Source organism: Lucilia sericata, unplaced genomic scaffold (genome assembly GCF_015586225.1).
Source record: "Lucilia sericata isolate MDLA Ls3-8-SP2 unplaced genomic scaffold, ASM1558622v1 Contig000126F_arrow, whole genome shotgun sequence".
Taxonomy (NCBI): Eukaryota; Metazoa; Arthropoda; class Insecta; order Diptera; family Calliphoridae; genus Lucilia; species Lucilia sericata.
In genome coordinates, this window is record NW_023994158.1 from 54,488 (window position 1) to 198,666 (window position 144,179).

A 144,179-nucleotide genomic window follows, 5' to 3' on the forward strand; every position below is an offset into this window, starting at 1 on the left:
CATACGTTCATACATATTAGCTAGTATACATATGTATAAATATTTATTCGCTTAGTTTTATTATGTTGTTTTGGTCATTTTTAAGGTTCCATGGTTGTCTTCGGTATATTGGTTGTTGTTTAACTAAAATCGAGCACATTCAGTCGAAACCGTCACCTACCTTTGTATAAACGTATGTGCTATGCATATTAGGGGCATAACATTTTTCAGTAACATATAAAAATTACATTGTTAGAATATTGACAGACTGCTACTTGATAACAATATTTAATAATCGACTAAAAGTGAAACTACGTTACAATGCCCCATAACTTACAATTTAAAAAAATGTTATATAACTAATTTAATTAAATAATATTTTTCTTATGTCATAATAACTTTTTTTTCTAATTGACATTTACAAATATCTGATCGTTTTTATTTATATGCTAGCTGTGCCCTGTCCGCGTTGCAGGCCCTAAGTAATACAAATTAAAAATATTTTATTAAGTAAAATAACTTTTATTTTAGTAAAATAATAATTAAACCAACATAATGTTTATAAATTATGTCATTCTTTTGTATTTCAGATAAATGGGCTGATTGATCGTTTTGTAAGTTTACTCGCATATTTTCAGTAAGAGATATTTTTTTAATAAACAGCCATAAATAAGATGCTTTCAAACATGCGCTTACATGCATTGGCTGCAATTCCAGAATTATTATAAATTAAAAGAAAGAGCTTTAAGAAAGTGGTAAGACACATTAACCAGTAAGTAAATTTAACCAAAATTATTCGCAATAATACTTTATGCTAATATAAATCATAATAAAATAATTAAAATGTGTTAGTAAAGAAATATATGAAATAAATGTATTTTTGGTACAAATGTTTTTCCTTCTTTTTCACTCTTTTTTGGTGTTCTACCCCAAAAAATGCAGAAATAAATATCTTTTAGTACTCTCTAAATGGGAATCTTAATATCTATAAAATTTAAAAAAAATATGTATGTATTTAAAGTGTAATAAGCGAAAATCTAAAACTAATTCGCTATATTTCGGACAATAACTAAACTAAAAGAACACTCCTCACGCCCCATATAATATATACACGAAATTTGGTCACGTTTCGTCCAGTAGTTTTTGAGTTTATCGATTACGAACAAACATTACTCTTTTATTTAGTATTAAGTTATAATGTATTTGATGTTTGTGAAATGTATTAAAACAATGTATGTAATTGTAGCTACTCCAGTTATTCAGTGCTTTCATACAAGATTTATTCTTTGTACTGAATTTTACAAAATAAAATAAATAATGTTGGCAAAAAAATTTCAGAAAATGTCTAACAACCATGTGAAGTTACAATTTTTGTCTTGCAAAGTTGTCGGAATATTGTAAAAGAATAATATTGTCAGATATCTAACAATCGTGTAAGCACATAATGTTGCCTTCGCCAGATAATTGTCTGACTATTTTTATTGTCAGATGTACGAATTTTATTTGACAGATAAATTTATCGTCTGGCAATGAAATTGTAAGGTTTTCTTACAACCGTCTGAACTGACAATTTGCCTGTTGCTAACAATTTTCGATTGTCAGTACATTGCTAGATCTACCAACGTTGTAAGATCTGACAACCGTGTATACATAGCTTGACAATTTTATCAGATAATGTTCATAAATGGATTGTCATATTTTCTGCCAAATATCTCGCAATCGCGTAAACTGGCGATAGCATATTGCTACGCCTGAAAATATTTTACAAAATATATGGACATAACTTTAAATATAGAAAATTTCAGAAATGGCTTTTAAAGGAGAATTTCAAAATCGAAAAATGTTATATACATTTTTATATACATATGTAGTTGTAATTATTGGTGAATAAATTGTTTTATGATTTGGCGAATTATAACGATTTTAAATTAAATTTAATTCTTTAAAGTACCTTTACTCACATATGATCCAAATCAGAAACCATAATTTTTCATTTTTCGAGAAAAAGGTGCATTTCTGCTTAAAATTATTAATAATATTATTATTCGTGTTTAGCAATTGTTTTCACATAGGACTAGCTTGATCTCCATTCATGGAGCATTTTTATAGTAAGATCGCAAAAAACGTTGTTAAAGACCTATTCGATTATGGCGTAAAAATATTTTATATTTGTAAAAGGTTATGTCCCTAATGTGAATACATTTATATGTATGAATATGCATGCTTGCCTTTGAACCAGAGTGCTGCAGCGTATTTTGTATGTATTTATATGTACATATGTATATCCATACATACATATGTAAATATAGGTATTTTAGCAGTTTGCTTTTTCAATACATACGTCGATATTAGTGTAGACTTTGGTAGAAGCATCAATAACTTGCTGATCTTGCACGTTATTTTGCGAATTTTGCTGAAAGCAAATCGTACTTTTAAACAATCTTGCTCTTTACACCTGAAAATATATATTTTTTTAGTTAAGGTTGCTTCAATACCCTATTCGAAGATGTTTGGAGTATGGAATACATGTATACTAGAGGTGTCCAAAAAAATATAGATTTTGTTTATTAGTGTCTAAAACTAACTGGTGTTAAAACTTAGTCCAATTGGATAACGGGAAAACGAATTGTCTATCCATGAGGTATAAAACATTTATATCAAAGGAAAAACAACAAAGTTATTTACAATGTCCTAAGCCATTTAATAAAAAAATCATGCATTTGTTGCATTGTTTTGTAAGCAGAAGTGATGTAAACAAAAATATCTACAAAAAAAGAGTAAAATAATAATTAATTAGTCGTTTTTTTGTGAAAAGAAAATACCTATAACTTTGTCATTTGTCGCTTGATATTAATTTTTTATACCTTGTTGGAAATATAATTTTCTCTAGAAGTAAGTCCTAATTTTTACCCAATTTTACACTTTTCAATCGGTTTCCGGCACGGTTATCGTCATCCGATTTGACTAAAATTTAACACAACTTAGTTTTAGACACTAATAAACAAAATAAAACCCATCTGAGCAAAATCGACATTTTTGGACACCTTTAATGTATACTTTATACATAGGAGTATTTAATTATTTGGATTAATTGTTCCAATTTCATTAGCAATGAATTAAATATTATGTTAATTTTTTATTTTGCATTAAAATTTGTTCTCTAGTGGAAAAATTATTTAATGAAATGTTTTCATTTGTTGTACACATTTTTCCCATACCATTATCAATGCTAAATAAAGCATTAGCATTAACATAATTGTTATTTTGCAGATAATAATAATTATAGGTTTTCACTCATACCAGGGCACAGTGAGACATTTGGCACTTTTAGACCGACATTAACCAAATCTTAGTGACATTGGCCAAACGCTCCACATAATAATCAGCACGATAAGACTGCTTTTATAAGAAAATGCAAAATTTGAATATTTGTAGCACAGTTTCTGCAAAACGTTTATAAAACCCATTTTCCTATTCAAACACATTTTCAACGTTTAGAGACTGTTTGAAACGGGTTAGTATTATCCGATTTGTCTCAAATGCTCAGCATTGCAGTTTTAGTGCATGCTCTTCTTCATATTTTACAAATATGCTTTATATAACAACCCTAATGAATATTAGAGTAGTAACTTTTAGAAAATTTTCTCAAATATTAGCAAATAATTGAATAGAACATTAACAAAAAATGTATACTCTTATTAAAATTTAAAATAAAATATAAATTCCGTGGTTTTTACAAAGAAAAAAATAAATTTATAATCCATGAATTTAAATCTGGAAATAAACAAACAAGGTTATATTATATTAAGTAATTGTTTTTAATATCAGTAATTGTGGCCTAATACATGGTGCCAAGGCCAAAATTTATGTATACCCTTATGTGAGTTTACAACTAATTTTAAAAAACATATTAAATTCTATAGGACACTCTAATTTTTTTGAATATTTCTGAAGATCGCTAAAGGAAAATTTCCTATGCAAGAGTAATATTTAGATAACTGCAATTGGCTGCAGTCATTAGATCTATTCCATTAAAATTATAATTTTTAAATATATTTTTATTATTAATATTTTTTCTTAGAGTAAAAATATAATCTTTAAAATTTAGCTTTTGTCTAAAAGATCATTGCAGAATAATTCCGAAGTATTAAATTATAATACACTGAACTATATAAATATCTGAAATATTTACCAAGATATACTCATTCAAAATTAATATGCCGCTTCAGGAATATTACAAGAAAATTATTTTATTTTTAAAAGGAGCAACTTTGACCACCTATATTTCGGGTTAAAGGTTTTCACACATGAAAAAATCTATATGTACAAGAAACTGTGGACCATTAGTATTAACCCTGTGTACTAAGTGCCAAATTATCTCACTGTGTAGGGATTGGGATTAACTAAATACTTAGTAGTATTCGGGTTATAAAATTTTTTACCTATATATACATGTCATATGAAATCTAAAAAGCCCTAAGTTACATTGAACAAATATTTCAGGAGAAGCAAGAAACCTCCTAAAATGGTAAATAAACCAAAAATTTTCAACATTTTCTCAAGATAAGCTTACTTTCAATTAACAAATTAGTATTTGAAGACAATTTTGGAGATTTTGTTTTACTTACGAAGATATGAAACTTACGCCCTTGAGAATTATTTTTTTCTGAAAACCAAAAGGGCGTAAGTTACATTAAACAAGTTAGAGTGCTATATTCGGATGTGCCGAATCTTAAATACCCTACACCGTAAACGGGTTATATAAATCATCAAATTTTAACGATGAATTTAAATTTACCAAAATATATCTTTCATTTTCATTACGCCTTAAAATGTATCATGTAAAACGGGACTAACACTTAACAGACTGTTACATAATGTACTAAATTTTGTTAGATTTGAACTATTAAACTATGGTAAATGTTTAACATAATTTGTATGTATACGAAAATGGAAATAAAGATATATTACAAAACTTTCTATATAATTTTGTTTGTAAAAACGATTTTCAACATTGTTTATCCTAGTACCAAAATCAATATGTCGGACAAAATCATTGATCTGCATTACTTTCTGTAAAAAATGAACAAGAAATAGTGAAAAACGATGACTTACCCAAGCGATTGAAATTGTTATTTCTATATGAAAGGCAAATCGATTGATAACGTAAAACTTTAAATTTTTCATACAATAATTGGTTTCTCGATATCGAATTTTCAATAATGAATGCGAACGAAAGTGTCCGAATCAGTCACTTGCTACTTTGCTTTCGTGTTGAACATTTTTTCAAATAAAAAAATAAACAATATTTTATATTTAGGTATGCAAAATAATGTAATGGTTATATCAATCGATTTATTGCCATTTTTAGTACATTCATAACACTGGTCGGCAAAAAAAAAAAAAAGGTTTTTTGCGCTCCTTTAAATTTTAATGGCTGATTGGGATAGATTAATTGATCCTGAATCCAGGTGTGGCAACAAAAAAATGTTATCACGTCTACTCTTTTTTTTTCAAAGAATAATAATATTTTATTCGAGTAATATAATAGTGTTACCTTTTAGGTCCTCGTTGTTAAGACACCTTACTAATTTTTTTTTAGATCCACTTACAGATACATAAATGCTTTATGTATAAGAGAGGGAAACTTTCAGGAAGTTTTTTATTTAGAATAGACCTGATATTGTTCAACATTGAACCTGTCACAAGCTTTTTAAGTATCAGTCACAGTACAGTTCTTCTATTGCAATTTTTGTGATACATACTTGATGTGTCGTAATGCCAATTTCTAGTAAAAGAGAGAAGTTAAAAGCTGTAGAGATCCCAAATTTGAAAATTTAAGAAATAGACCCATTTATGTATGTATTCATGTATACATATAGTAGCGGTATTTTGTTACAAACTAGGGTAAATTCAGACAATCAACCATTCAGTTCATTCTTACATTGCCTGACTAATAAAGACGAGGTTATGTGAGAGTTTAATGAAGGAAATGCCGTCTGACTGTCAACAAAAATTCCTATATTGAAGTCCTGTATGACACTACAATATTGCAAATATTTCGGTCTGAAAAATCCTACAGTTGTTGGGAAAACATTGAAATTTTCTAATCCCAACTTCTTCGCAGAGAATACCAGAATCAACACAGCATTTCAGTTCAGAAACATCTTTATAAATCATGGTTTTATATTTGTTCTATAAGTTAAACATTCATTGTGTTTGGTTATAACTGCCGGTCCACACTAGGAAACTATTTTTGGGAAACTTTTGATTTTGCGTGAGAGAGAAAGAAATATCATTCATCTCTCTCGCGGTACGGAGTTTCTCGTACTCGGAAACTCGTTTTGTTTTGTTATTCTTCTCATGCGTACAAAAACAAATCAATGCAATTAACACGTAGTTTCTGAAACAAAAGTTTCTATGTGTAGACATTAAGGAAACTTTAAAAGAGAATTAAAAAAAAGTTTCTCAACTAAAGTTTCTGTGTGTGGACCGGCACTAAGTTGGATGGACTGAGGACAGTAGGCTTAAAATCCTTGCGTGTCCATAAGTTCATGATCTATAACATCCGTATTCGTTAAACCTTGCTGCATTGCAGAAAGAGATGGCCAGAAGATCAATATAGTGTTCAGAATTTCTGAAGGACTAGTTCTTACACCACTTGTTATTTCAATACATGCTGATCTCTGTACTTTATATAGTTGATTTACAATAAAATTATTTTCAGTTGAAGTCTGCCATTTAATTGAAGACACACCACAGAGCACACGGAACAGAGTATGAATATGTATACTGTGAAGCCAGGTTATGTTCACTATGTAACATCTTTGGCAAAATACCACCAGGCCCGGGATAGTTTAGCCCATGATATCTTTGGAAATAATATCTATATTAATTCCCGATAGAGTTCTACTTTTACTAGTGACTTCCGAGGCAACACATTTGCAGCCCGGCAAATGAATGATGATTCCAACCAATTGGCATTTGCCAAGAGTTTCGCTAATTCGAGCAGAGTATTTTCTGTTGTATATGGATTCACAGAAGATTTTTTTGTGACTAGATTTTTAGTTGTAGATAATATTAAAAGCCCTACACGTTTCTTTACGTAGCTTAGTTTCGCATTAGCAACTAAATTCTGATACATTTTCAAAGCAATCGGTTCTATTTGTAATTGATGCATAAAAAATTCATTCCTAATAGATTACGAGGAAAAAACATATTTTATTCACTTTCCTCTTTTCGGTATACATACATATGAATTAAAAAATTAATGGAATTTTCTAATGCATAAATTTATTTTTACTTACTTATGTACATATATGAGAAACAATTAATTTTTAAAGTAAATCGAGACATTATAGCTCTATTCTTTCGTACATATTTTTGATCGTCAATCTAAAATGAAGGTTGTCTATCTGTTAGTATATTGATAACTTTGCATTTAAATATGGCTTGGTATAAAAATACAATCATACAACAAACACAACTATAACTACAATTTAGGAACCAAAAATGTCTAAGCTGCTACTCATATCTCCAAATAAGCATACATATATTATTTACATACATACATGAACATATGAACATTAATACGCATATAAATACAATATGTTATATAAATAAATACTTTTTTTCATATTCTTTTTTTATAAAATCTTCCGGATATCGAAGGTCATTACTTAGAAAAATACATCCGTACATTCTGTATGTGTGTAAATTCATAAACACACACATAAACCCAGCAAACATATAATTTTGATTTCTTACTGTAATATATATTTTTTAAAAAATTTTACCTAATATGTGCCAATCATTAAAAATATTTCACCCCTTCATGCATACGAGACACCGATGTCCCAGAGATTTTTGTTTTGTCAATAATTAAAAGTATTACACATATATTCATGTATGTATATGTCTATTTATTATAATTCCAATTATGGACCAATACAAAAACGTTTCACAGCAATTTTCATTACAAACTAACAAACATAGTAAAGTATAACTTTTGAAAATAAAGTTTTTAACAAATTAATTGACCGATCATATCCGAAGGCCTATTCTACTCGGGACTAGAAGACATTTTTTTTTATAATTATTTCAAAATTAAGACAATCGACCTCAGATTGATTCATAGTCGAATGGTATTGTTGCTACGAAAGAAAATACACTGGTTTCCCGGTTTAGCGAATTCGCGATTTAACGAACGGCCAAATTGTTTCGATTGAGTACCTTATATTACGAGTGAATGCGTAAATTTTGTACTCGATTTAACGAATTTCTAAAAAAAATTCTATAAAAAGAGGTAAAAATAAACGGAGAGATCACTAAACTTCATTATTAACCAAAAGCAATAACATATTAAGATTTTATGTAAGTTCAATACCCAATTCAATGATTTGATTTGATTTTCGAAAATATAAATAAGATTTATTAAATAGACTAACATTTTAATATAAAATTCTTTATTTATGAGAATATTATAAATTACCGTAAAATACTCACATCGAATAATATGGGGATCAAATTCCTTATTTGTTTTTTTTTTTTATAAGAAAAGAATTAGTTTTCGAAATGAAACAATTGTATCTTCATTAAACAAAAAATATTGTTTTTTACCTAATTTTAATAAAATTTTTCATAATATAATTAATTTTAGTTTGATTCTAAATTTAACAAAAAAACTAATTTTTATCTTTTGCACACTTAATAAAAATGCAAGGAAATTGTAAAAAACTTTATGGGTGCATTCAAAAAGATTTAAAAAATAGATTTTCTCCCTTCCATTACCCTAATTTTATCATTAAATCACAGAAAAGTTGTTAGTCGCGTTAACGAATTTTTCGTTTTTACGAATGGGCCTCACATTATATCTTTCGTTAAACCGGCAAACCACTGTAGTAGTTTGAGTTTAAGCTATTAATCGTTTTTCGGATTATTATTTTTCTTAAAACCGGTCTCCTTCAAAGGAAATAAAACAAACAAAAAATTTGTGTTCTATACAAAATGTATTTGAAACTAGTAAGAGTTCTATTTATTATATTCCTTTCGACATATTGTGTTTACGATTTTATTAGAAAAAATCAAAAACTATCAGTTTAAGATTATGTTTCTAGGTTTAATATTAAAAAAGATTAAAAAGTACAAATTGAAGATCGAAAATGTACCAACAAATTCACTCATTATATTAGGATATACATATGATTATGTCGTCACCTGAAATGTTAAGAAGCGTAACAACCAAAAAATTAAAAATCGACTTTTTGATTGAAAATGGTCCACTGCATCAAAATACATGTTGTTGCAAATTTTTAGAATCCTATTAAAGTGAAATTCAAAAGGGCGTAACAACAAATTAGTCATTTCCACATGTAAGAATCCTAAAAAGCAACATAATAGACAATGTCTTGCGGTACAGCTATATTCAAACGTGTTTGTCGATGTTGAGATACAATACTTGTAAGAAAATGTCGTTTTTATAACAAAAATACATTTAATTTTATTTAATTTTTGTCTCTCCTGTAAAATTTTTAAAAGTGTTGTTGTATTAATTTTTTTGCATCAGCTGTTTACACTTTTGCATTTCATGCTTAAGATTAAACCACCCCTTAAACCACATGGGGCTTAAACTTGCAAACAAAATTAACTAATTGAGTACTCAAAAACGACTTTCGAGGTTTAATTTTAATTTAATCGCTAATATTTCACCTAAAGATTGGCCCTAAGCCCAACATAAATCCTAAAATATTTTGGTTAATATCATATAACATAATCTGCACCTAATTTTCTATTGCACTTATAAATTACTTGGACATGTTTGACAGCGCAAGATATCTTCATCCGAGAACTGTGAAGAATCTAACCGGACACATAATCAAATGAGTTGGCACTAAAAAAGAAATGCCAGCGGAACAGAACACTCATAAGAAACTTCTGTAATTGGGCACAAAGAAGAAAATACGGAAAAATTATATAAGATAAGTTTCACGGAGAATGGCACGCGCTACTTACAAGCAAACTTGAAATATAGTTTGAAAAATATTTTCTTTTTTCTTTATATTTTTATATTGAAATTAAAAAGTAAAAAAAAAAACTTGAATTTATAAAGAGAGAACGGTTATACCAAGATGTGTTAATTTACAGGTGAAATCAATAAGGCAGCTTATTATTTTGTTTTATATTTTCTAACTGTCAAAGTTTATTTGCTTTTTCATTTGTTTGTTTTAAATTATTTTCATTAGAAACAAAAATTTTATAATGTGTGTTTTTTATAATCCGCCAACATTTTTATGCAAAAAATAGTAAAAAACTTTAAAACCGTGCATCCAGCTAATTACGGATGAAGTTGTTAGTACAAATACTATTCCGCAGGACTTTAAACCACAAGATGTCGATGTGCTTTACGTGAACGCTTGCCATCCCGTATCATATACACTTAACACCTACTCATTTCCAACGTTTAGTCCACAGTCTCTCCTCTGTAGTGTATCTGTTGTCTTCGGCAACAGCACCGAACTTATCAGGAATTATAGAATTGACCATGCATCAGTCTTTTAACCGACATTCTCTTTCCGCGAATTTGGGTTTAAACCACAGCCACCACGGGCACCCTGAAAGTACCTCTCCAATAACCGGGTCCCAAACTCTGCCTTGCGGGCTACCGGTTCCCATGGTAACAGATTGTGCGGTTCTCTGGTTCTACCTATATCAAATCATTCCAAGGAAAGGCCGATGATACATTTGATCATCATCAGTCCCGGCAGACTAGATGTTCTGGTAGCACTTCTTTTCCCCGGGATTGCAATAACACCAAGATGGGATCTTTCATCAAGGTAACATGCCCCCGAGGGATGCAAGTGCACAGATAGTTTTAATAAAAGTCAATGTGTACACGCAGAGATCGCGACACAGTCACGATCTCAAAATCACCAAAAGTATTGGAATCTCGCTAAAATATTGTTTTTAAAATATGAAATGTAGATTGCGGAATTCATTGCGCAATCAACCGTATCAGTAGATCTCCTATCTTTTGCAAGACATATGCATTTTATAACAATTATATCTGCATTTTATAATTTTCCTTTTAATATAAGGAAAAATTCAAATTGAATTGTTTTTTTTTTAGTTTTATTTTTGACATTTAGAAAATATTTTTACAAAAACAAAATACATGTTGTTTTTACTTAGTTGTATTTGTTGTAGAATTGGGACTACCTGTAAATGATTATACCATGGTTGTTTTTACTTAGTTGTATTTGTTGTAGAATTGGGACTACCTGTAAATGATTATACCATGGGTTATACCATTACTTTTTCTACTATATTTTATACAAAAAATCTAGAATTTTGTGTTTACTTTTATTTTATATTTGTATTCATTTTAATTTACATTTACATTTAAGTTTATTTTAAGAGATTTCCTCTTTAAAAATGTTCGGGAGCAAGAGCATTTTCACTATTACATTATTGTAAAAGCATGGTGCTTAAACACATTATTTCATTATTGCATTATATGCTTAAATTTACAATCATTAACATGTCATTTATATCACCGTCCGACACTCAAAATTAGACACGAACCTGATGATATACGTCTGAAACTATAAATTTAGTGGAGTTAAACAGCTTTTTTAGTTTTTCATTTCTTGATCCGGTGTCCTTTTTAAAGGAAAAAGTTTTAAAAAGTACATTTTTCAAAAAATATTTTAAAATACTTGTACTGATCAGACAATGCCAAATTTGATGTCAAAAGAACAAGAATAGTTGCAAAATTGTTTGTGTTATTTTTATTTTATTCCGTCAGGAACAAAATATGTATGCTACTTCTTTTGTGGTTAGCCAACCCAGCAAAAAAAAAGAACTCCCAAAGAAAGAAGTAGATTTCACTCTATGAAAATACTGAAAAAGTCCTGCAGAAGTGATGATTTTAACACAGGCTTGTCATAAGAGGCATGTCCTTTTTATTTGATTCCAAATTTACTACTTCTGATGTTATTCTCAAGAAGTAATTTTATGTTATTTTTTTAGAAGTTATTTGGAAGTAAAATTGTAGCATTATAGAGTACAATTAATTCGATTTAAATAATATAGGGAAATAGACACATTTAATACAAAAGCCCAAAAATATAATTTTTTAACTAATAAAATGGAAAAACAAAAAAATATATCTTCAGTATTGCAAAAATATAATTATTTTCACTTCTGCGGAAGTCATTAAACACCACTTCCACAGAAGGTAAAAAAATTCACTTAGTGCTACTTTTGAAGTGGTGATAAATGTTATTCTTTTGGAAGTACTTCATTTTATTTTTGCTGGGTAATTGCTGCTTATTTGTAATTATTTACTGCTTTCATTTCTGAATTTAAATGAATAGATAGTACAAAAACTATTAAAATTAGAATATATATTAATGAACTTACTAAATTAATTTCATAAAATTTTGTTTAGATATTTTGAATGTATTGAAGTTACGCTGTTAACGTGCTTCCCGAAAAAAGTTCTTTTTTCAAAACGTTCACGTTTATGTTTCCAACATTTAAGCTTCTTCCACTGTGATTTTTTTCAGAGCACATTCTCTAGATATACCTCAAACAAAGCGTAATTACAATGTCTACTTTTTCCCATTTAAAAGTACAGTTTATATTAGCAAAATTGACTCAGTTGTAAGCCGTCCTCTCAATATTGAAAAGTTGTAAAAATACTAGTTGGTTTCAATCAGTTTTTTCAGAAATTTTAACAACATGGAACCAGTCCTGACAAAAAAATTTGATGGACTTATTCTTTCAAGTCTTGTGAATAAAAATTCATCAGCATTTATTATTTAAGATATTAAACCAAAGATTTTTTAAAATCTAAAATTCATATTTTATTATGTCGAAATTCATCTCAGGCATAAAAAGCAAAGGCAATATTCATTTGCATACATTGTTCTATTGACTTTATATTATAAAACGCCGGGTACAAAAATCTAGTAAAATTATAATCACTTCCTTAGAAGCCACTAACTAGACACCTAGTGCTACTTTTAAAATGGTAATAAATGTTATTTATTGGAATTAATCCGTTTATTTTTTTTTATATAAAATAGACAGACGTACATACCTAAATTATATAAGTTTTTATTATAATTAAATAATTATTATTAATGCTTACATACATACGTACATACATACATACATGTACATAGTTTTTATTATAATTAAATATTCGTGATCGAGGTAGTACACTTGTATTTTTTGTATTTATTTGCATAGATATTTATTTTGGAACTTATAATAGGTAAATGACCATTTACTAATTCTTAATTCTGAACACATTTATTTATTTTTTTTTTATTTGATTAAAGTTTTTAGATACATAGTACACACATTTTTTATTAATATTTAAATTTACGTATAAAATATATTATATTATAACCCCTTATTCACAAACAACATTTTTATTTTATAATTTGTAAACTGTTTATAAAATAAAAATTTTGTTTGTGAATAAGGGGGTAAGTCTCTATATAAGTCTCTTTGTAAGTCTGTTTGTTTGTTCGTCAATCACGCCTAAACGGCTGAACTATATACATATATACCGATTTTCAAATTTGAAAAATAGTTAGATCTATATCTGGAGGGTGTCATAGGCCATATTGTTTTTCAAAACTTGGAGTAGAAGGGGACTAAAAGGGTGTAAAATGGGGGAATGGTCGGGGGTACTTTTGAGCGCAAATACTAATTATTGTCTATACTTAAGCGAAAATATTTTCTATAAATATGTATAAGTAAAGTGCCGTTGCGAAAGTTTGACCAGAAGGGGACCAAAAATAGGGCAAAGGGCGCAAAACGGGCAAAATTAGTAATTTTGTGCTTTAAGACTGATTATTTCTGTTGTAAGGCCAAAATGTTATAGACTATGATATTTATAGTCTCAGTAATATGTTTGTAAATTTTTAGTCAGTCCAATATACATATGTACAGTGAATCAACTAAGTTTTTTGCCTACTTTTTTTTAAGAGAATTTTGTTTTTTGTTCATAAATAAAATTCAAAAAAACAGGTAAAAAGTAATTTTATGTTTTCCAATTGAAAATAGAGATTGTGTAGAATGGGAAAACCAAGAAAAATATATTAAAATAAGAATTTTTGTGCATTTGTTGTTGCATTTTATTACTTTTCATCAGAATTTGCACGTCAATAAAGTATTTTGCATATTAAAATTTCCAATTAATTTCGTTGGGTTTTTCAAATTATTTTTTAATTGCTTTTTGGAATTTATTGTTTTATTGTTAAAAGGACACGTGTTAAGTATTTTTCAATTGTAATTTTCAAAAATCATATCCTTATTGTGTGAAACTGTGTAGTTATTTGCGTTAAAAATGTTTAAAGGGAAATAATGAGGCAATTCCAATATAAAAAATTAGTTTAGATTTTTAGAACAAGTATAAATCAATGAAATTCAATTATGAGATGTTTAATCAATCATTAAAAAATATAAAATATAGAAATTGATGAAATAACACAAAGAATTATTTAAACAAATGCACCGAGTTATCTTTCAAAATCTTTAACTGCCAAAGGAGAGCGACTTGTATCCAAGCAAAAACCATTGAAGTCCTCATTTATCTTCTCCAAAGTCCATATACGAACTTAAAAGAACACTATGTTTAAATTTAGACCTCTAAACAGACCTTAGGTTGCTTGGAAACAATATAAAGTGAATTATCGTGTGGTACGGGAAAATACTTAATTTAGATTTAAATTATGTTTAAATTTAGACCTCTAAACAGACCTTAGGTTGCTTGGAAACAATATAAAGTGAATTATCGTGTGGTACGGGAAAATACTTAATTTAGATATTTACAAATATAGGCGGTTCTCATCACCTAAGATCCACAAAAGCAATATTTTTCAGCTAATACATACACTTATATATAGTTAGTACCCAAATCAAGAATAACTATCCAAATCCAACTACGCCTACTGTATTTTATTCATAAAATAATGCATTCAAAATATGAGGTAGAATATCAAGATTCTAGCATGTAATAGTTCTCTAGTGGTATACGGTGATATCCCCATACTTAGAGTGGCTAGGATGGTACTTAGTGTTAGCTTTATTGAATAAGAATCAATATTATACAATTCTAAATGAAATTCACACAGTACTCCCCAAATAGATGGGGTTTCCGTAATGTAGTTTTTGTTTATCAATACAAAATGACCAAAAACCCAGATTATGTTTGTTATAATCTATAGATTTATACCCCACTAAAATTTTTTTCTAGGTCCAAATCCATTGATTTCCTAATATATCATGTATCCAATTCAAAATTACTTATTATTTTCGAAATTAAATCAAAGAAACGATAGATTTCATGTTAAGTCAAATATTGAAAAATTCTTATAGGTATATAGGATAATAAATCGGTTAAGAAATGTCCAAACTTAGTCGTTCCACTACTAAAATATCTAAAAAATGTTATTCTAATACATAGGAGTAATAAAAATATTAAATTTTATAAAATAATGCAGCAATATTAAAAAAATGAACAAAAAACCTAAAAAGCAAAATACTTTATTGACCTTAAATATTAACAATACGTTCACATTTTATCAAAAATCTCATTAATTAATATCACGATTTTACTTTTTATGGTAGAAAATTAAAATATAAGATATTCTTTAAAAAATACAACAAACAAATTGCTTTATTTTGCTAAAAATAATTGTTCAGATAAAGTTTTTTCTTAAAATTTATAAAATTTTACATAGGCAAATTACTTAATTGATTCACTGTATATGTATATCTGCAGTATCAAAAAGTCCACTTTTATAGATTTTCATACAGGTTCTTAGGTTCAATATTTCTAAATCAATATTATAGAAAATTCAAAAAGTACCTATTGAAGAACAAAAAGTACCAAAAATTTCCCTTTTATAGGTTCTCATTTACTTCGGGCTCTACATGCTTAATTTCATGTTTCTAGGTTTAATATTATAGAAAACACAAAAAGTACCAGTTAAAGAATGAAAAAGTACCAAAAAGACCCCATTCATGGGTTCATTTACTTTGGTCTCTACATGCCAAAATTCCATTTTATAGATTCTCATTTTCTCTGGGCTCTACATTCCTAATTTCATGTTTCTATGTTCAATATTACATTCTGGAGAAAGAAAAATACCAAAAAGTCCCATTTTATGGTTCTCACTTACTTGGGGCACTACATGCTTAATTTCATGTTCTTATGTTCAATATTATAGAAAATTCAAAAATTACCTTTTAAAGAACGAAAAAGTAGCAAAAGTCCTTTATACCGGAGTTCCAAGAAACATCCCATTGGTATATTTAGTGTTATTAAATCTATCAATTTCTCCAATTTTATCAAAATTGATTCAGTGAGTGTGAATAAAATCAAATTTCCCGTTTTTCCCCCTTTTGGTACTTTTTTCTCCCATTGAAGTAATAAACATTTTATTGTAAAAAGTTGCAATATCGTAGTGGGAGCTTATCCATTCACATGTTAATAGAAATCAGTACATAGGAAACACACTTTAATAGTCATCGTTGTTCACAGGTGTCTGGAACTTTTTTGAAATTTGGCTCTTTTAGGGAGTAAACGAGTAAAACTGTATTTTTCATCCATTCGTAACTAATCAAAAAAATAAAAATATATATCCAGAACTTTTTGGATATCCCAACTAAGGGGTGAAAATTGTACCTATTTTATTATTTTTTATAATATAATTTTCCGACCCGGATCCTTATAGATTGCAGAGTCGATTAAGCCATGTTCGCCCGTCTGTCTGTTGAAATCAATTTTCTAAAATCAACAAAATCGGTCCACAAATAACGGAGATATGAGCAAAAATCCGTACAAAGATGATAATTTTTCGCTTGCTGGTGCAAGAATACAACAGCAACGTTGTGTTTGTTTCTGAATACGTTGCGTTCGCTTGTTAAGGTCTGAAAACAAAAACAACGTTTATCAAATGTTTTTATACCCACCATCAAAAAAGATGGGGGGTATATTGATTTTGTCATTCCGTTTGTAACACATCGAAATATTGGTCATAGACCCACTTTTGTGGTCTGTCCGTCTGTCTGTCTGTTGAAAGCACGATAGAGTCCGAATGGAAAGAGCTAGAGGGTTGAAATTTCACATAAATATTTCTTATATGTAAGGTTTGTTTGGTATTGAAATGGGCAATATCGGTCCACGTTTTCGAATAGCCCCCATACAAAGCAGCTTTAACAGCCATAACTTGTTTAAAAATACGAATATAGCGATGAAATTCGACATAAGTATGTTTCTTATGATCCAAAATCACTATGCAAAATTTTATGAGGATCGGTCCATAATTGACCCTACCCCCATATAAGGTCCCCTTCAGAAAATGACTTTAACGCTCATTACTGGCTTAAAAATACTAGTATATAGATGAAATTCGACATAAGTAAGTTTCATACGAGTCAAAATCTATCTAAAAAATTTTATGAGGATCGGTCCATGATTGACCCTATCCCCCCATATAAGGTCCCCTTCAGAAAATGACTGCAACGCTCATTAATGGTTTAAAAATACGAGTGTAGCGATGAAATTCGACACAAAAAAATTTAATACGAACTAAATTCTGTCTACCAAATTTTATGAGGATCGACCCATAATTGACCCTACCCCCCTTTATAAGGTCCCCTTCAGAAAATTACTCTAACGCTTAAAACTGGCCTAAATATACGAGTATATAGATGAAATTCGACATAAGTAAGTTTCATTCGAGTCAAACGAGGTTTGATGGTGGGTATATAAGATTCGGCATAGCCGAATATAACACTCTTACTTGTTGTTGTTTAGTTTTTACTTTTTGTCACCAGGGGCGTTCTGTAATTTATGAATAAAATTGTTATAAAATGCGTATTTTTTGGAAAAATTAAAAAAAATTTATTGTTAGAAAAAAACTTCATAAAATATTGTTTCCTATTTATTGACATATCGCATACTTAATCCAAAATTCGGATTTTTTGAACCCAGTGCCTGTGTTCTGTAACTTGATCGAAAAGCTTTTGCATCGAGTAGGCATAAAAGAGCAGAGTTGTAAAAAATAGATATTTGAAATAAACATAGAAAATAATCAAATCAATTTCTTTGAGATGAAAAATATAAATAACTATTTTCAAAATATTTTACTCAAATAATACAAGTTTTTTAATGGTTCAAATGAATAACAATTTAAACAAAAGCAAAATGCTCCACGAAAATAAGGTTTGATACGGAATTTTCAGCTACATGAAAATTACCACTTAGTATATTATTAATAAGCGCTAAGCGAGATATTATACATATGTCTGTCAGAATAACCTACAACGCGTTCCCGCGTACAACTCGATGCTTTGCGATGCCTTGCGCTAACCTTCATTTAGATATATAAAATTTAGCAAATTGCTTATTTTTCCAACAAAATTTCCAAGAATATTTTGTATTTTACAAATACAAAAACGTATGTATTTGAAACGTTTTAAATTAAATATGAAATATTATTTGAGGAAAAAAGAATTTAATTCAAAATATAATACATATTTTTATTTTCATTTTAAATAAATTTATTTGAAATAAGTCACAACTCTGGAAAAGAGGCAACATGAATTACGTTTTTATTGGAAATTTCCAATAAAATACCTGTCAAAAACATAAAAATAAAAAGATAAAAACAAAAATTTGCCAAACAAATTTATAAACAAAGATTAAATAAACAAAAATATTGAAATTAAATTAAAAATATTTAAAACAATTATCCCACTGAATTGTCCCCTGGTAAATTCTAGGTTTATGCCCACGTACTTTTCCAGCTTTAGCTTCTGTATATTAGAAATTATTCCTATTTTCTAAAAATTAGTTAATAATATTAATTTTTATCTTAATTTATTATAAAAACAACATTATTTTTTTTTTTATTTCTTACAATACATGTTTAAATTAAACTTTTTTTCATAAAATTTTCCTTTCCGCACCGTTTTAAAATGTGAGTTTTTTTGACAGTTCATGTGAGAAACTTCTCAAAAAATTTTCTTACAGAAACACTTTTACTCACAAACTTCCAATATCCTACGTCAAAAAACTTAAATGATAGATAGTTCTCACAAAAATAAATTACAAAAACACTTGTATGGGAGAAATTATATTTTGTTTCAATTCACAGTGTTTTTTCTTCAATTTCACTGTTTGATGCGAGAAAATTCTCGATGCGAGAGTTACAGAACACAGGCACTGAAAACATAAAATTAAACATTCAACATCTTGAGTTAATGGGAATTTGTAGGATACCTGCACGAATGGAAAAAATTAATTCATATATCGCCTTAAAAACATTTACTGTACGACAAAACAAATATTTAACTCCCCCACAGAAAATTTTCAGAGTACTCGGAATTGTAACCAATGTTGTGTGCCTTACTTTGTGTAACTTATAATTTGATTTACTTGTATATAAAATCTGGATATGAAGTTTAAATTTTTAATAAATTTTTTTTGCATTACATCTTAATATACTTGTGATTAACATTATGAGAACAGAAAATTAAATTATAAAAAAATCAAGTGTGCTGTAATTTAATCAACAAAAGTTTTTTCATTTATTGAAAAATATTTTAAGACATATATGACAGTTATAAACAAACAATTAATTATTTAAATTTTAAAGAATCTTTAGAGAAGATTTTACTTCTAGTATAATGTTATTAGTAGAATAGCCAAAAAAATTACTTATATAAGTTTCATTGAAATAAAATCTTTGAAAACCTTGACCAATACACTACTCAAAAAACTTAAATCACTCTTAAGAAACCTTCATAAAACTACATTTTTTATTTCTAACAATTTGTGAAACGAAGACATAAAAAGATCGATAAAAAGCACAATTCATAAGTTCATAAGATAAAATTGTTCACCTCAGTAAATCTATAATACAATAATCTAATACATGCGTATCTCTACTTACTTATATATGAGTTTACGCTTGTATTTAATGTCATTGAACTACTAATATTAAACTAGTATCTCAGACTGTTAAAAAACCGTTGTAGTAATATATATCTCAATATTTGTACATACATACATTCATACAAACATATGTATGTATATATTTGTATAAAATAAGTCTTAAACACAATCCCGATAAAGATTCTCTTACTAACAGACTTTTGGAACTTATTAAGCTACAACACAATAATAATTGTGTTAGTGGTTTCAAACCGACATACAACGAAAAATAAAAAAAAGTTATCTTAAACATATACATATGTATGTATGTCGCTCTCAATTGGAATAAACAAATTTATGGAAGAAGAAAAAAAAAAATAAAATAAAAATATCACAAAGATTGGATATGCGTTTACAAGAGGAAAATATACTATTTTTAAGCTATGTATATATCAAAAACTGTTGGAATCTGTTAGTTATGGGTATAAACTTATTAAAATGTTGCGTATGTTAGTTTTAAATTCGTAGAAATTATATTGCAAAGTATGAAAAAAATCCATTTGACCATTGCTACCCCTTGCTTAAAAGGCAAACACAGGACAAACACAGAAACAAGGTAAAGGCTATAATACGGGATATGTTCGGAGCTGTTGCCAAGACAACAGATACCCCACAGAGGAGTAACTGTGGAAATGAGTTGGTGTTAAGTGTATATGATACGGGATGGTATGCGAGCCTCACCTATCCGTACACCTAGAGTGAGTGTGTCAGGTATGTTCAGGGTTTACTCTGTTCATACCAGATTTACCATAATATGTTTTCTGTGAGTAGAAACAAGTCCTCGGCTTATTTGTGGATTCGTATATCGGTCTACCGATTACGTCTCTTCGTACCACGTGCAACCCGAAGGGACCTCTCAAAAGTCCGAAACTTTGTCCTGTGTTTGCCTTTTTTTATTGAAATGAAGCATTGTAGTATACTAGCTGTTAAGCATGTCCCTGCCAGGCAAGAAAAATTAAATCTGTTTGATAGAAAATAATTAATTGTAATTATGTAGAAAATCATTTAATTCTACACGTATTCAACAAAAATACATGGATGGATATAAGCCCTTATTCTATTTTAGCAAAATTTCAAGCATCGATTTTGACAAGTTGTGACTCGATTTTTTGAAATTTTAAGAAACTATAATTTTAATTCCACAATTTTTGGAGATTTTAAAAAAGTGCATTGGTATTGTCTTAAGCTTATGTCTGAGGACCCCTTTGTACTTGAACCAATTGGTTCATCCCACCCATTGTAATTGTCCGTATGAATGAAATTGAACATCGACTCACCCCATTCATTAATTTTGCTGTTACACCAGATCGAATGACTGGCATTGTCATTGGCAGCCCAGGATTATATCATTAGATGCCCCAACTTTGGCCAGGAGATCGCTCACTTCGTCTGGTGGTGCTGTCTTTTCATTTACCATATAACTTGATATAATAATGAAGTTTCTGTTGTGCGGTAGCTCGACCTTTGCGACTGTTAGGTCCTGCGTACAAAGAAAAATGTTAATGGATTTTTTAGCAATTAGAGATAATCGTATCTTACCATTACTTCTTGCATAGGGTATGTTGTATGTAGAGGCTGGGAACCATTTAACTTCTGAGTCCGTAACACAGGGTTCTTAAAGCTTCCTCAGCTAGGAGGAAGCGCATTTGAGTGCTTGAAATTAATTTGCACTATTTTTAGCGCCATCTTCAGGAGTTTTCAGCAGGCTCGGTGAGCTTCATGCCGGTGAGCAGAGATTTGGTTGCTTCTTCTTCTTAGGGTATGTATGTTGTATGTAGAGGCTGGGAACCATTTAACTTCTGAGTCCGTGACACAGGGTTCTTAAAGCTTTCTCAGCTAGGAGGAAGCGCATTTGAGTGCTTGAAATTAATTTGCACTATCTTTAGCGCCATCTTCAGGGGTTTTCAGCAGGCTCGGTGAGCTTCATGCCGGTGAGCAGAGATTTGGTTGCTTCCACCTCGTCCGTCTCTTTACTCCCCGATTTTGTCGGCCGGAGCAGCTTTACTTTGGAGCCCCAAAGAATTAATTGTTCAGAATGTTGTAAAATTTGTGCCCTTTTTTAACAAAATGGTAGTACATATATTAACATTAACATTTTGGTTAAACGGTTTAACCAGTTTTTTATACTGGGTTAATCGACAAACCAGCTTTCTAGAAATGCTCAATTTTCGATTAACCAAAACACGGTTTCTATATATGTATATCTCTGGTACAACTAGAGTCCTCAATTTTGACATCCATATGAACACTTTGAACGATTGGGTTTAGTAAGCATTGAGAAAATAAATTCCTAAACTTTTGTCGCAGCCACTTTAGTATCAATTTCAGCCCAATCATTAATACAAATTTCTTACTTTTCTCTTTCCTCCTATTTCATTAATGAAAACTTCGTATAAAATATCAATCAGAAAAAAAGTACCTTTTCTCAATCAATATTAATTTGATTTTTTATAATTTTATAGATTTTGTTTTGTCAAATTTTTGTTTATGTCAAATTTCATCGCTATACTCGTATTTTTAAATAAGGAAAACTCGTATTTTAATAACCAAAACTCTTTCCTGAAGGGAACCTTTTATAGGGGCTAGGGTCAGTTTTAGATTAGTCCTCATTAAATTCGGAATGAAGAATTATGTTCTTAAGTATACTAGTAATTTTCTAAATCCTCCCCATCAAATTTTCTGAAGAGGACCTTATATGAGGGGTACGGTAAATTATTGACCTATCATAACTTTTTGGACCGATTTTGGTTCATATAAAACTTGTTTACATTGAATACCCACATATAGCATATAGTCAACTGGCCGACTACCTTAGATAGGCTTGCCAGATTTGAAATCAACGAAAAACGTACATCGTAGTTAAAAAAGTAGTACAATTGAATAAAAAAAGTACAATTGTTTATTTTCAAAAAAATTAAATTAAATTGTTCTAAAAACTCTATAATGACATTGGTTGCTATGATTTTTCACAAAAAAACTTATATAAAACTAATTTATGACAATAAAATTAATCCAATAACAAATCATTTTTTTAATATTAGTGTGCTATTAATTTATATATTTTCTTTAAAAAAATTTTTCTGTAAATTTCCCTAAATTTTAGTTTCGTTTGGTTTGTTTACATTTTCAAATATTAACCATTTGTTGTGAACATATCGCACACCCAGTACAAAAGTGACACAACTCAAAAAAATTTTTTAAAGAAAAGGAAACAAATTTTTTACAAATTCTGAAAGATAAAGAAAGACATAACGTTTTTTCTTGAACAGTTAACAACAACAAAATACACTAATATTTTTGTAGAGTTAAACAAGTATCTTGTGTATAGTTTAAGGCTTAAACTTAAGGCTTAAAGAATATAAAAACGCAAAAATAAAATTTTGAGTTGTGTCACTTTTGTACTAGGTGTGCGATATGTTTGATATCTTTTTATGGAGAAAAAATGTCCAGTAAAATATAAAAATTATCTATCTCTAACTGTTACAAAAACGTTACAACTTTTACTCTGTTATTTAAATTTGTCATTCTTCAAACATCCTCAGATACCTAATTTTCGAAAAATTAGCCACCCTGCTACGAAAAATATGAATGGCAGTATAGTTTTTTAAAAATCGTTCCACACCGGAACTGGATAAAGCTATCGAATAGGTACCTACACGACGGAGCATTATGCATTACATTTTAACATTCAAACATGTCCTTCACATTTGCAGTCTTTTTTTATGCCGAAAATTCATTAAAAACTTTCATTACAGTGATATCTTAATCAAAATTTAACAACATTAAAGTATTTTGAATAAACGCTCTATTTTATGCATGACAAATGCATCGAAAACCTCTTATAGTTGAATTTGCCTTTTTGAGCTTAGTAAATCCACTTTCAAACTATGTATCTCTGAAGTCCTTAAATAGCGATTCTATAGAATATTTGTACATACATCTATAAAATTATGGTTTAATTCAAAAAAGAAGTACAAATACTAAAAAGAAGTACATTTGCGTACTTCTTTAGGGGTTATGCAGTTAAAAGTACAATTACTAAATTACAATTACGAATAGGTACCTACACGACGGAGCATTATGCATTACATTTTAACATTCAAACATGTCCTTCACATTTGCAGTCTTTTTTTATGCCGAAAATTCATTAAAAACTTTCATTACAGTGATATCTTAATCAAAATTTAACAACATTAAAGTATTTTGAATAAACGCTCTATTTTATGCATGACAAATGCATCGAAAACCTCTTATAGTTGAATTTGCCTTTTTGAGCTTAGTAAATCCACTTTCAAACTATGTATCTCTGAAGTCCTTAAATAGCGATTCTATAGAATATTTGTACATACATCTATAAAATTATGGTTAAATTCAAAAAAGAAGTACAAATACTAAAAAGAAGTACATTTGCGTACTTCTTTAGGGGTTATGCAGTTAAAAGTACAATTACTAAAAACAAGTACGCATACTGCTGAAAACAGTACGTCTGACAAGCCTAACCTTAGATGTGTGGAGACTTGGTTGAAAAACTGGAGAATACGGGTCAACGAGTTGAAGAGCAAACCCGTTACATTCGCACTGAGAAGGGTAAATTACCCTCCTGTTACACTTAATAATTTTAACAAACACCAGTCTGATTATGTCACATACCTTGGAATACATTTAGATAGACGACTTACTTGGCGTCGTCATATTGAAATCAAGAGACTTTGTATGAAGTTAAAAGCATCTAGTCTGCACTGGCTAATGAACTACCAATATAAACTAAATCTTGACAATAAAGTCATCCTGTATAAAACTGTATTAAAACCAATTTTGACATACGGAATTCAATTGTGGGGTTCTGTATGTAATACCACTATTGATAGGTGCAATGTTATAAATCCATAGGCTATAAAGCCATATGGCCTTATTTCTCAATGGAGTGGAAAATGAAACCATATGTCTTTATTGTCTTCACTCGAGTGCAATATTACCATAATTGTTTAATAACCAAAGTGGAAATAACGCCATAATAGTGTAATTGTTACAGTTTCAAATTGCCAAAAGATTGAGTTGACATTGTCGGCGTGAAATAACACCCCGCAAAATAACTTCCCAAAGAAAAAATGAAATAACTCCCTAAAAATTTGTTCAGAAAGCAATAACAACGAAATTTGGGGATTTAATTCGCTTTTTGGGGCATTGTTTCACGGCGTCATGAAATAACTCCCCAAAACAAAAATGAAATAACTCCCTAAAAATTTGTTCAGAAAGCAAAAACAACGAAATTTGGGGATTTAATTCGTTTTTTGGGACATTATTTCACATTTAAAATGGGGAGTTATTTCATTATGAAATAATTCCACATTGGACACCAGCTTCGCTAAGAATACACTCTCCCTGTATCAAGAGTGTTCGCCTTAGGCCGGTAATTTAGGAAATCTGTACTAAGCGAAGTCGGTGTTGGTCATATTATAGAGTGGGAAATCCTTGCATCCGGCCGTAGGCCGGCTATTTAGGAAATATTTATTAAGCGAAGCCGTTGTTGGACATACCATAGAGTAGAAAGTCCTTGCGCCCGGATATATTTATTAAGCGAAGCTGTTGTTGAACATACCATAGAGAAGAAAGCCCTAGCTATTTAAGAAGTTATAAAGCGATTAAACTGAAATGTATTAATCTTTGGTGCCTCACTCGATAGTATGCGCGAACTACTTTCTTTTAGAAATATCATTAAAAACTAATTGTTCCATAATTTGTTAGTTTTTCATATGTATTAAATTAGGGAGTTATTTCATTTCGTTTAGGTTTTCTTAATTTTTAAATTAGGGAGTTTAATCATAGGGAGTTATTTCATGACGCCGCCATTGCCAAGTGTTGAAAATATATGGTAGAGGAGATTGAACCAGCGCGACCGGCGTGTCCGCGACATACGCTGCAGGTGCTCTCTATATTGCATTTAAAATAAAAGAAATCAAATAAATTTTAATTATAAAAAAATTTAAATGAGCAACAACACCATAATGGTTTTATTTCATTCCTTACATGGAAATAAAGCCGTATGGCCTTATCTCTTATTTCATTGAGATATAAGGCCATATGACTTTATTGCCTATGGCTTTATAACACTGCACCCTATATTACATTATCAAATAAATAATATTCACAGTCAATTATTAGAAAGCACACATTTTACATCATAATCTTTAAACTCCAAATAAAACACCATGGTCTTGAAATAATTCATCAATATTTTTTATTTTTGTTTCTGTTTTGTTTGACAGAAAAAAAGTTTCAAGAAAAATTTAAAATTTTCATCAACTAGAAAACATAACTGGAATAAGAGTTGAATTCTAATTAAAATTCAAGCCCCTGAATTTGTAATATTTGAGTGCATATTGGGTACCTATTGTTTTTAGAAAAAATTATATATTATAAAATTCAGGCAACCAAATCCGTTATTATTATCATACCGACTAAATAGCGTTTAAAATTGAATATCGGTTTTGATACCGATACCGAAATCATTTTATCGATATAAATACCGGTATTCAAATACCGTTTACCCTTATACCAGTATCATACCGATACAATACCGTTATTATAACGGTATCAATACCAATGTTATCAATGTTAGTCCTATTGGTTAGTAGCTTAGACACATCTTTCAACAAGATGGTCAAGAACTAAATATGTTAATTATACAACAAACTTCCCAGCAAAATGTTACATGACAAAAGATGTAGTGTGATGATGAATTGGTTCGATTCAGATTTTAACATTAGCGTGTCATTGGCGATCATGTGTTTATACGAGTATTTCGAATAATCGAACCAATGCAAATGCGATGATTCGAAAATGTTGTTTCATTGGTTCAAGCTATTTGGTTTGTATGGATTTTTGGAAGATATATTGAACATTATTAAGAAAAATATGTACATATATATTATAATAAATATGGAAAAATATTAATATAATAATCAAAATTATTTCTAATAACACATAAATATCACATATTTGAACTAATTTTCGAAGTTTTAATGAAATTTACCTACTGCGGAATAGATTGAATTTAAGAAGGCATTTAAAATTAGTTGTGTTAGCACTATTGTTGAAAAAAGTCATGAAAATTACATTCGCTTTGCACTACTGCAAATTTTTTTGGTGTGTTGATATATTTTGCAAAAGTTACTCTAAAGTATCTGAAATTTTTTTTGGAAAATTTTTTATTTCTTTATGATTTTTAGATTGAAATATACGTGTATATAAATTTGTAGAGTCCGACCGAACTTAAAATTTCGTTCGGTACCGAACACCGAACCCGAACTTCGGTAAATTTGAAAGTTCGGCCGAACCCGAACTTTGTACAAACTTGTAACAATTTTAAAATATCATATGATTAAATACCGTCAAAATATTTCATCATGATATTTTTTTATTTATCATAATATTGTTATATTATATTATATATTATGATCCAATGTGATCAAAATTTCGTTTTAAATATGTATCGAAATCAAAATGAATTTTATCGGATCAGTAAAATTAGTTTTTAAAAAAATAAAAAATATATATACAATACTTAACACAATTCGCAAATTTCAATTTGCCAATTTATATGAAATTTTGGTTCATAAAAAAATTTAAGCATAATTTCATAAAAATACTAGTATTTTTAAGCCTGTTATGAACGTTAGTAATTTTCTAAAGCGAACATTATATGGAGGCCATGTCCAAATGTAAACCGATGTTGTCCATTTTGAATACCAATCAAACTGCAACAATAGTTTAGGTCCTATCGTTCTTTCAAGAGACTGACTGACTGACAGACATGTCTAGATGGTTCGAGAATAAGAATCTAGAAAATTTCGATGTTACAAATGAAATCAAAGATTTATAATCGAAACTAGATAATTCAAATTAAATGTTTCACTTTTCTTAGCTTTTTAATCAGTTTCTGGTTAACAGTTTTTCAAATCAGGCGAAAAAACGAACGGTTAAAAAGGCGTTTGGATGTATGATAACTTCTGTAAAAAGATTTTCAGCATTTTTAAAACTTTTTGATGATATAAAAATATGATAAAAAAAAACATTTTATAAAAAGTTCGGCGTTCGGTGTTCGGTCAAAATTTCGCCGAACCTTACTTTTTACCGAACTCCGAACCCGTACCCGAACGTTCGGTCGGACACTATAAATTTGTCATAAGTAAAGGCATGAAAAATTGCACCCATTTCACTCATGTAGAAACTGTAATATTTCACTATAGTGAAAATAATCCATGCTTAACTTAACGAAAAACAATTTCGTAACTACTTTTTTCGTAATATATACGAAAATTTCGTGTATAATACGAAATATTGTTTAATCAAGCCCTTTTCTAATTTTACGAAAGTACGAAGACCTGTCGTAATATCTTTTTTCGTATATATTAAGAAACTTTGTTTTCTTTTACAAAAATAATTTCATTAAGGCATGTAATATTAACGAAAGTAACGATTTTTTTTCGTAAAAAAATTATTTAGTAATATACAAGAATTATTTTTGATTTCACAAAAAAAATTATTTTGTTACGATTTTTTTTTTTATTTTCGTAATTTTAAGCGAGTTAAATTAAACGTAATTTTAAATTTAGGAAATTAGCTGCCTAATTTTCTGTAAAATTTTTTATGTTTTTTTAAAAAGCATAAAAAATTTGTTTTTTTAATTCGCAATCTTTTTCTAAATTACAAATAATTATTGTAAATTTAGAAAAAGAAATTACGAAAATAAAAAAAAATCGTAACAAAATAATTTTATTTGTGAAATCAAAAATAATTCTTGTATATTACTAAATAATTTTTTTACGAAAAAAATTCGTTACTTTCGTTAATATTACATGCCTTAATGAAATTATTTTTGTAAAAGAAAATAAAGTTTCTTAATATATACGAAAAAAGATATTACGACAGGTTTTCGTACTTTCGTAAAATTAGAAAAGGGGTTGATTTAACAATATTTCATATTATACACGAAATTTTCGTATATATTACGAAAAAAGTAGTTACGAATTTTTTTTCGTAAAGTTAAGAATGGACTATTTTCACTATAGTGAAATATTACAGTTTCTATAGTAGAGTTACATGAGTGAAATGGGTGCAATTTTTCATGCCTTTACTTATGACAAATTTATAGTGTCCGACCGAACGTTCGGGTACGGGATCGGTAAAAAGTAAGGTTCGGTCAATGTTCGGTGTTCGGCGAAATTTTGACCGAACGCCGAACCTTTTATAAAATGTTTTTTTTTTATCATATTTTTATATCATCAAAAAAGTTTTAAAAATACTGAAAATCTGTTTACAGAAGTTATCATACATCCTGGCTGTACAATAAACTTCGGATATACATAGGTACCAAACGTCTTTTTAACCGTTCGTTTTTTCGGCTGATTTGAAAAACTGTTAACCAGAAACTGATTAAAAAGCTAAGAAAAGTGAAACATTTAATTTGAATTATCTATTTTCGATTATAAATCTTTGATTTCATTTGTAACATCGAAATTTTCTATGTTCTTATTCTCAAACCATCTAGACATGTCTGTCAGTCAGTCTCTTGAAAGAACGATAGGACCTAAACTATTGTTGCAGTTTGATTGGTATTCAAAATGGACAAAATCGGTTTACATTTGGACATGGCCTCCATATAATGTTCGCTTTAGAAAATTACTAACGTTCATAACAGGCTTAAAAATACTAGTATTTTTATGAAATTATACTTAAATTTTTTTATGAACCAACATTTCATATAAATTGGCAAATTGAAATTTGCGAATTGTGTTAAGTATTGTATATATAATTTTTATTTTTTAAAAACTAATTTTACTGATTCGATAAAATTCATTTTGATTTCGATACATATTTAAAACGAAATTTTGATCACATTGGATCATAATATCATGTATAACAATATTATGATAAATACAAAAATATCATGATGAAATATTTTGACGTTATTTAATCATATGATATTTTAAAATTGTTACAATAACGATAATATGTTTAGACTACAATCATTACTTTAATCATAACATGATGCTCTTACAGATAATTATATCATTGTTAATAAATCGTCTAAAAACCAAAAAAAAGTATTATTTTTCATTAAAAAAAGTTCGTGTTCACCGAACTTTGAAAACCGAACAAAGTTCGGGTTCGGTACCGAACGAAATTTTGAGTTCGGTCGGACTCTACAAATTTATATACACGTATATTTCAATCTAAAAATCATAAAAAAATAAAAAATTTTCCAAAGAAAATTTCAGATACTTTAGAGTAACTTTTGCAAAATATATCAACACACCAAAAAAATTTGCAGTAGTGCAAAGCGAATGTAATTTTCATGACTTTTTTCAACAATAGTGCTAACACAACTAATTTTAAATGCCTTCTTAAATTCAATCTATTCCGCAGTAGGTAAATTTCATTAAAACTTCGAAAATTAGTTCAAATATGTGATATTTATGTGTTATTAGAAATAATTTTGATTATTATATTAATATTTTTCCATATTTATTATAATATATACATATTTTTCTTAATAATGTTCAATATATCTTCCAAAAATCCATACAAACCAAATAGCTTGAACCAATGAAACAACATTTTCGAATCATCGCATTTGCATTGGTTCGATTATTCGAAATACTCGTATAAACACATGATCAATGACACGCTAATGTTAAAATCTGAATCGAACCAATTCATCATCACACTACATCTTTGTCATGTAACATCAATAAATATTAACAAAAATCTAATAATTATTTTTAATATTTATTTGTATAAAAATCGCGTTTGAAGTTGTTTAAGAAGAAGGGATATTTTCATGATTTCTTTTGTACATATTCTATTTAATGCGTTTTAAATACATGCCTAAATTCTAATAAATTTGTCATAAGTGAAGGCATGAAAAAATGTACCTAATTCACTCACGTAACTCCACTATAGGGATTGTTGTTGTTGTTGTAGCAGCGACACGTGTAAAGTCGGTGTGGCTGGGTTGACAATCCTTGGTCGTTGTTCGTTGAACTCCGAGTCGTTCCGGTGCGAAGAACCGATTGTCGTGGGAACGACTATAGGGATTGTAATATAATTTGGTATTCTCTTAGAATTTAACGAAAACTTGCATTTTATACAATAAATATTAAATATAACATTATTTTTTTATTAGATTTTTGTTAAAATTATCAAAAAATTAATTTTAATATATATAATTAAATCGAAATATGTACAATTTTTAATTCATTTTTAAATAAATACAGTGCATTAATGAAAATTCGCTTGAGAACATCGAATGTTCATTGGTTGTAAGCACTCATTTTAATACCGAACTAATTTTTCACATATGAACCCGTGCACCCCAGTGACACGCTAATGTTGAAATCATGCATGAATGATCATGAAATCTATTTAAAACCCCAGCAAAAAAAAAAAAAAAATTGCAGTAGTGCAAAGTGAAAGCTTGTTTCATGACTTTAATAACAGTGCTAATACAACTCGTTCTAAATGCCTAAATTCAACCTATTCCGCAGTTAAAAAATTCATTTAAAACTTCAAAAATTATAATTACTAGACTAGAACACTAAACTACCGGATTGTTGTCTAACTAAAAAAAATCGGCTCAAAATTACGCCCGGGCCAAGATATGACAAAATGTTTAAATTTTAATTTTCAAATTGCACTTCAAAACGCCGAACAGCATCTCTAAGGGATTTGAGTCAGGAGATTTTGATGGACAATCAAAGAATCTGGGTCTTATTGCTTAGGTTTTAAACAATACTGTATATAATATGGTATATTTTAAAAATTTCAACTGAAATACAAACTTATTGTTTACAAACCGGTTAATAAACAGGTTTTTCGCAAACCGTTTTTTTTAAACATTGGTTTTCGGTTAACCGAATTACCCGGTTTTTAAGTCTGGGTTAACCAGTTTCAAAAAAATCTACTTTTTAGTACAAAATTGTATGTTTTCTTTGATTTTTTATTGTGATTTTTAAAAATTTTGGATAGATAATTCTAAACATTATTTTCCGTTTGTGCATATGAAAACAGACCTAAGATTGCTAAACAAATGTTAGGAAATGTTAAACATATATTATGTATATAAAATGGAGATTTACAATTTCAGACAATCAGGAAATTAGTAAGAAGTTGGCATTTAAACCAATTAACAAATTAAATTAAACAAATTATATATTATATAATGTATATATATTATGTATATAAAATGGAGATTTACAATTTCAGACAATCAGGAAATTAGTAAAAAGTTGGCATTTAAACCAATAAAAAATTAAATTAAACAAATTCCAATCATTATAACTTTGATGATATAATGCAGGATGCACTTACTTGTTTACTGCGTGAGTATAATAAAAATCGAGGATATTCTCAAACGTTCTCAAAATGGACTTTATTTATCGAAACATAAGGGTTGTTGTCGCTGTCCGAGAATTTATGCTGCTGAATACTATTTATACTTGATTGTCCTGGACATACAATTTTTTATTGATATAGATGCATTATATATTCAAAGGTCAATTTATCCCTCCTATGGCAACTTCCATATACCTAACAAATCAACAATATCTTCAGATCTGTATAAGTTTGTTTTCTTATGATACATTAATGTACATATCTATACTAAAAAGTGCAAATATCTTATTAAGTAATTCATAATATTTCGCAAAATGACATTTTTCAACTAAATATTATAATATTTTAAAAATTTCCAAACATTTAGGTTAACCGGTTTTTTATACTTGGTTAACCGACAAATCGGTTTTCTAGAAATGGTAAATTTTCGGTTAACCGATAAACCGGTTTTTCCAAAAGTCGGTTATTTATAAACACTATACAAACTCCTTAATTACTCCAATGTCAAATATTATCCTGATCGGAACACCCGTTTCGAAATGCCAGAATAATTTCCAAAAATGTGACTATGCCCCACTGAGCATGAAGAACATATTATAGTTCTCTGCGAAATCACATGAAAAGATGATTTTATTCATGATGTTAGCATATTGGGTGCATTACCATACATACCGTCGGAAAGGTTAATTTGTCTATTTTCTCACTATAGGTTTTATAATGACTCACACATAAATAAGAATGCATCCCACTATGACAAAAAAGCTCTTAAAGGAAAAGATCTAATCTTTCTTTCGAGCCTAAAATAGAGAAAGAAAAGACGAAACCACTATTTTTTGCAAATGTTTTTTTTATCTTACATGATTTTTGTAATAGCAAATTATCGTTCTAAACTGATAACTTAAACGATATATTATGCTTGCGAAAATAAAAATTTATTTAAAGGAAAACAATATGTTGATTTCTATGAGTCAAGTCTTTTTCATCAAATATTTGATAGGTGTGAACGTACCTTTAAGATACGTTACATAGATAAGAAGAAACATCTACTATTGTATGTTTGGCAAAAAATTTCAAACTGTGACCCACTGTAACTCACAAAGTTCTTGACCGATCTTGTTGAAAAATTGTGTCCAAACTACTATCCAATAGGAGGCAGTAAAATTCCATCCCGATCGATAGACATCGGTTTCAAAAGTTGGGTGACTTAGCATGAAATCCCCATATGTATAATGCTAGTGGGTTTTCCTATGAAAAAGTAAATATGAAAGGTAAAGATTTGTTTTATTTATATTGCCTTTAGCGTAGCAAAGCACACTGGGTATAGCTAGTTTTTAATAAAATGGAATATTTGAGTAAAGGTTTATAAATATTTACAATAATCAATCGCTATGAGCAAATTTATATGAAAATTTACAGAAACAAGCTAATATTTAAACATGTAGATTGATATATTTTTCTATTATTTCTTTTGGAGAGTCTGAGTAACGACTTTTACATAGAAAGCAAATATGCAAACGTGACAAACCTTTTTATTTTTAATAACATTTCCGCATTTTTCTTTTGGATAATATAAATGTAATGACATTTCTGGATACAATTTGTTTTTCTGCATAATTTTGGAGTGAAAATTAGTTTTTAATAATAATGTTTATAAATATATTTAAGTTTTAGTTGAATTTGATCGAGCTGATGCCTAGAATGTAATTGGCTCATGAGGAACAGTGCATTCTCCAACTGTTACCCGGTACATTGCCATCTCTGAAATACCATGATAATGTACAAACGCAGCAGCAATAACCAAAATATGGAAAAGTTGGTGAGATTGAAACTAAAATTAAAAAACATTATGCAGTTTATAATGTTTAAATAATTTAATTATTATATCAACGTACCCACAAGTCGAATTTACCAGGAAACCATCGTTCCGGTACACGCAAAGCGTACAATAGTGCTCCTAGAATGTAAAGAAATCCTAAAAAAATAATAAATAATTAAATAAAATTATTTTGACAAAATAACAAATTAGTAATACCCATTAAAAGCAGCCAGCCCAGACTAGACTTGCTTATTTGAGTAAACCACCCTTCCATGGCACCATAGTGTATGGCTGGTATAATACCAGAAAGGCCAAAGCTCATAAAAACGCCTGCTCTTAGAGGTCGCAGAGCTGGTTCCGAAAACTTGTCCCACAAGGAAACAATTATCGATAAACTTCCCAGTACACATACAACTGATAGATAAATGACTTTTGGTTGATAGTGACAGTAAAATCCATAGTAAAGCCAAGGTACAAATGAACCCATTATAAGTAATGCTATTCCACAATAATCCAATCTGAGAAATAATACATAAACTATTATTACAATTTACTTATCGTCACCTCAATATAAAAAAGACGTATCTAACATTTATATTTCCAAAAAAATGCTTCAATTTTTTAGTATAATTCCATGAAATGCATTATTTTCAACTTATTCTTTTGTGTCAAATAAAAATTGATTTTAAACTGAATTTTTCTATCATCGAAACCCTCGATTTTAATATCCAATTTACACTACATCGAAATATAACATTTATGAGTTTTTGAGCCGAATCTAGTTGGTTTTAAATAGATTTCCCATACAAAACAAAATCTACAGCGTAAGTAGATTTCGGGAAAATCTACTCAAAACCTAATAGTTTTTGCTATGCAACTAGTTTTGTTGAATGGCAATATTATATATCAGGGACCGAAAATAATAATTATTTTTGAATTTTTAAATAAAACAAGTATATTCGGCTGTGTCGAATCTCATATACATACCATCAAACCGTATGCCGTAAAAGGAATGCTCCCCTATAAACATAAGGGTGATATTGGGAATATGGGTTAAGTTTATTATGGACCGATCTATTTTGAACTAACTAATATTAATTTTTAGAAACAAAAAATTTTTGTTCAATTTTTGAACCGTGAGCGTATGAGTAATTTTCTGAAGAGGAACTTATATGCGTTAATTATGAACCGATACTCATAAAATTTTTTACATAGATTTTGTTTTGTATTTTCATCGCTATACTCGATTTTTAAATCAGGAAAAGTCGTATTTTAATAACCAAACCTCTTTCCTGAAGGGAACCTTTTATATGGGCTAAGGTCAGTTATAGATCAGTCATCATTAAATTCGGAATGAAGAATTATGTTCTTAAGTATAAACTTTTTCATGTCGATTTTCATCGCTGTACTAGTAATTTTCTGAATCCTCCTCATCAAGTTTTCTGAAGAGGACCTTATATGAGGTGTACGGTCAATTATTGACCTATCATAACTTTTTGTAGACCGATTTTGCTTCATATAAAACTTATTTATATTGCATATCATCGCCGTACTCGCATTTTTATGCCAGTAATTAGCGTTAAAGGTTATTTCTGAAGGAGGATTATATGGGGGGTTGGGAGTGTTACCGACACATTCCGCATGAAATTCGGTAACAAGATTAACGTTCGTATAAAAGTTTCTTATGTCGAATTTTATTACCGTATTTCATAACTCGCGTTTTTAAGCCAGCAATGATCGTTTAAGTAATTTTCTGAAAGGAACCTTATATGGGGGTAGGATCAATTATGAACCGATCCACATATAATTTGGTAAAGAGTTTTTGGCTCGTGAGGAACTTACTTGTGTCAGATTTTATCGCTATACTCGTATTTTTTTAACCAGTAATGAGCGTTAAAGTAATTTTCTGAAGGGACCTTTTTATGGTCGGAAGTCTCAATTTTTGACCGATCCTTCTTTGGCTCGCATAAAACTTATCTGTGTTGAATTTCGTCACTATATTCATATTTTTAAGCCAATAATGAGCGTTATAATCATTTTCAGAAGGGGACCTTATATGGGGGGTTGGGTCACTTATGGGCCGATCTTAAAAAAATTGGTAGAGAGGTTTTGGCTCGTAAGAAACTTACGTGTGTCGTTCATCGCTTTATTCGTATTTTTAAGCCAGTAATGAGCGTTAAAGTCATTTTTGAAGGGGGTAGGGTCAATTATGGACGCTCGTACATCAAATCCGAAGAAATACACCTAGCCCTCTACCACTCCTGTTGTGCGCTCCTTAACCAGTGCCTCAGGTGCGCTCCTTAACCTCCGGTCGACCAGACTAGAACACTAACCTACCGGAGGCTAAATTTTAAGAAAATGTCATGGTTTTTAATTTTTTTGGATTTTTATTTTTTTAGCAGAAAAAAAGTTACCTTTTTGACTTAAAATTTTTTAACAAAACAAAAAGTTATTTTTTGACTAAGCATATGCGAAATCGAGCATTAAATGTAAGCGGTTTAGATTTGAAGAAAGATTTCAAACGAAATCTGCCATAATTCGATGTAGTGTAAATGGGGTATTAATTAGATTTCTTTTAAATGTTATACTGCATTAACACAGTCATGTTTCTAACGTATTTTTTGAGAATGATGATGAATCTACCCAGATGCACATTTAATATTTGAAAAATTTGGATAATTCGTTAAATTCTACGAGTATTGCCCGAATATAAATTTTAAAAATAAATTTTAATAAAATTATTATACTCCGATTTATAGTGAAATCAATATTGCAAAAAATAATACTATATGACGGTTTTAGACGTTATTTGCATCTACGTGTGACCGTGCTCGACAGCATTTACGTCAACATGTTAAACAACAAAATAACTAAACACGAATGTGCACTGAAAAATTCCTGTTTGTTCACATTGAAAAACAATCTCAAAAGTTGTAAAATTTTTTAAAAAATTTATAGTTTAAAAGTGTTTTCTATGTCAATTGTGATTAAATATATTTTGTTTGTGTTTATTGGTTGTTTTTTTCATTCACCGCACACAGCTTCTTTCGACAGATGGGAGTATTTCACAATCACAAATTTGTTTGTTTTGTTTTCGTATTGTTGTAGGAACGCCAAAATCGAAGAATATCGTTTATATTTACAAAAGTAATTGACCAAAAATGAAATTTTGGATTTGAGTAGACTATAGTCTCCTAATTTTATTCCAGTAAATGGCTTATTGATATTTCATGTAGTTTTGTAGGAAATGGCTTCATAGCTTAAATGAAAAAAAAAAAGATTTTTCACGAGACTTTTATGGCTACCAAATTCCGCTTAGATAATATAATATCTGGGAAATTATATTATTTTTCTGAAAGATGGATCCAAGTAGAACAAGAAATTTGCCAAACACCTCCAAAATCTTGAAGTACAGATAAAAACGGTGTTTCGTACCTTTAAGCACTTATAAGTTAAATCTGAACAGACTTTAAGTTTCTCCACGGATTTAGAAAGAAGTTGAGGCCTTTATATAACGTTTAAGTAACCTGGAGAGATATGTGTGAGCTTTTTCTACAATTTTTTTATAACTCTCAGATAGAGAGTTTTTCATAGAAATATAAATTTTTTATTTGATTTAATAGCAATAAATATTATATTTTATGCAATTTAATGAAGTAATAAAAACCAAATTGTTGAAAAAGCAACAGATTATAAGGTTTTGGTCCAAAATCAATGTTATATGGTTAAACACGGCAATAAAATTTATAAAATAAGAATCATAATGAGCGATTTAAAATATTTTGGCGGATTTGTGGTAAGCATGTCCAAATTAGTAAAAACACTTGTTTTGCGACAGAAAATTATCCAAAATAATAGAGCAATTTTTGGATAAGATAGAGAGTTTTGCATTCAGATTTTTTCTTTTTTTAAGATAGAGAAATTTAAAAATTGCTATAAAATTGCCAAAAAAAATATTTTTTTCTTTAAAATTATGTCACTGATGCAGGATAGTTTGCTGGATATTTTGCCATCAAAATCTTATTTTCATGAAAATGACAGATAGAGACTATTGAATATAGTCCCTCGATATATGTTATTATAAAGGCTTCTTGCTTTCTAAATCCATTGAGAAACTTAAAATCGGTTCAGACTCGACTAAGTTACTGACTTATAAATGCTTAAAGAGAGCTGATGCTCGTTTTTTTAACTGTTTAATGATTAATTATTATGAAATTTTTTAACAAATAAATAAATAAATTCTTAAAGGTAGGAAAACCCGGTTTTTACTCGTATCTTAAGATTTTGGCGAATTTCAAAAAGAGATTCTTGTTCTACTCGGATCCACCTTTATTATTAATTTACGATCCATATCTTCCTGTTGTTGGGCATTGTGGATTGCAGGATATACTTGAAGAGTGTGGCGTGACTGACAGTGTCGAAGGCCTTCGACAGGTCAAGAGCCACTAGGACGTCCTTCACAGGGTCTCTGCTGATTTAAGCCTTGTGAGATATGAGTGGCAAATGGCTGTGGTGGTGCTGTGCATTTTGCAGAAGCCATGCTGGTGACGAACTGCTGTTAGGTGGCTAGATAGTGTCTCTGCAATGATGACAATTGGATAGGTCTGGACAAAATGACGGGTTTGTAATGTGAAATCATACAAATGATAAAATCCGATTAAAATCCGAAAGCATTGTAAAAACAGGGTTTAATTTCAGCACTCGAGAAAAAATTGCTGGCTTAACCAGGTACTTTTGTATAAATTGGACTTCATTTACTATTTACAATCATGTAGATAAATGTTACTTAATATTTTTAATAATTTTTCCTATCATGGAATAATAATTTAATGTTTTTTTTATGTCAAACGTATAGAAGCAACTTAATTTTTATCATATCTGTGCAAAAATAGTAATAGTATTAGATACGTCTTTTTATATTAAGATGGCTATACATATTTATATAATATACGATTAACTTTATCCAATTTCATATAGAGAAATGGTAAACTTGTAGCAATAAAGTGAGTACAATGTGCTCATAAATAGTGATAGATAGATGAACGGATGCATCCCACATTAGTTGTTCACTTATTATTAACCTGTTTTTTCTGAATTGGGTGATTACGTTCACACTAAAGATTTGGAGCGGATATACTTACTTAGAAAAAAGTCTTCCAATTTCTACGGAATGACAACTTAATGTATGAAAAGCAAACGAAAATCCTAAACATATAATGGCGCCAGCGAAAAATGCCCCAAAAATTAACTTCTCTTGCACTTGTATTTCGACCGAAGGACGTGATAAAAAGTAGCAGGCCACTCCTATGAATGCAACACAACCTAGTAAATGTGTCCAAATATTTCCAGTTTCAGTGTGTAAACGAAAAATAGATTTGAAACATGCACCGAATGATGGTAAAGGAGGACGATGACCACGGTGCAAAAAGTCATTATCTTGAAGCCATTTGGGTAAATTTTTGTAGTGGCATACTTTCCAACTAGCCTCCCACACCTATTCGTGTAAAAGACGAAATATATAAATAAATTAATTAAATTGTGTTAAGAAAATATTACTTTAAAACAAACCTTTCGGACAAATTCTTCTGCTTGTTCTGCAGCATTATGAGCTAAAGCTCCCAAATCAATTTCATCTGACAAAACGCCAGCTTTTAAGACCTCTGTCATCTGTAAATACAAATATGTTTATATACATACCTTGTACTAACTTAATGATATAATTTAATTTAATCACATTATTAGTAATATGCTGATGATCTCTTTACCTCATTCATGTTTTATCAAACATGAAAAAGCCGAATGTCGGGACATTTCATAGTTAAAAATTATTGTAAAACTTACTTCTGCTTCAATAAGTTGAGTATCCTCAGGTGTAGAGGGCAAAGGGCATCCAGCGTCATCCTCCTCTGCTAAAACGTCATCATCCTCAAGCAAATCTAAATCATTAGCACACAATGAGTCCTCATGTCCCCAACCACGGCGTTTTCTTAAAATCATTTTCACATCATCAAATATATATTCATCATCGTCATCGCTCCGAATTCCTTTTTCATTCGCATTGTTTTCTGCGCACGAGTGAACTGGAGAGTCAATATCACTATGAGGTTCATTGACTCGCACTTCAGAATAGTTCATCATTGAGGTATTGCGCTGCAACATATTTGTTGAATGTTCCGCTTCCATTTATAAAAAATGCGCTTTATTAAGCTAAAAAAAATTATTACTTTGTAATTAAAACAATAAGTTTATGGTAAGGCGTGCAAAATATCCAAATAAGTATTTTTATAGTATGTTTATTAATTCAACTATTTTGTTTCAAGTTATTTATAAATAATTTATTGCAAAAACTTGAAATTTTTACTCCAAAAATTATACTAAACTAGCTATAACCAGTGTGATTTGCTACCCTCATCGTAATGGAGTAAAATAAATATTATTGTAAATTTTCAATCAATCCAATATGCATTTATGTATATCTGCAATATCAAAAAGTCTCCTTATATAGATTATCATACAGGATCACTATTTCATAGATTTTCAATAAATAATGATTGATTCTAGTCTCAATATTACAGGAAATTTAGTCCTTTTTTAAAAATTTTCGTTAAATCAGGACACTACGTGTTTCATTTTATGTTTATATGTATATTCAATACTTTAGAAATCTCAAAAAGCACCAGTTGAAGTACGAAAAAATACCAAAAGACATTTTTTATTTATTTATTCATTCATTCAAGTAATAAGCCTATGTTAGATGGCCATAACATAAGGAGTGAGATCGAAAAATTCTTAACATACATATCGTCACCTGAAATGCAAAAAGGCGTAACGACCAAAAAATTTAAAATCCACTTTTTGATTGAAAATAGCCCATGGCATCAAAATACATATTGTTGCAAATTTTTAGAATCCTATTGTCAAAAATACCGACTTTATTGAAGTGAAATTCAAAAGAGCGTAACAACAAATTAGTCATTTCACAAATAAGCAACATAATAAACAATGTCTGGCGGTACAGTTATAATAAAACGTGTTTATCGATGAAAATATCGTTTTTATAACAAAAATAACTTTCATTTTATTTAGTTTTTTGTCTCTCCTGTAAAATTTTTAAAAGTGTTGTTACGCTCTTTTGCATTTCAGGTGACGATATACATATGTTAATAGCAACGAAACCACTAAACTTACAGTTTTAAATTTGATTGAAATTGTTATTACAATTCACAAAAAAAAATATGTTTATCGTTTTAATCACTAGTGATGAAATTTTGAACCATTTTCGGAAACCCTTCCATTAACGTTTTTATAGTCCTTTCTGTCACTTTTGCTCGAACAGGTAGTCCATCTCCATTTAAAGGGCATGTTTACCATAGTGACAGGATGCCAAGTCAGGCCAAAGTCAGTTTGGAGGATTTGCCTCTCTTGGTACAAATACCACATTATTGTTCTTGTACCACTCAAGGGCTTGTTTACCATTGTGACAGGATGCCAAGTCAGGCCAAAAATTATTGTGATAAATTTATTGAACAGACTGAAGAAAATAAATTATTTATAAAAATAATTTAAAATGCAACAACTACTTAGAACAATTAATATAAGTAGTTATATACAAATGCAGGAGTAAATTATGGATATTATATAATTTACATTCTCTTCTCAACAAAAATAAGTGGACACATTATGAAGTCTTTTGAATGTAAGCAGCCTTTTTTGTAAACATTCCTTGATGTAAATTTCGGTATTTATAGAGCCCTGACTAACCGGGCTGATTTCCTACCGAATGTGTTGGGAGCTCTTTTGATAATGCTTTCTATATTTTTGGCTTTAGAAACATCATGTGGAACATTCATTCTACCTGTACCAGATTTTCTATCAAAGGACAAGTTCTCCCGGTACTGTTTAATAACATTGGAAACAGTTTGACAGCAGACCTTTGAATGATTGACCAACTTTTTGTAGGATCAAGTTGGGTTTTGTTGAAAATATTTAAAAATGTTTTACGCACTTTTTTCTGGTAACTTATTTTAATCAGATTAACAAATTAATATAATTGACATTAAACATAATAACTGACATGTTTTACAAAGGTAACTTGATCAAAAAAAAAAAAAAATCAAATAATACTTGGGTTGAAAGTTTAAATGAAAATGTAGGAATTTATTTATGATCAATCATACATGGGAGTAGTTAATTATATCCACTAATTAATTGACGATTTCATTAGCATTACATTGAAAAAAATTATAATTATTTTTTTTCATTAGCATTATTTTGTCTAATGGTAATGGTTTTTAATGAAACGATTTCATTAGTAATTATTTAAAAATAAATTTTCATTACCATTATTCAATGGATTTTAAAAATGTTCGAACATTAGTTCGAATTTCGAAATTAATTTCGAATATCCGAACATTATAATGTATTGTCATTAGGTGAAATCATGTATGCCAAATTTCAGCACATTCGGACTAGAAGAACTAGTTTTAACAGCTTTAAAAATTTTTCGAACACGAGTTCGAATTTTCGAAATTTTTTTATCTAGGTTTTATGACACAGAGATTAATTTAAAAACATAAAAAAAATTTCGAAAATAACTTCGAATTTTCGAACTTAATTTCGAATATTCGAACATATTATTGTATTGTGATCAGATGTACTTATGACTGCAAAATTTCAGCCAATTTGGGCTACGGGAACTGGTTTTAAAAGCTTTCAAACCTCGAATCTTCGAAAAATTTTCCTTAATATATTTTTCGACAATTATAAATACTAATTAAATTCGTTTTTGAAAATTCATTATCAAATTCATTACCATTATCAAAAAAAGTTATAATGAAAAAAATATAATTTTCATTAAATGGTACTTAAAATATTTTTCATTACAATTTTTTCTATAAATGGTAACGAAATTTTAATGCTTAATGAAAAATTCCCATGTATGTGATCAATACAGTTCAATTTAATTGTTCTATGGTTAATTTATATTGTTTATTATCTTTTTCAGCCTGTTTTTCTAAAACAATTTAGTTTTCACACGAACATTTCATTTTATTACCATCAAGTTTAAAATTAGGTTTTTATAAAACATATTATGGCATCATTTTCGTTATTTTTTAGACAAACGAAAGGCCTTTGCCTATTTTCCTTCGTTTTTTATGAACGAATTCATTTTCTAAAAACCAAAAATATATGGAAAAATAAAGCTCTTTCGTTGCCACTCACATGAAAATTTATTTTTTCGTTACAAAAACGTAAAGCCAATTTCGTTCGTTATTTTTAAGAACGAAGACAAATTTTCATTTTAGAAAAACAGGCTGTTTAAATAATTTTGTTCTTAAATTTTTCTTTTTATAATTATTCATTTTGTGTTGAGAGAATCATTGTAAAGTAGAATTAGAAGAATTTTTCGATCGCACTTATTACTTAGTAATTATCACCTAAGCATAAATATTTAAAATGAAATATATATGAAATTTGAAAATATGCGCACATTTTCAAATTATTCCCTTTAGACTAGGCCACTATCGGGCCTTTCAAAAAAAAAATGGTTCACTGAGTATATTATTTTTCAGTGTTCAGAAACTCAGCCTCAGGACGTAATTCCTGAGAATTTTCCAATCAGTGTTAGTCAGGAATGTTATTTCCGGAATAACATCACTTCCATGATAGATGGATCTAACTTCGACAAGTGGCAAAGAAAGTGCTCCAGAGTTTCACTGTCCTCTCCTCGGCCAATTTTGTATAGATGTGTCCACTCAGAATACCTACCATCATACTAACTTCAGACTTGCTCATTTTGAGGAGATTTATCGTCTTGTTCTCATCAGGGTCACCCATAGGATCTTTGTGGTTCTACCAACCGTTTCATTATTATTTTTCTTATATTTCTGTTTCTGGGTCTTCAATATAGAACCCCAACCCACTTTATACCCCAATTTTGAGCCATTCATATAACACCGGATTCCTACTGGTATTTGCTCTAATGTTCCGCTTGACCAAGACATTCTATCTGGGATCAGCGTTTCAAAGTTTCCGACATATTCTGTGTCTGGTATGCGATCGGGCACGTCCGATGATTGTGTATTACCTTCCAATGTGTCCAGTATACATTGATGACATGTCCTATAACCGCTTTTGGCCAGTTCGTCTAAAGTAAAGAGACGTTCGACTGTAAGCGCCGCCTCATATCCTAAATATGTTTCAATGGGTGGAATATCTAGCAATGTTTCCAGAGCCTTGGTTGAAGTAGTACACATGGCACCACTTATACACAAGCAGCATGTACGCTGAACTCCCTGTAGTAGTTTGATATTACACTTTTTGTCCAAAGCAGTCCACCAGATTATTGAAGCATAACCTAGAATTGGTCTAATTACACTTTTATAAAGACAATTTGTCATAGTAGGACTAAGACCCCATTTCTTCCAAATATCGCCCAGCACCGATGTGCCTTGTTGATCCTATCGTCTATGTGGTGTCTCCATTTTAATTTCCGGTCGACATTTACACCTAAGTACTTAACTTTGTCTGTGTCACCGGTATCTTCTTGACCTGGAAGCAGGGTTCAATAAAAGTAAACATTTTTGTTTTTCTTGTGAAGAGACAGATTTCTGTCTTCGCCGGGTTAACATTGAGGCCTCTCGGTTGAGCCCAGCTCAAGGCCGTATTCAGAGCCTCCTCAGCTCTTCTACACAAGTAATTTGGATCCTTTCCCTTTAAAAGTATTAAGACATCGTCTGCATAGCAATGTATCATGCGACATATCACTATCTAAGTTTGTGAAACAATCCACCTCAAATGACGTCTTTCTAAAACTATATTTGGAGAAACAACATTATCTTATAATTGAAGGATGGAACTTCTTGTTTACAGATGGATCAAAAAGCACAAATGATTCAACATCATATGCTGTTATTGGTTATAGTGATGATAAAATTATAAGTTTAAAAAATCTTCCCAACTTCACATCAATTTTTGTAGCTGAGGCCGCAGCTATATTAAATGCAATCTATATTGCAAGCAAAATGGAATTTAAGACAGTTATATGTACTGATAGTCTATCGGTGGTTAATTCAATATGTAACACAGCCTCATTCAAATGGAACATTATTAATGAAATCCGTGATCTCTTAATAAAGTATGGGCACAAAGTTAAAATTATGTTGATCCCAGGTCATGCAGACATAAAAGGCAACATAAAAGCTGATGAAGCAGCAAAATTTGCTAATATGGCTCCTATAGTTATGGAGTACAGAATGGAAAGGACAGACATCCGCAATATGATCAATGACTACATTCGTAAAAAACAAATCATATCATGGTGCGGTTATTATCATCCCCACTATAAAGAACTCAACATAAATTATGTCCCACCCCAATATTTTACCAATGTAAAAAAACATCAAATTCAAATCTTTTGCCGTCTCCGTCTTGGACATACTACTGCTACACACAACCATATCCTTCGAAATGAACCTGCTCCCTCCTGCAGCAAATGTGGACTTTTTCTCAACATCAATCATATCCTGTCTGAACGTGCCTATTATCAACCTCTAAGAAATAATATTTTCGGAAACAATCACGCCAAAAAACTGTTGGAAATACCAAATAAGGATAATATAAATAAAATCAGCTATTTCATTAAAAAAATGAATATAATCATTTGATCCTTCATCATCATGCTTCTTAATCTTTTGGTTCTTCATCATATACCTTAAAGTAATAAACAATGTATAAATGTTACAATAATGTAATTATTTTATATAATAATGTTCATCAAAGAGCTGATGGCCTTAGTTGCTAATGCTCCTAAATTTTGACATATTAGATTCTGTAATTTACTTATAAATCTAATAAATAATAATAATAATAATAATAATAATAATAATAATAATAATAATAATAATAATAATAATAATAATAATAATAAAAATAATAATAATAATAATAATAATATATATATATATATATATACCATTGAGTTGCAAAATTTCAATATTTGGCAACTCAAGCCCTCCTCGAAAGTTAAAAAGGGACTTAAATATCGTGGAATTTTGATGAATTTATAGAATAATGCTAAACTAAGTTAAATTTAACACAAAAAGTTCACAAAATTTATATTTTTTGAAACTTCAGAATGTGGTACGTTGATTACTGTTTTGTAATTGCTACTAATACAGAAATATTACGATTTATTGTCAAAAATAAAACAAAAAATTCTAATAAAAAGAAACAAAATGTATATTTTTTTATTTTAAGTATTATCCCTTTTGTGAAAAATAATAAAAGTGAAGATTGTATGTGACATTTTGATACCATTATTCTACTAGATCAAATTCCTCCAACTTTAATATCTCTGCCGAGGTCTGAATTTTAAAAATTTTGATATTTGTTGAACTTTTAATATTAAATTTAAATTATTTCAGCATTATTCTATAACATTCCTTTTCATTTCAGTCCATTTTAAACTTCCGAGATTGAATTTAACTGACAAATATTGAAATATTGCTCGAAATTTGGCCCAAAACTCTGTAGATTATCATTATCAGTAGATAGATATAAAACTTTTTCATCTCAAAATATTTTCAAAAATTAATTTTATAGATAATTTAACGTTTTGAAAAAAATTCATTGTTTCTTAATCTTATTTGAGAAATTTTGAAAGTGGCACCTCCGATTCAGCTGTCTGGTGCTATACGGAAAGTAAAGTTTTGAAAATACAAATTTGAACATCAAAGAATAAAGTAAAAAGGATATTTTTATATTAAAAATGTAATTTATTATTAAAAATTTTTAAAGAAAGAATTGAAAAATGCGATTTAAAAAATAATTTTTATGGGGGTGCTAATGTTTTGACCAATGAAATTTTGAAGAATATAAATATTATTTGGAATTTTTTCTTTAATAACTAACATACAAATTTATTGTTACAGTTTTTTAAAGACCTACCAAAACTATAAACAAAAAGTGTAATATCTTTCAAATTTGCCTTCTTTTTTTATATATATATATATAATATTTTTAGTCATAAGCCATACATTATGCAATTAAATCTTTGGTCCTTTTGAGTTCCAAACACCTTTATGGAATAGATTAGTTACTAGTGTAGTTCGTAATGAATCCCAATCGGATTTAAAGCTATTCGCTCCTGCAATGTTTTCTAAAACGGCGAGTTCCGACCCAGCGCTTCAAAATGCCGAACAGCATCTCTAAGGGATTTGAGTCAGGAGATTTTGATGAGCTATCAAAGAGTTTGGGTTCTATCAACCGATAACTACTCTTTGATCAACTTTGCCAAAGATTTTGGTTCATTATTATGCTGAAAATCGCAATAAAGTAAGTTGTTCTGTTCGGTGTACTCCATCATATGATTCATTTTGTTGGCGAAAAACGTCCCAAAAACAATCCAACTTTGTTTGTGTTTCAACATCAGGACTAACTCTTCTCTTCAAAAAACATGGCCACAGCCTTAAATTTTTGCTCTCCATTCATTATTGGGCCTTTACTAAAAGGGTATGTTATAATATTTCCTTCAGCCTTAGAGCCTCGCATACTCTATCTGAATTGAAGAAGGAAAATGTGGACCCGTTTGTAAATAAAACTGTTTTTTATTAGTCATGCGTAATCTATTTCAATATTCTACCCAAAATTGTACAAAATTTTTAAAAAAATTGAATTTCTTTAAGTAAACTCTGTACCATGTCACTGCGGGATTCATATGCGGTTACATCATCGTATATTAAAGACTTAAAAAAGCATGAAGGTCAAACAATTAAGATTGTGGGCAAGATTTTTGGTGAGTAGAGTAAGTCCTGATGTTAAAATACAAATAAAATTGGATTGTTTTGCTTTCTGGGAAATTTTTGACCAACAAAATGAATCATAGGATTAAGTACATTGAACACAGAACTTACTTTATTGCGATTTTCGGCATGATAATGAACCAAAACATTTGGCAGAGTTGATCTAAGACTAGTTATCGAGTAATAGGACCAAAATTCTTTGATTGTCCATCAAAATCTCCTGACTCAAGTCCTTTAGAGATGCTGTTCGGCATTCTGAAGCGCTGGGTCGAAACTCGCAGTTTTAGAAAACATTGCAGCTGGCGAATGACTTAAAATCCGATTGGGATTCATTACGAACTACACTAGTAACTACTCCATAAAGGTTTTTGGTACTCAAAAGGACCAAATATTTTCTTAAGAAAATCAAAAAGTTGCTTAAGTTTCGAACAGCTATTTATGGTGTTAATTCAGTTATTACTTTCTTGTAACTAATAGTGAAATAGTGAAAAGTTGCTTAGGTATATATATATATATATATATATTTGAAAAATTTTTAATATAAATTTTTTTGTGAAAAATTTTGATTTTTAATTAAATATTTTTATAATTTATTTATTTAACTTGTTCTCCAATTTTTATAATCGTTATTTTAAATATTGAAGAAATTTATATAAAAATATATACATATATATTTTTTTATATTTATATACAAAATCTATTGTTCAAAATAATAGGAGTATTCGATTTTAGTTCAACTATTTTTTAAATAAAAACAAAAACGAAAGCACTTTCATCTAAAATATTATTAATTAATGTGTGGCAGTACAACATCAGTAATTTTTGTAAAGATTTTATTTAGAATTTGGGTATATGAGCCTCCGGAACTTAATGTCTTTCCGACAACGGTTTTGAGGGGCTTGATGACACATGCCGTGGCCGATTACCAACAAATATGCAGTAATTTATTCAGAAAGCCTTAAAAGATGTTATAGGCAAGGTCTTTTAACGTTTTGCTTAGAATCAGTAAGTCGACAAACATGTAATGGCCTACTTCCTATGAAACGAGCTTCCACCAAATTTAGAATCAATAATGTTTTCATACGACAACACCGCCATTTTATCAAATTTGTTTATTGGGATACGAGAGCATATCTTGGGCTAATATGTGTACCTACAACATTTGGGGTACGATACCATTTTACAATTTATTAGACCATACCCTTTTTGTCAAGACCCATCATGAATCATTCCTATTATACAACTTCCTTGAAAGTTGGTTAGAGCTTAATATTTTTTGATTAATGAACTTCCAATATATTTTCTGAATTCATTTAGATTTAAAAATATAATTTGTTGTCGTATTCATGCATTAAAAATTCATCCATTTATAAAACCACCTCTAAATGTGTTACTTGGCACACTTTATGGGTTTCACTATATGCTTTATGGTTTGAAATTCAATATTAATCACGATGGTTAATAACTACAATTTGGCATAGTTTCACTAATTTGAACAGATTTAATTTTCGTCAATTCTGACATTTTCTTTCATGATTTTAAATGAAATACTTGTGAACTGACCGTAATGTCAAAATGCAACAAGAAGTATATAAAAGCAGTGATTTTAAGTAATTTATTTTCCAATCACAATTTAATAAGTTTTTTTGCCTCTTTTATAGGTTCTTATTTACACCAGTCTCCATATGCTTAAATTTCATATTTTTATGTTCAATATTATAGAAAACTTACAAAGTACCTTTTAAAGAACGTAAAAGTACCAAAAAGTCCTAATTTACTACGGGATCTATATGCTTAATTTCATGCTCCTAGGTTCAATATTATAGAAAACTCATTTACTCCGGGCTCTACATGTTTAATTTCATGTTTTTAGGTTAGTATGTTACTGAAACTACCAATTTCTCCAATTTTATTAAAATAGGGTCAATGAGTTTTCTCCCTCTTGATGTAATAATTTTATTCCAAAAAGTTGCAATATCGTAGTGGGAGCCTATCATTAATTATTCGTTAACATGTACAAATCAATACATAGGACACCGCTTATTTTTTTAAAAGAACGACGATAAGCTTTAAAATGTTTTGATGTTTTGTAATGACACGATAATCTAAAATTCGGGTTAATAGTTGTGATGAAAATACTGCATCTTTTTTCATTCTTCTTTTTTTGCTGGGTCAATTTATATTCTCATGCATGAGAATATTGTCTTTTCGGTTGCTTATCAGGGCGAAGCTACCCCACCAGTTTATTGTACCATTTTTATAAAGTAAAACACTTTTGTGTCATAATAAAATGTTAATATACTTTATCACATTTAAGATTAAGTAGTTAAAATTTAGTTTGTCATGTACCATATATGGTACAATATGCATTTACGAGATAATCTTTACTGCACTTGCTTTAAATTTTTTTCCCTATGCGAACTTTGGAACGATGTGTCATTATAAATAAAGAACCATAGCTTCACATTGCAGGTAATGTACATACATTCATACATATGTACATAATCATGATATGTTTATATTAATGTTGCCGATAATTTAAGAAAAATCAATGGAAATTTCAATAAATTTACAACATGTAATATATGTATATAAATTGTATGTACTAAACTATTTTACAATATCCTCGAAATTTAATTTACAACATGTAATATATGTATATAAATTGTATGTACATAAACTATTCTATATTTTACAAATTTATGGAAATGAATGCAAAATGCAGTCTATACAGCGTTTAAACAAATTTCTTACAATAATTTAATTTACTAACCGTCGGTAACACGAGTATGTGATATATTGTACTTCAAATTCTAATAATCTTATTCACTTATGGTTATATAAAATAATAACTAAGATATTTATTACACGACTAAACAAATTTTCCTTAGTTGTTAAAAAATGGTGTTGTAAACAAAATATGACAGGGTGACTTGAAGTAAAATAATTTGATTAAAAAATGTTGCCATATATGATAGTTATTGAGACAGTGTTGACAAACATGCGAATTTCACTTGTAACCCGTAAATACTAGGGTTCTATAAATCGACTTTCGAATAATCGACTTTTTGTCGAAAAAAGTCGAAAAGTCGAAGTCGACTATTTTGTTCCAAAAAAGTCGATAACTCGACTATCGTCTGTGAAAAAAGTCGAAAAGTCGACTTTGTTAATAAAAGGCGAAAAAAGTCGAAAAGTCTGAAAGTCGAAAAAAGTCGAATAAAGTCGAAGAAAGACGAAAAAAGTCGAAAAGTCGTAAAAAGTCGAAAAAAAGTCGGAAAAAGTCGAAAAGTCGGAAAAAGTCGAAAACTCGAAAATTGTAGAAACAAGTCAAAAATAGTCGAAAATTTAAAAAAAGTGGAAAGAAAGTCAAAAACTCTAAAATAGTCGGAAAAACTCGAAAAAAGTCAAAAAATAGTAGGAAAAAAGTCGAAAAAATAGTCGGAAAAAAGTCGAAAAAAGTCAAAAACTCGAAAAAAGTCGAAAAGTCTAAAAGTCGACTATATATAAAATATTTTAATTAAATGAAAGAAGTCGAAAATCGTATGTATGTATGTATGTATGTATGTATGTATGTATGTATGTATGTATGTATGTATGTATGTATGTATGTATGTATGTATGTATGTATGTATGTATGTATGTATGTATGTATGTATGTATGTATGTATGTATGTATGTATGTATGTATGTATGTATGTATGTATGTATGTATGTAGTATGTATGTATGTATGTATGTATGTATGTATGTATGTATGTATGTATGTATGTATGTATGTATGTATGTATGTATGTATGTATGTATGTATGTATGTATGTATGTATGTATGTATGTATGTATGTATGTATGTATGTATGTATGTATGTATGTATGTATGTATGTATGTATGTATGTATGTATGTATGTATGTATGTATGTATGTATGTATGTATGTATGTATGTATGTATGTATGTATGTATGTATGTATGTATGTATGTATGTATGTATGTATGTATATATGTATGTATGTATGTATGTATGTATGTATGTATGTATGTATGTATTATTCGATTATTCGACATTTTCCAAAAACTGGCATTTGAATAGTTCGAATAGTTGATATTTGAAACGGTTGATATTTTTCAAATTTAAAAAAAACTGGTTAACCGGTTTTTCATTATCAATAAAAATGTCATTTTAAAAATGCAAAAATGTAAATTTATGTGTAAATTCGTTTATAAAAATGGCCTAAACTGATTTTAACATGATTTTTAAAAGATTATAACTTAAAATTTAGTCGTAAGATTTACATTATAAAAAAGGGGGACACCTATTCTAAAATCTCTTAGTTTTTTGACAAAACTTTATGTAATTCGTACAGATATTTTAACACTTTCATAAAATTTCAGACCCAAATTTAAAGTATTCTTCCATTATTATTGTAATTGGAATATAATCTAAATATAACTTAAAACAAAATGTTATCAAACAATTTCGTATTAATTTTACAAATAAAATTTGTTAAAAAATTAGAAAAATCCAAAATAGTAACAATCTCAATATTTTGTTAATTGTAATGAAAAACAACAAAAACGTTCATTTAAAAAAAAATTGGGGAAAATTAAGTGCCGAACTTTAAAAAAATCTTATTCTTGAGTTAAAAAATAATTTTTTTGATACATATCCCACTCGCATCCCATTATGGGACTTTATAGTCTAAGCTTTCTTCTGAGCAAAAAAAATAAAAAAAGGAAGTTTTTTGAAAAAAAAAATACAAAAAAATTAATTTTTTTTTGAAACAATGAAGATAAAGCTATCTGAACTCCTTTGGACAAATTTTGCTAGGACCAATAGGTGAAAAGTTACACTCATTTGAATAAAACCCTATATGACGAAAATGTCCAACTTTGACCCTCTAATTCCTGCAGTTCGTGACCAATAGAGCTGTGTATGGCCTACTATCCAATAGTACTAACCGTGGTGAAAATTTCATCCAAATCGGATGACATCGATTTTAAAAGTTGGGTCACTTGGCACGAAATTGCCCATATACAAAAATGTTTAATAAATAACAAGTAGTAACCCAGAAATATTGAATTTACTTTGTTTTTAATATTTTAGTATATTGTTAAACGATCTCTTACCAATGGACATACATACATATACGTATGTATGTATTTCTAAAAATTAATGAAATAACTTCTAACGATCTCCTTGACCATATTAAGATCATGCTGTCAGTTCGCTTCGAACATGTTCGGTGCCGACGCGCCGAATAAAACAAACACAGCATTGCTTTTGTAATTAACAAATGAAACTTAGTTTTTTTAATACTTTTTTTCTGCTGGCCAATGCGCCGATCTGAACTTATTTAAAGCAAGTGAGCGTCAAGAGAGACTTATCTAATAAGAGAATTTTTAAGTGTGTGTATTTTTGTGTATGCCACAGAACAAAAGTAAAAATGTCTTGCGAATTTTTTTATTTATAGATCCGTTGAAAAAGAATCTATGTTCAGTTAGTGTCTTCTTGGCAATCTCAATTGACGGGCTTTTGTTGACTTTTTACGGGTACATTTCTAAAACGGAAACGGATACGAAATCATTATCGAGAATGTGAGTTAATTAAGAAAATAATTTCAGTTTACATATTAGTAAACATTTGAATTGTGTTTTTTTTTGTGAATGTGTATGAGTGTTAGTGTGTGTGTGTAAATGGATGTGTTGAATACGAATGTCTATTAAGGATCATTCCTATCCATGGCTCTATCGATATCGTATTAAACAGAGTATAATACATAAACAACGAAAAAAATATTTTTGCGGGCATTTAAAAATTTACCATTTGAACAAATTTTTCTAAACTGATTTCATTTAATCAACAATTTAATATGTATGAATTTTCAAAATATGTCAATGTAATTTAATTCTTATTACAACAAATCCCATTAAGTGAATATTAACTTTAAAAAGTACACAATAGTAGAATTACTTATATTTTACCTTTTATTTAAAATGTATATGATTTTTTCTCAATTAGATACATATTTTAAAAATGCTTAACGTTCATTTTCTAGTTGACCTTAACCTAATGCTGAAGTAATAGTCAAAATCTATAGATTTTGTTTGTATACATTAGATGTTATAGCGTTGAATAAAATGCATTTTTTTGTTTAGAACAGCATGTTTTCAGTTTTTGTAATTTTTCAATAGACCTGGACTTAAAGTGCAATTGTATTCGTCTCTTATTTTCAGAAGTACATACATACATAAAATACAGTATATATGTATGTAATTGACACAAATTTTACTAAAGTAATTATTTTCAAGTAGAAAGGTAATTGTATTGCTTTTATCTTTAAAGTAAATGTATGTATGTATGTATGTATGTATGTATGTATGTAGTATATGTATGTATGTATGTATGTATGTATGTATGTATGTATGTATGTATGTATGTATGTATGTATGTATGTATGTAGTATGTATGTATGTATGTATGTATGTATGTATGTATGTATGTATGTATGTATGTATGTATGTATGTAGTATGTATGTATGTATGTATGTATGTATGTATGTATGTGTATGTTGTATGTATGTATGTATGTATGTATGTATGTATGTATGTATGTATGTATGTATGTATGTATGTATGTATGTATGTATGTATGTATGTATGTATGTATGTATGTATGTATGTATGTATGTATGTATGTATGTATGTATGTATGTATGTATGTGTATGTATGTATGTAGTATGTATGTATGTATGTATGTATGTATGTATGTATGTATGTATGTATGTATGTATGTATGTATGTATGTATGTATGTATGTATGTATGTATGTATGTAGTATGTATGTATGTATGTATGTATGTATGTATGTATGTATGTATGTATGTATGTATGTATGTATGTATGTATGTATGTATGTATGTATGTATGTATGTATGTATGTATGTATGTATGTATGTATGTATGTATGTATGTATGTATGTATGTATGTATGTATGTATGTATGTATGTATGTATGTATGTATGTATGTATGTATGTATGTATGTATGTATGTATGTATGTATGTATGTAGTATGTATGTATGTATGTATGTATGTATGTATGTATGTATGTATGTGTATGTATGTATGTATGTATGTATGTATGTATGTATGTATGTATGTATGTATGTATGTATGTATGTATGTATGTATGTTATGTATGTATGTCTGTATGTATGTATGTATGTATGTATGATGTATGTATGTATGTATGTATGTATGTATGTATGTATGTTATGTATGTATGTATGTATGTATGTATGTATGTATGTATGTATTGTATGTATGTATGTATGTATGTATGTATGTATGTATGTATGTATGTATGTATGTATGTATGTATTGTATGTTGTATGTATGTATGTATGTATGTATGTATGTATGTATGTACGTATGTATGTATGTATGTATGTATGTATGTATGTATGTATGTATGTATGTATGTATGTATTTATGTATGTATGTATGTATGTATGTTATGTATGTATGTATGTATGTATGTATGTATGTATGTATGTATGTATGTATGTATGTATGTATGTATGTAGTATGTATGTATGTATGTATGTATGTATGTATGTATGTATGTATGTATGTATGTATGTATGTATGTATGTATGTATGTATGTATGCATGTATGTATGTATGCATGTATGTATGCATGTATGTATGCATGCATGCATGCATGTATGTATGTAAACTCCACATACATATGTATATTCAGGACCAAATCTTCAAAAATTCTGTCAGATATGCTATCGAGAAGTTTCCTATTTAAATCACCAAAATCTGTCCATAAATAACGGAGATTCGAGCATAACTTTCAGACAATATCTGATAATTTAATCAAAATAGAAAATTTTTTGTTGTTGGAAAAAAGCAATAACAACATTGCTTTTTGGAAAAAAACGTATGTTTGGATGTGTGTTGGTTTTATGGTACATATTTTGTTTTTGTAATTTTTTGGTATTTTGTTTCGTTTGATGTAAATTGTTATCGATTTTTTTAGATGGCTATAATTTTGTTCATTAGTGTCTAAAACTAACTGGTGTTAAATTTTAGTCCAATCGGATAACGGGAACCCGTGAAGGAAATCGATTGAAAAGTGTAAAATAGAGACTTATTTGATTTCTTCAAAAATCGTGTTAAAATTATAAATTTTTTGCATTGTTTAGTGATTGCTTTGCATGCAGAACTAAAGGCCTGCACAAGACTTAAATTTTTTTCTGAGTGACATTTTTTGCAAACGTCAATACTGTCTGTATTGCACATTACTGTACATAACGAGATTCGAATGCTGCTTCATAGAAATATTATTGAACATAGAAAATTCACACGAATTGTTGTGGTTGTTGTAAGTGTTTAAAGTTGACTTTGAACCAAAAATATTCTTTGTTTGCAAATACTTGATATGTTTAAAGTTGTTTTGAATTTTGTTTTACTTAGATGTGGTTAAGCAGATGCCACAAGCTTTTATATGTATGATTGTATGTACATATGGGCAATTTCATGTCAAGTGACCCAACTCAAAAAAATCGATTTTGATGAAATTTGCACCAAGGTTAGTACTATTGGATAGTAGGCCAGATGCAAATTGGAATAACTATAAACAAATATTTTAACTCAAAAAAGCATTGTGTTTGAGTTAAAATATTATTTTTTTTACATGCCTCTTGTATCCCCCTAATTGACCACAAAACTCTTAAAGGAAATGGTCTAAGCTTTCTTTTGAGAAAAAATGGGAGTTTTTTGAAAAAAAATATTTATTTTTTTTAATTAAAAAAATGTTTTTGGAAACAATGAAGAAATAGCTATCGGAACTCCTTTGGACAATTTTTGCTAGGACCAATAGGTGAAAAGTTACACTCATTTGAATAAAACCCTGTATGACAACAATGTCTAACTTTGGCCCTCTGCAGTTCTTGACCGATAAAGCTGAAAATTTGTGTCTGGCTTACTATTCATCGATTGACACGAAATTATCCATATGTATTATCTAAATGTGTATATTAGGGGGTCATGAATTATTTTAAAATCTTAATATTGTCGAATGTTCACATCGATTATGTTCTTTTAGGAAATACTTATTTAATTTAATTGTTTTATTATTTAATACGTGTTCAATTTCATAAATTTTGTGTTTAAAACTTGAAATTATACATACCATGGCATACTTAACAAGGTGCCAGCACTTGAGAGCAAACGCACGATAGTCAATTTCTAGTATATGGAGTTTCACGTGCAGTTTAAGCCTATGTATAAAAAATTGTAAACAATGATCACCTGGGCTAATGATGTTACCTTTTATTCATTGTTAGTTACTTACAGTATTTATTTTTTTAATATATTCTGGGAAATTGTTAAACTTCAAACTACTATTTTGTAATAAAAAATACCACACACTTTCTTAAATAGTGCCTTAAATATTTTTGAGACCCATTTCGAAAAGATTGCAGATTTTTTTTACATTGTACATAAGTAAAAACATATCCAAGTTCAAGTTTTGATGTTTATAGCTAAAAATTACTCTTACACCGAAAATAAGAGACATTTTTGGAAATAGATAAAACTCCAGGAAAGACTTTAGAACGGCGCATTATTTGTATTACTTAGTTTAAAACCTTTTAAATTTGAGTTAGCCTGTCTTGTATAAAACGCGCGATATGTATAAATGTTTATTTACGTTTCATAAAAAAGTCGGAAAATAAACTTTAATGTACTTAGAATATGAAAATATTTAAATTTCATAAAGCTTATTTCATTAACCTTTGATCAATTTTAAAATATGATTCCGAAAATGGGCGTTTATGTAGGCACATTCAAAATTTGGGCATTTACGTATGTGTATGTGAGTACAAATATATATATATATATATATATATGTATATATAGAAATGAATATGCGGAAGACATTTGGACATTCATAGTTTGAAATATTAAATATTTTTTCAGCGTGCTTTTAAGGAACTCAGCATTCCGCTCACGTTATACATTTACGTTTACCATGGCTTCTGTACTCAGTTGCGTTAAAACACGTCCACTTAAAAAATGTACGTAAATACTATTTAGTCATGTATGTACGTTCAGCAGTACATATCGATGGTCAGTCACCTGTCGACATCTCGTAACATACATACAATTCTTATCAATATTATTAACATCCAAATTTCGGCCCAACGCTGTAAATGGCAATATACATTAGATCCAATCTGATCAGATAAAAGACAAAACTTGATGCGACTAAGGCGGATAAAATTCCAATATACATACATATGTACCTTCAATTAATATTCATAAATATGTTTACTTATTAATTATTTTAATACATACAGACACACATATACATATACATACATAAAATATTTTTAAGCCAGTCTAATGAACATACAAATATATGTATGTATATGAACATACATTTGTATGACTGTTAAAGTTGAGCAAATGCAAAAAGGTAAAATGAAGAAAATAAAAACAAAGGTATTTTGGAGTTTATTAGACAAAATTTTGAAAATTCTCTCTTATTAATTAAACAAACATGTGGCAAAAAGCGATGACAATAGCGTATACATGTAAGCATGTACATTAGAGTTGTCCAAAAAATATCGATTTTGCTCAGATGGATCTTATTTTGTTTATTTGTGTATAAAACTAACTGGTGTTAAATTTTAGTCCAATCGGATAACGCGAACCCCTGCCGGAAATCGATTGAAAAGTGTAAAATTGGGTAAATAATAGGACTTTTTGATTTCTTCAAAAATTGTGCCACTAAAGCTATATTTTCTTAACTTCTCGACCAAATCTTATCTTCCAGAGAAAATTGTAAATCCAATGAAGTTTAAAACGTTTGTGTATATTAAAGGACAAACAACAAAGTTATTTACAATATCCATTTATTCCAAAAATTATGCATTATTTGCATTGTTTTGTCTTTGTTTTGCAATCAGAAGTGATGTTAATAAAAATATCTATAAATAAAAACGAGTAAAATATGAATTAATAGTCGTTTTTGCGAAATATTTGTGAAAAGAAAATGCCTATGTATAAAATTGTTATTTGTCGTTTGATATTAATATTTTATACCTTGTTGGAAAGATAATTTTTTGTTCGAACAGTTAAGAACAGTTAGTTTTAGACCCTAATAAACAAAATAAAACCCATCTTGCAAAATTTATGTTTTTTGGACACCTCTAATGTACATATCGTCTCCTGAAACGCAAACGGCCCTAACTAACCAAAAATTCAAAATCGATTTTGTTGTTGATTATAATGTATTGCATCAAAACAAATATCCACACAAAATTGGACTCCTCCGACCAAAATTAACGATTTCATTGACAAAAAACAAAAGACCCTATCTACAAAAACATTTAAATATAAAGGTAAAAAGTCCAATTTATCAATTTTTATATACGCCATTCATAACAACTGATAGGTTTCACTATGAAACAATTTGTTTATTTACTGCAAATAAATCGCGTTAACAGAAACAAACTTTTCGATTTAAATATTTTTTTGCTTCTCCAGTAAAATTTTAAAAATGTTAGATAGGGCCGTTTTCGTTTTAGGTGACGATATGTGTGTAGTATGTACGTATGTACCTCAACTACTTACGTAACAAAGTTTTTCCGCACCGTAAAGGTTTTATAAGGTTAATTAAAATTATAACCGCTCCATTTAAAGTATTTAGTTAGGAATATATTGACTGTCGTCTTAATATTATTCAGCTGACCAGTCTATTGTATGCCATTGTATGCCATATTTTTTAATAAAAAAAAGTTGAATATTAAGTGATTATTATGAAATACTTTTTTCCTGTCGCCTTAAAATTAGAGATGGAAAAAATAAATATGTAAGTAAATATGTAGAAAAAACACGTCAATATAAGTTATACGTGTTTGGCATATTTTATTTACAAAATGAAATATATGTATATCGATATGCATACATACATATGTATGTATGTAGAGGTACATACATTGTACATATCAGTCAAATAGAACAAAATCGTCACAACTAGAGAGGATCTGAAAAATTATAATACATACATATCAGTCAAATAGAACGAAATCGTCACAACTAGAGAGGATCTGAAATATTATAATACATACATACATACATACATACATACATACATACATACATACATACATACATACATACATACATACATACATACATACATACATACATACATACATACATACATACATACATACATACATACATACATACATACATACATACATACATACGTACGTACGTACATACATACATACATACATACATACATACATACATAATAAAAACAAAAATTTTTGCATTTGTATTACATTAGCTAAAAGAGAACATTGTTCTTTAAATCCTTGTTATGAAAATTTTAACAAATCGCGATAATATTGCATTTTATAGAAAATAATATACTTTTATTTGAAAAATAACGAACGAAAGCGTTTTAGAAATTGCTTTCGGTGCGGGAAGTTTTTTGACCGAATTGACCTAAAAAATAGCCTTATATTATCAGGACAATATTAGCTAAAAGGCAGTGCTACGGTATTTTGCCGCCCAAAAAAATCAAACCCTAATGTTAATAACGTTACGTATTTTGTTATCGATTTACAAAAGGCAATTAACCCGTTTACACTACACATTAGTAATTCGTTTTGACAGTTCACCGCCATGTAGTTTTTTTCATTCATTATTTTGTTATTTTTTGGAATACATACATGTGTGTATAATACACAAATATACGTTTGTTACTTGATTTTAACAAATTAAGTAATGTATTTTCCATATATTTGCTGATTATGACAAATATCCGATAAAAATTAGAGATGATACACATTCCTACAGTAGTAGAAATTGTATATTTAAATATTTTCAAAATTACAATCATGTGGTAACCACCACTTCATGTTTTTTGTATAAAATAAATAAAATTTCGTTATTAGTATCCGATTTTTGTTAAAGAGAGATTTTTTATGCCGGAATTTGCCTATTTTTTCACATCCTGTAAAAGTCTGATGTGTAGTTTCATTTTCTGATCAAGATCCTGAGACTGGATTGGTATAAATGTATTTTCTGAACAAGAACCTGATATTGAACTTGTATAAACCCATTCATTGCTGATTTGTTCACGAATTCATTTAAAACCCTTAAGTCTCCATGAAGTGTTTCGAATAAATATAATTTGTTTGGGAAACGTATTTAAAAAAATTGTGAAACGTAACGTAATTTCGATAGCTTTTTCATATTAATTTTTCAAATAAATATAGGAATAATTTTTAAGTACTCATGCGTTTTTTTCTTAAAAAGTTGACTACGTTTATTTTGGCAACGAAAATGAGAAGCCCGAATTATCTAATTTAAATTTTTACTCATAATATTAAAATAATACTTTTTGATATACATATATAAAGACATACAGTAAATAAATATTAGTAACATTTCTTGAAGAACTGGTTATAATTTAAATCGAATTTATTTATGCAAATTAAGAGATTTCTAGAAATAAATGGACACATATGTATGTATATAATGTATGTATGTATGTACATAACTATGCACATACATACATACATTTCTTAATTTTTTTTATATGTTTATATAGAGCTTTAATAGAATATTTGGTCAAAAGAAGAAATTGACAGAACTTAATGGTCACAAGATATAAGTAATTAAAGTGCTTGACGTGATGTGACAAAAATAGAACTTGTTTTTCTTTTTTGACAAAAATGTAAAGGCTCTTTAATAACATTATAATTGAAAATAGCTCCTATATAAGAAAGATGTACGAATTAACCCTAATTAACATAAATCTCTTTAAAAATGTTTATATCAATTTAAAATTCAACTTAAAATATTTCACTCTTTGTAGGTATATATATTTAAAATTTAGTGTTCAAACATATTTGAACATAGTTTAAAATCTTATTTTGGTGCATGGGTTTGGTCGTAAAAACTATTCGATTAGTTCACTTGAGTTACAAATAAATATTTATCGCTTAGTTTTTTATGACAACCTTTAGTAATGATAAGAATGCTAGTACTAAGATGCACATTAATTCTCTTGTTTATGTAACGCATAGACATTATGAGATATAATTAGAAATAGAACATATTCTTATCACTAGCGCACTTGAAATGGGAATATTAAATTGATAAGATTGTATGCATAAAAAGAGTGCATGAGGTCTTATCTTAGTTCTAAGTTAGTTTTAAGATTTTGTTTAATAGTTCTTAAGTTTTTAGTTTTATAAATAAATTTAGTGTTTAAAAAGAATCCAACGAGTGACTTACAACCACTCGCGTTCTTTTAACATTCAGAGTGTTCATCGAGATTCGGACGAGTGCTTTACAACCACACGCCGTCTCGTGACATTCAACAATAAAAATATATATTTTGTTTTACAATTTTTACATTTAGATTACAAAAGTATAAAAGGATCAACAATTTTATGATAGAAAAAGTACAAAAAAATTATCTCTTATAGATTGTCAGACTGTGTAGTTTTACTTCCATGTTCTTTGGTTCTATATTATAGAAAATTCAAAAAATAAATACTTACAGATTTTTAGAACCTTGTTTATTTAATTTTATGTTTTTAAGTTCAATAATTTGTCTAAAAGGTACCAATTGATGAACGAACAAGTAGCCAAATGTTTTATTTTATATGTTATAATTCAATAAGCACGATGTGTGTTTTTAAGTTTATGTTTCTATACTATACCTATAGAATCTCTAGGTTCAATTTTATCAAAAATTGAAAAAAATACCAATTGAACAACCAAACCAACCAAAAAGGTCTCTCATACAGATTTTTTTCAATCAGGACCCTACGTTCTTGATTTTTAGTTTCTAGGCTCAAAATTATCAGTTAAACAACGATAAAAAAGTAATAAAAAGTTTCCTTTTTTAGGTTCTCATTCACTTAGGATGCTTCGTGCTTAATTTTAGTTCAATATTATAGAAAATTCGTTGAATAATAAAAATGTACTTCTTACAGATTATCATTCATTTAGGACTCTGCATGTTAAATTTTATTTTTATATGTTCAATAAAACATAAAATTCAAAAAGTATCAGTTAAAGAACAAAAAATTTCCAAAAAGTTCCGACATATACATATATATTCTTTTAATCGGGAGGTTAGTGGTTAAAGTCCCAGTCTGGTAGACCGGAGGTCTTGGGTTCAATTCATACCTGAGGCACTGGTAAAGAAGCGCACAACAGGCCCGATAGAGGCCTAGGTGTATATCTTCGGATTTGATATATAGACATCCTCCTTTCAAACTAACTATGTACAAACCAATAAATAGATAACAATGTTTTACAAAAAAGTACCGTCCGAATTTCCCAAAAGTACCAAACTTATATTCGTAATTTTTCAATAAGGTACGAATGAGATATAAATTTTATTTCTATGTTCACTGGTTAAAAAGGTACATAAGGTTCAAAAAAGTACCAAAATACAGTTTTTACCGATTTACTCCTAAAATGAACATAATTTCGAAAAAGTACCAGACACCTGTCAGCTTATTTTTTGAATAAACAGCGATAAGTGTAACGTTTTTGTTGCATCTCTTTTAGTTTAGGAGATATTAAGTTACCAAATTTACCCGTTTTTACCCCCCAAAAATTTGAATTTCCAAAAATCCCTTCTTAGTGGATCTACATGACCAAAAATACATTTAGAGTCAAAATATCATGTTTCTAGCTTCAGCCGTTTAGGCTGTGTGATGATCAATCAGTTAGTAACGCAACTCTTTTATATACATATATAGATAAGTATTAGGCTGCTTTTCAAAAACAAAATATTTCCCGTTTTTTGTTATACAACTTTTTAAAAGATTTTTGTATCAGCGATCACAATGCTGTAACATATTTTTTTAATTCCAACTCCTTCGCCTGAGGCATATCTGAGGCGGAAACCATTGATTTTGAGCTACATTTTTTTACTGAATGATTAAGCTCATTCACACTTTTATAATGCTCTAAAAGTGCACTTAGCACTATCTATCCAAAAACAAAAATTCTATCATTAACCTTTTAGATGTGATGGTACTTGAAATTTTTAGATTTTAAACTTTAGAACGCTATATTACGTACGCCAATATTTTTGATGATCGAAAAACCTTCAAAAAATATATGATATGTATCCTAATTTTAAAAATATCGCGTGAAGTCTAATAAGTATGCTTTAGTAAGCCATCCATGTCATAAACCATGACTGAAAAAATAAAACCCTTATAACTTTTGCAATTTTAAAGATAATTTAAGAAAATTGTTTGTATGATTGAAAATGTTCGAAATCGGTCCATTATTAAACCTAGTCCCCATTTATTCGCACCCGCAAATATAACTTTATAGGTCATAACTATGTTAATAATAATATTATCCCTTTAAAAGTCTGCAGAAAATGTAAAAAAATTAAACGTCCACAACTCTCTTTTAAAAGTGCCTTTAGACGATGAGACTTTACCTACGACCTTACGTATGGAATTAAATGAATTTCCATCCTTATTTTTAAAAAGAGAATAAAAGCCGTATGATTTATACTTAGCGTTTACACTATTGCACAGTGCCACATTTTCCCAACCTAGAACGACAAAAGTCAAAACGAAAAAGTTTTTCAACTTTCTCGATTTTTATATATGGGCAATTTCATGTCAAGTGACCCAACTCAAAAAATCGATTTTGATGAAATTTACTTCAAGGTTAGTACTATTGGATAGTAGGCCAGACATTTTCAGCTCAAGAACTGCCGGACTTAGAGGGGGTCATAGTTGGACATTTTGCTCATACAGAGTTTTATTCAAATGAGAGTAACTTTTCACCTATTAGCCCAAAAAAAAATGGTCCAAAAATTGTCAGATAGGTATTTCTTCATTGTTTCCAAAAAAAAATATTTTTTTTATATATTTTTTTTTTTACTTTTTTTCAAAATGAACCTTTTTTTTGCTCAGAATAAGGCTTTATAGTCCCATAATGGGATGCGAATGGGATATCTATCAAAAAAAAAAAAAAAATATTTTGTAACTCAAGAATAAGTTTTTTTTTAATATTTGGCACTTAATTTTCCCCTATTTTTTCCAAATGGACGTTTTTTTTTTTTTTTGGTCAATTAGTCATTATCAAGGCAAGGATTTTCATGCACTAAAATATGCACCAAAAAATATTTATTTAAAAAATTTAAATAGAATTGTAGTTGTTATCACTAATTTTTCTTTTATCGTATTTAAGTAAGATATTTAGAACTTAAGTTTTCGACAAAAAATATATAAGTAGGTTCTTGATGACAATTTAACGGAACCACGATATCGAGAATGACAATGGCTAGGGTCAAAATTAGTCCTATCCTTATAAAATTTTGTGAATGGATGTATTTTAGTATAAATTATATTTATTCTGAATTTTATGGTGTGGTAATGTTTTCATGTGAAATATGAACGTTAAAGGCATTTTCTGAAAGATATTTTGTATGGAGTGAGAGAGATGTGAGTGTCAAATTTCGTCAAGTTATCGGTTTATAAGGACACACAGATGAACAGTCTCAGAAAGTTATTCTGAGCCGATACTTTAAGGTGGGACCAATATTTTTGGAAGTTACAACCAAATTTTTGTTTTCAAAAGGAAAATTAGTGCCATCTCAAACAAAAAGGCAGTTAGAAATCAAACCTATTTTTCAATTATATTTCAAATTAAAAAAAAAAAAACTCTAAGAGATAAGCTTGAAACTGAAAAATTTTTCAAACGCGTTTCAAGTATTCTTTATTAGTATTTTGATGCATTTTTCAAACCCTAATTATAATGCTTGCCTTGGTCATTATATCCTTGCCCTAGTCATTATATAAATAATTGTAACTTTTTTTATTAAGTACATTGTATGGTGCATTTCTATCCGTGTGACCACTCAATGGTTGAGACTATGATTTAGATTATTTGTGTTCATACAAGTAGTTTGCTTAACGCATTTTTAAAATCTAATGAATCATTTTGGAGGTAATATGTTCTACGTGTTTTTATATGGCCACTATAATTTACACAAACATCTACGCTGTGTGACTTATACTTTTGTAACTTACTTTATTTTAGCAAATTATTATGTGAACAAAATTCAAGTTTTGCAAAGTATTTAGATAAATCGAAAAGTTGTTAAGTAAAAAAATTCAAACAGTAAGAGATGAATACCTTGACTTCTATTATAAAGCTTGAATTTTCATTTAATACATATGTATTTCTTGTATTCACACTAACCAAAGTCAAAGCAATATTCATTTGAAGCAAACATAGATTAATATACTAGCTATACCCTATACTTCGCTACCCTAGAAACAATGTAAATGAAAAACCCTTTACGATTTTTCATATTAACATTTGACATGAAAACCCACGACAATTTCTCTAATCAGCAAACGGTGGCTCAGAAAATAACTTCATCGACCAAAAAAAAATTAATTCATATGGGAGGTACCATGCCCCTATTGCCAGTCCGGTTATTTTTCCGCAAATTGTTCACATGGATTTCAGTGTTGCTCGTGCAAAATTTCAGGATTCTAGCTATTTCAATCGGTAAACAATTTTAATATTTGGTTGATATATCTAATCACATCTTCTAAACGCCGTGAAATACTTTCAATCAATTGTTTGCAAAATTCGGATTCAATATTGTACCACTCTTCGGTTACGACCTCCTTTAATGTGGCAATACTTTTGGGCTTCCTTTTGCTCAATAACATTCAAATCTGTAGACTGGGGAGGAGTCTCCATTACTTTTGGGCAATTATAAAGGAGCCAATTCCGTGCAGTCCAAGACTCGTGCTTGGGGTCATTGTCCTGGTAGAATACGAAGTCGTCTTTTATGCCAAGACTTTCTGCACTTTGTATCACGGTTTTTTTTTGTTGGTTTTTTATGTCAACTGCTGATAAAAATGGATCGTTTTCGATTTGTCTTAAACAAAATCGTTTATCACGGTCGGATAGTTAGCACAATTTTTTTTTCTTATTTTCAACACTATTAGTTGTTTTAGAGCGTAATAATATTAACCACTACACCACAGGGCGTCACGAGCAAAAAAAAACTATTACCATATCTTTCAACACAAGTTTCACACTATTTTTTTAGATGTAGTTTATATATCTCTTCATGCACAAGTTTCACAAAAGCTAGACAACATCTGATTTTAGACTTTTCTAAACGTCAAAGGTGACACCTCTGTATACTTTGTGACTATACTTTTGTTTCTATTAACCAGGGCAAGGATTTCTATGCAACTGCATGTTTGTAGTCGGTAACTCAAAATAACTTTTAACTAGTTTTCTTTTCGAATCAAAGAATTTGCTACAAAATGAAATCGATTTGTTGTTGCATATTTTATTATAAATGCATAAATTTCATATTTTGCTTTAAATTGCATACACTTTGCATATTTTGCATATTTTCCAATTTTTCTAACAACAATTGTGTTTTGTTATCTTTGTATTACATATTTTTACAATAAACAAGCACACATTCATTTTTATATACATATATAGATATAAAAATTTCTATTTAACAACAAAATAATAAGTTTCATCTGTGAAACTATAAAATTACTTACTTATTTTTTTAAATCTAATGCGCGAATTCAGAAAGAAGAAAAGAAAACTATTTTTAAAATTCTGTTGTTGTTATTGTTTTTCATACTAAATTTTAAATATTGTTTTACATTCTTCTTTCTGAATACGGGCCTAAACCATTAGTGGAGAGGGTATTATGCGTTTGCGCTGCTGGTTGTAATATCCAAAAATATTGGTCCTTAAAGTATCGGCTCCGAATTATTTTCTGAGTCTGTCCATCTGTGTGTACATATAAACCGATGACTTGGAGAAATTTTGCACAAACATATCTATCACTAGCCCCCTTACAATGTCCGGTACCACGACACGGGCCGTTTGTAATGCCAAGTCTAATCCATGTACGCCGTCACTGCATGGATTGTCCTTCCCCTTAAGCGCGCACTCGTGGAACAAATATATGGGGAAAAATACACAAACAACCAAAACAACGACAACAACGCAAAACCGATGATATACGCTTACCAACAGAAGATGACCTTCAGTCCTCTAGCCAAGAGACCGTGGTCAGTAAGTTAGATAATGTAAGCGACTGTCACAGCACTCCACTACCCTCTAAAAGCTTGACGAAAACACCTTTTAATCTGAAACCAAGTCAGACGACCAATCGGGTAAAAACTAGTAAGAAGGAAGGATCACAAAGACATCCTTAAATCAAGATATGCCAAGGCAATATTCATTCTTGACAAGATTGCCAAAATGCTGAAAACGGCACCCCTATGAATGTGAAGAAGTATATCGCGTTAAGTATGAAGCTATGATAGACGAGCACCCGAAGTTTATGGATGTCGTACCCAGCACATTGCCAGATAAATAAATAAAAATGTAAAAAATCCTATTTACCATGCAAAAACCCCAGAAATGCCAATTTTAGGAAAATATTATATTAATTAAATAAAACAGAACAAATTTAAATCTTCCTTTTTCATATCCATATAAAATAATGAACATAGAATATGAAATATTACTATTTTTATGCGATGTCCCATTTTGAGTGTGAGTAGCTGTAAATATTTATTTGTATATGTATTTTTATTATATTTTCAGCTAAATCGATCAATATGACGACATACATGAAAGTATTTAACGAACGTTACTTAACGCTGTCGAAAGGAGTGGGTAAGAGTCTACATACAGACCAGAAATATGCTGAATACATTTAATATTTTATTACATTTTATTTTAATATAGATGAAACTGTAGACAGTTGGTTTTTAATGAGTTCGCCGGGACCTGTGTTTTCAATAGTTGCAGTTTATTTAATATTAGTTTTAAAAATCGGGCCGACATTTATGAAATCTCGCAAGGCTTACGATTTAAAAAAGGTCATGATCGCTTATAATGCTTTTCAAGTGTGTTATTCTATATGGATGTGTCGTACGGTATGTTATTTTAAATAATTTGTAAATGTTTAATTTTTATTTATTACGTTCAGCTAGCTGCTATCAAAAAATTATTTAAGTTTTTCTTTATTTTTTCAACATATTGATCAATATTATAAGTTTTTAACATGATGGTGAAGATATGGAAGAGTAAATGTTCATTGAGTGTCATTTATTTTATCAGATCAGATATGTATATCAATATTTTACTTAAAATATTGCAATATTTGCATATTTCCTAGCTCTACTTGTAAAATGCACCGTACGAATTATTCTTTGGTATTTTCAGACTACAATACTGAATATTTTCTAATTTAAACATAATTTGTATTTTGATTTTCAAAAATATTACTGATTTTTTGGTATACGCCGGAATTCATAAATTTTTTAAAACAATTCAAAAACTTTTAATTTCCAGACGTATTCGGTATGTACATATTTTATAAATACAAAAAAAGTGTAAAAACGTTAAAAATAAGAACAAATATATAAAATTTAAATATTATATGGTGCATGTCAGTTGGTACCAAACTGAGTTGTCATTCGGTCCCTAACTCTAAGAATGTATTTTATAAAATTTTTGTATAAGTATTGAAGCTCCAACCACATTTACCATTCTTTCCAAACATAAAATCAAACTTAACCATTTTAGGAAAAACATATAGCATTTAAATTTTTACTTTCGCTGATTTTTAATTTGTTTAGCCTACATCTGTTCAGTAAATAATTAATTAATATATATTTTTCCGACTTTGAATCTCTTTTTTGGCAAATGTTAGCGTTGTAAAACAATGTCATAGTCCAATTTCTTTATTTTCTTTGGTGTAATTTTATTACATTTAAATTTATACTTTGAGAGATTTTTTTAAGTATTTTGCAGATATTTTATCTGTGATTTTTATAGTTTCCCAGATATACTACTTTTGGTGTTACATAATTTTATATGGGAGCACAGTATACTAGCTAGTATAATTATTAGTTTTATAGAAAGCAGTAAAATCCTGATATTAACATAATTTTAAAACGAACATCCAAGGATTTGTAATAAATAAGAAGTGGCATGGGGACGTAGTTTTAGCCCATACTAAAACCTAACTACTCAATTTTGTAATTCTAAAAATTTAAATTTACTTTTTTAATTTCTTTCTCAGTCATTACAAGAAAGCCGCATAACAGATACTTTGCTGTCAAAAAAATGTGAAATTCATCGGACTCGTGAACAAAGTTTGAATTTGTACTCAGGTGCCTGGTTTTACTTTTTCTCGAAAATCATTGATTTGTTAGATACTTGCTTCTTTGTATTGCGCAAAAAGCAAAATCAGGTGTCATTCTTGCACGTGTACCATCATACCATCACAGCTTTATTCTCTTGGATGTATCTTAAATATGCACCAGGTACGCGTATAAAATAGATTTGTAATTAAAATTTTTTATTTACTTACATATATATTTATTTTTTCGTTTAGGTGAACAAGGAGTTGTTATTGGCATATTGAATTCAGGCGTACATATTGTCATGTACTTTTATTATATGGTTGCTGCCATGGGCCCTCAGTACCAAAAATTTTTATGGTGGAAAAAGTACATGACAAGCATCCAATTGATTCAATTTGTTCTTATCATGGCTTATATGGTTATCATTGCACTGAAGGGCTGCAACATGCCAAAAACACTAACGTTCTTCTTCATTGCAAACACTTTGATATTCTTATATTTGTTTGGCAGTTTTTACAAAAGAACATATAAATCAAATCTGAACGGAGCAACTAAAGCCGCCATGCATGCGGCTAATGGAATGGGTTGCATACCATCGAAGGCGTTTTTGGCTCAGGGCGATCAAATGAAACGACTAATCGATGTTAACAATAACGCTATAAAGTCTACCAAAGCAGAGTAAAATTCTGTAACCTGTATTTGCCTGTATTTTTTTACTTTATTCATCTTATTTCTATATTTAGATACATACGTACATATATACATATGTATGTATATGGGGACTTAGTTATTCATAACTTTATTTTAGAAAAGTTTTACGAATACTTCTAAACATTGAAATATTCTTAATTGTATGTACTTTGGTCTGATCTTTAATTTTTCATGTGTGGGCATTTACTCTTTTTATTTTTTATTATTATTATTATTATTATCATTGTAATTAATAAGATTGAATGTAATTCAATGTGTGAATGTGATTGTATGCGTATGTGTAAATATGTATGACTGTTTAAACGAATTATTGTTAAAATAAAGATATAAAAAATATATACATAAATAACATAAATATGTATGTATTTGCGTATGAGGGATTATCAAAATCATTTCATTCCTATAGTGTCCAAAACTTTAAGATTATAGGTTTTTACTTCGGCTCGTAATCGTTCGTTAAAGTTTAAATTCCCTACAGTACGAAAATGCCAATCACTGTTGCCAACTTTTTTCCCAAAAATATCGCTAAAGTCGACTAAAAAATAGCTAGAAAACAGCTAAATTCAAGACATTTTGAAAAATTTAGCGATAAATCGTCAAAATAATATTTATTATATGATTCTGAAAACAAATAGCTAAAAAAAACTAGCTAAATTTTTCAGATTTTTCATATTATTCTAAAAAGTCAGCGATTTATCGCTAAAATCTATACACATACGTAGGAATGGGATAGTGATACAAACACATCTTATAACAAACACATAAGAGAACCTTTTTTTATGTTAAATATTTTCACTTTGGGTTAGGAAAAATGTCAAGTTGATTTTAATTTCGATATGCGACCCTATACAGATTGCTTTAGAAATGTTGTAAAGATAAATTGAATTTCGAAATGCTGGCCTTTATGGATCGAGAGTATTATTTATTTTTCCATTACAATACAATTACAAATTATATTCTTACCTAATTTACCGAGCAGGGTGACGATAACCATACGACCGTTGTAGTGTAGCAGACCAGGATCTCTGCTGGGAATCGAACCCACAACCCTCAGACTGACAGGCTAGCACACTAACAACTAGCCTACCGGGGCACCCAAGATTATTATTATACACTCCTTTTGTGGGAATTTTATCTGCAATATCGATATGCGGCCTTATACGCCTTAGAAATGTTGTAAATTTTTAGGACTTTATGGATCGATCCTTTCGTCACTTATTTCCAATGTTCACTAATTTTTAGAATTATGGTAAATTTTATTATCATATCACTCATTTACTAAAAGACTAGAATAATTAAATATTCGTTTTTTGAGTACAACAAAATATACCCCTTTCAAAGTTTTTCGTATAACTTTACCTGTACGCACAAATATTTGCTCCTAATTATGTTCTTCAGAACATTCAAAATAAGTATAATACACACAGCTAAAACTCAAATAATTTACATTGAATGCATATTTTTATATACATACATATATGTAAATCGTCATTCGTAGCAACTTTTAAGCGATATTATCAAAATATAAATGAATAAAAAATGCCTTAAAATCTAAAGAAAAATCGCTAGATTTCCCGCTAATAGCTAAATCATATTTTTCCCCGCAAAATGGGATTAAAAATCGCTAGATTTGACGAGAAAATAGCTAAATTGGCAACAGTGATGCCAATTGGCACCATTAACTAGTTATATTACCGCAATTCCAACTAACTACTTACCTCTGGTAAATAAAATTTCCCCATAATAATCAATAGTTCACATTTTACAAATATTCCATTGAAGTTAATGAAAATAAATTCCAGAAAAATTAAATGTTTAAAAAATGTCACCTTGATGACATGTTGTGCTTAAAGTATACACATGTCACCTTTCCGACGAAATGTAATGCTGAAAGTGTCCGTTTGCATTTAATGAAGCAGAAAATGCAAAAATTGTTACAAAAATTACATGTTATTCATTAAAACAACTAGGGCTTTGTATTAACAAGAGATCAGTAGCTCAGTGGTGAGAGCTTCTAACTACAAAACGATAGACAGCAAGTTCAATCCCAGTTTCAGAATTATTTTTTTTTTTTTTTTTTTTTCTTTTTTCCTTTTTTGTTTGAGTATTTGAACTAGTGAAATTAATTGAAACATGTAATCCAGCAGTTCGACAAAGAGTCAATGCATACGTAAAAGACAGTCTTTACACTAATGTGTAACCACATAGTTGACCCTAATTTCTATATTGGGTTATTCGTCACCAACGTACTCTTCGTAAACGAGAGGGAATGCAGTCGTCACTTTACTGTACCTTAAAATTGTTTTTCTCCACTGTATTTCAGAATGTAGATATTTTACACAGCCATTGGAAACACAATTGTTATTTTCCACTAAAGTCTAACCAGCTGGTTGTACCCTATTTCAATGTTTTTGGTCATTTGTCATGAATGTACTCTTTGTAGTCGAGAGTGAAGACAGTCGCCACTTTACTGTACACCAAGAAAGCAAGAGAGTGGCAGTCGTCACTTAACTGTGCCCCGAGTAAACGAGATAAGGAACACTTGAAAAAACTTAAGAATTGAAGGTGAAGAGAAAACGAATAATCATGATCAGTTTTGCCTGAGTGCAAAGACAATGAACAACTTTTATGTTAGTTGACTTCAATAAGTTGTTTAAGACAGTTTTCGCTAAAAATTTTGTTGTGTGAATTTTAAAATAAAAAAATGTTTTTTAATTGTATTAAAAAATAGTACAATTTAAATAAGAAATATTTACAATTTGGAAGACTGAATTCATTTAAGATCAAAAAAATAATCTTTCCTTAATATAACAAATTCTATTCTTTCAGAGTCATTTATGTGTATTAATGAATTCCAAAGTTTATAAGTCCGATTTTAATGAAAATACAAATGAGCAGCAATATTAAAAATATTTATTTCAATATCTATTTAATCTAGAAATAAAAGTATTTTTTTAAAAGTGTTTTTTTATTTTTCATAAGTTTTTTGAGTTATACTTCGATGGACCGGTTATTTAACCTTACTGCAATACCATTGGACAAGCTACTTGGGGACACTTGACACGTCAATAGCTAGTAAAATAACTAGTAAAAGAGCTAGCAATGTTACTGACTTTCAAGAACCCATTTGGAGATTACCACCCCTTGACTATTTTAGCCGCATACCTCAATATTTTAATAAAGTTTCTTCGACAATTTGTTTAAATCTTTAATATTTTGCGAGTTCCAATAAAAAATGTTTAATTTTGTAATAGTTACTACTAGCTGCGCGTACCCGGCGTTGCCCGGGTTTCCTCTAAAATAAAATTATTCTGTCTGTAATGACTATACTTTTTTAATAGATGTCAAAATTTAGCTTATAACGATAAAAAAGTTATTATATTTTTCTGCATTTTGTTTAATAGTAAAAGCCAGTTTCTGGACAAAAATATACCTTAAAAATTTACAAATTGAAAGTGAGCTTTAATTAGTAAATTTTGACCAATTTTTAGAAACATTTAGGAAAATTTTTATTTAGAAATTATACTGAAATCAGCATTCTCAATCACTGGTAGGGAACTAAGGACACTTTCAAATTAGTTGTTTTATTTTTCCCATGTGCAGTTGATTTAAAGAACTGTTCAGTTTAAATTCGGTCTCACTGTACTTTGAATTGTAGTAATTAAAAAAAATCGGAATTTGTAAATGGAAAATGTGTGCTGGAGTTATTCAAAATTATTATTTAATTTGAAAAGCTTAGAATAAATACGGCGCTATATACAGAAAAAGTTGTGCAGAATTATTGGTTGATAATTTTCTAAAGGTATAAAAAGATATCAAAAGATCAATTTATAAAAATTTTATATGAACAATGCTTTCTATGCATCGTTCGAGAGGTCTACCTATATAAGATTCCAGGTCCAGTTTGGTATTGAAAATCAGTAAAACCGGTTCACGACGTAAAAAGTTATGATTAAAAATTTCAGACTACCTCGTTTTTTCCCAATTCTTAAATAGTTTTCTCAGAAACTACCAAAGATATTTCGATGAATTTTGTCACATATTATTTTTTTGTGCCAGGGATCAAGTATGTTCAAACTCATAACAATTGATCCAATATTTCCAATAGCCCCCATACAAAGGTGTATATTCCCGGATATAAGTTTATCATTAATAACTCCCTCAAATATATCGGTATCAACCCAAAATTTTGTACATATAAATATAATATGAATAGAAATCATACTACCAACGTAGATCTCAGTCGGTCTACAATTGGTCATAGCTCCCATGTAAGGTCCACTTCCAAAAATCACCTAAACACAAATATTTCATTGAGAAATAAAGCTTTGATAAAATTCGAGCTGAATATGTTTTGGATACATACAAATCATTCTACCAAATTTCTTTTCGGATCGGTTCATTATTAGTCATAGCTCCCATATAAGGCCCACTTCCGGAAATCACTTAAACGCACATATTTAATGGTCAAATAAAAGTATCTTGATAAAATTCGATACAAATATGTTTCGTCTATATATGAATCACTCTACGGATAAGACCATAATTGGTCATAGCTCCCATATAGGGTCCACTTCCGAAAAACATTTAAACGCATATGTTTCATTGATAAATAAAGCTATCGGTATAAAATTCATACGTATAAATCATTTTGTATACGTATAAATCATTCTAACAATTTTTCCCCGGATCGGTCCATTATTGGTCATAGCTCCCATATAAGGCTCTATCCGAAAATCATTTAAACGTCAAATTTTATGTAAATAAGTTTATTAGTTATGTAGTGAAAAAGTAAAAAAAGAGTTTCATATATATTTATTATTATATATTATAGGTTTTGAAGATGTAATGTGTCGTACTATTCATACCACAACATTCATTATAATAGATTTCATTAAAATCGGATCAGTAGTTTTTTTGTATGCCTGAACGTAAATTTGGTTTAATAATTGTTTTACAAAAAGTTGGCGTAACAAGGGGCGTGGCGTCCGATCCTGAGATAAGACCTATCGGTTCAGTAGTTTTCTATAAGTCTCGATTGAAAATTTTGTATAACAATTATATAGAAAAAAGTGAGCATAAGAAGAATCGTGACGTCAAATCATTATTTTATATAGGAATAGAACTAATAGTATTCTAAATTTCATGTAAATCGGTTCAGTAGTTTGTCCGTGAAAGCGTAACAAACAGACATTCTTTTTAATATAATTATAGGATAAGATATAGGTAAGGATAGTTTTATAAAAAGTGGGCGTCGAAAGGGGCGTGGCATCGGATCAAGTTCTTATATATAGCCAATAGTTCTTTCCAAGCTTATACCTATCGGTATGCAAAATTTCAGGTTAATCGGTTTAGTAGTTTTTGCATATTGTGATTGTAAAATTAGTGTAATAATAGTTTTACAAAAAGTGGGCGTAAAAAGAGGCGTGGCATCCGATCAAGATCTTATAAAGCCTATTGTTCCTTTTGGGGTTAGACCTATTAGCTGTCCAAATTTCATGTAAATCGGTTCAGTAGTTTTGCCGTGAAAGCGTAACAAACAAACACACAAACAAACAAACAGTCTGTTTTAGGGTAGAAGGGGGACCATAGCCACTTTTTTTTGAGGCGGCCTCAAATTAAAACCACAATACATATTCTTAATTTTTTTCTTGCTTCGGATACTTAGATATGTTGGCTTTAGTTTTATCCCTTTCAATCTTTCCTAAGTCATCCTCATACACATATTTTTTAACTTTTCCGCACTGACCAAAAACGGCGATACCGCCCCATCCATGGGGTAAATACGCCAAGGGGATGGGGCAGATTTGTCATTAGTAAAATAAGCCAAAAAAATTAAAAAGTAAAAACTTATTTTGCTGTTTTATATTTTAATTCACTAAACAATGTATAATATACTAGATATTTATTGTTTATTTCACATAACTAAACAAAAAAAATTAAAACAAATTATTAATGATTTTTTCTATATTTTAACAAAATTTTGTTCTACATCACAAGCATTACATATATTTGGCGCATGTGCCCCACGGGCAGTTCTGGGGTGTAGTTTCAATTTTTTTCGTGTTTCAAATTATATTATCGAAAATATTATTATGTCTTATTATTCACTATTATTGACGTTCTATCAGTGACCAATATATTTTTTCTATCACAAAAACTAAAAAAGTTAGCACAAAAAATTCACACAGTGAAATATTTTCACAGCCCTTTGAAAAACAATTAATCACGTCTGCCTCCCATCATATGTAAAGTTAATCTTTCAAACTTTCAGGGATGATAGATAATCGATAAACGAAAATAAAATTTGGTAACGCGATAAAATCGATTACTCGGTTTTCAAGTTATTCGCTTTGGCAGATGTGCCCCTATGGCGAATGATCCCCCTTCTACCCTATATATACATATATAGGATATAAAATTTAAGTTTCTAGTTAAAAATTATTTAGCATTTCATATAAAATTATATTCATTTTATTACAAATTTGTTTTTTGAATTTAATTATCTACTAAACCCTTTAGGATTTTTTAATTATTTTTTTTTTTTTTGCAATATTGTGAAAAATAAGTGCGTAATTCCAAAATATTTTTATAAAATTTCTATTTTTAAATGTTATTATCAAGGCAAGGATTTTCATGCACGAATGAAGAATATGCCATAAAAAATATGCATTAAAAAATATTTACTTATGAAATTTAAATAAAATTGCTGTTGTTATCACTAATTTTATATGGCGAGGGTCAAAAATAGTCCGATTCTCATAAAATTTACTGAACGGATGTATTTTAGTATAAATTATATTTATTCTGAATTTTATGGTGTGGTAATGTTTTCATGTGAATTATGAACGTTAAAGGCATTTTCTGAAGGATATTTTGTATGGGGCTAGGGTGAGAGAGATGTGAGTGCCAAATTTCGTAAGTTATCGGTTTATATGGACACACAGATAAACAGTCTCAGAAAGTGATTCTGAGCCGATACTTTAAGGTGGGACGCATACAAAATTAAATTATATTCGGGTTAAAAAAAAAACTTTCCAGTGAAGATGCTGCTTACTTATTTTAGGTAGAATCTAACATTATATGCTTATAACGGTAACATGAATGATGCGTAAAACATAAAAAAGAAAAATGATTTATTTTGCTCGAAGTTAATCGAAACTTTGGACATGAATAAAAAAATATCTATGGAATATTTTTAAAAAATTCTTTTTATAAATGAAAATATAATTTCTTTTTTTTCTGTGTCACACAGCAGGTATTTTGTATGTTCTGGAATGAAGACAACTTTAGATATTGATAGATATATTAGAGAAGCTCTTAATGAAGTTTTTCAAATCATAAACAAAAATGCCCAGACGAAAACTTTTTTCTGTTATCAGCTAGGGTTCAACTTTTGATCATTTTATGAACTTGGGATCCTCCTTTAATAAAAAATGAAAACCCATACAACTGAACCCCCTTATTAGATTTTAAGTAATTATGTTTAATATACTCATATCTCGACAAAAAGCTGCAATAACCAAGTTGTATACAAGACTTGATGACCCCCACGAATTCCATAATAATAGGTTCTCATATGACCCTAGCCCCTATCAAAATTTCACTTAAATGTCCACAATTTTATTCAACAATAAACGGCTTAAGTATGTATATCTAAGGCAAGGTACAATTCAACTTAAATGCTTTATTATGGCAACTAAATCACATTATATTTTTGCCAAAGGTGTAGGGTATTATATGGTCGGCCTCGCCCGACTATAATTTCTTACTTGTTTAATAGTATGATTGAGAACAAGGTGTCCACGTCTTTTAAAGTAAACCGTTAATTGTAAGTATATTTAAAAAGTGAGGAATTTTTTCATGGACTCAAAGTCATAGAATACCACTTGATTTTGGGGTTCTGTTGTACCCATATGATAAAATGATATGTAATCTATTTTGATTATGATATATTTTTTTTGCATCTTTTTGGATACCCCATACACATTTTTTCAAAAGTTCAACATGAACTCGCAAAAGTTGCATTAGTACATTTTTGATATTTGGCGTTCAGCTGTGCCATATAAAACTTACATAAAGTCTTGGATTTTATTTAAAAATATATATAGCCATTGATGCTTCATAGTGTAGATCTATAAAGTTTTTAAAATTGATGTGTTTGTAACATGCACTGCCGTAATTGGAACATGTACAAAAGGTGCAAAAAGTACCAAAAATACAAATATTTTCCGGTTTTTACCCTTGTGTTTTAAATCTTTCTAAAGATTAATATTTAATTGATATTATTTTAAGTAATTTTTCACTCATATTTAAAATTTTGACTCTATAAATATCTTTTTTACAAATGAGTGTAGAATGCCCTATTTTGCCCGTTTTTACACCCTGAAAGGTTGGCAGTCGGAAAAGTACTTTACTAATACATACATATATTTAAGGGTTTTGAGAGATAAAACAAAAATATTTCCACGTTGGAATAAAAATTAACATTATATAAGAGAGTACTAATTTTCCCGTTTTCCCCCCTTTTTGTGCCTTTCTGGTCCAAGATAAAAAATGTGATATAGCCTATTGACGTTTTCATAGCTTTACTTTTAAAAAATTCAAAATTCAGAGTTTAGTCCCCCTAAAATTGCAAAATCTGACACTGTGCAAGGTACTGAATAGTACAATAACTACCTACTTCTGAGCAAATGCTACTTATATCTTATAGGCCTTATTCATAAACAACATTTTGGCTGACTTCATAGTTTAAACACAATTTCACTGCGGTATTTAAATCTTTTACCCATGTAAAGTTTCAAAACAATGCAACGATGCTTTGTTTATTTTCACGTTCTAACCTAATGGAGATGAAAAGTTTTGTAACGGTTGTATTTATAAAACTTATTTTAGGTTTATTAAACAATTTTACACAAAATTCAGGAAAATCGTATTCATAAACGTCAAATATCTTAAAACCCCTTCAATATTCCATTGACAAATATAAGAATTTTATTGTAGGCTCGACCCTTCTTTAAGCCAACAATTTTTTTTAGATAAAGCTTTTTCGGTAATTTTAGGTTGATAGCGAAAACTAATTATGGTTTCTTTTAAAATAAAATCTAAAAATTCTAATTTTAACGTTTTTAATTTGTAAATAAAATGCCAGAAAAATTTTAAACGATTATATTTTGGGAAAAAAATCAAATCTAGGCATTATTAGATTAATGCATAAATATTTAACAATATTTCGTTAAAATTAGTCAAATATCAAAGAAATTTATCAATATTTGCAAAAATTTATCAAAAATTACAAGGAAAAAAGGTAAAAATAAAAAATGTACAATAGTAATGTTTATTTTGTCGCAAAATATACGTTATTCGGATACTTTCAATAATAATTAGACATTATATGTAATATTTATATATCTGAACTAAATAAACATTTATTATAGCCATATATATTTATATATATTTTTCTTAAAAAGTTCGTTTTAATTGTCAAAAATCTATTATAAACAAAAATATGAAATTTAAAAAATCGAATCAACGAATATTTTATCCTAATTGTGCGCAACACTAACACATTAAATGACAGACAAATTGTACAGTGCTGCGTAGATAGATAGATAGATAGATAGATAGATAGATAGATAGATAGATAGATAGATAGATAGATAGATAGATAGATAGATAGATAGATAGATAGATAGATAGATAGATAGATAGATAGATAGATAGATAGATAGATAGATAGATAGATAGATAGATAGATAGAAATTTATCAATATTTGCAAAAATTTATCAAAAATTACAAGGAAAAAAGGTAAAAATAAAAAAATGTACAATAGTAATGTTTTGTGGCAGCACCGAGCCTGCCTGTTTTACAAAACCAACAGTCTGGCAACGCATCAGATAGAAGCAAACGAGTTGACAGACGTAAACAGAAATTAATTCCAAAAGTCGTCTTTGCTACTACACATGTAGCTTTCTAGTCTTTTGTTAAAGTAAATGTGAATTCCTTTTTATTAATTAAATAGATAATAAATAGTTGTTAAGTGTTATATATTCGTGTTTTATTCACCCGCAACTATATTGGTGACCCCCGTTTTTAACGCAATTCTGAGGAACGAAAACTTTGACAAAATTTTCAACGACGCAGAAATTTTTTTCCTGGAAGCAGCGCAGCGGCGTATTTTTTTGAATTTTTAACGTTTTTTGAGCAAATAACTTGTTGATTTTGTTCGAGCAAAACAAGTTCGGCTTATGAACAAACACCCGTACAACTTGAGGCAACGAAAATCAGCCGACGACGGGGAAATCTCATCAGGTGGTGAGGAAATTGAATTTTTGATACAAGCAGTGTTAACATGGCCGAGATGGAAAATATGTTAGCACAAATGCAAGCTTTACAACATGAAATCAACACTCTTCGAGAGTCTCAGGCGAATGTGAATGACGCATCAAGATCAAATCTTCAGAAAGTTCATATTCCGAAATTCAACAAACACAATCCGCATTTGTGGTTTGCGCAAATTGAGAGATCATTTGCTTTGTGTTCCATCACATCGGATTCAGACAAATTTGATCTTGTCTCGGTACGTCTGGAAGACGAAATACTTTTATCAATTGAGGACCTGATAACGAATCCTCCTCAGATTGATAAATTTGGTACATTAAAGGAACGTCTCATTACAAAATTTGCTGAAACTTCTGAATCTAAACTGCGACGTTTATTACAGGGTTGTGAAACCGCAGGTAAAAAACCTTCGGAGATTTTATCGACTATGAGACGTCTAGCTCCTGGTAAACAAAATGAGGCAATTATTCGCACACTATTTATGGGTAAAATGCCAGATTCAATTCGTCCCATATTATCCGTTTGGAAGGACGATGATTTGGAAAAGCTTTCCGAAACGGCCGACAAAATGCTAGATGCTAATTACAACGTGACAAGTTCCGTATCAGTAGCACCTTTACGTTTCGACGCAAGTGTTCCAGTGGATGCAGTTGCTCCCCATATGACTTTTTCTGACGTTTGCCAAGCGATTAAGAATTTAACAGATGAAGTTAGGAAAATTCAGTTACAACAGAACGACAACAGAGTTAAATCTAATCGACAACAGTCCAGATCTCGTAGTCGTTCACGAAATTCTCACCAGAATTCAACTGAGGTACAATTATGCTGGTATCATACGAAATTTGGTGATGCAGCCCAGCATTGTAAACCAACCTGCCCCCGCTGGAAACCTAATTCGGAAAACTAGTGGGGCTGTCGTCAGTCAACACGGTTGGCGACAGCGGCAATAGTAACATAACAGAGGAGAATCGTCTACATATTTTCGACAGGTCGACTAACACTCGTTTTTTAATTGATTCAGGGTCAGTGGTATCAGTAGTACCCCCATCTTTAATCAAAGCAACATTAACGCCAACCACTGTTAAGCTTCTTGCTGCAAACAGCAGTGAAATTAAGACCTATGGTCACTGTGTTTTTAAATTGGACTTAGGTCTCCGCCGTGAACTCAAATGGTTATTTATTATTGCTGATGTTCAATCGCCCATACTTGGCGCCGACTTTTTGAGTCATTACAATTTACTTATTGATCTCGGACGAAAATGTCTTATTGATAATACTACAAATTTGATAAGCAATGGCGAAATTCGTGAAACTAAGGATTTAACCATTTCAACATTGTCTACTACGACAAATAATAATTTTTCAAAATTACTTGCACAATTTATTGATATTACAACAACAACTTTAATTCGTAAACCTAATGCTGATGCAACAGTTATTCACCATATTGAAACTACAGGCAAACCAGTTGCTGATCGTCCACGAAGATTGTCTGGTGATAAACTAGCTGCAGCAAAATCCGAAATTGATTTTTTATTGGATCATGGCATATGTCGACCCTCCAAGAGTCCATGGGCCAGTCCGATACACATGGTCGCTAAGAAAACTGGTGGATGGCGAGCGTGTGGTGATTACCGGAAACTTAACTCACAAACAGTTCCGGATCGGTACCCTATAGCCAACATTAACGACTTTTCTGAAAAATTACATGGTAAGTCAATTTTTACAACTATTGACCTTGTTAGAGCTTACTACCAGATACAAATGGCTCCGGAGGACATTCAAAAGACAGCCGTTTGTACTCCATTTGGTTTGGTAGAGTTTTTATTTATGCCCTTTGGGCTACGAAATGCCACGCAGACGTTCCAGAGGTTTATGGATTCTGTGTTAAGGGGCCTTGATTTTGTATATTGCTACATTGACGATATTATTATTATGTCGGAATCTGCCGATGAACATCAATGTCATTTACGACAAGTATTTGAGCGCCTTCGCCATCATGGTTTAACCATCAACGTTAACAAGTGTAATTTTGGTCAGTCAGAGGTACAGTTCCTTGGCTACATGATTAATGGTAGTGGTTGCCGACCTCCTACCGATCGTGTCACTGCCATCGTGAATTACACCAAACCCGAAACCATTTGCGAACTTCGTAGATTCCTCGATGTTATTAACTACTATAGGCGATGTATTCCTCATGCAGCACAATTACAAGCACCACTCAATGGTTTTCTAACAAATTCAAGGAAGAACGACAAGAGAAAAATTCCAAGGACACCTGAGTCTGAAGATGCATTTTCTTCTTGTAAACGTAGTCTTAGTGAAGCCACAATGCTAGCACACCCAGCACCTAATTCAGACCTAGCTCTTAGTACGGATGCTTCTGACACAGCTATTGGAGCTGTCCTTGAACAAAGGTTTGAGGATACCTGGAGACCACTCGGTTTCTTTTCTCGAAAATTATCATCAGCCGAAAAAAATTACAGCACATATGATAGGGAATTGCTTGCGATTTATGAAGCCGTGAAATATTTCCGACACATGCTTGAAGCACGACATTTCGTGATTAAGACTGATCATAAACCACTAGTTTATGCATTTTCTCAAAAACCGGAGAAAGCTTCGCCTCGACAATTGAGACATCTTGATTTCATTTCACAGTTTACAACTGAAGTGATTTATTTGTCTGGTCCTGAGAATACTGTAGCAGATGCACTATCGCGTCTTAATGCAATTTCTATGCCATCAACAATTTCAATGGAAGTACTTCAATCAGCTCAAGAATTGGACGAAGAGTTAAAAACCTTACTGGAAGGTAATAATTCTTTGAAACTTCAAATCGTTCATTTTGAATCTACATCAGTATACTGCGACGTATCAACTGGATATGTACGTCCTTATGTTCCTGAACAACTTCGTCAACAGATTTTTGGTATAGTACACAATCTGTCTCACCCAAGTGGCAAAGCCACTCTTCAACAAATTCGTAAAAAGTACGTTTGGCCAGCAATGAAAAAGCAAATCATTAGTTGGTCCCGAAATTGTTTGTCCTGTCAAAGGGCAAAGATTACAAGGCACAACCGATTACTGCCAAATAGAATCGATGTTCCAGACAATCGTTTTGACCATGTCCATTTGGATATCGTAGTGATTCCATTTGCACAGGGTTACAGATATTGCCTTACAATGATCGACCGATTCTCTCGATGGCCTGAAGCTGTACCGTTGAAGGACATGTCTGCCCAGACTGTCGCAACAGCATTTTGGTCAAATTGGATATCTCGCTTCGGTTGCCCTAAAACTATCACTACTGATCAGGGTACTCAATTTGAGTCCAATTTGTTCAAATCACTTGTTGAATTTACTGGTTCAAAGCGTTCACGAACAACTGCCTATCATCCTCAATCAAACGGTATGGTTGAAAGGTGACACAGATCTTTTAAAGCTGCTCTAATGTGTCATCCTGACGTATCATGGGTTGATATACTACCGACAGTCCTACTTGGACTTAGGAAGGAAGATCTTCAAGTATCACCTTCCGATTTACTTTATGGCGGTTCATTGCGTCTTCCAAACGATTTCTTTGATGAAGCCGATAATCCTGTTGATTCTCCTGAATTTTTACGAAAACTTCGGGAATATTTTAATCTTCTGCGCCCTACACCAACAGCTCATCACAATAAAGGCAAGATGTTTATCTTGAAAAATCTCCATGATTGCACTCATGTCTTTCTACGTACTGATGCTGTTCGAGGACCTTTACAGACACCATACACGGGTCCGTACAAGGTTATAAAACGACTTTCAGACCGGTTATACACAATACGAATCAAAGAAAATGATGTAAACGTATCCGCAGACAGATTAAAACCAGCTTTTATCATAAATGATACTCAGCAGAACATCACTTCGGAAATTCCCAACACACCACCTGATCAACAAAGTACAAATTCTACATCTCAAAATACCACATCTGCTAATCAACTTACTGCCGCCACGAATGTTGCGCAACGTAGTCCAACGCCTACGGAAATATCGTTCCAATCAGATCCTGACTTTGTCACTGGAGAGGGAGTGGATGTGGCAGCACCGAGCCTGCCTGTTTTACAAAACCAACAGTCTGGCAACGCATCAGATAGAAGCAAACGAGTTGACAGACGTAAACAGAAATTAATTCCAAAAGTCGTCTTTGCTACTACACATGTAGCTTTCTAGTCTTTTGTTAAAGTAAATGTGAATTCCTTTTTATTAATTAAATATATAATAAATAGTTGTTAAGTGTTATATATTCGTGTTTTATTCACCCGCAACTATAGTTTATTTTGTCGCAAAATATACGTTATTCGGATACTTTCAATAATAATTAGATATTATATGTAATATTTATATATCTGAACTAAATAAACATTTATTATAGCCATATATTTTATATTTATTTTCTTAAAAAGTTCGGTTTAATTGTCAAAAATCTATTATAAACAAAAATATGAAATTTAAAAAATCGAATCAACGAATCATTTTATCCTAATTGTGCGCAACACAAACACATTTAAATGGACAGCCAAATTGTACCGTGCTGCGTCGATAGGATAGATAGATAGTATATATTATAGCTAAGATAGATAGATAGAAGATTAGATAGATAGATAGATAGATACGATAGATAGATAAGATATAGATAGATAGATAGATAGATGAGCTAGATAGATAGATAAGAGATAGATAGATAGATCGATTAGATCGATAGATAGATAGATAGATAGAGATAGAAGATAGATAGATAGATAGATAGAGTTAGATATGATAGATGATAGATAGTAGATAGATAGATAGATAGATAGATAGATGATAGTCTAGATAGAATAGATCGATCCATAGATCGATAAGATCTAGATAGATAGTAGATAGTCGATCGATAGATAGCTAGCTAGATATATGATAGTAGATAGATAGATCGATAGATGCTAGATAGAAATATAGTAGCTCGATGGATGCTCGATCGATTCCGCGCTCTAGATCTGATCGCTGCTAGTGATTCCTCTCTCGCTAGCTAGTCTAGCTCGATAGCTCTAGCTCGCTCGCTCGCTCGCTCTCTCGCTCGCTCTCTCGCTCGCTCGCTCGCTCGCTCGCTCTCTCGCTCGCTCGCTCGCTCCTCGCTCGCTCGCTCGCTCGCTCGCTCGCTCGCTCGCTCTCGCTCGCTCGCTCGCTCGCTCGCTCGCTCGCTCGCTCGCTCGCTCGCTCGCTCGCTCGCTCGCTCGCTCTCGCTCGCTCGCTGCTCGCTCGCTCGCTCGCTCGCTCGCTCGCTCGCTCGCTCGCTCGCTCTCTCGCTCGCTCGCTCGCTCGCTCCTCGCTCGCTCGCTCGCTCGCTCGCTCGCTCTCGCTCGCTCGCTCGCTCGCTCGCTCGCTCTCTCGCTCGCTCGCTCGCTCGCTCGCTCGCTCGCCTCGCTCGCTCGCTCGCTCGCTCTCGCTCGCTCGCTCGCTCGCTCGCTCCTCGCTCTCTCCTCTCGCTCGCTCGCTCGCTCGCTCGCTCGCTCGCTCTCTCGCTCGCTCGCTCGCTCGCTCGCTCGCTCGCTCGCTGTTCCGTTTGGCACCTACCACACTCTACAATACACAGATGTACTGGATAGTACTAGATGATCTCACGCTGAGTGACCACCAATATATTACTTTTAGCATATACGACCATACATGTACAGATCCAGGAAAAATAGAACTCAAAATGGTATCTAAGAAAACTCAATCATAAGAAGTTACTGGAATATATCACAAGAATAAAAGGACATGTGAACAACCAGATGGATTGCTTAAACACAGAGGAGGCTGTCCAATTACTGACGCAGACTCTTAAAAATAACTGTAATGTAACGATGCCGAAAACGACAAAATATAACGGCAAACATCCTGTCTACTGGTGGACGGACGAAATAAGCGCGCTAAGGACAAAATGTCTTGCAGCACGTCGAGCGACTACCCGTCATTATGGTATACAAGCCCTTGAGGATGAATACAGGAAAGCACGTTAAACCCTGAAAAGAGCAATCAAAAATAGTCAAAAAAGATGCTGGAATGATCTGTGCAGTAATATAGACGCTGACTCCTGGGGAAAACCATATAAGATAACGATGAAAAAACTTGGTGAATTCAAACCTATACCTGGCATTAAAAACCCAGAGTGGGATAGTAAAAACATTATTTCATATAGTAAAAACATTATTTCCGTTTACCACGCTTTCAAATTGTGAATTTTATACCTTTAGATGTTGAAGAGTTAAAACTTGCAGCCAATAAATTAAGTACTGGTAAAAGCCCTGGACCAGACGGCATACCAAACAAGATTATTAAATCAGTTTGTGAGATATGGCCTAAATCGATACTCAATGTCCTAACTTATGCCTATTTAAAGGAATATTTCCTGCAAAATGGAATTTGTATTTTCTTTTTGCTTTTTTTTTTGAGTATTTCGTTTCGTATGTTTCATTGCCTTGTGTATATTGTTTTTGTTTTTTGGTGTATTCAGTTTCGTATGTTTCGATGTCTGTTGGTTTTACTGCCTTGTGTATTTTGTTTTTTTTGTGTGTTTATTTCGTTTAGCGTTGTTTTTGTTCGTTTTGTTATTGCTATAATAATGATATAAACGGGAAAATGAAATAAATTAAAATTTTATAGAATTGATATTTCTTAAATACACTGTGGTGAAGGGTATATAAGATTCGGCACAGCCGAACATAGCACTCTTACTTGTTTTTTGTTATTTTCGTAATTTTAAGGGAGTTAAATTAAACGTAATTTTTAATTTACAGGAAATTAGCTGCCTAATTTTCTGTAAAATTTTTATGTTTTTTTTAAAAAGCATAAAAAATTTGTTTTTTTTTTAATTCGCAATCTTTTTCTAAATTTACAATAATTATTTTAAAAGAACTAAAATATTTATGTCTTTAAAACAAATCGTAAAATTAACAAATTTTTTTCTAAAATTATTAAAATTATTTAGCATTTTACTAAAATATTTCGTACAATTTCGTATATATTACGAAAGAATTTCGTGGTGCGAAACCACGAAGCATTTCGTACAATGTACAACATTTTTCGTGTATATTAGGCATGGATTATTTTCAGTGTATGGAAAGTAATCTATGATGGATTGCTAAACTTGGATCTCCAAAGCGGCGCAAAACTCATTGGCTGTGCCGACGATATTGCTCTCGTGGTAACCCAAAAAACAGCTGAAATGGTTGAGATCATCGCAAACAACAGTTTATGCCGATGCAGCAGATGGTTAAGTGAAAATGGCCTGCAACTTGCAGTACCAAAAACTGAGGCAATACTTGTGACAAATCGCAGAGCCTTTATAGCACCTAAACTACGATTACAGGAAATTGATATACCTTTTACAAGAAGCCTATGTTATCTAGGTGTACATCTTGATGACAAACTTACCTTTGCACAACATGTTAGAAATATCCGAGACAAAAGCATGCGAACTGCTTCGTGTTTAGCTAGAATAATGCCAAACTGCGGAGGCCCAGTACATTATACAAAAACACTTATAAATAGCTTAGTTCATGCACAACTTCTCTACGCTGCTCCAACCTTCGTTGGAGCATTAGAGCTAAAACACAACATAAGAAAACTACAGAAACCATAGAGGATTAGTGCTTTGCGTACCATTTCAGCATATCGTACAGTATCCACAAGTGCTGCTCTAGTGCTCGCAGGTTTACCACCAATAGATCTATTGATGTTGGAAAGAAAGGAGATATACACTAATACCAAACAAATCGATACGAACGATATGTCAGAAAGAACGAGAAAAAGTCTTGAAATGAAAGAAAACGTCCGAAAGACCATAGTAACAAAATGGCAAGAACGGTGGAACCAAGAACACCGGGAGGTGGACATATAAACTTATTCCAGATATAAGCGTCTGGTTGAAGAGGAAACATGGAAGTATGGGATACTTTTTAACCCAAGCCATGACAGATGATGGCAACTTTAATGAATATTTGCATAGGTTTAAACTGAAAGATACGGACAGATGAAATGAATGTGGCATGTCAGAAGATAATGCAAAACATGTTCTTTTTGAATGTGTAAAATCGAATGTGGATCGACGAAGGGCAAAAGTTGTATGACAAGCTAGGTGTAACCCTATCACCCGAGAACATGGTGAACGTAATGCTGAGCCACGAAGTAGCATGGAATTTGTGCAAAAACTACCAAATTAGAAACACACATACATACATACATATGTACATACATACATACATACATACATACATACATACATACGTACATACATACATACATACATACATACATACATACATACATACATACATACATACATACATACATACATACATACTCATACATACATACATACATACATACATACATACATACATACATACATACATACATACATACATACATACATACATACATACATACATACATACATACATACATACATACATACATACATACATACATCATACATACATACATACATACATACATACATACATACATACATACATACATACATACATACATACATACATACATACATACATACATACATACATACATACATACATACATACATACATACATACATACATACATACATACATACATCACATACATACATCTAACATACATACATACATACATACATACATACATACATACATACTACATACATACATACATACATACATACATACATACATACATACTACATACATACATACATACATACATACATACATACATACATACATACATACATACATACATACATACATACATACATACATACATACATACATACATACATACATACATACATACATACATACATACACAGACATACATACATACATACATACATACATACATACATACATACATACATACATACATACATACATACATACATACAATACATACATACATACATACATACATACATACATACATACATACATCATACATACATACATACATACATACATACATACATACATACATACATACATACATACATACATACATACATACATACATACATACATACATACATACATACATACATACATACATACATACTACATACAGACTACATACATACTACATACATACATACATACATACATACATACATACATACATACTACATACATACATACATACATACATACATACATACATACATTACATACATACATACAATACATACATACATACATACATACATACATACATACATACATACATACATACATACATACATACATACATACATACATACATACATACATACATACATACATACATACATACATACATACATACATACATACATACATACATACATACATACATACATACATACATACATACATACATACATACATACATACATACATACATACATACATACATACATACATACATACATACATACATACATACATACATACATACATACATACATACATACATACATACATACATACATACATACATACATACATACATACATACATACATACATACATACATACATACATACATACATACATACATACATACATACATACATACATACATACATACATACATACATACATACATACATACATACATACATACATACATACATACATACATACATACATACATACATACATACATACATACATACATACATACATACATACATACATACATACATACATACATACATACATACATACATACATACATACATACATACATACATACATACATACATACATACATACATACCTACATACATACATACATACATACATACATACATACATACATACATACATACATACATACATACATACATACATACATACATACATACTACATACATACATACATACATACATACTACATACATACATACATACATACATACATACATACATACATACATACATACATACATACATACATACATACATACATACATACATACATCAATACATACATACATACATACATACATACATACATACATACATACATACATACATACATACATACATACATACATACATACATACATACTACATACATACATACATACATACATACATACATACATACATACATACATACATACATACATACATACATACATACATACATACATACATACATACATACATACATACATACATACATACATACATACATACATACATACATACATCATACATACATACATACATACAGACATACATCATACATACATACATACATACATACATACATACATACATACATACATTACATACATACATACATCATACATACATACATACATACATACATACATACATACATACATACATACATACATACATACATACATACATACAATACATACATACTACATCATACATACATACATACATACATACATACATACATACATACATACATACATACATACATACATACATACATACATACATCTATACATACATACATACATACATACATACATACATACATACATACATACATACATACATACATACATACATACATACATACATACATACATACATATATGTGAGTGAGTATGTGCCTTCATTTGTTTGCAAAACCTAGGGCATATGTAGGTAGGCGTACTATTTTACAGCACTTTTGATCATTCGTCTTCGCAGTGCATTTTCCGTGCATTTTGAAACTCAAAATGTTTCCTCAAAATTATTTTTTGCGATTAAAAAAATAATAGTGGGTTATATTAATAAATAGTATCAATCATTGACACAAATTTAACAACATGTATTTTGTTTTTGTACTAGTATGAGCTCAATGTCAAAACCAACTGACTTATATATAAATAAAACAATTTTTTGATGTTTGTTTTTAAAAATAAAATCAATATTTTGTTTCACGAAATTTTATGTACTCATGTTTTGATGGAATTTTAAGCTACAAGGATCCTTTTGGTAAATGATATAACACCGAATATTGCAGACTTCTCAATATGTTGTGTTCTGACCTACCAAAGTTTGGGTAAGGACAACGTACCTGGTAACGTGCGAAATACGAGAGATTGTAGATGTATGAAAAGTCTTGATTTGTGCCAATAATGTTGTGTTCTGAGCGGATAAAGTTTTGCGATCGGCAACGGGCGCAATACGGTAGATGTTTTGAACCAATAAATTAGAGCCAATAAATTTGTGTTCCGAGCAGGGAGAATCCATATCAAAACGGACAAAAAAATCAGCTATTTTCAGATTTCTCCGATTTTAATGAAATTTCCAACATATATTATGGTTTGAAGGTGTTCCACAAATCAATGACCACATCAAATTCGAGGAAATACACCTAGGCCACTATCGGGCCTGTTGTGCGCTCCTTATCATGAAAAAAAGGGAATTATTTTTCAGTGTTCAGACTCAGTTTCCTGAAGGTAGTTCCTATGAATCTTCCAATCAGTGTTAGTCAAGAATATTATTTCCGGAATAACATCACTTCCAAGATACTTGGATCTAACATCGACGAATGCCTGGCAGTGGCAAAGAAAGTGCTCCAGAGTTTCACTGTCCTCTACACATGCTCTACATTCGTCTGAATCCGCACGTCCAATTTTGCATAGATGTGCTCGTAATCCTGTGTGTCCACTCAGAATACGTACCATCATACTAACTGCAGACTTGCTCATTTTGAGGAGATTTTTCGTCTTGCTCTCATCAGAGTCACCCCATAGGATCTTCGTGGTTCTGCCCACTGTTACATTATTCCAAGAGGACTTATGGGATTCTCTCACCCATATTTTTAGTTAAGCTTTTGTTGCGTAGAATGGTTTTGCGTTCGTCAGGTTAACTGCCTCAAGCTCCATTCCCTTTAAAGCTGTTACATTCGCCCTTTCGTTACCAACTACTCCCGAGTGGGCTTATACACCTATGATGTGAACCTTACCTCTGGGAGAGTATTCAGTTAAAGGTTTCTTACAATCCATTACGGTCTTAGATTTAGTTATATCGCCTAATATCGCCCTAATTGCCTTCTGGCTGTCGGTAAATATATTAAGCGCTGTGGGCGCCATATTTATTCTAATCCAATTTACACATTCCGTTATTGCTCGGACTTCTGCCTGGAAGCATGTGTTATGATTAGGTAAACGGTGGTATATTTCTGTTTCTCGGTCTTCAATATATATATATAGCACCACTTTGTCCCCCAATTTAGAGACATCCGTGTAACAACGGATTCCTACTGGTATTTGCTCTAATGTTCCGCTTGACCAAGACATTCTATCTGGGATCAGCGTTTCAAAGTTTCCGACATACTCTTTGTCTGGTATGCGATCAGGCACGTCCGATTTGGCCAGTTCGCCTAAAGTAAAGAGTCGTTCGGCTGTAAGCGCCGCCTCATATTTTAAATATGTTTCAATGGGTGGAATGGCACCACTTATACCCAACTAGCATGTATGCTGAACTCCCTGTAGTAGTTTGATATTGCACTTTTTGTCTAAAGCAGTCCACCAGATTATTGAAGCATAAGCTAGAATTGGTCTAATTACACTTTTATAAAGCCAATTTGTCATAATAGGACTAAGACCCCATTTCATGCCTATAGTTCTCCTACATATCGCCCTATCCTCTATGTGGTGTCTTCATTTTAATTCCCGGTCGAGGATTACACCTAAGTACTTAACTTTGTCTGTTACTGGTATCTTCTTGCCCAGGAAGCTTGGTTCAGTTTACGTAGAAATTTTTGTCTTTCTTGTGAAAAGACAGATTTCTGTTTTTGCCGGGTTAACATTGAGGTCTCTCGGTTGAGCCCAGCTCAAGGCCGTATTCAGAGCCTCCTCAGCTCTTCTACACATTATGACATCGTCTGCGTAGCAGACAGGTCTAAGTCCTTTCTCGGTTAGGAGGCTAGTAATCGTGGTAACCCAGAGTAAAGGTGACAAAATGCCACCCTGTGGTATACCGCGAAATACCTTTTATCCATCTGTTGCTTAGCATGTGGTTGATCCAGTTACGGAGCACACGGTCAACATAAAACTGGTCTAGGGATTGGATAAGAGTATCAGTGAGCACGTTATTAAAGGCGCCTTCGATGTCAATGCATACCGCCAGTGTATATAGTTTGCTATCAAAGGATGCACCTATGTAGTTACAAATGTTACATAGGCCATTCTCTAGGGATTGGATAAGAGTATCAGTGAGCACCTTATTAAAGGCGCCTTCGATGTCAATGCATACCGCCAGTGTATATAGTTTGCTATCAAAGGATGCACCTATGTAGTTACATATGTAGTTTACATAAGCATGCTGCTTAAATTTTAGGTCTTTGTCGTATTTTGAATCTTATGTACCGATGGTCAGAAAAGGAGTGCTCGTCCGAAACTCTCCCATCCTGAATTTCGTTTATAAGCTCTTCTAAACATATAGTTATATCTAATACTTCTTCTCTGATTGTATTGACGAAGTTAGCTTTGTTACCTAAGTTCGGGCTTGTCCTCTGCGATTGGTGTTTGTACTACCCCAAGCTACATGGCGGGAGTTGGCATCACAACCTATTACAATTTTCTTATTTTTCCTTTGTGCCTCTTCGACCAGTTTCATTAGCTCCGACGTTGGTAGTAGTGTCGGAGAATCGAAAGGCAGGTAAACAGATGCAAGGTATATGTTGCCACGACCTTGACCTGTTGAGAGGAGAAAACATAAGTTCTTGTGACATAAGATACATGTTCTCGGTCGAGACCCTGTGTCGGCGTAGAAAATTTGGAAATTTACGTGATTTAATCCAGAAACCTTGTTGCGAATTGTCCAAGGTTCCAGGATTAAAGCTATATGTATCTTACCTGTGTTAATTTTAGCCATCAGAGCGTTGGTAGCCGTCTCGCTCCGATGGAGGTTTATTATTGCCATCCATTTAAACTGTCTTCCAGCGAGTTAGTGATCACCTCCCGGCTCGTTGGATTTGACTCCTCCGGGTAGGAAACCTAAAGTGGCTATTGATGCAGGGGGTACCATTGATGGCACTACGGTCTCCTTATCAGGTCTTCTTCTGGCAACTTTGGCGTAAGATGGCGGCTCTTTTCCTTTTGCACTGTCTAGCCTCTCTTTCCTCGCTTTTCGGGGCTTCTTTTGAGATACCCGTACCTTCGAGGTTGATTTCGCCGACTTGGTCGTCTTCAGAATATCTATCTTGGCGTCGTCACCCTTACTTTCAGGATTCTGACTTGAGTTTCCTTTGAGTGAAGTATGGCTTGGCTTCGACTGAGTATTAGAAGACGGGGAGCTCTTTTTCTTCTTAGGTTTATTCTCAGTTGTCAACTTTTCGGGAGTCCGATTTTTCCTTTGGAGTGTCATTGGATTGACTAACTATGATTTCCTGAAGCATCTTTTTCAACTTCCTCGGAACCCTCACCTATATTTAAAGGCTGAGGTAGCTTAGAGCTCTCTCCGAGTACATCCTTCTCTTTCACCCCTATGTTATACTATTATATATGATACATATACTATCTTCTATATTTTAGTAAAAACTTTTCGATGGATACTCGTGTAGTTCAGGAGTTATTAACCAAAACGTGATTTAAAGCAAGCTTTTTATACAAATTCGTATGAAAAATTAAACAAACAAACAAACAAAATACAAAGTGGAACCAATTTCAATTTATATGGAAAAAGCTATTTATCTCTTAAACTGCAGACCAGGCTTTACTGAAAATTTTCTTTGTTAACACCCTGTTAAAATACAAGGTGAGGTGCGTGGTGTTAAATGAGAGTACTTCGATTATAAAAAATATATTAAAGCATCAAAAATTTAATTTTTCTTATAGTAGGCATTACGGATATTATAAAATACTAAGTTATAAATAAAATTGAAAAATTATAATAGTTTAATTGTTTAACTTTTGTTTACTACTTTATTTAAATTAAATCTCTTAAACCCTTGAATTTAATTAGTATTGACATTTGGATCTAGCTTTACTGTATTATATAGATTACGAAAAGTTTATGATCATTTAAATTTGATATCATGTATAGAAGCATTAAAATAATTTTTTAAGTCAAAGAGATCACTTCTAACACGTTGTTTTCTACCTTTTATTTAAATATTGTGATGACAAAAGGTACTTTCAGTAAGGCCTGATCGTCCTAAATAATTTTCTTGTAGATTTCATTTAAATCGGACCAGTGGTTTATGAGATACAATGCAATTTACCATATAAATTGAAATTGCTACTAATGTGTATTTTTATATTTCTTTAATTTTTCATAATTTTGTATAAAAAAAAACTTGCTGTAAATTACGTTTTGGTTAATAACTCCTGAACTACACAAGTCTCCATCGAACAGTTTTCACTAGAATTTACAAGAGAGTGTAAGTATCCTCATACCATGTATTTACACGATTTTCAAGATAATATCTTTGGCTTTAATATGAAAAATTATGTTGGACTTTAAGTAGTTTCATTGGAATGAATTTCCATTCGAAAAGTCAATGTTATGTGGATAATATTATATGTATTATATGTGTGGTAAGTATGATTAAAATCGGAGATGGTAAATCCGACTGCTGTCCGTTTTCACATGGATTCTCCCAGCAGCTAAAATTTAGCTAACGACAGCGGACCTAGAAAAAGGCGCTATACGGTAGATTGTTGTCATATATATTGTTTATTGTGCAACTTTTTTACAATTTAAAAAATTTTAATTTTTTGGAATATTTTAATTATATTTTGTTACTGTCACTGTCAGCCTTAATTCGATGTGTTAAAACGAAATAAATAAATCAATTTATTGTGTACTATGTATGTATGTATGTAGGTATGTATGTAATGTATGTATGTATGTATGTATGTATGTATGTATGTATTTTATGTATGTATGTATGTATGTGTACTATGTATGTATGTATGATGTATGTAGTATGTCTGTATGTAGTATGTTATGTATGTCTGTTGTATGTATGTATGTTGCTGTATGTATGTTGTTGTATGTCTGTCTGTATGTCTGTATGTATGTCTGTCTGTATGTATGTTGTGTATGTATGTATGTCTGTATGTTGTTGTTTCTGTTGTCTGTATGTTGTTGTTGTATTATGTATGTATGTTGTATGATGTATGTAATGTAGTATTATTATGTTTATGTATGTTTATGTATGTATGTCTGTATGTATTTTGTATGTATGTATTTATGTATGTATGTATGTATGTATGTAGTAGTATGTAGTAGTATGTATGTATGATATGTATGTATGTATGTAGTATGTATGTATGTATGTATGTATGTATGTATGTATGTATGTATGTATGTATGTATGTATGTATGTATGTATGTATGTATGAGTATGTATGTATGTATGTATGTATGTATGATGTATGTATGTATGTATGTATGTATGTATGTATGTATGTATGTATGTATGTATGTATGTATGTAGTATGTATGTATGTAGTATGTATGTATGTATGTATGTATGTATGTATAGTATGTATGTATATATGTATGTATGTATGTATGTATGTATGTATGTATGTATGTATGTATGTATGTATGTATGTATGTATGTATGTATGCATGTATGTATGTATGTATGTATATATGTATGTATATGGAATCACACCACTTTAAAAAATAAAACGTTCAAATAGGTATAAAATTAGCTGTTCTGAATTTAGTTTTGCATAACTGAAAACTAAAATAAGATCGTCATTTTCAAACTAATGAAAATTATGACTCAAAAAAAGAAAATAAAAAAATTTGTATGTATGTATGTATGTATGTATGTATGTATGTATGTATGTATGTATGTATGTATGTATGTATGTATGTATGTATGTATGTATGTATGTATGTATGTATGTATGTATGTATGTATGTATGTATGTATGTATGTATGTATGTATGTATGTATGTATGTATGTATGTATGTATGTATGTATGTATGTATGTATGTATGTATGTATGTATGTATGTATGTATGTATGTATGTATGTATGTATGTATATAGAATCATACCACTTTAAAAAATAAAACGTTCAAATAAGTATAAAATTAGCTGTTCTGAATTTTGTTTTGCATAACTGAAAACTAAAATAAGATCGTCATTTTCAAACTAATGAAAATTATGACTCAAAAAAAGAAAATAAAAAAATTTGAAACAAGGGTTTCGGGATATTCTAATCTAATTTGGTCAAATTTGGTAAGAAGTGGTTTTAGGAAGTCCTAAATTTTATATTACTGAATTTTTTCAGAGTTGATTATAAGATTCCCAAAAAAGGCTCAGGCTCCCCCAAAATCAACACTCAAAATAAAAATTGTTAATTAACCATCGGACAAAGCCCTTTCCAATTTATGGACGAAAAAGTAATATTCTTAGAGATGCTTAATAGGGGCTAGAGGCAAATTTTGTGCATAGATATACATATATTTATATAATATTTGTTTGTGCTGAATTTCATCGCGATATTAGTGAATTGTGGACATTCAAGTCATTTTCTTAAGGGGACTTTATATTGGAGTTAGATTCAAATGAGGCTCAATCAATTTGGAATGGTCATCAATTGTATACAACTTACTAGTGCTGCTTTTTATCGAAATGCAGGTATATTTAAATGCGACATGTATTTATATTTAAACAATAATTATCATCTCAAATTGCCTTAAAGTATTGATACAAATAATAACGGTAATTTTTTTACAAAGTTAACATTTCTTCTCTATTACTTAAAATTCAAAATCTGTGAACTCGTGTACAAAATTCAATTTAAATTGTTTTGTTATTGTTTCATTTTATTTTTAAAGACATAGTAGCTTGGTCAAGATCATGGTTAAAAATCTTAAACTGGTTTTTTATTTATAATTTGCATATTAAATATATATATATGTATATGTATGTATAAAGAAATAAATATTGTACGTATGTATGTAGGTACCTATTAATAAATAAATAAATATGTGTATGTGGCCGTAAGGTCTGCCAATAATAGTAGTTAATAATAATAAAACCTAACGCGATAGATAGCATTTAAATACCGGTGCATTATTTATACTTCCGCAAGCAAAAGAAGATGATGTGAAATAAACTTTGGTTTATCTAAGAATTGAGAATTTGAACTCGTTTATTATCATTGTTTGTGTTTCCAAGGCCTTGAAAACACCATTTGCTACACACACCCTATATAAATACATAAACAATTTTTATTATTAAGTATGTATTAAAGTTCTCCACCAATTAAAAAAAATTAACAAATGAGTTTATATTGATAACTATAATGGAAAATTTACATCGTTTTCTAGTTTGGAGTGAAGCTTCGTTTCTAAAAACAAAACGTTTCCTGATTTTGTGATATCATATTATTATAGAAAGGTTTTGAATCAGTCAACGCTGTCATATTTTTTAAATTCCGACTACTTCATCTGCATATCTGCGATTAAAACCATTGATTTTGAGCGACATTATAATGTACATATGTACATATCGCTCATTTACTAAAAGACTTTCGTAAAAACAGGTTTGAATGATTTATGATACTTTCCTTAAATAACTTTTTAAAAAATTTTGGGATTAAAAAAAATTAAACCTGATTTAAATAATAGATGTGAATATGTTTCAAATCTGCATTTGTTCCAAATATTTTCTTGTCAAATATACGAGAAAATTTAAATTTTTAGAAAAATTTCTGCATTATTCGAAATGGGTCCCAAGAATTCCGTTATTTTATTGATCTTATCGCGGGAAAAATTATTAAAATGTTTGTTAGTGTATTTCTGGCCCGTAAAACGGCATTTAGTGTATTATAAGGGGCATATAAATTTTAAAATAATCTAAAAAATTATTATTAAGTAAACATGTGTATTGTATTATTATTTTATATTTAATTTAATTTATTACTATACTATTAAGTATTTTAATTAAAAAAAGATGGGGGTATATTGATTTTGTCATTCCATTCTGGGTCCTTATTACATTCTAAGACGATCTGTTGAAAGTTGAAATCACGATAGGGGCCACACGGGAGTAGCTAGACACGAATATCGAAGTGCTTTACGTGAGTACCTGGCGTGTAGCCCTATCTCACGGTGGTCTGTTTCATCCACTGGGTGAGCTAAAATATGACGACTCACCACCGCCTCTTTGTGTATCTTACACGCAGGTGGCATTTAGGTATATGGATGCCGGTCCATTATACGCGCACTTTGCTCAAGTAGTCGAGCTATCTAATCTCTTGCCATAGTAGTCCCGTTGGGGAAGAACAGGTGTCATGAGAAAGCTCAATCTAACCCCGACAAAGGAAAACCCTTATATGTCGCTCAACCACACTACTGAGATGGCTCTGTTGATTCGGCAACAGCACCTATGGGACGAATTGGTAGCCAGAAACACGGATCATTTTAATTGATACAAAGACCCACTGTGATAAGTTGAACATGTTTTAGAGTAAACTCTAACACACTCAACTATGAAGAAAAATCGCCGATAAATTAAAGAAAGTGACGACCTTGCACGGGAGGAGCTAGACAATACTGCCGAAGTGCTTTACGTGAGTACCTGCCGAGTTGGCCTATCTCACGGTGGTCTTTTTCAACCACTGGGTGAGCTATGTGACGACTCACCAGGTGGCAATTTTTGTACATGGCTAAGCCGGTCCATATACAAGCTCTTTGCTGGAGTACGCGTGCTCTGACCATTGCTGCCTCGTTGGTTAACTTCCGAGATGTAAAACATCACTTCCGTTTACAACCACGCAGATGGGATGGCCTCTGTTGATTCGGCAACAGCACCTAGAAACGTAACCGGTAGACCGAAGTACGAATCCATCAAATAAGCCGAGACTTTGTTCTTACTCACAGTGACACACTGTGGTAATTCTGATATGAACAGAGTTTAATCTGAACATATCTGGGCAAGGATATCATCATTCAACCCAGCACACTTCCCATTCATCTGACACATTCATAAGAGAAGAACATACGACACACTTTGTTCTTACTCACACACTGTGGTAATTCTGATATGAACAGAGTTTACTCTGAACATATCTGGACAAGGAAGGAAAGCCAGCACACTTCTCATTTATCAGACACATTCATAAGAGAAAAACATACGACACATTTATTCTAGGTAAACGGGTGGGTGAGGCCCGCATACCCCACATTCATCCCGTGCCAAACACAATTAACACCAACTCATTTCCAACGCTTAGTCCCACAGTCACTCCTCTGTGGGGTATCTGTTGTTTCGGCAACAGCACCGAACTTATTCCGAAATATTGACTTTACCTTACATCAGTCCTTTAACCGCCACTTACTCTTCCCGCGAATTTGGGTTTAAACCACAGCCATTACGTGGATCCCGAAGGAACCAACTGACCAGACATAGTCCTGCGGGCAACTGGCCATCCGTAATACCAGATTATGTGCTTCTCTGGTTAAACCTCTTTCCAATATATGCAAGAATTGGCCAGGCAGTAAATTGTAAACACCAATTTATAGTCCCGGCCGACTAGAGGTATTGGTAGCACCTATCTACCCCCGGATTGAAATACACCAAGATGGGATATGTCACCAAGGAAACAAGCCTGGGGGCACATAGCTAGACAGTTAAAATTTTGCATAAATATTCTCATTGCTAAGGTTTGTTTGGTATTGAAAATGGGTAATATCGGTCCACGTTTTCGGAAAGCCGCCATGCAAGACCTCCAAAAAAACAGCTTTAACGGCCATAACTGTTTTAGAAATACGGGTATAGCGATGAAATTCGACATAAATAAGTTTCATATGAGCCAAAATTTTTCTTCCAATTTTTTTGAGGATTAGTCCATAATTGACCCTACCCCCATATAAGGTCCCCTTCAAAAAATGACTTTAACACTCATTACTGGCCCAAAAATTCAAGTATAGCGATGAAATTTAGTATACGAGCCAAAAGCTCTGTACCAATTTTTAGGATCGGCCCATAAATGACCCTAGCCCCTGAAAATGACTATAACGGTCATTATCGGTCAATAATTGACCCTTCCGCCCATACAAGGCCCCCTTTAGAAAATTACTTTAATGCACAAGTAAGTTCTTCACGAGCCAAAATCTCTCTACCAAATTGTATGTTGATCGCTTCATAATTGATCCTACCCCCATATAAGGTTCCCTTCAGAAAATTACTTAAACGATCATTGCTGGCTTAAAAATACGAGTTATGAAATACGGTTGTGAAATTCGACATAAGAAACTTTTATACGAACGTTGATCTTGCTACCGAATTTCATGCGGAATGTGTCAGTAATACTCCCAACCCCCCATATAAGCCTCCTTCAGAAATTAAATTTAACGCTAATTAATGGCATAAAAATGCGAATACGGCGATGATATTCAATGTAAACAAGTTTTATATGAACCAAAATCGATCTACAAAAAGTTATGATAGGTCAAAAATTTACCGTAACCCTCATATAAGGTCCTCTTCAGAAAATTTGATGAGGAGGATTCAGAAAATTACTAGTACAGCGATGAAAATCGACATAAAATATTTTATACTTAAGAACATAATTCTTAATTCTGAACTTAATCTATAACTGACCCTAGCCCCTATAAAAGGTTCCCTTCAGGAAAGAGTTTTGGTTATTAAAATACGAGTATAGCGATGAAATTTGACATAAACAAGTTCTATACAAAACAATATCTATGTACAAAATTTTATGAGTATCAGTTCATAATTGATGCATATAAGTTCCTCTTCAGAAAATTACGCTCACGTTTTAAAAATTGAACCAAAACATTTTGTTTTTAAAAATTAATATTTTGTTAGTTCAAAAGAGCTCGGTCCATAAAAGACTAAAGTCATATTCAAAATATCACCCTTATGTTTATAGGGGATCATTCCGTCATACGATTTGATGGTATGTATAAGAGATTCGGCACAGCCGAATATAACACTCTCACTTGTTAATATTAAAAATTCATTTTTATGTAAAACTAGTTACCCTAGAAACAATATAAATAAAAAACCCTTTACAATTTTTCATATTTACATTTTACGGGAAAACCCACTGCCATTTCTCTAGTCGGAAAACGGTGGCTTTGATATTAATTTCATCGATCAAAAAACAATTATTTTGTTAACATTTCAATCCCATAGTAAACACATTAAAACTAATGTAGCTAAGGATCTAGTGGAACCTGTTATAGAATTGATAAAAATTTAATTCATATGGGAGGTACTATGTCCCTATTGCTAGTCCGGTTATTCTCCACAAATTGTTCACATGGATTTCGTGAAAAATTTAAGGATTCTAGCTATAAGATATGCGAACTTTTATATTTGATTTATATAGGAGGAACCACGCTCCCGTTATCCTCCAATTTATTAGAATATTGTTTACACAAATGTCAAAATTGTTCGTGCAAAATTTGAGCATTCTAGCTCCAATAGTTTCCTCTAGTTTATTAGCAAATTCTAACATGGATGTCAAAATAGTTTTTGCGAAATTTGAGCATTCTAGCTCCAATAGTTTCCCCGATATACGAATTTTTGTATTTAAAGTACCACGACCACTTTTTCTAATCTGCCCACATTTGCCTTAAATATTTATATTGATAACAGAGTGGGTCGGAAGAAATTTGAGCACTCCTAATTTTATAGTTTCTCAGATATCCGAATTTTGGTACTAACTTTATATGGGGGATGACACGCCAACTATTTCTATTATTGCACAAAATTTTAATATTGACACTAAAGTTTATCGTACAAAATTAGGGAACTGTAGCTGTTATAGTTTTCCAAATTTATGTCATTTGGTATTGGCTAGCAATACAGGCGTGGGATGTGCCACGCCCACTAATCCTAGTTCTCCCATTTTTCCCCCAGTATTCATATATGTGTCAAAGATGTTAGTGCAAAATTTGAGGACTCTAGTCGTACCAGTTTCCGAGAAATACTACTTTCAATAGTTATTTAATAACTTGGAATTTCAAAATAAAAAGTTGCCTATTTTTCCTTCCAGGGATACAAAATTTATTACCCAAAATGTTTAGATGGATGTTAAAGTTTTTCGTGCAAAATTTGAAGATTCTAACTGTAATAGTTTCCAAGATAAACGTATTTTTGTATTTAATTTATATGGGAGGTGCCATGCCCCCTAATGATAGTCTGCCTACTTTTTGTCCTAAATAATTATATTGTTATATATTCTAAAATATACGGATTTAACATTTCTTAATATAGGCGTGGCTCCTCGCCCACTTGGAATTTCAAAATAAAAAGTAGCATATTACCTATTCCAGACATACAGGAATACGCTGTGAAAATTTGAATAAAATCGGTTCAGCCGTTTAGTAGTCTATAACGTTCAAACATACAAACAAACACACATTCATTTTTATATATGTATATAGATAAGAATATACAATTTTTTGTAATTACTTCACGTGAGAGGCACCAAAATTGGGGACTCTAGATGTTATAGTTTTCTAGATATACAGATTTTAGTATTTACTTCGTATGGGAGGTGCCACGCCCGCTTTTTGTCCAAAATATTTGTATTTAAACAAAAGTTACTTGTACAAAATTTGGGGACTCTATACGTGAGACCTCGCTCATTTGAAATTTCAACATAAAAAGCAGTTATAACTCCTTCCAGACATACAGGAAGATATTGTGAAAATTTCAAGAAAATCAGTTTAGCTGTTTAAACTGATTAAATAAAAAACCCACTTAACGATTTTGAAAATTCTAACTACAATAGTTTTCCAGATTAACAATATGTTACATATGTGTGTGCTTTTACAATTTCTACATACATATTTACGATGATCTTCACACCTCTATCTGTCCATTTCTCTGCAACCACCAACCCATACCCCGACCCAACAAATTCCTTATATGTATATATTGTTCCTTAGATCTGACCTATGTCCCTTTGTAACCAATCCTCTGCATTTATGTATGTACATGTCTTCTTGGCACAACCTTATAACATATTTAATGAAAAATAAGCTTCCTATTAGGAAAATTAAACATTCAAAATGTTCTTATTTATTTAAAATATTGAATTGTTATTTATTTTTAAAAAATTTGTTATTTTTTATTTAACATGTTTCATGTTAGCAATAAAATTCTTATGTTAACTCCAAAGTGAAAATAATCTACACTCTAGAGTAGAAATTTTTTGACTCTGGAGTGGATTCAAAAGAGAGAGACAAATTTGAAATTCTATGGAAAGAAAAAAGATAGAAATAGAATTTGCTGGAGAGTTGGAATTTTTGTTTATAGATAATTTAATATAAAAAATATTTCGTTACGGAAAATTATTGATAGAAATATCTAATTATGGTAAATATACGATAACATATTGATATTTTTTTTATGTATGTACGTATACCTATAAAAATGATTGATGAAACATTCAAAATGTTCTTATTTATTTAACATATTGAATTGTTATTTATTTTTAAAAAATTTGTTATTTTTTATTTAACATGTTTCATGTTAGCAATAACATTCTTATGTTAACTCCAAAGTGAAAATAATCTACACTCTAGAGTAGAAATTTTTTGACTCTGGAGTGGATTCAAAAGAGAGAGACAAATTTGAAATTCTATGGAAAGAAAAAAGATAGAAATAGAATTTGCTGGAGAGTTGGAATTTTTGTTTATAGATAATTTAATATAAAAAATATTTCGTTACCGAAAATTATTGATAGAAATATCTAATTATGGTAAATATACGATAACATATTGATATTAATAATTGATATAACATATTGATATAACATATTGATATAGATAGAAATAGAATTTGCTGGAGAGTTGGAATTTTTGTTTATAGATAATTTAATATAAAAAATATTTCGTTACGGAAAATTATTGATAGAAATATCTAATTATGGTAAATATACGATAACATATTGATATTTTTTTTATGTATGTACGTATACCTATAAAAATGATTGATGAAATTTTCTACTTATTCCACTTACCTTTGTAATAGATTTTAATTGATTACATTTCACATAATTATTTTTTTTTAAACCGTTCCCGAACCGTTTTATTTATACTTTTTCATTAAATGGCAACTCTGATGCGCATTAACTTCAATTTATACCCCATTCACACGGTGCAATTATTCGTAATTCACGCTCTCATTCATCATTCAACCCACAATTACGTACTGAATGACATGATTCGCCATACAAAATTTGAGCTGCGAATTACACAAGCTGTACGTAATTCAGTTTGAATTACGAATGAATGAGTATCATCTCTAATTTTTATCGGGTATTTATCAGCTGTTTGTTTTCATTGGTTGGAGACAAATAAAAAATAAAATTACAAAAAAATGCAAATACCCAATAAACAATTTTTTCAAAAATGTCTGATGTCAGAAATTTTCTGAAATAATTCTTATTTATACTTTATCAGAATTATTAACGAATTTCTAAATTTCCTTTAGACATTTTACAGAATAATCGGAAAACTGTTTTTTAGACTTTTCTGCACATTTTCTGAAGTATTAAACGATTAACATCAGACTTGTCTGCACATTGTCGAAAGGGAATTTCAGTGTTACGACAATTATGAGACTAATCTGCACATTGGCGGAGGACAATTTGTTTTTTTATTCCTATATTATTTTTTAGACATAAAAGAGAATAGTCTGTACATTTTCTGAAGTAAAATATAAAATGGCTTAAGAATCATATCCGATAAATCTAAAAGACTTGTCTGCACATTGTCGAAAGGGAATTTCACTGTTACGACAATTATGAGACTAATCTGCACATTGGCGGAGGACAATTTGTTTTTTTATTCCTATATTATTTTTTAGACATAAAAGAGAATAGTCTGTACATTTTCTGAAGTAAAATATAAAATGGCTTAAGAATCATATCCGATAAATCTAAACATAATCTAAAGAGAATTGTTTTTGTAACTTCGTCAGACAATTAAGCGAATAATATAAATTTGCTTTAGATATTTAACAGAATAATCTGCACATTTTCTGATATTTTTCTCGGTCATTTTGTTCCCATTTTCAGTACTTTAGTAAAAAAACTTTGCGACAACTCTGCACATTATCTGAAGGAAATTTTGTTTTTCATGCACAAACCTGTTTATATTTTGAAATTCGTCAACTGTACTTTAAAAGGGAATTTAATTTTGTTTTTTCTTTTATTTTCTCAGTTGGTCTTTGGAAATCAAGTAAACAACATTTGCATATGTGATGATTATTGTTTAAATTTTTTTAAACTTTGTTATTACACAAAAATAAGCAAAAGATTACATAATTTTTTAATTTTATAATTTTAAATAGATGTATATAATGAACTCTTTTTTCGTATATAATATGTAAGTAGTATGGTTTAATTTTATTAATTTTAAAAATAATCTATAAGTTTCTATTATTTATTTATGTAGGCACCCTTAAGTAGTCATGAATAATGGAAGCTAATAAAATTAAACCATAATAAATTATATATATGAAAATAGTTTTCATCAGATGTTGATCAGAATAGTCAGGCCATTTTCTTATACTTGATCAGACTTTTGTACGAACTGTCGGACATTTTATCAGACATTTATCCGACATCTATCATACTTTCTTATACTTTGCCAGACTTTTGTACGCACTGTCGGACATTTTATCAGACATTTATCCGACAGCTATCAGACTATCTTATATTTCATCAGACTTTCGTACGAAATGTCGAAAAAATGTCAGACATGGTACCAGGCATTTGTCCGACTTCAATCAGATTTGTAGAAAATTCCTTCAGAATTTCCAAACGAACGACGGATTAGAACGTGTTATTTTAGGAGCGGCCGAGGGTGAACTGAAATTGTTTAAGGAAATATTTATAAGTAGAGGAAATTTTTGTCCCGTGGGAAATTATTAAATAAAGGGATTTTATAAATTAGGATGTTAAGTTTCCCATTAATAAGTTAAGTTGCCAAATAGAAGATCAATATTGAAAACGATTTATTAAAAATATGTATGTAGGTGTATGTATTTTTGGCAAAATAAGTCCACTAATGAGGATTTCAATTGTTTTGAACATTTTGTTTTTAAATTTCAATTATCTTTTATAGGATGATAAGGTATAGGTATTTGAATTAAATTTAGTAAAAATGTTTGAATTGTTATAAAAATCAGTGTTAAAATTATCTATATTTAAATTATCTATATTTAGAGATTCATAGCTGTTGTTGTTTTTCTTTTTGGCTATTCAAAAGCCCTTTGCGTATTAGTATGTGTAATTGTCGGGTGGGAGCACTGATGCCAGATTTGACGATTTCATTTTAACGATTTTCACTGTTAAAAATGGCCTGTTGACGATTTTAACTTTAAATTTGACGATTTTTTTAAAGTAGGATATTTGTACAAATTTTAATTTAATTATAAATAGAACAAGTAAGAATGCTATATTCGGCTGTGCCGAATCTTAAATACCCTTCACCATAGTGTATTTAAAAATTAATTTTCCCGACTATATCATTATTATAGCAATAGCAAAACATAATGAACAACAACAACGCTGAACGATATAAACACACAATAAACAAAATACAGAAGGCAGTAAAACCAACAGACATCCAAACATACGAAATGAAATACAGAAAAAAACAAAATACACAACGCAATGAAACTAAAAGACATCCAAACATACAAAATTCAATACACCAAGAAAACAAAAACAATATACACAAGGCAATGAAACACACAGCCAGTGTTGCCATAAAACTTTTTATTTTTATGAAAAAACTTTTTTTTAACAAAACAAGTTAGAGTGCTATATTCGGCTATGCCGAATCTTAAATACCCTCCACCAACAAGTTACTTTTTATTGTAATCCATCTAACTATCTAATTTTTAGATAAGTCGCAAAATTTTTGTCGAACTAATGTTGATTAGGTCCAGAAAAATTTAGAATGATTTATCTATACACAGAACATACTTATGTCGAATTTTATCCGGATATAATAATTTAATAACGAATTAAGTAGTATTAAGTGATTTTCAACAGTTAACTTTATATGGGAGCTAAGACAACTTCTGGATCGGTCCGGAAAAAATTCCGCATGATTTATATACATATATACAAAATAAACATTTATGTCAAATTTTATACCTACATGTGTATAAAATGTGCGTTTAAGTAATTTCCAGAAATGGCCCTTATATGTGAGTTGTGACCAAATATGGACCGATCCAGAAAAAATTGTATACCTATGTATAAAATGTGCGTTCAAGTAATTTTCAGAAATGGTCCTTATATGGGAGTTGTGACCAATTATGCACCGATCAGGAAACAATTTCGTATAATGCAGAAAAAGATCAAGTATAATTTTACTCCAATAGGTGCGTTTAGGTGATTTTAGGAAGTATACTTTATATAGGAGCTATGAGCAATTAAGGGCCTATCCGGAAAAAAGGGCCTATCATGAAAAAAGTAGAGTGATTTATCTAAAGACAAAACATATAAGTGTCGAATTTTCTCAAGATAACTTTATTTGACAATGAAATATGTGCGTTTAAGTGATTCTTAGAAGTGGACCTTATATGGGAGCTATGACCAATAATGGACCGATCCGAGAAAAAAGTGGTAAAATGATTTGTATGTACACAAAACTTATTCAAGTCAAATTTTATTCCTATAGCTTAAGAATTCAATGAAATATATGCGTGTGAGTGATTTTCGGAAGTGGACCTTATATGGGAACTATGACCAATTATGGGCCTATTCGGAAAAAATTTCGTAGAGTGATTTATATTTGGGCAAAACATGTTTGTGTCGAATTTTATCAAGTTGGCCTTATTTGATAATGAAATATGTGCTTTTAAGTGATTTTCGTAAGTGGGCCTTATATGGGAGTTATGACCAATAATGGACCGATCCGTAAAAAAATTTGTAAAATGATTTGTACGTACACAGAACATATTCAAGTCGAATTTTATCCCGATAGCTTTAGAATTCAATGAAATATATGCGTTTAAGTGATTTTCGGAAGTGGACCTTATATGGCAGCTATGACCAATTATGCGCCTATCCAGAAAAAATTTCGTAGAGTGATTCATGTTTAGGCAAAACATATTTGTGTCGAATTTTATCGAGATAGCTTTACTTGACATTGAAATATGAGCTTTTAAGTGATTTTCGGAAGTGGGCCTTATATGGGATCTATGACCAATAATGGACCGATTCGTAAAAAATTTTGCAGAAACATTTTTATGTATACAAAACAGATTTGTGTTGAATTTTATCCCGATAGCTTTATAATTCAATGAAATATATGCGTTTAAGTGATTTTCGGAAGTCGACCTTATATGGGAGCTATGACCAATTATGGGCCTATCCGGAAAAAATTTCGTAGAGTGATTTATATTTAGACTAAACATATTTGTGTCGAATTTTATCAAAATAGCTTTATTTGACAATGAAATATGAGCTTTTAAATGATTTTCGGAAGTGGGCCTTATATGGGAGCTATGACCAATAATGGACCGATCCGCAAAAAAAATTGGTAGAATGATTTGTATGTACACATATCCAGCCCGAATTTTATCACAATAGCTTTATTCATCAATGAAATATGTGCGTTTAGGTGATTTTCGGAAGTGGACTTTATATGGGAGCTATGACCAATTGTGGACCGACTGAGATCTACGTTGGTAGTATGATTTCTGTTCATATTATATTTGTATGTACAAAATTTGGTGTTGATACCGATATATTTGATTGAGTTATTAACGATAAACTAATTTCCGGGAATATGTACCTTTGTATGGGGGCTTTGGGAAATATTCGATCGATTGTAAAGATTTTTAACATAATTGATCACTGCCCTAAAAAAATAAAGTGTGACAAAATTAATCGCAATATCTTTGGTAGTATCTGAGAATTAGGAAAAAATGTTTTTCGAGGTAGTCTGAAATTTTTACTCATAACTTTTTACGTTGTGAACCGATTTTGCTGATTTTCAATACCAAACTGCTTAGGATAATAATAAATATTTTGGGTGAATTTGGTTGATTTCTTTTACTTAGTTTTAACGTGAGCGTGTTTTACACAGACAGACAGACAGACGGACAGACGGACATAGCTAAATCGACTCAGAATTTCATAAGGACCCAGAATATATATACTTTGTTGGGTCTTAGATGAATATTTCTTGGTGTTACACACGGAACGACAAACTTATATATACCCTCTATCACCACTGATGGTGGTGGAGGGTATAAAAAACTTTTTTTGTACTAAAATTACAAAATACCCAAGAAAAATTAGTGAAAAAATGAGCAAATTGAGGAATTTTAAATAGCTTAATGGTAATTGGTACAGAACTTTTCCTTAACATCAGTAGCAAGGAATTACTGGGTATTGTGGTCTTAGACACCATAAATTTACACTTGAAATGTCATGATGAATCTATGTAGATTCTGTGTACTACAAGAGGAAACCTCTGAACTTTTGTAACTACCCGTCATTGGGAACTCGAAACACGAAGATTTTGTCTTACCCAGACCCAGATGATATCTTCAAACACTCACCGATTAATCCATTTATCTTCATGCGCGAATTTGGCCTAGTATGGTGAACCAATGGGCTGCACAAAATCTCTACAATATGGTCGAAGTGCATTGTGTCCTTAACTTCTATTCTAAGGGATTAAGGTCATCAACACCGGTCAATTTTTTTCAGTTTTTAGGAATATCTCGAATATTAATGGTATAAAATATTATTTTGTTAATGGTAAACATTGTTTTTTTATTTTAAACTTATTTATTGATTAAATAAAATAAAAACTGAAAAACTGTATAAATTTTCAAAAAACTTTTTTTATTGGAATAAAACTTGAAAACTTTTTTGAATCTCAAAAAACTTGCAAAACATATGGTAAGGTAACACTGCACACAGCCATCCAAACATACGAAACGAAATGCTCAGAAAAACAAAAAAAAGGCAATGAATGAGCAGTGTTGTTGTTGTTTATTTTTTATGAAATTTTCAGAGGTTGTCTCGGATTTTTGCTTATATCTCCGTTGTTTATGAAAGGATTTTGCTGATTTTAAATAGGAAACTTCTCGAAAGCATGTTTGATAGAATTATTGAAGATTTGAATCCCGAAGATATCTGGGGTCTTCAGAAAACTGATTTCAACAGGCAGACAGACAGACGGACAGACAGACAGACGGACAGACAGACAGACGGACATGGCTTAATCGACTCCGCTATCTATAAGGATTCAGAATATATATACTTTATGGGGTCGGAAAATTATATTTTGGAAATTACAAACGGAATGACAAACTTATATATGTATACCCTTCTCACGAAGGTGAAGGGTATGAAAATGATAAAATTTTCTATCTATAATTTTAAAGAAAATCGATGTATTTAGAATATCCAATGAGAATGTTTATAAAATTAAACATTACAATCCCTGCAACTAGTACCAAACTAGTATTTTACTAGTACCAAAATCACCAGTACTAGTTCCCAACTGTAAACTTTCCTATACCATTATTAAATTATAATGACCAGGTCTCAAAAAATGTTGCGGCTAAATCCCATCCACAATAATGCTAGTAAATGCTAAATTGATTTTAAAATGCCAAAAAAAATGCTAAAATTTTTTAAGTGTTTTCATGAACAATTCATATTAATTTGTAACTGAAATTCATTGTAATTTATAACAAGTAAGAAAGTATATTCTGCCGTGGTTGACCATATGAGTATAAAATTTGATTTATTTTTCGTAATAAAGCATTTATTTTGAATTGAACCTTGGTTGCGATATATTTAAACTAATTTTCTGAGAAAGGCTTTATACATTTGTATATGTATGGGGGCTAGGTAAAATAAAGGACGGACTTTAACCATTTTTTAAAGGTTTTATCATTGGACCAAAAAGCATACGTGCTTATTGTTTAGAAAATTTCAGATTCAGAAAATGATTCTTAACCGATTAGTATACTTAAACGTAGTATAGTGGAGTAGGGTAAAAAATTAAGTTCCGTGGTATTAAGATAAACAGAAATGCTAAAAATTATTTCAAAATTTTTGTAAATGTCTCTAACTTTAAAATATTTCTTAATGCAAAAATTACATTAAAACTCTATTAATTACACTAGTTGCTCATGGTATAAAACCTATATGTGTTTTCGGAAGGAAAAGTATAATATTTCTAGTTTTACTTTTTTTATATAAACAATTTTATTTGTCTTCCTCAAAACACTTTAAAAATGGTTTTCATGTCACAAAAATATTGAAAATTCCGTTGAAATAATTTTAAATCTCGGTGAATAGATGTCAGGTTTATAACTCATACTTCCAAGATTTTTTCGGAAAAATATATATGAGAATGTATGAAATGAATTGAGAGATATATTCAAATCCGTAAGTTTGTAATTCTGGAATAAATTGTCAATAATATTTTCGAAATTTATGTATTTTTTTTAATTAAAAAAAAAAAAACGTGACAACAAAATTACTAAAATTTTGGTAAAAATAAAAAGAACAGAAAGTAGGATGAGAAAGTCTTAATTATATATTATTGATTTTTTCTAATACTTATTTTCAATAAATTAACAAGAACTCCTGAAGGATGATAAAAATTAAAACCTCTTTATTTCGTATAGGAAAAAATAAAATTTGTTAATTAACCATCATACATAGCCTTTTCCAAAATTATATGTTTCATTCCATGAGCAAACTAAAAGTATTAGTTTGTATAATAGCGTACTGAACGTATTTGTAAAAATGTATGAAATCTCTTGAATTATTTCTATCACCTCGAATTTAAAAGAGCATTGGGTTCCAGAAAAATATTTTAGAATACAACATTTTAAAGTATTCACTTGTATTGGCAAAATTTTAAGTTATTTATCTTCATGAATCTTTTTGTATTATTTCGAATTACAGTGTAAATTATTACATTTCTCATATTTCTTGTTGCTTGTGTTTGGGTAGACATTTAATTCTGATTTTTTCCGGTTAAACCTATTTCCAATATAAAGCTTTTTTGCAAAAATTTGTCTTTTTTTTGTTTATATACTAAAATTGCAAAAAAAGCTAAAAATGCTAAAAATATTTTATAAAAATGCTAAATAAAATGCCAAATGCTAAATTAAAATTTTACATCTAAATCAAAATAAACAAGTAAGAGTGTTATATTCGGCTATGCCGAATCTTATATACCCATCATCAAACCTTGTTTGACTCGAATGAAACTTACTTATGTCGAATTTCATCTATATACTCGTATTTTTAGGCCAGTTATAAGCGTTAAAGTAATTTTCTGAAGGGGACCTTATATAGGGGGGTAGGGTCAATTATGGGTCGATCCTCATAAAAGTTTTTAGATAGATTTTGACTCGTATGAAACTTACTTATGTCGAATTTCATCTATATACTAGTATTTTTAAGCCAGTAATGAGCGATAAAGTCATTTTTTGAAGGGGACCTTATATGGGGGGTAGGGTCAATTATGGACCGATCCTCATAAAATTTTGCATAGTGATTTTGGATGATTAGAAACTTACTTATGTCGAATTTCATCGCTATATTCGTATTTTTAAGCAAGTTATGGCTGTTAAAGCTGATTTTCGAGGTGCCACTTGTATGGGGGCTATCCGAAAACGTGGACCGATATTGCCCATTTTCAATACCAAACAAACCTTACCTATAAGAAATATTTGTGTGAAATTTTAATCCTCTAGCTCTTTCCATTCGGACTCTATCGTGCTTTCAACAGACAGACAGACGGGCAGACATGGCTAGATCGTCTTAGAATTTAATGAGGACCAAGAATATATATACTTTTGTGGGTCTATGACCAATATTTCGATGTGTTACAAACAGAATGACAAAATCAATATACCCCCCATCTTTTTTGATGGTGGGTATAAAAATGCTAAATCTAGCTGCAAAAATGCCAAAATGGTCACACTGATTATAATGCTCAAATTAACATTGAGTGTGTTTGAAAAATTACTAGTACCATTAGTTCAAGACTTATACTAGTACACTTGGACCCAATTGGGTTCTTTAGAACTAGTTTGATACTAGTTCTAATATTCATAAAAAGTCGGCATAATTGGTGGTTTTGCTCTTTTGCAATCCTCCTGCACAATTCCAAGTGAAAATTACTACACAACTAGTTTTTTATACAAAAAAAAAATATATATTGTAAATACATTTACCTAACAATTCAATATGAATGTTGGAAGAAATTCTGGTTTTATCCGTATCACCAACGTTGATATCATTGATTTTATTGTGTCCAAAAATTCCATATCTCCATTTCGTTATAAAAACATTTCCCGTACGATAAAACAAATATTAAACTTATTGCAGTTTTTAAATTTAATAGACATACTTACATAGGGATTTGCTTGCAACCGGACCTAAATTTGCATGCACTATTTATTCTCTCATTTGAAGGGATATGTTTGAAAATATCGTTTTTATGCAAAATGTTTCAAAATTATATTTTAATAATTTATAATATTTACATATTTTTTCCAACACATGTCAAACAAACATCAGTACAAGTGGCGCCATTCAACTACTCCTAGTACTAGTATTTTTCCATATAAACTCTAACCCAATTTGTACTAGTGTCTTTTGTTCTAGTGTTAGTACTAGTGGCATTAAGACAATTATAGCTTCATTTCCTGCAGGATGTTTTAGAGTGTGTCCATTAATAAAATGATTTACGTAATAATCTATTGAATCTAGAATAATTGGTAGTGGGAAGAAGGATAGAGGGAGTAGTGTTTTTTAAAACTTGATTTAAAGGAGGAAATTTGCTTTCCATACGAATAATTGAATCATACCAAATTAGTTTGCAAGAACTCAATGTAAAGTATTTTAAATTATATTTGCCAAATTAAACAGATAATAAACAAATGCATTCGTAAACAGATAATAAACAAATGCATTCGTAATTCAGCTGTGGGTGGAGGAAGAACCAAAAAACTCAATTTGATATTCTGTCCAGTCGTATTGGAATAATTGGTGTTAACGTTATAATCTTTCAATTCGGCCAAGAAGTCTTAGCGGCAGATGCAGCTAAGCAAACTTAAAGTACAAACAAACAAAACTAAAATCTATCGAAATTGATAAAAATTTCTCGATAGTTAAAATAATTACTATAAAATCGTAAATCATCTGGCAACTATGGGTGGGAGAGTGCAAGGGCAAAGTGTTTTAATATAAACCTAGCTAGCATTTAGAATATTGTTGGATGATTAATCAGTAAACTGAGACTTTTTTGACTCCTTTTGATGACCTAAAAATGATTAATAAGTTGCACGCTTAAAAAATGATTCGAAAATGATCCCGATATATTATCAAAAAAGAATAACAAAATTAAATTAGTCATCATGGTGTTTAGAATAAGATGGTTTTCAAAATTATTTTGTGATCATATTTCAAGAAGTTGGAAGATGTAAAATTGTTTCTTATTTATTTGCTTTTATTTGTAACAGAACAACAACAATTACACTTAAAAATGGTTCGTAACTATGTATAATCAGAAATGAGTCTAAACTAATTAGAAAATGGGCTCATAAAAGACTCTTTTAGAAGAGTTGCTAAAAAATTGTATGTGGTCTAAATGAGCTAATATAATTTCAATTTCGTTTATAAAATTATATGTATAAGTCATAATAAAACAATAATAAGGTAGAATCAGTAGAAAAGTACGTTCTCAATTTTACATGCCTTGAATTGTCACAAAAAAGAAAATTAAAAAATATAAAGAAAAACGTCAAATAAAAATTATTGAAATTTTTTTGTTAAGAAAATAAAATTGAATAATTTGAATCAAAAAGATTGTAAAACCAATAAAAATTTTGCGTGTGCCGTTCATGAAATGATTCATGGTATTTTTCGTTGAAGATTTTTAAGTTTTTCTCTTTTTAGTTCTTTTTTGTTTGGCTTAACAAGGCAGAGAATTGACAACTCTCCCTACTGATTCTACCATATAGTAGGGATATAGGCGAAACTGAAGGGATTGTCAAACAAAATTTTTTATTCTCTTTACACAGACGAGTTTTGAGAGAATAAAACACACTTGAGAGAACTAAACGTACTCACAAAACTTAAAATTTTCTTCGCAAAATTGCGAGGATTTTAGCACTTAATAGTTTTTCTTATCACTTAAACTTAATATTTATTATTTTTTGCCACACTTTTAATGTATTTAAAAACCCGAAAATAATTTATATTTTACAAACGAAAAAAAAATATTTTTTATTCTTAGACATTTCATTTTATTTAAAACTGAAAAAAGAAAAGTTGTAAATTTTCGTATTGAAAATAAAAAAGTATTTCACATACTTTTTTTCTTTTTCCATTAGTACAGAAAAAATAAGAAAAAGACGTGTTTATAATATGTTTTAAGATGAAATATTTTCTGAAAAAAATAAATTAACTATTATTTTCATTCACTAGTATATAAAATCCCAGTAATAACATACAAAAAATAACGTATCAGAAATTCATTTATTATTTAGTACCTTTTGAACAACTGTGTTTATTTTTTTGCTTCTACTAATACATTCTCACCAGTTAGGTTTTTGACAGGGGACTTAGGTCTTTGACAATCCCTTTCGCCTATATGCTACTATATGGATTCTACCTTTCTATGGTTGTATCATGTGTATAAGTATTTGAGTTTGTGTAATATTTATAAAATAGATTTTCTGTCAAGGAAATTGAAATTACATTATGCTTTATTTATAATAATTTTCTATGTTCAACGATCTTCTACGGAAGATAGTTGGGTGACTAATCACTAAACTAAATCTAAATTATTTCAATTAATAATTAACATCTGATTTATTCGAAAAACTATTACAAAATCTACAGCAATCATTTGTAGATCATCCAGGTGTTCGAAATATGATTGTATATAAATTTATTTTGTAATTATGTTTCGCGCAGTCGGAAGATCGAAAACTGTTTTCTCTATTATTGTTTTTATGTGTAACAAACATAAAAATGACACTGAAAAAACTCCAAAATGCCTAAAATAGGATTAGAAAATTTGGTATCATTTTCTCATTTATGATCATTTTAATCGTGCAGAAGGGTCATAAATGACTCGAATGTGATCAAAAATTTCAAAAAATGCTAGCTTGTTAATCTGTTGTTGTTGGTGATTAAAGCTGGAGGCCCATACCACGCGTTTTACGCTTTCTGGCATTCTACGCATCTATCAAAAAAGTAGAATCAATGTATTTATATGCTGCAAGTTACAAGTACAAAAGCGTAAAATGCCTTGACGCGTATAATGCTTAAAGAATATCTATAAAATATAGATTCTATAAACAAACATTTCTATAAACAAAATTATTTAAAATTATTACTTTTTTTTTTTTAATTTTCCACATGCAATTTTTCATGCCAGATTTTATCATTATCAAAACAATAACAACGTACAAGTTACTTGTTCTGTTTCGTTTATTTAAATTAACTACAAGAACAATATTTACTTTATAAAGCTGAATATTGTTGTTTTTATTTCGTTTTGCCTAAGCATGCCTAAAAAATCTAATTTTTTGATAACACTTTCTGAGGTCGTCTCGAATTCTTGCTTATTACTCCGTTATTATCAATATCAAACATTTCACATCAATAGAAATGATCACCCCGCCACAGCTAGAACGCCTTTTAATTTCATCTTGCAGACATAAGTAATATTTCCTTCTTTTTATGTAATGTATTTTTTATTTTAAAACAAATTATTTTAATATACCGGTACATACATACATATTTATCTAGTATGTACTATACGTAAATCTTACATTTTAGATTACCCTAATTGATATTGTATAACTAAACTTAAAACTAAGATGAACAAAATTGATTATTCTGTGTTTAAAATAACACTAATTGAAGACAAGATTGAAAATAACAATTTAACATTTTTTCTTAATTATACTTGGTTACAAATTAATTAGTACTATCTTTGAGGTATTTACAGTTCTATTGAATGATTTTTGCAATCATAAATATTAAAGAGATTTCTTAGACTCTACTGGCATCGGCCCATTAAGATTTTTGACCATAGAATCGTTGTTGTTGTTGTTTGCAAAAAGATCTGATGGTTTTTCGTTTTCCAAATTGTTCTTTTTGTATGATTTCTTATAAAAGTCGTTGAAGAGGAAATAGAAGAATATAGCATTGGGGAGGGTGAAGCACACTGTCCAACGTGGGTAATTACAATCAGTGTATAGTAATTGTGTTTGGTGAATAAATACCATACAGAATTGAATCTAGGTTTTTGGTAGAAAAATAATAATTATTATTTTTTGTTTGTTTTTTTCAGTAAAAATAGTTACCATTTGCAAGTTTGTGATGTACTTCTTCCACCATAAATATTTCTGCATTTTTGGTCCGAAAGCCGATAAGAAGTAGTATGTATACATAATTATGTGAACAAAAGAATTGATGAAGCCAATAAAAGTACCATGTCCTCCAGGGAAGTATTTGGTGGTCCCCCAAGAAATCATAGGCATAACACTGTGATGATATACATGCAGAAACGTAACTTGACGTTCATTTTTGCGTAAAACGAAAAATACAGTGTCCAAGAGTTCTGTAATCTTAGCTAAATAATAAACATAAACTCCACGAGCTTCCTATAGGAAACATTAAAATTTGTTCAATTGTATAAATAGTATACCGAAATTGCAACAACTTACTCTGTATGCCATAGGAGTCCTTGACCGATCCACTGGTTGACAGCGCCAACTGTAATTTTGCCAAACTACAAAACCCTGTAAATATACACATATACTAAATATATATTTCTTAAAATTCGAATTTACTTATTGTGATATTTATAAAACTTTCAAAGATTTGTTTCAATTGAACTTCGAAAATTTTCTTTAAAAAAATTATTTTGGAAAATAAAAACACAAAATTTTTTCTACAGCAAGGGAGCGAAAAAAACGCTAAATATACGAGAATTAATCGGAGATATAATAGAAGAATATGATAAAAAGAATGTATGAATGTCTTATTTTTTCAGTTTCAAGCTTATCTCTAGAGCTTTTTTTTAAATTTGAAATATATTTGAAAAATAGGTTTGATTTCTAACTGCCTTTTTATTTGAGATGGCACTAATTTTCCATTTGAAAACAAAAATTTTCAAATTTGTTCTTAAAGGCTATGTGTGATATTTAAATATGTTTTCAAATATATGTATGTATGTACATATTTACATCATTTCAAAGCTTTTTGCTTATTGGGTAATGATCTGTAACACACACACACATACATACATACATACATACATACATACATACATACATACATACATACATACATACATACATACATACATACATACATACATACATACATACATACATACATACATACATACATTCGGTTTTCTACTTTTAGCTACATACTATAATAATTCTTTTTAAAATTTGAGAAATTTTACCTCATAAACCATCCAAACACTAATTATAACTTGAAATAAGTTGTAAACCACTAATGTTTTCTCCAGCTTAAATGGTTTTCGATCTTTCATGAATTTCGGACCCCATGAAAGAACAAAGCACAAATAAATAGAAAGTATTGTCAAAGTTGGCACTGGGGACTTAATCAAAAACCAATCATTGGTTCGGGGATCTGAAATGAAAAAATATGTATATGTATGTACTTATTCGATTTAATAATACTTATTTAGCATATATATTTTCCAGAGTAACTTACCAGCCAGTTCAATAAAAAGAAAATTCCAGTAGTCGGTCTTGGTAGCATTCATTCCCGCCATTTTTAATATATTAAAAATTTGCTAAGAATAGTAACTATAAGGTTTCGGTGTCTAAACTATTTTAAAAAATCTAAAAAAGTAGAAAAAAAGATATTAATTTATTATTATTAATATTACTATTAAAAGTATATTAATCATATAAATTTGTATTTATGTATTTATTTTTAGGAAGTTTCATTATTTCATACACACGTGTAATTTGTTTTTGAATTTGGACTAAAAAACAAATTATAATTTGTATTTTTAATCTTAAAGAATAATATCTTTGAATTTTTAATAAAAAATTAACGTTTCACATGTGTTCTGAGTTTATTTCTCAAAATGCGATTTACGTCCAAAGCCTGGATATTTCCAAAATGAGATTTACGTTCAAAGCCTGGATACTACTATACATCGTGGTTAACAGATAAGTCAAAGCAGGGCTAGTTCTATGATATGCATGTTTGTGTTCTTGAAAATAAAACAAGTACATGCTTACACAATAATATGAATATGTATACTTAAATATATACATACATATGTACATAATTTTATGGCTGTTTATGAATGTACATATATTTATGAGCTCTATGTCTAAACAAACAACCGTGTGTGTATATTACAAACTGTACATATGTATATGTATGTATACATATATATACGTACGTAAACACACGTTTTGTAGCCAAAACAAATTCCATTGTCGCCGTTTTCGGTAATTTGCTTTGGCAATCAAATAATAACTCCAACGATTATTGCGGCTGTGCGAGTATCCCATTGTTGTTCGTCATTTCTGAACATCATAACATCGCTAAACTGACATGCTCATTAGCATTGTATACTATGTTTGTAGTTTGACCAATCTGCTGAATGATATTGTCATGTAACAGCAATTTATGATTATAATTTTTATTCAAGACTTGACTATTTCTATGTTGAAGAATAATATCTTTGAATTTTTAATAAAAAATTAACGGTTCACATGTGCTCTGAGTTTATTTCTCAATCTTACTTCAACAAAAGATGATTACAACTATTTTAAAGAGTTTTAGACAATAAATATTAAAAAAAAAAAAATTGTTTAGATGATATTTCATATGTATGTATGTATGTTTGTATGAATATATGTATGTATGTATGTATGTATGTATGTATGTATGTATGTATGTATGTATGTATGTATGTATGTATGTATGTATGTATGTATGTATGTATGTATGTATGTATGTATGTATGTATGTATGTATGTATGTATGTATGTATGTATGTATGTATGTATGTATGTATGTATGTATGTATGTATGTATGTATTTTGAAATTATGATCTGTTTTAATACCTCCGGCAAATGAAAACTGAACCTCTTTAAAATGAAATGAACAAAGTACTTAGAAAATATTCGATAACATCAGTATGACGTTCTTAGCGAGCAATTTAAGTACTTAGAGTGCAATGTATGCGTAATCCAACATATCATGCACTTTGATTATAACATAGATTACGATTTAAGCTGCCTTTTTCATGTTGTTTTTATTTCTTAAAAAAAACAGAACTCTAAAGTACCGTTTTATTTTTCTTTTGTATACTACATGAAAAATTTTTTTGTTTCGGTTTAAAGTTGATCTCTTGTAAATGAAGTTGTGTTTTGTTAAAAATGTTATTTTATTGTAAAAATTGAAAATAATTGTGGTGATCTAAATTGCAGACGGATTTAAAAATTTGGGTAAATTTACTTTATACATTCTAGTTTTAATACTGACAATTTCCTCCTGATTGTTTACAGGATCTGTAAAGGAAGATAGCCAAAAGTTTCAAAAGAAAATTAACATGCATTTCATTTATCTTCGTTAAAATTGTTTAATTATATTTTTATTGAATTAACTATAATACATGTTTATTATTTGATGATCATTCTTAAATAAACTTGCATAATTTTAAAACAAATATAAAAAAAATATATAAGTTGGCATCAAATAAAACAAAAATGGCCCGTTTAGCAAAACCTTGCGATTTATAGATTTTTTAACAGCTTTAGAATTTAAAAAAAAATCCAATTTCCTTATGCTTTCCATGTTCCGGCCAATTTGACTAACAAAAACCGATTTTAATTTAGATAAAAATGTTGAAACTTACTATTTTTTAATGTAACTTACGCCCTTTTGGGTTTCAGAAAAAACAAATAATCAAGGGCGTATGTTTCATATCTCCGCAATTAAAACAAAAAGCGCAAATTTTTCTTCAAATACTAATTTGTCAATAAAAAAAGCTTAACTTGAGAAAATGTTGAAAATTATTGGATTATTTATCATTTTAAAAGGATTTTTGCTTTTCCTGAAAAATTTGTTCAATGTAACTTAGGGCTTTTTGGATTTCATATGACGATATGTAGATGTATATTACGCACTAATAGTTATTAAATGACAAGGACGATTAACACAACTTTTCTGATTTTTTAAATGATCGTTATCAATATTAGCACAATAACAATATATTTTTTCCACTTTGGCAATGGTTACTAAAACTGTAACTTACAACGGAATTAATTTTTTTCACTTGCCGGAACTTAAAAAATAATAAAGATTTTTCACAACCTACTATATATGCTTAATCCGATATGTGATGGAATTCGAGCGATTTGAAATCGACCGATTTTAAAAATGAATTTCATCACATACCTGAATATTTCACCAGATAATATATGTATATAGCTATATATTTTTAGTATACAATTAGTTATTTTATATTAACAATTATAACGAAATTTTATGGAACAATAATATTTTATTTCCTCTTTTTTCCACTTGATGTTTGAAAGAGTTAATTGTTTAGCGAGTGAAGCTTCCACATGTCTAGCGGTGATCAAACATGAATTTTGTTATGATTCGATCTATGTATGCGAATTCTTCGGTGAAACTAATATTTTTTTATTAATATCTTAAACCATGGCAATATCTTATGCCATGATCTTAAACATTCCACAAAATTTAAAAACACATTTTTTAAAAACTAAATGCTTTCAATTTAAAGTTCTCAAAATATTGATTAGGTAAATATTTGTTAACTCTTCTTAAAGATTTTTTACATTTTTTCACTTTATTCGATTCAGAAAACCTTCACAAATAATTTATTTAAACACTTGTTTGAATTTCAACTTAATCCTCGTTCAAATAGGTAGATCTTTGCTCACCTTTAAGATGAGTAATTGATTATTTTTCTACTCTATGATTTTTTGGTCTACTACACTCGAAACCTTTGACATCCGCTTCTAACAAAATCTCTGCACAAACTGAGCTTTCCGTCTGAAATCTACTCTACTAAGTATACGATCGCATGTTGGCTGAAATAATCAAACAAACCTTAAATCTAATGTCTGTGAGTTTGAGTACTATGTATGCGTGTATGGCTACACCTTCGTGGTTATATATGTAAGTTTGTATATGTTATTATATGATATTTCATAGGGTTTACCTTTTGTTGATTATATTCTTAGACAATAATTCTTTTGACCATGCTTTTTTTCTTAACCTAGTCAAAAGCAATTAAATTATAAGTGTCAAGAATGAAGGAGTATTTTTTTTTTTTTTTTTGCAATATCACTTTTAAGTCATTGGGTGTTCTGTTGCTTTTCTTTATTACTTTTGAAACAATTGAATGATATTGATGATTAACTTTGACTTTCATAAAATTTTTTGTGTTCTAGTTTAAACTTCCCAATTTTTATTTACAAAAATATAAAGCGTTTTGATATTTTTACATGGATCTTGCTTGAGATTTAAATGTAATACAAGTATTTAACTGTATCATATTGAAATATGTAAGAAAATAACTAATGTTCCTTTTAGTTATAATAATCACGTAACTGGTTGATCTTTTTATGTGTACAACAACGAAATTTATGGATTTAATTCACTTTTTGGGGCATTCTTTCACACTTAAAATTAGGAGTTATTTTATTATGAAGTAATTCCTCAAATTCAAAAATTAAATTAATCAGTAAATATATTTTTGGTTAGTTATTTTATTTTATTATATTACTTTTATCACACCCGACATAAAATATATCTTGGACAGCCTTCGGTCTGGTGCAAAGATTTTCTCCGCTGGGCTATATCGAACACCGGCTTCACTAAGAACTCATTCTCCTCATATTAAGATCTCCTTAGCTTATATTTAAAGAAGTTGCTTCACAGAATTACCAAGCAGGTTCAGCGATCTAGATTCATATTTAAAATTCTAAACAATTTGTTCTTTTTGGCGTCATGAAATAACTCCCCAAAACAAAAATGAAAAAACTCTCTGAATTTATTTCATTATAATATAGCTCCCCAATTTTAAAATAACATAATAACGGCGTCATGAAATAACTCCTCAAAACAAAAATGAAATAACTATTCAAATTTGGGGACTTATTTCATTATGAAATAATTCCCCAAGTTAAAAATAAAAAAGTCCCAACGAAATAACTCCCTAAATTAAAATGAAATAACACCCCATTTTTGGGGTGTTATTTCATTTTTAAAAAAAGTAGGTCGCTCATACTTTCGAGTGGAGCTTCAAAGTTTAATACATTTCAGTTTGATCGTTTAATAAAGATTTCCTTAATTTCGCTTAATAAATATTTCCTAAATAGCCGGCCTACGGCCGAACGCAATGACTTATCACTCTATCATATATCCAACATCGGCTTCAATTTTTTAAAGAGCCGAATGTCGAATTATTAAATGGGAACTTATTTCATTTTAAAATTAGGGATTTGTTTCATGTGAAATAAATCCCCAAAAATGGAATGTTATTTCGGCGTCATGAAATAACTCCCACGAAATAACTCCCCAAAATAAAAATTAAATAAGTCCTCAAATTTGGAGACTTATTATGTAACAAGTCGGTTTTAGTGACATTTCTAAAAAAAGTATATATTTTTTTATTTCGTGTGATAAAAGTAATATAATGAAATAACTCCCCAAAAATATTTTTAGGGATTTATTTCATTTTTGAATTTTGAGGAATTATTTCATAATGAAATAACTCCCCATTTTAAATGTGAAATAATTCCCCAAAAAACGAATTAAATCCCCAAATTTCGCTGTTTTTGCTTTCTGAACAAGGGAGTTATTTCATTTTTGTTTTGGGGAATTATTTCGTGGGGAGTTATTTCATGACGCCGTTATTTAATTTCGTTGGGGCTTTTTTCATGAAATAACCCCCAAACAAAAATGAAAAAACTTCCTGAATAATTCCTTAAAATTCAAAAATGAAATAAATCCCTAAAAATATTTTTGGGGAGTTATTTCATTATATTACTTTTATCACACGAAATAAAAATATATATGTCTGATAGCCGGCCTTCGGCCGGGCGCAACGATTTTATCCTCTGGGGTAAATTTGACACCGGCTTCGCTAAGAATACACTCTCCTTGTATCAAGAGTGTTCGGCCTTAGGCCGGCTTTTTAGGAAATCTTTACTAAGCGAAGCCGTTTTTGGTCATATTATAGAGTGGTAAATCTTTGCGTCCGGCCGTAGGCCGGCTATTTAGGAAATATTTATTTAGAGAAGCCGTTGTTGGACATACTATAGAGTAGAAAGTCCTTGCGTACGGCCGCAGGCCAGCTATTATGGGAATCTTTATTAAGCGATTAAACTGAAATGTATTAAACTTTGAAGCCCCACTCGAAAGTATGAGCGACCTACATTTTTTAGAAATGTCACTAAAACCATCTTGTTCCATAATTTGTAATTTCTAAATGGGAACTAATTTCATTTTAAAATTAAGGATTTGTTTCATATGAAATAAATCCCCAAAAATGTGGTGTTATTTCATTTTAATTTAGGAAGTTATTTCATTTCGTTGGGGCTTTTTTTAATTTTTAAATTGGGGAATTATTTCATAATGAAATATTTCCCCAAAATTGAGTACTTATTTAATTTTTGTTTTGGGGAGTTATTTCGTGGGGAGTTATTATTATTTCATGACGCCGAAATAAATGGCGTCATGAAATAACTCCCCAAAACAAAAATGAAATAACTGCCTAAAAATTTATCCAGAAAGCAAAAACAACGAAATTTGGGGATTTAATTCGCTTTTTGGAGCATTATTTCACATTTAAAATGGGGAGTTATTTCATTATGAAATAATTCGGCGCTGCGAATTATGGCCCCAAAATATAAAACGAAAAATTGCCCCAATGTTGGGGTCAAAATTCATTATGAAGTATAACCCTAACATTTTTTAAGAAAAATCACCCCAAAATTAATGAAAAATCTCCCCAAGGTTGAAATGAAAAGTGCCCCAAATATTGGGTTCATTTTTCGTAATGAACAATTACCCCAAAAACGTAAATGAAATTTCATTTTAATTCAAATATAGGTGGCGTGTCATAAAGTCCAGTGTCATATGGGCGTTATGACTCACTAAATTGAGTCTAGTGTCCATGGACGTTATAACAATTTCAAAAGTGTCACAATGCATATGAGCAATGTAACATAAAGTCCATGGATTTCAAAGAGTCCATTTATCAAAATGCGAATTTAGCGAAGCCGTTATTCGAAATACCCCAGAGTTTAAAACCCCTGCGCACGGCCGAAGGCCGGCTATCCAGATCACTTTTTAAATGGAAACCAAAATGCAACATACACCAAATTTAGGATAAATTCCTTTGGGGGTAAGAGTGTCCCTTTCTTAAATTCTTTACAAATTTTCAAATACCATTCTGTTTTAAAAGTGATACAATGTCAATGGACATTATGACACTTTTAAAAATTGTCATAACGTCCATGGACACTATGAAACTTTTTGGTGTGTCATAACGTCAATGGACAATATGACACCCCACCTCAAATATATGCTAATATATTTATAAAATTTCATATTTAATAATTTTTGTTGTATTTTCATAAAATGTTTGTTAATTTTGAACATTCTTGAAATATTTTTTGTAAAATCGCGCAATTTTACATAAAATATTTCAAGAATGTTCAAAATTAACAAACATTTTATGAAAATACAACAAATATTATTACATAAAATATTTTTTATAAAATCGCGCGATATAAAATACAACAAATATTATTACATAAAATATTTTTTATAAAATCGCGCGATTTAATAAAAAAATATTTTATGTAATAATATTTGTTGTATTTTATGTATAAAATATCGCGCGATAATGTTCTGATTTTTTATAAAATATTAGTAAATAGTACTAATGAAAGATCACCCCTAATTATTATATGGTTTTTTAGGTCCCTTTTTAATATTTTAATATTCACATATTTTACAAATTTAAGAATGAAAATTAGCCCCAAAGGAAAAAAAGTTTTGTTTTGGGGTATTTCTTCATTTCACAACATTGGGGTCATTTTTATTTTTTTGCAAAATGTAGTATTACCCCAAATGTAAAAATGTTGAAATACCCCAAAAAAATATATAAAAAAAAAATTTCGTGTTTTTGTTTCCTGTATCTTTGTTGGGGCCATATTTCGTTTTATGTTTTGGGGCCATAATTTGCAGCGCCAATAATCCTCAAAATTCAAAAATGAAATAAATCCCTAAAAATATTTTTGGGAAGTTATTTCATTATATTACTTTTATCACACGAAATAAAAAAATATATTTCTGATAGGCGGCCTTCGGCCGGGCGCAAGAGTTTTATCCTCTGGGGTAAATTTGACACCGGTTTCGCTAAGAATACACCCTCCCTGTATCAAGAGTGTTCGGCCTTAGGCCGGCTTTTTAGGAAATCTTTACTAAGCGATGCCGGTGTTGGTCATATTATAGAGCGGTAAATCCTTGCGTCCGGCCGTAGGCCTGCTATTTAGGAAATATTTATTAAGCGAAGCCGTTGTTGGATATACTATAGAGTAGAAAGTCCTTGCGTACGGCCGCAGGCCTGCTATTATGGGAATCTTTATTAAGCGATTAAACTGAAATGTATTAAACTTTGAAGACCCACTCGAAAATATGAGCGACCCACTTTTTTTGGAAATGTCACTAAAATCGACTTGTTTCATAATTTGTTATTTTTTATCTCTAGATGTCAAATTTGTAAATCACTGTTGCCAATTTAGCTATTTTCTCGTCAAATCTAGTGATTTTTAGTCTCATTTTGCGGGAAAATATGATTTAGCTATTAGGGGGAAATCTAGCGATTTTTCTTTAGGTTTTATATATTGAAAATATCTCTTAAAAGTTGCTACGAATGACGATATTTATATACATAAATCAACCTAACGTATATACATATAACAATATGCATTTAATGTAAATTCTTTGAGTTTTACAGTGATTTCTTCCTTATAATAAAATAAAATATTTATGTGGAATTTCACCTTAAAAATGTACCAAGTTATTGGAGATAAACTGCCCACAAGAGGGTTGTTGGGTATAATTACTCTTGCGCCAAAAATAATAAACATTTTTGAGGTAATAAAACAGGTAATGTTATACAAACAACTTTATATATTTTGTTGTATTCTTTTAGTAAATTAGTGATATAATAATAAAATTTACCATAATTTTAAAAAGTTGTGAACAGTGGAAATAAATGACGAAAGGATCGATCTATAAATTCCTTAAACTTTACAACATTTCAAAGGCGTATAGGACCGCATATCGATATTGCAGATAAACCCCACATAAAAGGGTGTAGGGTATAATTACTCTTATGCCGAAAATAAAGGATCGAACCATAAAGACAATATATAGGGCAGCACTTCGAAATTGACTTTAACTTTACATCATTTCTAAAGCGACCCGTATAGGGTCGCATATCGAAATTAACCTAAAATTGTATTTAAAAAATGTATTTAAATGTATTTAAAAAATATCAATTTTATAAAATTTTAATTTATTTCATTTTCCCGACTACATCATTATTATAGCAATAACACAGGGTATACAGAGGCGTCACGAGCAAAAAAAATATTTCTATCTCTTTCAACACAAGTTTCACACAATTTTTTTTTAGCTGTAGTTTATATATCTCTTCATGCACAAGTTTCACAAAAGCTGACACCTCTGTATACTTTGTGGCAATAGCAAAACATAATGAACAACAACAACGCTAAACGAAATAAACACACAAAAAACAAAATACACAAGGCAGGCAAACCAACAGACATCCAAACATACGAAACTGAATACTGAATCTCCGTTGTTTATGGACGGATTTTGCTGATTTATAGGAAACTTCTCGAAAGCATGTCTGATAGAATTATTGAAAATTTGGATTCCGAAGATATCTGGGGTCTTCAGAAAACTGATTTCAACAGACAGACAGACATGCTTAATCGACTCCGCTATCTATAAGGATTCAGAATATACTTTGTAGGGTCGGAAAATTATATATTGGAAATTACAAACGGAATATATTTTTATAAAAATAATAGAAACGATTCGTAGTATTGCAAAGGGAGATAAGCTAAGATATCATAGGAGTTTTTGTATTTAATTTTGAAGTGAAGTTCTTAATATAAAAATTTTTACTTTGTTTTTTTTATGATGACGATGGTTCCTGACAGCTGATTGGGGGGGTCCCACACTCAAAATTTCTTAAATAAGAAAGAAGGAAGGAAGAAGGATTTTTATATAAAATTTTACAATGAAAAGTAATTTCTTTCACTATCTGGACATTTTATTCAAGAAATTTTGAATGTGAGGGCCCCGAATCAGCTGACAGGAAGCATACAGTAAATTAAACGGTGTAAAAACGATCGTTATCATAAAAAACAAAGTAAACATTATATTTTTAATAAGAACTTCACTAATAATTAAAATTTTCAAAATTAAATAAAATACCTTTTATTTGAGACATTAATCATCCATCAATTTACCACAAAATAATGTCGTTTCTATTATTTTTTCCACCATTGTATGTATGAATATAGATTTTAGCAATAAATCGCTAGAATATAAAAAATCAGAAACATTTTGCTAACTTTTTAGCTATTTTTTCAGAATCTTCTACAAAAATATTATTTTGACTATTTATTGCTAAATTTTTCAAAATGTCTTGAATTTAGCTATTTTCTAGCTATTTTTCAATACACTTTAGCGATATTTTTCGGAAAAAAGTTGGCAACAGTGAATGGGAACTTATTTCATTTTAAAATGAAGGATTTGTTCCATATGAAATAAATCCCCAAAAATGGGGAAGTTATTTCATTTCGTTGGGGCTTTTTTTCATTTTTAAATTGAGGAGGTATTTCATAATGAAATAAGTCCCCAAATTTGAGGAGTTATTTCATTTTTGTTTTGGGGAGTTATTTCATGACGCCATTTATTTCATATGAAAAACCCTTAATTTAAAAATGAAATGTCACCAATTAAAAATTCGACATCTCGAAATAAAAAACCATTAAGTTTATATTCGACTTTGCCGAATCGGCGCTACGAAAGCAGTCCCCAATGAAACCGATAATGAACTAAGTCCCCAATTTTAATTCATTATGAATAAAGTCCCCAATATTAGAAATAAAATAAATCCCCAACAGACTGAATGAACCAAGTCCTCATTTTTTTTTTTTAAATAATGACAATATTTCAACTTTTTTTACATATAAAACCATAAAAATTTTTTATATGCCCAAAAGGCATTATTAGCGAAGCCAGTGTTCGACACACCCCAGAGGAGAAATTCCTTGCGAAGGCCGGCTGTACCAAAAATATGATGATAAAAAATTACATATTATTATATTTAATTATAATTTTTTAACATAATTTTAGGGATTTAGTTCATTTTGGAAAATGAGGAGTTATTTCACTATGAACTAACTCCGCAATGTTGAGAATGAAATAAAGCCCCAAAAAAATTAACTAATGCCCGAATTCAGAAAGAAATGAAAACAATTTTTAAAGTTTTTTATGAAAACTACTCAGTTTTTGTTAGTGTTTTTCAATAAAATTTTAAATATTGTTTTACATTCTTCATTTTGAATACGGGCCTTAGTCCCTAAAAATCGTTGTTGTTTCTCAATATAAAAATTTGGGGAATTAGTTTATTACCGGTTCGGGGATTTAGTTCATTCGTTCGTAGCGCCTACCGAATCTTAAATGCCCTTCACCATTGTGTGTTTAAAAAAAGATTAATTTTATAAAATTGCAATTTATATCATTTATTCCCCATTCTTATTATTTTGTCCCCCCATTACTACAAAAGCAAAACAAACAACAACAAGAACACTAAACGAAACATAAAATTTGAATCTATTTCATTTATCCCGATTTTCCTATTTTTTTATTTTTTCCTATTACTTTTGTTCATATCTCCGTTATTTATGGATTTTGATGATTTTAAATAGGAAACTTCTCGAAAGCATGTCTGACAGAATTGTTGAAGATTTGGACCCCGAAGATTTATGTGATCTTCAGAAAATTTCAACAGACGGACAGACAGACCGACGGACATGGCTTAATCGGCTCCGCTATCTACATATAAGAATCTAGAATATACATATATGTATACTTTATAGGGTCGGGAAATTATATTAATCGGCTCCGCTATCTACATATAAGAATCTAGAATATACATATATGTATACTTTATAGGGTCGGGAAATTATATTTTAGAAATTGAAACGGAATATCAAACCTATAATTTGTTGTTCGATTTTCATTATTATATTTATTATAGTTAGTTATATTTATTGAGACTTTTTTGAAACCAATTTTATAAGAACAACATATATTAAAATAACTAATAGGAAATATTTAAGATTATAATGTAATGTCTTAAACAAATATTAATATCGTAAAAATACAGTACCAAACTTAACAATAATAGTTTAAATTGTATATTAAAAAATTATATGTCAAAGCCCTTGCTCCCGGGGCTATCAATGTCGTGAGAGTATATCTCATATATTACTAAATAAACTTAAAATTAAATCTTATAATCTAGAGATAAAAAACAAACTTCAAATAAAAAATTAACCCCTGTGAGAGCCAGGATAAGTTTTTTTAAAAAAATCCGGTGACGAATTAGCCATGTTAAAAACAATATTTTCATTTTGTAATATATATTTATTATGCTATTAGAAACAGAAAAAAATTGAATTTCATTGTTTATAACATGAAATAGACTCACAAATCTTCAACTACTTCAGAAAAAAAGCACAAAGATTTATTATTTTTATTGTTATTATTAAAAAATAAATACTAGTTTAGAATTCGATTTCTTCTTAGGAATTATGTAAGAACTCTGATGTGAAGTTTCCATGATATGGGGAACGTTTTACAGCAGCCATGATCGCACTTATGGGCTTTGTGTATTCTCACCATTATTGGGATGAAAGTGCCATCTATCGTTTAAAGCCTTTTTATTAAAAAAATTTGTAAATTTTTTCTTTAAAATATCAAAATATATATTTTTAATGAGGCCCAAACCACCAGAAATGTACCGTCCGATTTAAGTTATTCAAATTTAACACCTGATTTGGTTATTTTTAAATATCGGGTTGACCATCCGATACAAATATATTACGAAATGATTAGTCGGTAAATAAAATTAGATTTGTAGAAAAAAAAATTTTTTTTTGTTTTTTAAAGAACAATGATATTTACTCATAATTGAAAGGGTATTCAGACATTTAAGAAATAATTTTTAAGAAAATGGGTTTTATTGCTTTTATCGTTAGAAGGTACTGATATGATAATGATCCAAATACACAAACCACACACACTGTGATTCCAGCTGTTGTAATTCCTTTTAAACTTTATGAAAACATTACCTCTGAGTCCTTTCATAAATTCAAGGAAGAAATTATGGGATCCTCTTAATATAATCTTATGTTTTCCAGCAAATCTCAGTCAAAGTATAAAAATGTGAACAATTTTACATAATTATTGTCAACAATTTTTCATCTTCATCCCAAAAAGACTCTAATTTACTCTAAAAAATAAAATAGTTAAAATTAAACATGTATTTTTAACTATAACAAGAACAATAATAAATCTTTTGTGTCCCGGTTTGACTTGGAGAGACGTACACACATACATATGAATCAGATCGCGAAACCGGCTTGCATTTAAATAATTCTGCTAAGTAGTTCTTTCTTAGCGGTGCATCAAGCACTTATATTGCCAGGTTATCACACGTTTGTCCGGAGAAACCGCACCAAACGACCTATACCTTCATGTAAGAAGTTGGAGCACCGAACTTAATTTTATCAAAAGTATTATTGGTCTCCACCAGAAATAAGTTTTGAGTTTAAATGGTCTCCACCAGTATATATTTGAGTTTAAATGGTCCACTAGGTTATATCGTGAGTATTTTATGGTCTCCACGTTTAATGAAGACAATGCATAGTTAAAAAGCAGTACAATTGAATAAATAAAGTACAATTGTTTTTTGTTTTTTTTTTTTCAAAAAATAAATTAAATTATTCTAAAAACGCAAAATTGGCATTGGTTGTTATAATTTTTTTAATAAAACTAATTTATGACAAATAAAATTAATCCAATTACAAATAATTTTTTAATATTAGTGTGCTATATAAAATTATTTTCTTTAAAAAATGAAAAATTCTCCAAACTTTTTTCGTTTGGTTTGTTTACATTTTCAAATATCAACCATTTGTTGTGAACATATGTTTGATATCTTTTTATGGAGATAAAATATCCAGTAAAATAAAAAATTCTCTATCTCTAACTGTTACAAAAACGGGCCATTTAAACATTCAAAGACCTGGTCCACACTAGAAAACTTTTGTTGAGAAACTTTTTCTTAATTCTCTTTTGAAGTTTCCTTAATGTCCACACATAGAAACTTTTGTTTCAGAAACTACGTGTTAATTGCATTGATTTGTTGTTGTACGAATGAGAAGAATAACAAAACAAAACAAGTTTCCGAGTACGAGAAACTCCGTACCGCGAGAGAGATGAATGATATTCTTTCTCTCTCACGCAAAATCAAAAGTTTCCTAGTGTGGACCGTCAGAAACATGTCCTTCACATTTGCAGGCTTTTTTAATCCGAAAATTCATTAAAAACTTTCATTATAGTGATATCTTAATAAAAATTTAATAACTTTAAAGAATTTTGAATAAACGTACTATTTATGAAGTCCATAAATAGCGATTTTATAGAATATTTGTTTATGGTAATATTACACCTATAAAATTATGGTAAAATTAAAAAAAGTACAAAAAGAAGTACAAATACTAACCCCCTTATTCACAAACAACATTTTTATTTTATAAATGGCTTATAAAACAAAATTTCCATACAAAATCTAATTTATAAACTGTTTATAAAATAAAAATTTTGTTTGTGAATAAGGGGGGAAAATAAGTACATTTGCGTACTTTAGGGGTTATGCAGTTAAAAGTACAATTACTAAAAAAAAGTACGCGTACAGCTGAAAACAATACGTCTGGTAAGCCTAGGGTGAAATGAGGGAATTATCAATAGCGGAACGTTTTGTTGTTGTTTTTTTTTTTTTTGCTCAAATGAAAACTTAGACAATTTCCTTTAACCGTTATGTCAATACCCACATACCCGGGTATGTTTTTTATTTTTGAAGTGATATATCTCGAGATCTATATATCGTATCGGCTTGATACTATGCTTTCAGAGTAATGTTTTCTATACATTTTCCAAAAATTAGTTAGATATATAAATATATATAACCGATTTATGACCGATTTTCTATTTTTACCTCGTGTATCAATAACCAACATACCCCGGTATGTATACAAATTATATGTCAGTTGTCGGACAAAAATTAAGTTCCATTATAAATTTTATGTTTTATTATTAGAATTATATATATTCTTGTATCTTATGAAAAACTTGAATTAAACAACAAATTTAGTTTCAAATACAGAGTCATGTGTCTTTATTCATAAACTAGCTATACCCAGTGTGCTTTGCTACCCTAAAAGGAATATATATGAATAAATACCAGATTTATTATATCTTACATATAAAAGATGTCAAGCAAATTATTGCAGTTTCTATCTATCGCCAATTTCTATCTATCTATAAAAAATTTGAATAATATAAGAGTTTCCAAGATGCACGAAATTTTGTATTTAATTCATATATGTTGTGCCAAGCCACTCAATTGAAAGTCCGCCCGTTATGCTCTAAATATTCACATGAATATTCACATTTCAAAGTTCTCCATGTAAAATTTGAAGATTCTAGCTTTAATAGTTTCTCAGATATACGAATTTTTCTATTTGATTCGAGACCCCCCAGATGAAAGTTTCCTCCAAAATGTTCAGATGAATATTTAAGTTCTTCGTGCGAAATTTGAAGAATTTAGTTCCATTAGTTTTCCTGATAAACGAATTTTTGTCTTTAATTAATATGGGAGGTGCCGCTCCCCTCATGGGTAGTCCGCCAATTTATTACCCAAAATGTTTAGATGGATGTTAAAGTTTTTCGTGCAAAATTTGAAGATTCTAACTGTAATAGTTTCCAAGATAAACGTATTTTTGTGTTTAATTTATATGGGAGGTGCCACGCCCCCTAATGATAGTCCGCCTACTTTTTGTCCTAAATAATTATATTGACACTAAAGTTGCTCCGACAAAATTTGAGGACTCTGTTATATTATCTAAAATATACGGATTTAATATTTTCTTAATATAGGCGTGGCTCCTCGCCCACTTGGAATTTCAAAATTTATTACCCAAAATGTTTAGATGGATGTTAAAGTTTTTCGTGCAAAATTTGAAGAATCTAACTGTAATAGTTTTCAAGATAAACGTATTTTTGTATTTAATTTATATGGGAGGTGCCACGCCCCCTAATGACAGTCCGCCTACTTTTTGTCCTTAATATTATATTGACACTAAAGTTGCTCCGACAAAATTTGAGGACTCTGTTATATTATCCAAAATATACGGATTTAATATTTTCTTAATATAGGCGTGGCTCCTCGCCCACTTGGAATTTCAAAATAAAAAGTAGCCTATTACCTATTCCAGACATACAGGAATACGCTGTGAAAATTTGAATAAAATCGGTTCAGCCGTTTAGTAGTCTATAACGTTCAAACATACAAACATATAAACATACAAACAAACACACATTCATTTTTATATATATAGATATATATTTGTGATATATTTGTGGACCCTGTAACATTAACAAATATGGGCCGATTTTGATGAAATAAATTTTTTTGTCGTATAGGTATGACTTAGTAAAGTAAAATTATGCTGATTATAATAATTTTTTTTTCTCACATAAACAAAAATATTTAAGTTTAAATTTTAAAATTTTAATTTCTGACCTGACTTAGCATTTTTTTTTTTTTTTTTGCAAAAAACCCAGCGGTAAAAATACACATTATGTATTCGCTTATCTAAGTGATATTTCGTGGCAGTCAGTGGTGATGCTTTCACTTATTCTTCCACTTAGATTTAACATAAAAGTGTCCTAGGCTACCTCATCGATGTGCTCTCGCTTAGAATGTAAGCCACAATATCATTAAGACAAATTAAAATTTCACTTACATAATGTGTGGAGTTCTAAGCGAAGTTAATGAGACGCCTATAAACGCTTGCAAATAAGAATGTAATGTATGTAGATTACAATCCTATTTGCATCTGTAAGTTAAAGTACCATGTCTTCCGATTTTGTTATAGAAAAAATATATACTTTTTATATTTATTTTAAAATTATGCAAGTTTATTTAAAAATTATCATCAAATAATAAACATGTATTATAGTTAATTCAATAAAAATATAATTAAACAATTTTAACGAAGATAAATGAAATGAATCTTAATTTTCTTTTGAAACTTTCGGTCATCTTCCTGTAAATAATCAAGAGGAAATTGTCAGTATTAAAACTAGAATATATGAAGTAAATTTACCCTAATTTTTAAGTCCGTTTCTGCCATTTGGATCACCACAATTATTTTAGATTTTTACAATAAAATAACTTTTTTAACAAAACACAACTTCACTTACAAAAGATCAACTTTAAACTGAAACAAAAAGATTATTCTTTTCATGTAGTATACAAAAGAAAAATAAAACGGTACTTTAGTTCTGTTTTTTTTTTAAAGAAATAAAAACAACATGTAGAAGGCAGCTAACTCTCTGCTTAAATCGTAATCTATGTTATAATTAAAGTGCATGATATGTTGGATTACGCATACATTGCACTGTAAGTACTTAGATTGCTCGCTTAGAACGTCATACTGATGTCATCGAATATTATCTAAGTACTTTGTTTCATTTACCGCTTTAAAGCAAAAACTTACGAAAGCAAAAACAATTTCTTTAATGCTAATCGATTTTATACACCTTAATAAATAATATATAAAAAGTTTTGTTCGATTGTCTTTCTCGGTCACAGAGTAATAGATTCTTGAAGTCAAAATTCTACAAAGTCAAATTCTGCATAATGTACATTATACGTTATGAAGGCGTTTTTCTTTAGGTTTTTTGCATATGACATTTTTGTTAACAGGAAAGCAATAAGAAAACTTAAAAAAAAAATTGACAAAATTTAATGGTTTATGATCAAAAACTAATTTCATTATCCGATTGGGTTAAAATTTATTACCAGTTAATTTTAGATCCGATGGAATTAGAATTCCCAAACACAATCCTTTCCTTTTCAGGGGCAGGACTAATAAGCAGAATTAGCTTACAAATCATAAAAAAAACATTAACGATTATCAAAAGGTGAATAAGTTTTGGAACTTTCTGGTGATTAAGTTTATAGTTTTATACAAATATTTGGTGTGGTTGAAAACTTAATGACGTAGGGATTAAACTTTAATAGATTATATTTATAATATAACGGATTATTTATTAGAACACCATTTACAAAAAATTAAAAAAATCATAATACAGAGATTTTTTAAAATTACAAATATAAAATTTGAATTAATGTAAAATTAAACGGATAAGATATCGGAACATAATTTTGGACAAATGTATATAGATTCAAGTCTCTGTAAAATAAAATAAAAGTTCGCTTTCCGGATCAAATAAAATTTATATATAGTCCCAAAAAAAATTGTTTCTATAAAGGAAAGAATATAATTTGGATATCCTCTTTCCGATTTCGAAACCCATTTCACGATATGTGATATGATCTCCGAGATATCGGGTGTTAACTTTGGTCTATATCCACATTTTTAAAACTAAATATTGTTTTAGCGTATAGACAGCAATTTTCATACGAAAAGTGAAAACAAATTAACCAATAATTGATATCATACTTTACAAACTACATCTTAATCACATCTAAAAATGCGATTAAATATTTTTCTCTTTTATAAACCAAATATTTCCTTACAAATGAAAACCCAGTTAAAAGTGAGGAAAGAGATGTAGAAAAGTCATTACAAATAATATATTTGAAGTACATTAAGGTTTGGTGAAAAAGCAGTGAAATTAACATAAAAGAATGTGTTTTATTTTTGACATCCAAATATCGGATTTTTACTGCTTCTAAAAATAAGCACCGATGTGCCTGTTGATCCTATCCTCTATGTGGTGTCTTTATTTTAATATCCGGTCAAGGATTACACCTAAGTGCTTAACTTTGTCTGTCACCGGTATCTTTTAAAATTGTAGTTTTGTTTTGAAACAATATATTCAATATGGGGTATCGTTTGAAAGGGGTTTTAAAGCCGCGTCCAATGAATATAAATATAATATATATACATTGTACATATATACTTTATAGGGTCGGAAAATTTTATTATGGAAATTACAAACGGAATGACAAACTTATATATACACTTCTCACGAAGGTGAAGGGTATAAAAATAGGGATTCCACTAGCGGGAAATTGTGGTAGTTTCGAGAATATTGTTGATTTTATAATTACATACATACATACATACATACATACATACATACATACATACATACATACATACATACATACATACATACATACATACATACATACATACATACATACATACATACATACATACATACATACATACATACATACATACATACATACATACATACATACATACATACATACATACATACATACATACATACATATTCGAATCGCATGTACAGCGGAACGCATTCCCTTATATAGCCTTAAAAATCAAGATAAGAAGTTTCTAATTTAGTTAAATCCGATTAACAAAATGTTTTAAAGTTTTATGTTACAATAATTATGTTACTTTTTTAGCCATAGATTGTAGGCAAAAGTTCATATCGGAATATTTTTAAAGCATAGGAATATTACAATTTTATATTGATGCAGCACTTACTTAAACGATAATTTTTTTCTTCAATTATATATAAAATTTAATAATTATAATTTATCATTTTAGAAATATTTATTGATACAAATAAAAAAAAATTATTTTATTAGAGGTAAAAGCTAGTTTTTTCACTTATAAGTTTGTCCTCAGTGGGGCATAACCTAGAGTTTATCTTATTTGAATATTTGATCAAGTGGCACAATAATCTGTACGAGAATAATTCAAATTGACAAGAAATAGAAGGAAACATTAAAATATTACAAAACAGTTAAGAGATACTATATTTTTTTGCTATATTTTTTGGCAGTGATGTGCACATTCACATAGATATTATCGCTTTGTTTAGCTGTGTGTATCCAATTCAACACAAAATCTATCAATATTTATGCATACGTTAGCTATTTTTTAACCAATCTTGTATATTAACTGTGCTCAATGTTATTTCCGTATTTGGAAATAACTAAAATCTGATTCAATAGCTTATACAGTTAGATTGGTTGTACTTGATATTGAACTTGGCACTCAAGAAAGATAGGTACTCTTTAATATGTCTATGAACCTTTGACAAGTTTTTTATTGAAAGACCGGCTTTTTAACAACGTAGTAGGTCAGTGGTGAATATGCTTAAGATATTTCTTTTGCCTTTGAAAATCTGTGAACATGATACAAAAGTGGAGGTAGTTTGAAATTAATTTTAAATACATATGTATACGTATCACTTATTTACTACATTCGGGATTCTTGAACTGTATCTAGTATGTATCTTATAAGTCTTTCATAAAGTTCTGTCTATTTTCAAGAATGTCTGTTATTTTAGTTGTGCGAGTGGGTACTAACCTAAATATTTTATTAGGTTAGGTTGATAGGTGGGTACTACATAAAATCCTAAGAAATACACCTAGGAGACTATCGGACCTGTTGTGCTTTCCCTTTAATGGAAAATGTTTGTTAGTATAAAACAAAAACCTTATACATATAGTATTATAAGAAAATCGTACTATTTATTAGAAACAGGCCATTAATGTATTAAAAACACAGCCACGAGCCTGTTGAGCGCTTCTTTTCATGGAAGAAAAAGGTTTGTTGGGCTCAGTGTTTCAAAGTTTTTGACAATTTTTATAAACTGCATTAAGTAGTAAAAGTTTTGTTTCAATTATAATATATCTTTACATTTATATTTGTTTTACAAATTATTAACATAATTTTAATGCTATGTATAATAAAATATTCGTAAAAAGTAATATTTAAATATTATTTGAATATTTAATTAATCGATAAAATTTATTCGAATTATTCTTAATTGAAAATTTTTTATTCATTAGAAGAAAAACAAATTGATTTTGACATTGAAATGAACGGTTTTGTAAAATGGTCCCGAACATTGTTCAATTTGAGACTTATTCTAGCTTTGGTGGCGACCATAATATGTTGAATTTTATAAGCTCTTCTGAAAATATAGTTATATCTAATCTGATTCTATTGACGAAGGTAGCTTTATTACCTACCCAACAAAGAAATTTTAAAGTTTTTCAAGAAGAAGGGATATTTTCATGATTTCTTAAGTAAGCATTCAATTTAATGCGTTTTAAATAGATTCCTATATTCTAATAATTTTTTTATAAGTGAACGCATGAAAAATTGCATCCAATTCACTCATATAACTCTACTATAGGAATTGTACCTAATATTTCTCTTAGGTTTTAAATTAAACGTGAATACAAATAAATATTAAAGGTAACATTAATTTTATTAGGTTTTTGTATTTAATATTTGTTAAAACATAAGAGAGACAATATGCATTTCGTAGTGGATTTAGCACAACCTCTCTGCTTTTAAGTTTGACAGATAAAATCTGAAATAATGTGAATAATAATGAGTTTAGTGGTATAATTTCCCTAGATATTTCCAAAGCGTTCAATAATAGCAATCATTGTCAACTTATTTATAAGCTCCGGAATTAGTTTAATTTTTCAAAATCAGCGTGTAATTCTTTCATATATAGATGGCAAATCTCAGTTTGTTCAAATGAATGGGGTTAGTTCAGGGTTACGTCATCTTTTATCTGGTGTCCCTCAGTGTTACGTCATCTTTATCTGGTGTCTCTCAGGGGTCAGTCTTGGGGCCTCTTTTGTTTATTTTGTATGTTAATAGTCTTCCTTTTTGTGTCAATTCTATGATCTGTGATTCTTTCCTATTTGCTGATGATGTTTTTTTGCTGTTTAGAAGTAGTTTTGATTTTAAGGATGTGTTAATATCTAACATAAACTTTTGCCTCAGAAGTATTCTGAGTGGACATCAGATAATTCATTGTGTATTAACCCTAATAAGACGAAAGCCATTATGTTTGGACCTACAAATCTGTTTTTTTGCTGATTTAAATATTTTCTTGGGCGATGTTAGAATTGATTTTGGGTGATGTTAGAATTGATTTTGTTGACCAACTTAAATGTCTTGGTGTCATGTTGGATTGCAAACTTTTATTTGCTCATCACCACATTGACTTATTAAGTTTTAGAGTTTTTGATATCTTACGTAACTTATACTCCACGAATTTGTATTTACCATCTAGGGTTAGATATAAATTAGCTTATGCCTTGTTGATGTCTCAGGTACTATATGGTTTTGAGGTTATCACTGGTACAAGTGCTATGTATTTGAATAGAATTAGACGTTTAATTAATGCTGTTGTAGGTTTTGTATGCAATATACTAATTCGGGAACATATATCATCACATGTTCTGCGTTTCCTTCATTGCTCTTTTTATGATTTTATAAACTTCCGTAATATGGTTTTCTCTTATAGGGTTATAAACTGTAAACCACTTCCCTTGTATTGCTCTTTTATGTTTACTCGATCTGTAAGAAACCCTCGATAATTAATTCCTAGAATATCTTCGTCTTTCTTGGAAAAATCTTTTTTAGTTCGCATTGCAAGGTGGTGGAATGTTTTACCCTATTATTTACGCACTTTCTCCCAATTTAATAATGTTTTTAAACTGAAACTGTTATAATTTTATAATTCTGGAATTTAATTTTTTCCATAATTACTATTTAAAGGAATCGGTTACTGAATGGACCATTTTTTATCTCAATGTTTTTAAAATTGATATGTCTGGGGAGCCAAGTGAATAGTGTTAATAAAAAACCGACTTTTGGAAAACCCGTTTTTTCGGTTAACCGAAAATGTAAAATTTTTAGAAAACCGGTTTGTCGGTTAACCGAGTATAAAAAATGTTTGGAAATTTTTAAAATATTATAATATTTAGTTGAAAAATTTCATTTTGCGAAATATTATGAATTGCTTAATAAGATATTTGCACTTTTTTGTATAAATATAAACATTAATATATCTTAAGAAAACAAACTTATAGAGATCTGAAGATATTTTTGATTCGTTAGGTATATGGAAGTTGCCATAGGAGGGATAAATTTACCTTTGAATATATAAGCATCTATCAATAAAAAATTCTATGTCCAGGACTATCAAGTATAGTGTTCAGGCTCGCGACGATTCATCGGGAACGGAAGTAGACGACGACTGTCTCGACATAGACATTGAGCCTCTGCTTTAATTGTGACCTCCCTCCGCTCGCTACGCATGTGGTTGTTCAAATTGCTGTGAATGACGCTTAGGAATATTGACAGGTGTCATTCTGACTTCCTTTCAATCAACCTAAGCGCCATTACAGTTTGTGAAAAACCCCAGCACCATAAATTCTCGGACAGCGACAACAACCCTTATGTTTCGATAAATAAAGTCCGTTTTGAGAACGTTTGAGAAACTTCTCGATTTTTATTATACTCACGCAGTAAACATTTCATTAAAGTTATTTATTCGTCTTAATAAATAACAAATTTTTTCATATAATGGT

At 30.0% G+C, this 144,179-nt stretch overlaps 5 protein-coding genes and 1 long non-coding RNA gene across 6 annotated transcripts; 3 read left to right on the plus strand and 3 right to left on the minus strand.

Annotated features, from left to right (window-relative positions):
- Positions 1-14,999: 14,999 nt before the first annotated feature.
- On the minus strand, positions 15,000-32,070 carry LOC119600889. Its single transcript, XR_005231166.1, has 3 exons — positions 30,993-32,070; positions 30,733-30,734; positions 15,000-15,018 (listed from the first exon to the last, which is right to left on the minus strand). It is a non-coding gene; the product is annotated as an uncharacterized LOC119600889 (long non-coding RNA).
- A 1,753-nt stretch (positions 32,071-33,823) lies between these two features.
- Positions 33,824-50,951, minus strand: LOC119600888 (adiponectin receptor protein). The gene is made up of 7 exons (XM_037951457.1): positions 50,787-50,951; positions 40,053-40,418; positions 39,780-39,878; positions 39,353-39,705; positions 34,428-34,729; positions 34,288-34,367; positions 33,824-34,223 (listed from the first exon to the last, which is right to left on the minus strand). Exons 2-7 carry the CDS (start codon positions 40,392-40,394, stop codon positions 34,089-34,091), a joined length of 1,311 nt encoding a protein of 436 aa, XP_037807385.1. The 5' UTR covers positions 40,395-40,418; positions 50,787-50,951; the 3' UTR covers positions 33,824-34,088.
- Positions 50,952-53,404: 2,453 nt separating this feature from the next.
- On the plus strand, positions 53,405-71,318 carry LOC119600903 (elongation of very long chain fatty acids protein 7). The gene is made up of 5 exons (XM_037951485.1): positions 53,405-53,604; positions 68,709-68,780; positions 68,853-69,043; positions 70,195-70,438; positions 70,510-71,318. The coding sequence occupies exons 2-5, from the start codon at positions 68,723-68,725 to the stop codon at positions 70,938-70,940; spliced, it is 924 nt and encodes a 307-aa protein (XP_037807413.1). The 5' UTR covers positions 53,405-53,604; positions 68,709-68,722; the 3' UTR covers positions 70,941-71,318.
- A 10,003-nt stretch (positions 71,319-81,321) lies between these two features.
- LOC119600895 lies at positions 81,322-82,218 on the plus strand. The gene has a single exon (XM_037951468.1). It carries the CDS (start codon positions 81,322-81,324, stop codon positions 82,216-82,218), a length of 897 nt encoding a protein of 298 aa, XP_037807396.1.
- Positions 82,219-84,764: 2,546 nt separating this feature from the next.
- Positions 84,765-85,526, plus strand: LOC119600884. Its single transcript, XM_037951454.1, has one exon. The coding sequence runs from the start codon at positions 84,765-84,767 to the stop codon at positions 85,524-85,526; it is 762 nt and encodes a 253-aa protein (XP_037807382.1).
- Positions 85,527-119,044: 33,518 nt separating this feature from the next.
- LOC119600892 (elongation of very long chain fatty acids protein) lies at positions 119,045-124,393 on the minus strand. The gene is made up of 6 exons (XM_037951464.1): positions 124,291-124,393; positions 121,066-121,196; positions 120,791-120,981; positions 120,042-120,116; positions 119,679-119,978; positions 119,045-119,612 (listed from the first exon to the last, which is right to left on the minus strand). Exons 2-6 carry the CDS (start codon positions 121,124-121,126, stop codon positions 119,352-119,354), a joined length of 888 nt encoding a protein of 295 aa, XP_037807392.1. The 5' UTR covers positions 121,127-121,196; positions 124,291-124,393; the 3' UTR covers positions 119,045-119,351.
- Positions 124,394-144,179: the final 19,786 nt, after the last annotated feature.

What these genes read in the sequence shown, in the direction of transcription:
- LOC119600892 (XM_037951464.1), bottom strand. Translation starts at nt 121,126, where the DNA reads ATGGCGGGAATGAATGCTACCAAGACCGACTACTGGAATTTTCTTTTT. An exon ending in GGACTCCTATGGCATACAGA is followed by an intron (nt 119,979 to 120,041) that starts GTAAGTTGTTGC and finishes TGTTTCCTATAG; the next exon opens with GAAGCTCGTGGAGTTTATGT. An exon ending in ACATCACAAACTTGCAAATG is followed by an intron (nt 119,613 to 119,678) that starts GTAACTATTTTT and finishes CCAAAAACCTAG; the next exon opens with ATTCAATTCTGTATGGTATT.
- LOC119600888 (XM_037951457.1), bottom strand. Translation starts at nt 40,394, where the DNA reads ATGGAAGCGGAACATTCAACAAATATGTTGCAGCGCAATACCTCAATG. An exon ending in CAGAAGAATTTGTCCGAAAG is followed by an intron (nt 39,706 to 39,779) that starts GTTTGTTTTAAA and finishes TTACACGAATAG; the next exon opens with GTGTGGGAGGCTAGTTGGAA. An exon ending in GGGCTGGCTGCTTTTAATGG is followed by an intron (nt 34,368 to 34,427) that starts GTATTACTAATT and finishes TTATTTTTTTAG; the next exon opens with GATTTCTTTACATTCTAGGA.
- LOC119600895 (XM_037951468.1), top strand. Translation starts at nt 81,322, where the DNA reads ATGGCCGAGATGGAAAATATGTTAGCACAAATGCAAGCTTTACAACAT.
- LOC119600903 (XM_037951485.1), top strand. Translation starts at nt 68,723, where the DNA reads ATGACGACATACATGAAAGTATTTAACGAACGTTACTTAACGCTGTCG. An exon ending in AACGCTGTCGAAAGGAGTGG is followed by an intron (nt 68,781 to 68,852) that starts GTAAGAGTCTAC and finishes ATTTTAATATAG; the next exon opens with ATGAAACTGTAGACAGTTGG. An exon ending in CTATATGGATGTGTCGTACG is followed by an intron (nt 69,044 to 70,194) that starts GTATGTTATTTT and finishes TTTCTTTCTCAG; the next exon opens with TCATTACAAGAAAGCCGCAT.
- LOC119600884 (XM_037951454.1), top strand. Translation starts at nt 84,765, where the DNA reads ATGTGTCATCCTGACGTATCATGGGTTGATATACTACCGACAGTCCTA.